Source organism: Pogona vitticeps, chromosome 3 (genome assembly GCF_051106095.1).
Source record: "Pogona vitticeps strain Pit_001003342236 chromosome 3, PviZW2.1, whole genome shotgun sequence".
Classification (NCBI taxonomy): Eukaryota; Metazoa; Chordata; class Lepidosauria; order Squamata; family Agamidae; genus Pogona; species Pogona vitticeps.
Genome location: NC_135785.1, coordinates 235866059 through 236010237, shown reverse-complemented (window position 1 = coordinate 236010237; position 144179 = coordinate 235866059). Strand labels below are relative to the sequence as shown.

General features: G+C 40.9%; 1 protein-coding gene and 1 long non-coding RNA gene across 2 annotated transcripts; one reads left to right on the top strand and one right to left on the bottom strand.

Moving 5' to 3' along the window:
* The first annotated feature begins 24121 nt into the window (after positions 1-24121).
* On the top strand, positions 24122-137404 carry ARHGAP31 (Rho GTPase activating protein 31). Its single transcript, XM_020783832.3, has 12 exons — positions 24122-27630; positions 92776-92878; positions 94070-94214; positions 103830-103912; positions 104290-104397; positions 111047-111192; positions 116421-116622; positions 120443-120570; positions 121634-121693; positions 123394-124014; positions 128172-128458; positions 130733-137404. Exons 1-12 carry the CDS (start codon positions 27531-27533, stop codon positions 133154-133156), a joined length of 4407 nt encoding a protein of 1468 aa, XP_020639491.3. The 5' UTR covers positions 24122-27530; the 3' UTR covers positions 133157-137404.
* On the bottom strand, positions 105312-106599 carry LOC144588035 (uncharacterized). The gene is made up of 2 exons (XR_013543342.1): positions 106562-106599; positions 105312-106034 (listed from the first exon to the last, which is right to left on the bottom strand). It is a non-coding gene; the product is annotated as an uncharacterized LOC144588035 (long non-coding RNA).
* Positions 137405-144179: the final 6775 nt, after the last annotated feature.

The following is a 144179-nucleotide window of genomic DNA, read 5'->3' as shown; positions in this document are numbered from 1 at the left end:
TCCATTCCAACTTATTTGCACACAACGCACATCCATCCATCCATCCATCCATCCATCCATCCATCCATCCATCCATCCATCCATCCATCCATCCATCCATCCATCCATCCATCCATCCATCCATCCATCCATCATGTGTTGACAAGATGCTTCTGACTTTTGGTGACTTTATCAGGGTTTTCTCAATAGAGTACTCAGAAGTTGTTTACCATTCCTTTCTTCTGGGGGTGCCCTGGGACTGTAGCTTTCCCAACGTCATACAGGCTAGCTCTTCTGGGACACACAGTACGGAACTGAACTCCCAGATACCAGATACCTAAGTTACTAACCTATACAACAAACTACACATAGATTGCATGTTGCAAATCTTGTGCAGATTGGTGTGCACCATTTTAAAAAATGATGCATATATGACCACCATACTTGATTATGACTGAATTTTGAAATAAAGGTTAGGATATATAAAGCCCATTTAAGTGTGCAAAATGTTTACTATAAAGACGTATACACTACACTTCTAATAATTAAAGGCATAGCAGTCAAATACAGCAGCAATATAAAGAATACAAAGACATGAATAAGTTAAAATGTATCCTTCAATAAAGTTGCTTGAACCTGTCAAATTGAAAGCATACCAGTATTTAAGCACACACACACACACACACACACACACACACACACACACACACACACACACACACACACACACACACACACAACCCCTAGCAACTCCCTGCACTACGTTGGTCAGAACCACAGTAAATATCTGTTCAAAAATCACTTCCCCTAGAAATATCAGCAGATTTATCATTGATTTCCATATATTCCAGAATTCTGCCTTTCTGTAACCAGTCATGCTAAGTCCTTCCCTTTATCCCTCTGTGGACGTTCTGACCAACCCAAACCCTTGCGGGGAGTATATGTTACAGAGGAAATCAGTCTAACCGGTGACAAGCCCTAGTGTGCGTTGTGTATTTTTCTTTTTAAATGGTGTTCAGAGACTCAACAACTGGTTTGATCCGTGTTTCTGACCTGCGTCAGATTCCTAGTAGGGAGGCACCACTTGTGGCAACTCAGGTGACTGGACAGGTTTTGTTCCTGAGCGTTTCCTCAGCTGTCTTCCCTGCTGAACACACAGAACAAGCCCAGCCTTCCTGGAATATAGCTAATCCTTCCGTGCTCAAGCGGTGTAATCCCTGCAGCGCCTATTACCACTAGATGTCAACCTCTGCCCCAGTTTCCCATTGTGCCTCAAGGAACATGCCAGCAAGAGGTCTCCTGCCTCTTTTTGCCATCCTTTCACTTAAAGCACTGATTTCATGGGTTGGGTTTTCTTCTTTCCTCGGCAAAAAACATTTGACATGGTTAAATGGCTTTAGTTACAGCTGCCAACCCTGTTTCTGTGAGGGCTAACACAGACTTTATCATGTCTCTGCACGCTCAAACCAGCTGTTCCCCAGTTACTGTCAGGTTTTATGAGGCCTTTAGTAAACCTGTCATTCTTTCTGACAGCAAACTGACCTGGCATGAAAGTCTCGGGCTCTTGTTCTCTGTTGTGGCCTCATACTCTGTTGTAGGTGCTGAAAAGATAATGGAGGAGAGTACACTTTGTACCACAGTTCAGTGGCATGCGGAATTCAGGGGGTTTTGGAGGGAAAAAACCTCATGTGATTTTAGTTACTTTAAAGAAATATAAAAAGAACTAGTTGCTTCTAAATTGTCAAGTAGAAGGTAACTAAGGACCAAACTATACATTATCGTTTTTTTCGTTTAGTCGTTTAGTCGTGTCCGACTCTTCGTGACCCCATGGACCAGAGCACGCCAGGCCCTCCTATCTTCCACTGCCTCCCAGAGTTGTGTCAAATTCATGTTGGAAACTATACATTATAGATAGTCTTTATCACTGGAAGCTGGAAAGTTTTCAGAGGCTTAATTCAACAGACCTTTGTGACTCAGCGATTGTATTTGCCAATGATGCTTGAGGAAGAAGGAAAGCAAGCTGAAGTGGAGATTGTCAGAGGGTCAAAATAGGGACAATAAGACACTGGAATGATAACTGTAATGAACTGCTTTTTTGGGTGTGCTCCCATCTGTGTAGGAAAGCATTTTTCTTTCCGTGTGGGGAACCATTGCCATGCCAATACTCCTGCAGCATGAGGCAAAATGCAGTCTCTTTTTCCAGGTAGAATCAGGCAAGGAGCAATTCCTTTGTATCTCCCTCTCTGTATCAGAGGAGGTCAAAGCATAGCCACCGGCATGTTGAAGGACTACAATTCCCATCAGCCCTAATCAACATAGCCTTAGATGATGGATGTTTGGGGTTGCTGACCAACAACATCTGGGGCTATTTGTTCTTGCCTTGAGCAGGGTTGCTGAAAGGGAGACTTTCTTCAGTGTTGAACAGGGAATGTTCTGCTTTTCGCTTTATTCAGTGATTGGAGATAAGTATGTTAGTTCCATCCTAGTCATTAAATAAAGGGGCCTTTTATCTAGCCCTGACTATTTGGTGGGGCTGGATATGGTTGCAGATCCTGGACTTTAAAAAAAAAGTGTCCAAATTGTGTTTCTATATGTTTCTGCTTGCCTATATTATCTTGTAGACACCTGTAGATACCTGAACTGTTTTAAATGATAGCTGATGTTCCTTCTACTCTGGTTTTAGCTGTTCTTCTCATATATAATTTGAGAAGATATAATTATGAAAAAATCTCATTTTTTAAAATTACTCTGTTTTCAGGTTCTTGAAGGATTTATTGTTTAGCTGCAACTTTTTATTTTGTTTTAAGCGAAGCTTGGAAGCTGCCCTGAGGTATTTGTAAGTTGAAACATTTAATACATTAAAATAAACAAATGCAATAGTAGAGGTTGGGGATGCATGCCAACTGAGCCTCGTGGCGCAGAGGTTAAAACGCTGTACTGCAGCTAAAACTGTGCTCACGACCTGGGGTTCAAATCCCAGGTAGCCGGCTCAAGGTTGACTCAGCCTTCTATCCTTCCGAGGTCAGTAAAATGAGTACCCAGCTTGCTGGGGGGGGGCAATGTGTAGCCTGTATAATTAAATTGTAAATTGCCCAGAGAGTGCTTGTAGCACTATGGGGCGGTATATAAGTCCAAAAAAAAAATTGCTAACATTTTTGTGCATATTTTCAAACACGGTCCATTTTTACCTGCCATCTATGGATACCTGATCATTCAAAGTCTGGTGTTGCAAACATTAGTTGCAGAAAACGAGTTTTAAAATACCAAGTGGATTTATAGGTCCCAGCTAATAGAGTTATACACAAGGGTCCATTCATCTGAAAAACAACCAGTTAAATCTAATGGGAGGCCAATTTAGGCAGGAAATAACCAATGTTCAGCATTCTCATACACAAACAGAGAAAACTGCCTTGTGAGAAATTTCAAAAAGGAAGCACAAAGAAGGTTGCACACAGGCTTCATCCAAATATTCGAAAGCAGCAGCCAATACTGCTGAATCAACATATCAATTGTAATTATCACTGGACTTTTAGGAATAAGAAAGAGAGATAGAGAAAGAAAATGTGGAATAATGTCTTCAATTTTGCACACTGTTAAACTTGCCCATTCTCACAGAGATTCATGTGACTTATGCTTGTGACGCACAACATTATGGCTATTAGAGTGATACTGTGTGGCACAAAAGATTTATTGGCAGGAAGCTGCAGTTCAATCATTTAGTTTGGAGCAGCTTCTAAGAAAGGAATTCCAGGAGAACTGCTCCAGTATAAATTGCTCGTGAACTGCAGAGATAATATATACCTAGTGAGCTGCAATTTACCCTAAGGACTGAAAAAGTTCCATTCCAAAAGATAATGCAATCCAGAGTAATATGTTTTAAATAACAAAAACAACAGCAAGAGCAACAGAAACAACTGGCCATGAGACTTACTATGCCAGCAAAAAACATGCTTCACAAAGTAGTGCAATATGATAGGGGGAAATGTTGCAATGAGTGTAACAACAGCGTTAGGTAAAGGTTCCCCTTGACATTTAGTCCAGTGGTGTCCAACTCTAGGGGGCAGTGCTCATCCCCATTTCCAAGCCATAGTGCCAGCGTTTTTGACAATGACGACGGCAACGACGACGATGACTACTACTACTACTACTACTGCTACTACAATTACAAGCTATGGTTCTATGGTTTTTCCAGTAGTGATGTATGGAAGTGAGAGCTGGACCATAAAGAAAACTGACACCGAAGAATTGATACTTTTGAATCGTGATGCTGGAGGAGGCTCTTGAGACACCCTTGGACTGCAAAGAGAACAAACCTATCTGTTTTAAAGGAAATCAACCCTGAGAGCTCACTGGAAGGACAGATCCTGAAGCTGACGCTCCAGTACTTTGGCCATCTCCTGAGAAGAGAAGACTCCGTGGAAAAGACCCTGATGTTGGGAAAGTGTGAAGGCAAGAGAAGAAGGGGACGACAGAGGACGAAACGGTTGGACAGTGTCATCAAAGCTACCAACGTGAATTTGACCCAACTCCGGGAGGCAGTGGAAGACAGGAGGGCCTGGCGTGCTCTGGTCCATGGGGTCATGACTTAACAACTAAACTACTACTACTGCTATTACTGCTACTACTGCTGCTGCTACTGCTGCTGCTGCTGCTACTGCTACTGTTACTGCTGCTGCTGCTACTACTACTACTACTACTACTACTACTACTACTACTACTACTACTACTAATAATAATAATAATAATAATAATAATAATAATAATAATAATAATAATAATAATAATAATAATAATAATAATAATAATAATAATAATAATAATAAAATAAAATGTGCCAGCATGTCGGCTCTGACATGCTGACCCTTTTAAAGGGTTTTCCAGGTGGAAAATACTCAAAAGGGCTTTACTATTCCCTGTTCTGGTTGTGCCCTGGAACTGTGCAACTTGCCCAAAGCCACACAGGAGTCACAGTGGGGAACTGAACTCCCAGCCTCACTTCGAAATTACTCAGGCAGAGGATGCCAATGCTATAGACTGTGTCTTTTTTTAATGTTCTGATTTCTTGTGTATGAATGCCTTGTTCAAAGGTTTGTTTTCCTCCTAGATCTTATGTTTTGTTTTGTAAACACATGCTATTGTGTTCTATACAATAGCTCTAGAAACCCAAGGACAGTTTGAAAAGTTCAAGTGTTGGAAGCACTGTACAAGGAAGGGTTGAAGAGACAGTCTGGAAAGGACAAATGGATTCTGTTGTGGAATTCCTGCACAATGTTCAGCTGGGGTATTGAAAAAGAAGCTATTGACAACACTAAACTTGAAAAGGACTCCTTATGCCCATGAAAGGTGAGGTAGAAAAGGGCTGGGGCAGGCAAATATTCTGACTCCTATGCTTTCAAACGTGCTTAGCTTGAACAAATTAAAATAGGAAGGGCCAGGGAACTTCCAACTTTTTTGGGGACCCACCCACTGGCTGCCTCTTTCTGCATCAGATTATACTGAAAGCTGTTATAATAGCAAATGGTATATATTTGAATAGTCTCTGGCTCCTTCCTGTGGCCAGTACTTGTAATTTCATTGTTAAAAATACATATTTTGGGGATTTCTCTTTTAATATTTTTAATATTTTTAGACAATGGATAAGTGGTCTGTAGGCCGAAAGGCTCAGGAGTAGAGAGGAAAAGAGGATACAAAGGGAGAAGAGAGAATATAGCTGGCCATCTCTCTCATCAATTAGGAGAAGGGTTGTTATTGTTTAGTTTGATTTACATTTCACCTTTTCCAGCAAACTCAAGGTGATATACATGCTTTCCTCCTCTACTCGCTCCCATATTTCAACCTCACAAAGACTTTCTGAGGTACATCACAGACCCTCATGTTGGGAGACAATGATTGACCCAATATCATGGTGTGTCATGGGTTGATTGAAGCTTAACCGTGGATTTTCTACAGCCAGAATTCTTTATGCCAAAAACTGGAAAAGTCCGATGGTACCGAAACAAGAAGATTTTATAGAGAAGATACGAGAAACAGCGGAAATGGACATTTTATCAGAAGTGATGAAAGACTGTCCTTTACAAAAGGCATCTGAAAGATGGGACTTATTCTATAAATGGATTGAGTCAACAGACAGTGTATAAAGAGCATACATTGAAATGAGAACTTAAATCTGGAAGGCAGAAAATAGTAAAAAGAGCAATTTGGAATTCTGACATGGCAATATGTATAGAATAGATGTTAGTAGGTCATTGTTTCTCCTTTCCCCCCTTAACTTCAATCCTTTTTTCCTTTCTGTCACCCTTTGTTAAAAATAATTTAAAAAAAAACAAAACGTGGATTTTCCAAGTCCCAGTCTAAATAGCCTAACTACTATACACACAGCCTCTGGTTTGAACAACTTTCTAGGAGAGTGCCAAGCTGTGTTTCACCACTTTGGTAATAGAGAAGGAATGACTATACAGATGTTTACATTTTGTCGTTATAGCCGTAACATATTTTCCTTGCTCCCCTAAATGGCAAAAGAGAAAAAACTTGGAGCAATATGCAGATCTTGGAACCAGAGCTATGCTGAACATCTTCAGTGATAAATTCTCATTTTTTAACTTGCGATCTTGTAAAGGATAAGTTCAAGTGCCATAACTTGAAGCAAGATTTGCATTTCAATCTTATTTCACACTACCTTGTGTGCTCAAAAAGAAAAAGAAAAAAAAAAGGCTGTCAGAGGTCTGGAAGCTGACAATTTTGTCATCAAGAAAACTGGACACTTTCCAAGCAATTCTTTTCAAGTCTCATTGTTTTGTAGGAAACAAACAAGGGGAACAGCACTGGGTGGGCACATATAAGGACCTAAAAATAGAAAGGTAGCTTCAGGGAGCCAAGCGTCTTGACTGTAGCTTCCTCCACTGATAAAATCCCACTGCCTTTTCTAAAGGAAGCTCAGAAGGATACTCAAATAAATACTTGACTTTGGTTGCTTTGCATCCCATGGCTGCAACTTTGGGCTCGCTAGCTTCAGAGGATACTAAATCATATATTTATGTATGTAGGCTCTACACGTGAGCAAGAACCCTGGAAACTTGTAAAAGAGTTAATGTTTTTCCATGAGATCCCCAGGCTGCTCATAATCATTGTCCTAGACTACTCTCACGGGACTAAGATACGGCCAAAGTCACACACTGGACTTCATGGTTGAACCTGTGTCACCCCAAAAGTAGTCTGACACCCAAAACATTGCACTGCCCTGGCCTCCTCTGCTCTTTCATAGCTTGCATTAAACAGAAGGATAGCATTCAGAGTAAGTAGGGGCTAGATTCCCCAAACCATTTCAAGGCTAAGATATATATAATAATTTCAAGATTATATATATCTATAATTCCCCAAACCATTTCAAGACTAAGACAACAATAGCAGCAGCAGCAGTAATAATATTGAGACATTCCTAGCATGTGCTAGACAGTGCTTATCTCTTTGTTGTTGTTATGTGCTATCAAGTCAGAGTTGGCTTATAGTGACCCTAATAGGGCTTTCAAGGTAAGTGAGGTATTTAAGGAATGGTTCCACTCCTACCCCCCAAGTTTAAATGGCTGAGCAAGGATATTGAGCCCAGATGTCCTGAGTCCTAGTCCATCCATTAGACCACACTGGGTACCTGCTTATCTCCTACTACGTGGCAAAATGGTTGCCCCCATGCTCTGATTAGTTGGATGTACACTGGCAGAATACAGTGGCCTGTGGCTATGATTCGCGAATACTGATCAAGGACAAGTACTCTGGAGGCCGGCAGTCAGGCAGAAGAAAAAGCGTTGTTTGTTGTGTACAGTGGTGCCCTGCATAGCGACGTTAATCCGTTCTGGATTAATTGTCGCTATGCAAAAACATCGCTAAACGGAACGTAAAAAGCCATAGGACCACATTAAACTTCATTTAATGCGTTCCTATGGCTCCAAAACTCACCGTTCAGCGATGTTCCTCCATAGCGCCGCCATTTTTGCACCCTCGGTAAGTGAGGGCAGGGCATGAAAACACTTGCGGCGGCCATTTTGGGCACCTGGCGGCCATTTTGGAACCACCATTCAGCTGTTTAAAAAAAACATTGCTATGCGAAGATCGGTAAGCGAAACATTGCGGTGTTTTGCCTATACAGAACATCACAATGCGATTGCATTAGCGATCTAAAAAATTAGATCGCTATGCGAATTCGTCGTTAAACGGTATGCTCGTTATGCGAGGCACCTGTATAAGAAAATCTGTGTGTGGATAGAAAAGGAAATAAAATATCTCTCTCTCTCTCTCTCTCTCTCTCTCTGTTTGTCTGTCTACACTATTAGAGATAGTGAGTGATCAGAACGGGAGGTTATATACAGTATCTATAATCCCCACCTTCAGATAACTATTGCATCTTTTTAAAATTCCAACAATTTATGTTATGCCCTTAATTGAACATCTGGCATGCACTTCTGGCATCCACATAAAATATTAGGTGGTGCCATTTTGCCATAGTGGTATGTTCAAAACAGAATCTAGCACATGATAACAGATACATTTTTTGTGGCTCCTGCCTAGAATTCCTCGTATAGAATCCTGAAATAAGCACAGAAACAGGTGTTATTCATAGCCCATGATTAGAAGAGGAGAAATCATTAACTAATGAAAGCATCTGAGTATCACAGGAGTTTCATCTTTGGGAGTGTATAAATTAGATTTCTTTCTTTGGCAATTGTTCTTTAGGACTTAAATATTCTTTTAAAGTCTGATTTCACAAGTGTGAAGGATTGCTTATGCCACTTCTCATCAACATTAACATGGGTTTCAGCTCTAATTCCTTTTGCTGTGCAATGGAAGTACAGAGATCCGCAGAGGAGAATAGCTACAAATTCCCCAGAGTCCACCCATTTCTCATTAATGGCACTCAATAACTCTTTCTAAAACATTTGTAGTAGAAAGATTTAAAAGTATAGTTACTTGGAATTAGAGATTTATGCAACCGACTGAACCGATCAACAGCAAAGAAACAACGTGTTGCCTTCAACAGAGTAGACATTGTCTAGTGGGGTGGGGTAAAAATCAAATAAATAAATAAATAAATAAATAAATAAATAAATAAATAAACAAACAAACAAACAAACAAACAAACAAACAAACAAATAAATAAAGACTAAAGAGAGGGAAAAGGAGCACTCAGCAGAGATGTGGGGCTCTCTTAGAATTCAGGGGTGGGAGGGAATGATTGATTACTGTTGGACAGATTGACAGTTAACCCAGGCCAGAAAAGTCCTGCCCAATCATTGAAACCATAGGCAGCATGTAAGGTTGTAAATAAAACTCCAGCATATTTTTATGGCCTGAATGATTAGGATCAGTTACACTGATATTAATGTAAGTACACATAGGTAGGAGAGGAGACCTGTGCATGAGAGTAGGCTGAGATTTTTTGTTTACTGGGATGAAGGCATTCCACATAAGTTCAGAGGCATATTTATCATTCTTCTCTATAGAATCTTCCCTGTTCCTGAACACATATTTAGGGTTCAAGGCAAGGAACAAATTAAGCCATGCTTGTTCTCTTATTCTGTTTTCTAGCAAAGTCATAAACCACAGATCATTCCCCGAAACTGGAAGGCATTTGGGTAAAGAGAAAAATATTTTCATCTGGAGAAAGCAGGAATTGATCGTAGAGAGTCAGACATTGCCTTCTGTGACAGAGATGTGTACTTTGTTAATAAAAAAGGCAGGACACAAGCATAATTTTCCAGTCCCAGAACTAGCTTGTAACATGACCACTATCCCACACAATTACCACAAATTCACCTCATAGATAGTAGGTGTTTCCAGACAAGGCTTCTGTCGTGTAATCACTGTGCTTCACATTTGTGGAATGTTATCCTGGTCCCAGATGTCAGTTGACTTCTCTTTCACATGCTTTGCTATCATTTTCCTGCCGCCCCCCCGCCCCAAATTAAAAAATCCATTAAGATGAAGAAGGAAAAGATGCAAGAAAAGCAAAATGTCTTTTACTAGTGATAGAAGCAGTTGATTTGGAAACACCCACAATCTGATGAGTCATAAATGAAACATTTTATAATTCTGAAATGACTCTTTCCACATTCTGAGTTTAGATCATGGCCACATTAGGATTCCCCACCACCATCCTTCTAACCAGGCTCGAAATATAGTGATGCTTTGTGGTGTGCGTGTGTGTGTGTGTGTCTGTGTGCTTTCTTGCATGCACTAGCCATTTGCCAAGAAATATTTTCAATCTGTAAATTGTGCTGACACTCTACTGTGGAGCTAACCACATCTGGAAATTATAGGGGATTGTGGCAGATTAAGAGGTAGAAATACACCAACTCCTGATACATATGCTTGCCAAATGCAGGAATATATTTCTTGTTGCATCTCGACGCCTGGACTTTATTTCACAAAAAATTATATTCCACTACAAATGCATCAGTTGTTTTCATGTTGATTTTGTTGGACAAAGACTAACAGACCTATCCCTCTATGACCCAGTTATTATAGAGCTTCCACCTTTCTATCATCTGGATCCTTCCTTCGGTCTATGTATAAGGGGAAACCGTCAGAAATTGTGGGCCAGCATGACTAATGGACATCCTGGTTGGGAGATTCTGGAGACTGTAGTCCAAAAAGATAACATTCATAACCTTATTATACGGAAGCACAAGTTTCTCTTACTCTCAAACTTGTTTACTTGCACAATTTTTGGGGGAGCTTAGTATATCTTTGCAACTTTTTGTTTACTTTGACACCTATTTTTCTGTAATAGTGCTCCTAATTAAGACCAGCAAGTCTTACTCAAGCTAAATGATAGGTATACAGGTATAATTTTTCATAAATCTCCTCAAGCACTATCTTGGGTTCATATTGCCCCTCCCCGCCTGCCCCTTCCCGGTAACTGGGATACAGCCTGGGGCAGGGCTTCATTGGAGCTGCAGTAATCTTGCCTCAGAGTCCGAGCCCTGCTACAAGCCATAAAGAAAACTTTCTGTGTAAAAGACATGGGGGGAGGGAGGCAAGTGCCATCTGTGAGGTAATTTGGTTTCAGAGCTCATAAAATGCAATGGAGAATGATATCTCTTGTAATATAACAAAAACATTTCCCCCGAACCTCCCATTGTCACTTTTTGGCAAACATGAAAGGCTGTGCATTTCCTAATTTTGTGAGTAGCATGGAATACCAGTGGCAGAAGCAGGAGACACAAGCTGGCTTATTGGGATTGCCACATTTTAGAAAGAGCTCTGCTCCAACGCTCGTAAGGCTGCTTGGCATATAGAAATAAAGCCCAGGCCAGGACTATTATTCAAGGCTAAGGAACATGTATTAAGTTTCTCTGCTTGTAGAAGACATATAGGCAGATGGGGAGAATTATTCCAAGACATATGCTTATATTGCTGTCATTTTTTGTTTGAGTAAATCTCAGTCAAGATAGACGTTAGGAAAAGGTGTTCCTAGCCTCCCTCTGCATCTTTATAAAGACATAGTAGCTGAAATCCTATTGACTCCTGTTGTAAGTTACACTAGAGTCAGCCCAGTGGCAATTTGGTATGTCAACTCTTCCCTAACATCTATTGATTCAAATTGGCCTACTCTAGTTGTGATTTACTACACTAAGTAGCAGAACTTCCTCTAGTAGGTAATATTTTAATAAACAACAAGAGGGCTAATTTATTTATTTATTTGACTTATATACTACCCATCTAGGGGACACAGTATTCTGGGCCGTTTACAAATTGAAAGCTCAGAACCCCACACATGACCCTAATGATACATCAATATGGTGGTACAACTATCTTGATCTAAAATTAAAACAAAAGAAAAAAGAACAAGAAAAGAAAAGAAATTAAAATGTAGCTGATGAATGAATATATAAATTTCTATACAGCTTAATTACAACTTCTGTAAGGAACTTTCAGCTGACTAGTGGGATACATGTCACATGCCCTGACCAGGTGGCCTTTGCGTTATTAGACTGCAACTCCTCGAATCCCCCATTATCCATGCTTGCTGGCTAACCATAGCTCAACACATCTGAAAAACTAGATATGATGATTTCAGTTCTCTCCTGTTTGTGTGTGTGATTAATATATAGGTAATTTGGCTGGTTTCATGATACAAGGAATAGAATGATTGACAGGTGAGTGCTCAGTGAGTAACATGTGAGATATTTATGGTGGTCGAGAGAGGAAAAGAATAGTCCTTCATTAAACTCTGTTGTGATTGGCTGCTTTTTCCAGTCCAAGTGGGAGGCGGGAGAGTCCATGATGAGAGTGAATGAGCGCATGTTTAGATTTCAGATAACTAGGACTGTGAATGTTAGACATGATTGGAAACTTCAGCCAAAATAAATATGGGATTTGGAAGTTCTTTAGGATAAAATTTAAATTAGGACTAGATATATAAAAAAATAAAAAGGGACGTGGTGGCGCTGTGGGCTAAACCGCAGAAGCCTGTGCTGCAGGGTCAGAAGACCAAGCAGTCGTAAGATCGAATCCACGCGACGGAGTGAGCGCCCGTTGCTTGTCCCAGCTCCCGCCAACGTAGCGGTTCGAAAGCATGCAAATGCAAGTAGATAAATAGGTACCATCTCGGTGGGAAGGTAAACAGCGTTCCGTGTCTAAATCACACTGGCCATGTGACCACGGAAAGATTGTCTTCGGACAAACGCTGGCTCTATGGCTTGAAGAGCAGGATGAGCGCCGCCCCCTAGAGTCGGACACGACTGGACAAAAATTGTCAAGGGGAACCTTTACCTTTACCTTTATATAAAAAGATAGAATTTGTCTAAGATCAAAAAGGTTGTAAAGAATATAACCTAATTTATTATTGCAATTACAATCATTAGAGCTGGAGTCTTAACAAAAAGATAAACCGGAGAGTCAAGGAACACACTCGATGACTGGTTCCACCCTAACAAGGGAATATCCATAGACAGGAACACTTATAGACTACTTCAAGGTAGCAACCAAGCAGCTGTTACATGGGTGAGTCTGGCAGTTGTAATCCAAGACATCTGGAAGGTGCCAGGTTGGCAGAGGCTGCCTCAAACAAATACTTCCCATGCCCATCTGACATCTAGGCTTCCCATTTGAACAGCTGCTGTAATTCAGCATCAGTGCTATGGAACTTACTCTTCATAGATTTTAACAAACTGCTCTAGACGGAGCAATGAAACATTTAGTATCTGCTTGATTTTAACAAACTGCTCTAGACAAAGCAATGAAACATTTAGTATCTGCCTTCAGCTACACAGTCCAATTGACTAGCTGTGTATTGGTCAATATGTATCATGTTGAGGTCTGGTTCTAATGAATTTCTATATTGTAGTTGTATGACCCACTCAGTCTAAAATGCATAAATGAACTATTGGAAAAGATTGTTTTTTTTTAAAATTGAACTGTATTCCAAAATCGGACATTTCAAAGCATTGTTGCTGGGTGAGTGACACAAGATGAAAAGTAAGAACAACTTTTTCAAATCTGAGGAAATGTAAACCTAATCGAAACCAGTGTGGTGTGTATTTTATCTTTCATAGGTCTAATGATATCTGGAGAATTGCTTTCACTCTTTTTAACACCATGCATACTGATATTACCTATGTGAACAGTAACATGGCACTATGTAAAGTGAGATGTGGATACAGCTGCATGACATCATGTAGAAACCCCCACAACAGTTGAAAGAATAGCAGCTTTTTAATAAATACAGGCCTTCTCCCAACTGTCTGTAAGTGGCCAAAATGAAGGGGATTGTTTGTTTACTAGAACAGTATTTGACTGGCTTGGTTCATTTGCAGGGCAAGGAGAGAACCCCAGCCCATTCTTAGTCACAACATGAGTATGATAGGGTGGGTTGGAAAACATAATCTCTGAAAACAGAGATGATACTGATAGTCAACGCAGATATCAGTATCATTTCTGTTTTTTCAGACAGCACTGAAGCAGAGCAACACTGACTCCCATAGCAATTATTCAAACTTACTTGCACAATCAGTTGAACAGATCTGCTTTATCCATGTGGCTGAATGTGGTGGTAAAATGTTTATTTATTTACAGTATTTATTTGCTGCCTTTTCCCCAAATGATTCAAGGTGGTTCATAGTATGAAAAGAAACAAAGTTAAAAGCTAAATAATAAATGATCACAATGTTTAAAAAAATCATTGGCTTAGTTCACTCCTGATTCTAATTTTCCAGGTTTCTGAATGTGGAGGAACCATTCAAAATAATTCCCCCCTTCTTGAGTTTGAAGAAATATACAGTGGTGCCCCGTATAGCGAGGTTAATCCATTCCGGATTAACCTTCGCTATATGAAAACATCGCTGTACGGGCAAGGAAAGCCTATTGGAACGCATTAAACTTAGTTTAATGCGTTCCAATAAGCGTCCAAACTTACCCCTCCAGCGATGTTTTCGCGTCTGGTGGCCATTTTGGAGCCGCTGATCAGCTGATCGGCGGCTCCAAAATGGCCGCCGGATGATCCGAAATGGCCCCCTATCAGTGTTTTCGCGCCCTCCCCTTGCTTACGGAGGTCGCGAAAACGCTGCGGGGGGGGCATTTCGGGTCATCCGTGGCCATTTTGGAGCCGCCGATCAGCTGTTCGGCGGCTCCAAAATGGCCGCCGGATGCCCCAATCGTCGCAAAGCGAGTGCGGCGATTGGGGCAGATCCGTATAGCGACCCCCAAAAAGGGATCGCTATACGGATTCTTCGTTAAACGGTGCGCTCGTTAAGCGAGGCACCACTGTATAGTTAATTCTCTCATTTCTGATTTCAACCACCTCATTCTGCTGATTATCTTTCCTCAGCAGTTTTGTCTCCTTCCCTTAAGAGTATGGGGTGGAAAACATTGCTAGAAGATGGGCCTAGTGAACATCTTAATGTTTCTTTGATGTTGTAAGGTGATTATGTAACTTTCCACATCTTGATAGTGATGGAGACTTGTATTGGGAGCTACAGAAATAGGTGAAGCTCTCTTGTTAAAACTGTTCACTTTGATTTCTCCCTGCATGATTTTTGAATTCCGCCTTCCCCTGTCCTTTGCTATTCTGTACAGTTTTCTGGGATGAGTTCAGAGAAGACTTTCTGATTTGTAAAGCAAATTTTCAGCCTTGTGTTCTTCCCTCTGATTCCTCTCTGCTTTGATTCGCAAATTCCAAGGGTGAAATTCAAATATATGTAAAAAGACCCTTCCCCACCCCCAATTAGGTGTCACTGCAAAATAGACTATCATAATCTGGGCTGGAATACATGATCAAACAAACAAATAGAAATATGTATATCTATCTTTTGATTTAGCATATAACTAATGTTTAAACTAAGACTTTAAAAAATAAACTGGTATTTCCTGAATACATTTAAAAACTGCTACCTTTTCATATCATTTTCTGTTAACCTAACACAAGGAAAGGGTTGAATACTAAAACATAGGATAGCCATATGAAGAAGAGTATAAGGCTCCTGTACCTTTAATTGCATAGTTTCTGTGACAACAAACTACACTTGCTGAAATTTCCACATGACTACTAAAGATATAGGTGGCATGGTCTCTTTTTTGCATAACCGTCCTTCTAAAATACTGCAGGAATATTAATTAGGAAAGCCACATCTTGAACAATTTTAATAAGACATGGGATTTTTGGATTTTTTGGATTATAGATGCCATTATTCTCCATTCTGGGAATTACACCAGACAGGCTCACCTGGAGAAAAGGCCTAGCTGTGAAAGCCTCATGGCTTAACGTAGGTCTAATTTTATCCTTGCTCCCTGTTCAGAAAGGAAGGTGCTGGATTACAAGCTGGGGGCTTCCTTTCTGAAAAGGAAGCTAGAGCAGAGCTAGGCCTATGCTAACTACAAAAAAAATTCTCAGCTAGGCCTTGTCTTCTGGGAAGTTTCAATGGTACATGCCTTCATAGGATGTGGGACAGAGGAACAGACATGACTGACACATCTAAAACACATTGGGATGCCGGGGGAAAAACATTTTCCAAGTGAGGCAAAATCATCTAGAAGCTGAAGGAAAAGGTAGGGATTGATTTGATTTTGCAGTAGTGTCATGTGGATCCAAATCAATGTGCAACCGAATCCCTGTAGCAGTACATGGAATAGGTTCAATGTTGAATTAGTAACTTTTTATTATAGTCTAACTTAGCAGAATTGTTGGAAATCTGAAAACAAATCTGAAGCCAGAAATAGGTAGCATGTTGCCAGTTCAGGAAGACTGAAGCAGAAATGGGTATAGTGCAGCCCTCCAGATGTTGTTGTGTATCATTAGCACTAGCAAGAATTGCCAGGAGCTGCAGTCTCACATCATCTGGAGGACCATACGTCACCCATTCATGCCCCATAGTACAAGCTTCATAGTTGAAAAGGTGAATACTGTTCTGTTCTTACAGAAGAAGATTCCTGATCCCAGTTGGAATCAGTGATGGTGCTATGCTAATATTGTATCATGTGAAAATTCATTTTTTTAAATGCTTGAGAATAGTGTGCAAAAGAATTGCCTTTCAATTCAACACATTTCTTTATTTTGTAGAAAATAAAGTTGCCAAGATTGAGGACTTATTTGCGGATCCAAAGACAAAGAAGTCTTCCATTTAGTCACAGGGTTTACAGTAGGGTGAGCTCTGGACGAATGTGATTCAGGGGTAGTCAGGAAGCAGTTGTAACAGTACAGCTATATCTGGTGTGTGTGTGTGTATGTGTGTGTGTGTCTTTTTTTGTTCTTGTTTTCCTGTGCCTCAGCCTTCCCCTTTGTAGCAAAAAGTGTCTTGACTGGTGGAAATTTAACAAGTCATTGATATATATCAGTTTCGTGTTGCAAAGGAAATGCTGCCGTGGGTGGGGAAGGATGCTCTCCTAAAATAGGTTTGGAAAAACGCCTTCCCTCGGGGAAAAAGCATATGCCAGGTCTGTTTAATTTAGAGCAGATATTCAGACTCACTGTTCAACACAGCTTTGAAAAGTTACTTTTTAGATCACAGTGCCTAAGACAATGCGATGTTGGCTAAAGCATTTTCAATTCTGCAGTCCAAAAAAAGTAGTTTTTCCATGTTGCTCTATTGAAATATTGTTCTCCTTGAAAACAGGACTGTAGAAACCTAGTTTATTGAGCAAGACTGTTCCATATAGAATAAGTGTCCCCAAATATATGACACTTTCTTTCTTTCTCTAGATATACTTTTTAACTTGCAAATTTGCAAATGTTTTATAATTTTTACCAGGAACAAATGTAATTGAACAATATTTTTGGCCATCAGCACTGACAATATTCAGTAGGTGCAGCCATTCTCAGAATGGAAACGGTCAAGTTACATTCATTTGTCATGCAGGCTATTACTACCGGTAAGAAAAAGCCTGTCAGAAAACAAGAGGTGACAACTCTAAAGCAGCATAATGAACATGTCTGGACTGAAAACCAGACTTTTATGAGCTAAGAAAGAGGGATGGACCCATCTATTAGTTTCAGCTTTACCTGCATTCTTGTGTTTTTAATCTAAAGTAAAGGTTCCCCTTGGCATTTTCAGTCCAGTCCTGTCCGACTTTAGGGGGCAGTGCTCATTCCGTTTTCAAGCCAGCGCTTGTCTGAAGACAATTTCCATTGTCACGTGACTAGGGAATACTGTTTTACCTTCCCACTGAGGTGGTACCTATTTATCTACTCGCATTTGCATGCTTTCGAACTACTAGGTTGGCGAGGACAAAGCGACGGGCGCTCACTCCGTCACGTGGACTCGATCTTACAACTGCTGGTCTTCTGACCCTGCAGCACACAAAGGCTTCTGCGGTTTAGCCCAGGGCGCCAACACGTACTTTCTGGCAAATTCAGGAAGAAATGCATGATTTTTGCATTCCTCCTTCCCCCTCCCCCCCGAAAAATGCATTAAATGAAATTCTTGACCATCTGTTCTGGGCAAATTCAATAGCTACAGCCATGAGCAGATTATTCTTACTGGCCTTAATTTCCAATGGCACATCCTTACAGATAAGGGGCTTTTCTTATTCCTTCATATAGCCTTCCAAATCTCAGTCTTCTTCTGATTACTTGGCTGCAGTCTCCATTTGGGTTGATGATTCAACTAAAATAGACAAAACCTTTAACCATTTTCATTTCTTCCTTTGTCAGCACTGAAGTTACATGAGTTTTCTGTAATCATTGTTTCTCTCTTCCTAATGTTTGCCTGTATTTCTGCTTTTGCACTTTTTTCTTTCATCCTTCCTTTGCAGTTGCTTTCATGTCATTGCTGCTTTCTTCCATAATATGGTATTAGCTGCACATATTAAATTGCTGCTGTTTTTTCGTCCAGTTTTCACTCCTTACCCCTTGAATCTAAACCAGCTTTCTGTATGATTGGTATGTTTTGCATATAAATTGAGTGGATCAGGAGATAAAATACACCCCTGTCTGACACCTATACCATTTGGAAACCTTTCTATTTCTCCGTATTCCATTCTAAGAGTAGCTTTTTTTCCAGAGTATAGGTTATGCCTCAGGGCAATTAGATGTTAGTGCACATCATATCTTTTGAAATAAGTTTCTCATGATACACCCAGTCAAAGGCTTTAGCTTTCAAAGTACAAACAAATTTTCTTCTGAAATTCCTTAGCATGCTCCAGAAGCCAACATATATTTAACATGTGATCTCTAGTCTCTTTTCTTTTTTTGGAACACTGCATGAACATCTGTCATTTCTTGCTCCATCTATGGTAAAAACTTTGCTGTAAAATCTTAAGTACTACTATGCTTGCATGGGAAATTAATACAGAGGTCCAACAGTTACTGAAGTCTTTAGTGTCTCCTTTCTTTGGGATTGGAATGTATATTCAGCGTTTGTAGTCTGTGGGTCATTGTTTTCTTTTCCATATTTGTTGGCATATTCTTGTCAAGATTTTGATGGATTCAGTCTCTGTAGCTTAAAATTGCTCTGTTGGTATTCCATCTACTCATGGTGATTTATTTCTTCCAATTGCTTTGAGAACAGCATGCCATTCACTTTATGAAACTGCAGTATCTTCATCAAAGAATTCTTAGGCAAAGGAATCTGTCATTCCTATATCTCTTCCCTATAGTTCTTTCTTATTGGAGGCAACTTGGCGACAAATAACAACAAATATTGTAACCATCTTGTTTTTATTTTATCGTGATCAGATAAAATATGTCTTTCTTGATCTTTCAGCATTGCTAATTTAGATTTATATTTTCCTTCAATGTCTTGGATCCTATGGAAAATATTTGGTTTTTCTTTTTTGTTCTTTTTTATTTCCTTGGAAAATGATTATAGTTCTTTTTGTCCCTATGTGCATATTACTCAATCCAGTAATTCTGGTTCAAAGTCCATTGTATTTAGTAATGCAGATCCTTATATATTAAACATTATATATTCAGTTTTATATATTCAATTCTATTATATATTCAATTCTATTATATATTCAATAATGTTATTTAAATTCTATTTTTAAAGTATGTTTTAATGTTCTTCAGTTTTATTCTAATTTTGATACTAACAGTTCATGGTCTGTATCACAATCTGCTCCTTGCTTTCGTAGGGACAATATAGCTTCTGCATCTTCTGCTTCCAGTTATAAACTCTCTATGATTGCTGTGTTGGCTATCCAATGATATCTAAGTGTGCAGCCATCTGTTATAATAACATAATTGTGTGCCATCAAGTAGATTTTTATTTATGCAATCCTTTCCAGGGTTTTTGAGATACAGAATAGTCAGAAGTGGTTTACCATTTCCTTCTTGTAGGAATGCCCTGGGACTGTGCAGCTTACCCATGGCTACACAGGCTGGCTCTTTTTCATAGTGAGAAATTGAACTCCCAATTTCTGGCTCCGCAACCAGATACCTAAACCATTGAGCTATTCAGTCAGCTACAATAATCTGGTTGGTTGGGTTGACTGAAATGTGTGCATTTGCAATAAATGAATTGTTGGCTTCACAGAGTTTGTGCCTTGCCCAATTGCTTTATTTCTTACTCTTACAATGAATTATCCAATACTGTTTCGTTCTTCTTGATTTCCTACTTTTTCATTCCAGTCATTCATGAATCTCATTATATCCCATTTTGGTATGTGATCAGATTACTCCTGGACATTTATATTCAAACTTTCAATTTCTTCTTCTTCAGCATTGCCTGAAGAAACTTAAGCTTGAATAATGGTTAATATTGCTAGATTTCTGAAGCATTATTGATATTATTCATTCACAAGTATTGCTAGATTTCTGAAGCATTATTGATACTATTCATTCACAAGTATTGCTATGTTCAATCTTTCCAATTTTAATTTGCAGTTGTGAGCTTATGGCAATTTGTATTTCTCAAATTCCGTATTCCAATTATGTGTTGTACACCATTGGACTTTCATTTGGTACTTGTGCACATTAGCAGTTGTTTGCCCTTTCAGCTAAAATCCACTTGCTTCATTAGTAACAGCAGTATCCATACTTATTTATTGTTATTTTCCAGTAGTCATTTGATTGCCTCCTGACCTGGCAGTCTCATCTTCTAGTACTAATATTTTTAGTGTAGATTGCCTCATCATAGGGTTTTCAAGGTATGAACTAATCAGAAGTAGTTGACCATTGTCATATTTTGCGTAGTAGTGGCAAGAGATAGGTTCAGTGTCACTAGTCTTGCCTATGAAAGATCTTCTGCTAGTGTCACCTTCCACTACTGCTGCTGACTAATGGCTGCCCTGCAAGAATATGTCTGTGCCTATCTCCACTGGAATTATCAAATCTCTGTTACATGTGTCACCATAATTCCCAAAGAGAAAGAATGTAAAGCTGTCATATCAACTTTGACCATTCTTCTTTTGCTGATCCTCGTAGAAGTCTAGATTTTAGCAGAGTCTAGCCTCCTGGTGGCATTGATCTCAGCATCCCTGATGCATTCACATTCAGTTCCCACCCCCATGTTAAGGTATCCATGTAACAGGAGAACTTTGAACTAAGCAAATGGAAGTAATAACATGGTCCTCAGACGGTAGGGGCAGAAAACAGAAAAGTTACTTCTAAAAACACCCCCCCCCCCGCAAGTCCTCTAAGCTATCCTGGCTAGGGCATTCTGGGAAATTTTGTTCAAAAAGTAACATTTTTATATGTTAGTTTTGGATGGGGGGGGAAGGTAAAAAAAATGTAAAGCTAACATAACCCTTTAAAAATTGAGGAAATTCCAGGTTCTTCTTAGCCTAAATCAGTGTAGTGTTTTGTGCTTTTTTAAGAAAAAAATCTTCTGGGAATATTGCCATTACTATTATTCTATTGTGGTGCTGTTGTTCTTTTTAGCAAAATGCATACTGATGTTCCTTATAGGAACAGTAATATTTGCAGTAGCTAAAATAGGGTTGAGAGCAGTTTTTTTTTTACTTCTTTCAGAAAAACCTCTTAGTATTTGATATTTGTGAAATAATTATACCTTTTGGTAAACACAGGCTTTCTGTCAGCTATCCATGAGCTGCCCATGTGAAAGGAATTCACAGTATGTTTATGACAAGAATATTTGGTAGGCTTCGTTTATTTTGGGAGTAGGGAAGGGGAACCATTTCTAAGCCACATGTTTGGTCTGGCAGGCTTATTTGGAAAACATAATTCCTAAAAGCAGAGATGATACTGGTGGTCATTAGCCTAATTCAGAGCCAATCCACATTATTGGCCTGTTTGCTACTAAATGAAGCCGACAGGCTAGAACTTGGGATGGACCGAAAACACAGAAGAGGTACTCCTTCATGGAATGTGTGTTCTCTGTCAATTACAGAAAAAGAGCCTCGCAGACACAAAGGATTCACATTTATGAGAGGAACACAAAAGTTTCATGTTTTGTTGTGGTTCCTCTTCCTTTTAACTTTCACCGTTTCTCTGCCAAATTGCCTCAGAAATTTTTCATCCAATAGTGTCATGAAAGCTGCTCTTAGCAGCCAATCAGAATGTTCAGGAGAGGGGAGAGAGAATTTTGAATGTGTAAAATGGCCTGGAAGCCAATGATGAATTCTCTTTTTTTGCTTCTGCTGTTCCATGTGGGAGGGATTAATGTGTTCTGAACTCCTGGTACACAGCACCATCAACTGATTTTGCTCCCTGACTGCCTTGCCTCAATCTTAGATCCTTTCCTTTGTCCTTTTTGTAATTTTTTTTGCACTGGGAAACCCCTCCATTTTTTGAGATTATTTTTGCTGCTGCCAGGGAGCCTATTGTCACAATGTGCCTCCTTGGGATTATTATTATTCAGAGAGAGAGAGAGAGAGAGAGAGAGAGAGAGAGAGAGCAAGTGTCAGAGGGGATGGACTTTGTGACTGTCCCAGTGCTCCACTGAACTGTACAGGTAATTGTTGTGATCAGTTGAGCAAATTCCTCTTGCTGTTCTTGGTGCTTTGTTGTTGTTGGCTGCTCCAGTGAGTTACTGTAGGTGTCTCTGTGGGGCTGCTTAGCTGCTACTTTGCCTTTTTTGTGTGTGTTGTGCTGCCTAAGCCTGAAGAGTCTTGTTGTGCTAAGTGGGTGATACTGTATTTACACTGTTGTCTTGCATGTGTCTGCTTAGTTCTGATTATGATTTCACTTTGTCATATACTGTTGCCTGCTTATGGAACAGATTGACTCTCTGCTGCTTTGCCTCTCCTGTATTAGAATTGTTTTCAGGGCTTTTGGAGTGCTGGGAAATATTAAATGAATGACCTGAAAGAGGTATTTCATTTTTATGTAAAGTGAAAGAATTGGAACAGAAAAAATATAAAAACAAAAGAAAATGAAAGAAGATGAAACCTAAAATTAATGAACTATGAAACACTTCAACATACACATCTCTACTGAGTACTTCTGATCCACATAGCAAGCCACATATAGCATTTCAATGGCCACGGGAGGCACCACAGTATGGCAGGTGTCATGTGCATCTGCAGCCTTCCTGGACTTGACCATATGTGCTGGTTGCTAGGTTTCTCTGATTAAGTGTTCTGGGCAGGGATTATGCTAAGCAATCAGATGAATTCTTCCCAATCAAGACTCAGAAATGACTAGAAAGCAAAGCAGTTTATTCTAAGTGAAAACTGAAGGAGATTTGTCAGTGTACACCAAGGTGTGTACAAACTGATTTTTCATGGTGCTAATTCATATAGTTTCAGTGTGTTTGTGTGCAGATGTGTGTGCATGCCGACATTCATGCAGTATGCATGCATATATGAACACAGCTACAATGCAGTAGAGGTTGGTTCTTGCAAGTCTTCCAATAGCTTCTTAAGCAGAAGTGGTTCGATTTTGGCCACTTATTGTAAGTGGATGGGAGGGGTAGTGTTGTCATGCAAGGGACGTGGTGGCGCTGTGGGCTAAACCGTAGAAGCCTGTGCTGCACGGTCAGAAGACCAGCAGTTGTAAGATTGAATCCACGCGACGGAGTGAGCTCCCGTTGCTTTGTCCCAGCTCCTCACCAGCCTAGCAGATCGAAAGCATGCAAATGCGAGTAGATAAATAGGTACGCCTCGGTGGGAAGGTAAAATGACGTTTCCTAGTCACGCTGGCTATGTGGCAATGGAAACTGTCTTCGGACAAGCGGTGACTCTACGGCTTGAAGACGGGATGAGCAGCACCCCCCTAGAGTCGGACACGACTGGACTAAAAATGTCAAGGGGAACCTTTACCTTTACCTTAGTGTTGTCATAAAGATATTTAGCTCGATACTACAAAGGTGATTGCTTTTAATGCACCTATACAATTACAGGTAAACATCTATAGGTTGATGGGAATAAATGGTTATGCTTAAGTTGACCCAGCAAATGTGTCCAAATGCAGAGAGCCCCTGGAACTCTGCTTGGTGCTGAATTTTACTTTCCCTTTCCCATTTTTCTCTTCAAGTGAATCGAAGGGGTGGTATAAGACCCTGGGATACAGGGAGAGGGGTTGCGAACAGGTGACTCATACTTCTTGCATCTCCCAGGCATGTAGCTATGACATGTAGTTCTACAAAATAATTGTAAGAAGAGACAGGAGTTATTATGGCAGTTAACTGAGTACCCATTGCTACTGCATGTGGCACCTGTAGGTTGTTGGGAAGCTGAAGTGACAAGGAAGAAATTGTGCTTAATTTTCCAGTTGCGGGTGGTATATGAGTCATTGCTCAATTGGACTAAGATGGGAAAGGCTTGGAAACAGTTTCTGGAAGACGAGAAAATAAGAGATATTTATCTCTCTGATTAATCTTTTTTGTATCTGCTAGTGACTTGAGGTGGCTTAAGTAGTGTACCCATCTTTTATACTAGCAGTATGGTAGTTTAGATGGAGAAATAGTCATGTCCTCAAATATCTCCACAGCTGAGATGAGGGTCAAGTTGTTGTTTGTGCATAACCTGCCACTATCTCTTTGGCTGAGTACAAGCTATGCATGAGAAATGTCTCTGTCTCTGATTTTTTCTAACTAAGAGGATCCTGGGTGATGAGCAATGCCCTTGCCTTGTGAGCCTAGAGTGCCAATGCCAGAGTAGACAGTCCTGGGCTAGTGTGGTGTAGCGAATACAGTAGTGAAACAGGACTCAATAGACCTGGGTTCAAATTACTGCTTGGCTATGAACATTTATGAGGGATAAAACCCACTGCTTAAACCATTCCTTGAGTATCTCACTTACCTTAAAAGCTCAACTGGGGTTGATATAAATTAATTCAGACTTGATGGCATATAACACAGATGGACAGATGTTATGACAAGAGTGTTCACTGTGCTTTACATACCAGAAAATGGAGTGGAACTAGTCCAGTATGCACTTCAAGTTGAAAGCTATAGGTGAGTGGTAGAACACATGCTTTGCATATAGGAACTCCCAGGTTCAATCCCTAGCATCTCCAAGACAGACCTGGGAAGGACCTTTGCCTGAAACACTGAAGAGTCACCATTGGTCAGCCTAGACAATGCTGAGTAGATAGTTATTATAAGGCATTTTGTGTGCTCTAGCCTGCCTTTTGCTTTGACGTGCTTGTTTTCTTGTACATAGAGCTTGCAACATGGGAGGAGTTTAGAAATGTGTAGTTGAAAGTGATTCGATGCAATTAAGGATTCTACCACCTAATAACCTTGTGTAGACTAGGCTGTAGTATCTCAATGCATGCACAAAGCAACTTTTAGCTAAAGCCAATCAAAGTAGGCTTTCCATAAGGGCATTATTTTGAATTATGTCAAGAAACAGCAGTTCTCTCTCCCTCCCTCTCCTTTCCCTCTTTCTTTCTTGGATAAGAAATGGAGAAGATTGATTTACTGCTCCTACAAAAGCAGGTCACTGTCTCCTCTCTAGTCATTTTTTAAGCCCACAGAAAGATCTGTTTCTTAGGGCTCCTTTGTTTGAATCAGATGCCTGACCCTTTTGAAGTTCATTCCTCATTGGTTACAGTACACAAGCTTTGCCACTCTCACTGTTTCATACACAGCACTGTCCTTGTCTGTCACAAGATCTGAAGGAGATCTGATCTGTAAGGAAGTTAGCTCAAAATAAAGGCTTGGAGGGCCCATCCTGTTCTGGAGTGGGTTTAACTCTATAGTTTCCTAAGGAAGATAGTGGCATTGGTTGTTGAAAAGTCACAATTCAATGTTATTTTTGAACATTACTCATAAGACCACAATATTCTTAGTTTGCAAAGTGCCATGTTATCCCTAACTTTTAAGGACTGATAGATATGGGAAAGAAATTTAACTGGGAAGCAGGGTGAGTTTGATTTAAATTACAATTAATTTTTTTTTTAAAAAATAAGATTTTTCTGATTGAAATCAATTTGATTTAATAAAATCAGTTATTTTTATCTCCCTTGCTGGGGAGTCATATTATGACCGCAGTTGAGTCAAAGTATTATGATGCTTATACATTTGTGTGTGTGTGTGTTTAAATTAAATTATTATAGTATTTTGAGCATTCTAATGATGCTTTTAATTCTATTCGATATCTTCAGTTTAGTTTTTACAGAAAGGTACAGGAGTAGATCATTTTATAAACAACAAATACAGGTTGTTAGAGAGACCCCTTCTCTTCTCTGAAATGCCTGCAAATGAGGGTGCTCCTGACTGTCCCCCCACCCATGCAAACATCTCTTGACATCCTCCAGTAAAGAGAGGGCTGTTTGACAGCCTTCAGTGAAGAAAGTTGTGCAGTTATGGCCATATGTTTCAGAGGCTGACATATTTCTTCTCGCTCATCAGGGTTATTTTGCAGCTAGGTTAAAGAGGAGGCTGTGAACAGCTTCCAGAGTTCAAACTGAGGACTCACCATAGTCTGTGGCCTGAAGCAGTGGGGTGTGTGTTTGTGTGTTTCCATAGGGGCTGGACTGGAGCATAGTCTTGCTTTTATAAAAACAACAATAACTTTTTTCAGCTACTTCGTAACTTTTCTTTCTTACTTGCTTCCTCGGTTTATGGAAAGGAAGAAAATACTTGGTCCAGCATAAAAAGACAGATATGTTTGGGGTGAGAGGCGTTGGGGCAAAAGGAATTAATAAACAAGAGTTGGGCATTTATTTGAAACAACGTTCTGCTCTTTCCTCCCCTCAGCCCCTCCCTGGGCCTTTTTCAAAGCTGACCATTTGTGGATCAGGAAACGTCAGCGCTCTGAGCCACTGCTCCGGCCCCTGCTCTGTGAAATTATTTCCTCTAAGGCTGTCCCGTTATCTTTTCGCTAGCAGGACGTCTCCCTTTCTTCCCTCCTCTTTGCTCTGAAAGCCCCCTCTTTGCTTTCCCCCACCCTTTTTTTCTTAACACACACACACACACACACACACACACACACACACACACACACACTTACTTCACTGCCAAAAAAGTCCATCCTCCGCCCCCCTCCCCAGCTAACTTCCTTCCAGCATTTCCTGAGCTGGATAATCCCAGGATTTGTGAAAACAGGGGAAAGGGGAGAGCAGGAGAGAGTGCCTTAATGTAGAAAACCCATTCCTTATTTTTCCTAACATTGTCTGGTTGATGAAAAATAAAATAAAATAAAAGAATGGGCTAAAAAGTAATGATCACGGTTTTATTTTTCTCTCCCTTTCCTCTCTTTTTGCAAGTTCATAGAAGAAAGGATTTTGAAGTAGCTGATCTCTTCTCTCTGGCTGACCCAGCAAGATCCAGCTTGATTTAATTTCCTTACCAGCTTGAGTTGGCTTTGGAGGTTCCTGGGACCCAGTGGCAAGGAAGTGAGCACCTCAGCTATCATCAGCCCTCTGTTGCTGGGTTTTTTTCGCCCCATTGAAGCGATTGGTTCCCCGCTATCCACCTCCGGCTTAGGAGAACCGAATGTGGGCTATGATCTCTCTGCTGCTGCCTACTGGAGATCTCTGTATTGTCTGGACCTCTCCCTTCCACAACTGCTGCAGCTGCGATAACTTCACATCTGGTGAGGATTAATGTTGATACATCTAGTTGGACGTTCTTCTGGACTTTCAATGTCACTGACCAGAAACGGGACACTAGCAACCAGGATCTGAGAAGAAGGGGGAGCTTTGCACTTGTCTGGTGCAGACTGAGGGGGGTGGGGGGGAAGGAAGGAGGGTGCAAGCCTCTTTTTGGAACTAACTCATGAAGAACAAGGGAGGAAAGCCGAAACTCAAGAGGAAAGGAGCGGCAAATGTCTTTGGCTGTGATCTGACAGAATACCTGGAGAGCTCTGGACAAGATGGTAATAAAAAAATGGCTGCTTTATTTCTTTGCTGATCTAAAGATACTTTTATTGTCGTCTCCTTTGGGAAGAGGGGGGAAATTAATGGTTTGCAGCTGTAAAACATGGAATCGCCGTGTTCTAGTGCAAAAGAGTGCTTGTTCCTTGTTCCAACAGCAAGCAACCAGCAAAGTTTCAGCAAAATGTTTTGCCATGTGGCAGGGGAAGATTAGCTCTTTGCCTCCAGACTCACATTTGATTCATGTAGAAAAGGGCTATATTTCTCACCCCAAGGCTGTGGGGTCTGGAGATTGTTACTTTGCATTTCACCCTTCCGGGTCTTGTGTTTCTTCCCCACCCCCACCCCCAGATGCCTCGAAAATCAAACATCCACTAAAATGAGTGGCATATCAGAAGTCAGCAATTTTCAGAGTATGGATTGTAGGTAGGACAGCTCTTCTGTAGAGCTTGGGAAAGTTACTTTTTGACTGCAACTCCTAGAATTGCCCACCTAGCATGAGCTGTAGCCCTGCTGGCTGAGCAAATCTGAGAGTTCTCCTTCAAAAAAAAAAAAGGTAACTTTTTCAAACTCTGACTGAGTTCTTAAAATCCAAGCGGTGTTTCTTATCTGAAAGCCAGGGATGTAGGGAAAGGCTGAGCTAAAATAGGAGCAGCAGGCGGTATTTCCTGGATTTCTCACTAGAAGAAGCTCATGCCTCTTGCCTACAGTTGGTTTTTCTCAGAGGAGCATATGTTGTGTCAGACTCTGGGAGGCAGCAGGGCCAATTTGCTTTTGAAGGGGATGATCTGAGAGAAGCAGAATAATGTTTTAAAAAGTGAACTGGATGACAAGACATATTGCTGAGCTTTTGAAGGGGGAAAGGACATTCTCCTCCTTCTCTTCCTCTTCTTGGAAACCGTATGCTTGATGAGGAACATTCAAGGATTTCTTCCCTCCCATTTGCCATCTGCGTCGACATGACGTTCATTTTCTTCCTTGGTTTTTTTTTTTCCTCTTAGAACTCAGACTTTCCAGGGCAAGGACTCCTTTAGTGACTTTATTTGATTGTTTATTCAGTAATGGTGGGGGACGGTCCTTTGCAGCCTCCGTGGAACAAATGCCTCAGAAAGGAAATGTACTCATATAAGTGAAAGGAACTTTGCTGTTTCACAATGGCACACGCTGCCCAAGTGCACCATTGGGTTCTGTTGCTACACATTCACATATTTCTGGTCATTACATGAAGCCCAATTTCATAGATCAGTCTGTAATACAATGCTTAATGTCTTTGACAGATGTGCTGCGGCCAATTGTGGCTGTGTGTATATTGCAAGCACTGCCTAAATGCAGTAATCTCTGGGTTGGAGCTCCTCTCATTTGCTTTTCTGTAGCAATGCTATTGGTCCAACGTATTAAGGAAGAGGGCATTATAAGTGGAGAGAGATCCCAGGCATGCCATGGCTTCACAGTTTATAACCCGCCAAGACAAATGCAGTCCACCAACCATGTTAAAAATTGAATTACATGCAGCTGTGTTCTCATTATGTTCTTCATCTGAGGCTTTGCTGTCATTGAGAGATGGTTGGGATGTAAGGCAGTTGGAATGTTCTTTCTCAAGAAACGTAATTGGCCTCCACTTCATGACTTCTTCTTCATTTATTTATTTACGTTTCTATAATGCCCCATTAGAGCTACCACTCTTGGGGGCGGTCATGATGTATGATGAAATCAAAGCCTAAAACACAGTACAGTATAATAAAGATACAATAAAATACAATCAACTCTGTCATTAGCTAAAAACTACCTTTAAATAAAAATGCACAAATTAAAACCTATTTGAACATCTGAGGACAATATTTACAATTGCAAAAGTCACCTTTATATAACTTGGTCTTAAGTAACTTCCTAAATAAAGAGAGGGAACGGCCAGGAGAACCTCTAGCTTGTTCCAGAGGAAATGGGCTGCAACCAGAAAGCTTGACTCCTCATGCTGAACTTTTTTTTTTTTTGCCTCCTTCAGTGTTACAGTTGTTAATAAGGATTGTGAGAAGTGTGTGGGATGGGCAGTTATTTTTTGGGAAAGACATTCCATTAATGTTGAGATTCTAACTGTTAAGGGCTTCATAGGTTATGACCAGCATAGAAACTAAGAGGCAGCCATTGAAGACATGCCAATCTGTTCACATCTGCTGGTACAGTATTGGCAATCAGTCTGGCCACATTTTGGACCTGCATACTGACTTCAAGGACAGCCTTACAAAGAGAGTTGTTACTATTTTGGAGATTACCAACACATGGACCACTCTTATTATCCAGATAGGAGTGTATTTGGGCAATCAGTCAAAGTTGATAAAAGTTACTCTTGGACACAGCAGATACTTCCACCTTCATGGAGAGAGCTGGGTTCAGGAGTACCTCCAGTACCTGCAAATATGATCCTACTGGGGGAGTGTAATCCCATCAAGGTCAGTAAATATCCTTCTAGGTGACCTGACTGTCCATCAAAAGCAGAATCTCTGTCTTATCTGGATTCAGTCTCAGTAAGATGGCCCTCCTTCTCCCCCTCCCCCTTTTGTGGAATTGTGGAAACATTTTTATTTTTCAAGCCTTCTGTTTGATTCAGGTCCTTGTTTTCCTGCTGATATGAGGAAAAGCCATTGCCTGGAAGCAAAACACTTATTTGGCCATCTTCAGTTCCCATCATCTCTTGTTAGGTCTACGAAACATTCTCGTTTGAAGCAATGATGAGTGACTACCAATCACTGTGTAGACCAGCAATGGGCAAAAAGAGACCATCACAGGCGTCTGTATCTCTCACTCAGCTCCCCATCATTCCCCAAATATTTGCATCCAGAATGAAGAATCAAGCCTCCATTGCTTCATTCATTCCCCATTTTAAGGTAATCCAGTTTTTCAGCTGCATCCTGAGGCCAAGAACAGCCTTTCTTCAAAGCTACTGTAGATGAGGGCGTCCAATCACTTTGGCTTTTGGAAAGCAAAAGTGTGTATCCTGTGGGTATTTGAAGGTAGTGGGAACTTACTGGGAGCCTTACTGGGATCATATGCAATTGCCTGCCCCTAGCATAGACAATATTAAATGAACAAATATTGCAACTCAGTGGAAATCAGCTTGCAATGTAAGCATTTTCTAGCTAACTCTCATTTTTAATTCTCTTCCTTTGTTATTTTTTTATTATGTTTTACTTGTTTAAGAAATGTTTGCAAACTTCCCTTGGTTCTGAAAGCTTGGATATCCATTCCCACACACGTACAAATGAATAAATAACATTGAATTTTGTGGGAGAGTGGTTTCCCATCTCATTTTTTGTAGCTCTAGGCAGGCAGCAAACACAGAAAGTTCAGGAAGCTTCTTGTGGGTCACATAGATTGGTAAGACATGTTTAACTCAGTGCACTGCCCGTTTTCTAGTCAGCCAGGAAGCAGAAAGCAAAACAACAACAACTAAAATCACTTTTTCTTCTTCTTTTGAAGAAAAGGTATGATAGGATGCTAGGTGTTTCCTAGGAAGGAGAGCTTTGTCCAAAATTTTGTTTTTGTGAGATGCCTCATTTTACCAGTGTGCCCTGTAGTGAAGAACAGAATAGGTAGAAGTCAGTTGCTTTTCATGTCTGTTGAATGGTGTGTCCTTTTGCCCAGTATTGTGTGATCCAAGAATGAAAGTCACTATTGTTGCAGGAGCTACAAGAAAGGATGGATCATAGGGTGTAGGTTAAATCTTAAATATAACAGGCAGCGGTGGGAGTTTGTATTCCTTTGTTCTGTGGCAATGCAAGGAAGTAGAATAATATGAAAGCTGCATATGTCTCTAGGTAGCTGAGAGAGGGTAGAGAAGGGTCAGATGTCAGCGTCATGTATCTTTCAAGCTTTCAAGACTCCCTAATTGGAACTCTTGAGTTAGAATTGGGACATCAGCCACCAGGAGGATGTTTATTCAACATTTCCTACCCATTGAGACCAAGCAGTAACCTTGTATGAAGGGATTTTTAAAATCCGGGATATTTACTCATTTCTTTTTCTGCAGAGGAGATGAACCCAGTGATAGACCTGAGAGCTAGTCATGGGTAAGAATATACTTCTTTGAGATCTTGACCAAAATCATGTTGGATTTTTATACTGGTGAAATGTAACTGGTGTAAATCTTGTTGCCACAGATTAAGAAATTAACACAGTTGCTGTAGCATGCTGATAATTGTCTGTACTGACTTTGTAACTTGTGGCCATTTGCCATCGATACGTATGCCAATTACATTATGCCAGCAGGAGTAGGATTTTGGCCCTTGTTTCCCTGATGAGCTTCTAGAATACTTGAGAAAGTTACATAGCAATGGCTACGACAGCCGGGGGTTCAGGGAGTTGTACTCCAAAATAGTAACTTTCTGGAAACCGTTTCCTTCTAACCCACAGTTAAAATTTTCGGAAGTAGTGCTACATGAGAATTGATTATTTTTCTCCTCCCCAGGATGATCCATATGTACTGTATGTATAGAAGTGTGGGGAGGTAAGTTGTCAAGTCACATAATGTTTTGTTTGGCTTTCCTGCAGCTGGCAGTGGTGTTACCTTGTGCAGCGATCCTGAGTTCCAGCTCTCATTAGGAGTTCGGAAAGGCAGCTGGCTAACTAGTTTAACAGTTGGAAGGGAGTTCTGCACTAAAAGGAATATCTAGATGTAGTCACAGGAAGTGGTTTGGCAGCCTTGTGTGGTTTTCTTCCTTCTGGGTCATCACTTAGCAATCACCCTTGGCTTATGTAAAGAGGGAAGGAGGGGAGGAGACCATCCTCCCAGAACTGCTGATTTTGAACTGAAATGTCAGCCTAGCCTCTTCCACAGTTGCCACTAATAAGCAGAAAAGCTGCTTCGGCCCCCACTAGGGTGGTTGCCAGATTTATCTGTGATGAGTCTTTCGAAGACGCAGTGGAACTGCATTGGTGGTGGAACTAAACTAAAAGACAGGATATCTTGTCCTAGCCAGATGAAGTAAGACAAGAAGTTCACGCTTTCATGGACACCTTCAGAACAGAGGAATGGCACATACGAATATGGACTGGCTTTCATTCTGTGCATTCTATCTGCATCGTCTATCATACCTTACCCATCTGGCCTCCAGTCCTCTTAGTGTTGTTATTCTCTGTAGCCAGTATCCACTTCATTATCACATTTCAGTTTCCTTTGTTTCCCCATCTGGTTTTGCTTTTTCATTATATAAGTGAGATACACAGATCTTTTTCATGTGCAAATTTTAGGTACTCACAATGTATCTAGTGGCATATTCCAGCAGAATAATGGGCAGCCACGTAATTACGATATTAATACCAACGATACAGTCATTTTGATGTTAATGTGTTGTTGTTAAAATGGTGGGTGTGAAAGATGGCCTGAGAGATGAAATTTGGAACAGCTAGAGGTTGGGAATCATAGAGCTCATGAGGAATACTCAATGATAAACTTTTCTCCACCTCTCCGCTTTGCCTCTTAGGACACTGGTAGTGAGTGCTTGCTAATATGCTTCTGTTTAAAGAGTTGCTTTGAGTTTATGCTATGAGAGTTGCTAGGCCTGAACTTAATTAGTACTCAAGATTCATTTCTTTGAGCCAATAAGAAAATAATAAATGTGCCTCTGAACAAATGCAGAATGTCTTTCCTTTTCCACCTAGTAAGTGGAAACTTGCACCTCTCACATTCAAGGAGAGGCATTGCTCCCATAAGCCTTTGTCTCCTTCATTGCTAATTTTGAAAAATAAAACATTACCCTCAGATTCCTGCCATGCCTCAGTGGAGCACAGGAAGCATCAAATCAGGGTGGAAAAGACTTGGGGCATTTTAATCTCTTCCAAAGAAATCCACCCCTGATTTTTACTCCTTTCCCTGCAGCAGTTCTCCATCACAACCTTTACTGTTGTAGGTAAAGCTCCAGACAAAAGAACAAAGGGCACAGTTACACTAATGAAATAAACTGGGTGATGGATCCGGGGTTTTGGATTCAGTTTAGTCACATGATAGTCATGTGACTGCAAGAGTGTGTCCTCTTGAGAAAACTTTTAATCCGTTTTAAAGCTGTGTTTTATGTTGCAACTACATGGGCTTTTAGATTCATTGTAATTGAGGCTTTATCCTGCGCCCACCTGCCCTCAGGCTGGCTGCCACTAGGTACTGCTGTAATATTATTGTTACTAATTTTTAATTCTAATTTTAAATTTATTTATTTATTTTTGCTACCTGGCATAGCGCTAGAACAAAATGACTGAAAAAAACAAAATTAAAAGGCAGCTTTAGCTGCAGCCCAACACAGGCTCACAGAGACAGACAGGAGCCAGGGCTGAAACTGAACACAGACATTGAACACAGAGGAGACAGGGAGTGGAGCTGAAACTGACCAGAGACATGATTAGGGTTGCTCATAAGTGTACAGTACCTACATATAGAGTGAGTAAAGGAAAGGGCGTTTGGAAGGCACACCAGAGAGTGGCAAACCCCACAGGAATAATTTACATGGACTGACTTCCACATATGTCAAGTTGTTTCAAATTAAATCAAAAAGACATCAGAGTTAAAATAAACAACTCTCTAGCAGAAGAGTAAAATACTTTGCTTCCATTCCAAATAGCACAAACTTCACTTCCATATGTGCCATGTAATCACATTTTTAAAAATTGATTTAAAACATACTAAACCTGATTCAAATACAGGTTTTTTTACCCGCCGGTGTAATCATGTCCAAAGAGTAATCCCCCTCTGCCCTTATGTCAGGGCAAAGGAGAATTGAGTAAGAGAAGCTAGTCACCTCTGAGGTTGAGAAAGGGAGACAGTTTAAGGGAAGTAAAAGGAAAATTTGAAATTCAAATTATCAGTTTGTTAATTACAGTTGGCAGGTCAGAAACAGATTTTATAGTGCCCCCTACTTTCTTCTGTCTAGTCAATCACTCAGCTTACAAAGTATATCTTGCCTGATTTCAAAACATTTACCTACAATTGGAATGAAGTGGCACAGAAGGTTGTTGCTTTGGAAGCATTTAAGAAGGAATATGTTCTCATGATAAGGGGTGGAGTTGGGATTTCAGCTATTCTTTATTTGCTACTGCAGTTCCAGGAGAAGTATAGTAGAAGCATGTGAAACATTTGCACCACTAAGATTTTGTTTTGGGGTATATTCAACTGATCTGCACCTCCTAGATTATTGATTCATTTCATGAAAAACAAAGTGCATCCAGGAATCTGCACACATTTGGGAAAAGTGGAAAATCCAGGGCACACAATGCATGTAGACATGCATGGTGTATCCATGGATGGATCCATTAACATATCGTTGTGAAAAATGAGTACAGAAATGTGCATAGGTTTATTTCCTTTTTAAAGAATTCACATAATTTGTCTGGCAGCCTAATTTAAATGCTATAAGGCAATATCCCTTTCTGAGCATTCTTCCTTCTCTAGGTCAAATGCTGTCTCATCCCTGGCCCCCTGGCAAGTAGTGTTGAATTTAGTCTGCTTTTCACTCTTTCTCCTGCAGTACGTCAAGGAGGCTCAACACACATCTGGTGTCCATGCATCTGCCCAAGGAGAAATTTTCAACTTCCTCTCTTTGCACATAGCAGCAGAAACATCAAAAAGAGCTGCACAGTTTTGTATGTGTCTCTTCTCTTCTTTTCCATTTAACATTTGAAACGACCTGAATTCCCAAGAGTGTTTTCCTTGCATTTTTTTTAGAGATTTCTCACAGCGACTAAACTTTGGCAGCTCAGGACAGAAATCCTGCAGGAGCATTTTGAATGTTGAAAAAGGATGTTTCTCAACCTTGCTGCAACTCTTGTGGTGGAAGCTGCATTTTCAAGCCTTGTTTTGCAACCGAAAGAGATGGAAGCTACTTCTGTGTAGTTCTGTTTTGTTTTGTTTTTAATTTGTTAATCTTTGACATCTACAAGCTAGAATTCCCTGTTATGTAGCTTACACTGGAAATCTTGCTAGCTGAAAACCAACCCCACAATTTCTTATTTAAGCAAAATGCCTACTCAGTTACCTTTTTTCTTTTTTTTTGGCATATGTACTAAGTCAGGCTTTCAGAATTTTGTGGTTGGATGAGAACTGGACAAACAAGTATGCAGCCCCATCTTCATTATATTTACTAAGAAGCATTTATATTTACAGTACTCAGCTTAAGGATACAGTGCTATGTGCTTTTGGTTGGAAGTAAGATATGTACCTTTACTTTGAAGTGAACACAGCAGCAGTGGGGTGGCAGTGGGGTTGGTGGTGGCAGCGGGGTGTGTGTGTGTTCTTTTTAATAACACCCCCCCCCCGAATTGACGAATAACTTCATTATTCATCTCTTCATGGGGGCAACTTCGTGCTTCATGAGTCGTCAACTTTTGATGACTCACGAAGCGGGACGACTTGCCAAAACGGTGAGCCGTCCCCATCTTTAATCTAAAACTGAGTGCTTGTGCCTGAATGAGTGGATTGTAATCCCCAAAAGCTTGTACCACAATAAACCTTCTGATGTTAAAGCTGCTATGGTCCTTTCATTTTTAATTAGAGCTCAGAATTATGTTTTCAAAAAATTAACATGTTAGCTATTAAACTTTAGGTTTTTTGTAACACATTACTAATGCATTACTCTTAAAGATCTTCCTTAAACTGCTACACTCCAAAAATAATATTTTGAAAGTAACAACTGAATTTTACTCACTACATCTAAATGAACAACATTGCCAGTTATTATGTTATTTCAGAAAAGGACCATATTAAACCCTTGCTGCCATGTAAATTAACACATAGCAGGTAGCAGGATTGCTTGTAACATCACTACCAAGCTCTCTAGAACCAAATGGTATCATTTTGGCAGCAGGAGTGCTGTATTCTTCGATATGAAAACTGATGTTCTAACCATGGAAATTGACATGCAGCTGCATGATGGAGGAAATATCATAAGGAAACATCTGCATGTAGGGCAGTTACGGAGGAAAGAGTTATCCAGACCTACAGTCTTATTCCATCTGAAATATTACAAGACCCTTTGTCTTTAACAAAATGGCCATGGTTCAATGGTTAGGGTATCCACTTTACATACAGGACGTCCCAGGTTCAGTTCCAGCATCTCCAGGCAGAACTGGTAGAAACTGCTGTCTAAAACCCTGCCACAGCCAGTCAGTGTAGACAAGTCTTTCCCACCAGGGGAGTGTAGCAGGCAAATCACAAATTAAGAACGGTGTTATTTTGAATTGGACCAGTTTGTAAGAGGTCTGGAATGAAACAGAATGGCCAGAGATTACACAAACCTAGTATGCAATGCCCTAAATCTTGATATCTTAATTTGGCAGTTTCCTTCCTTCTTTAATGTCTGTTATGTCTCCAAATGTCATGCATATCCATGCAGTGTAAGTCTTTGTTAATTTATGAATTGAACCAGACAACCAATTGGGATATACTGTATTCTGAAGCCCCAAATTGGCCTATGAACTCAATTGAGTGACCTGTGCAAAGTTCTGCTCACCGTCCTAGAGCTTTCCGGATAGCTGAACTGCAGCCCATATCATCCACAGTGAGCACGGCATTAGAGATGGGCACAAACCAAATTACAAAAAAGAAAAGCCCCCAGAAACTGGGCTGGTTTGTGGTTCGGTTTGTGGTTTGATTTGTGCAACCCATTTTGCCAAAACAAAACTAAGTACCAAACGTGCATTCGCTAAGGCTTTCACGGCCGGGATCTAATGGTTGTTGTGGATTTTTCAGGCTCTTTGGCCGTGTTCTGAAGGTTGTTCTTCCTAACATTTCACCAGTGCTGTCCTCTGAAGATGCCGGCCACAGAGACTGGCAAAACATAAGGAAGAACAACCTTCAGAACATGCCCAAAGAGCCCGAAAAACCCACAACAACCATAAGCACCAAACATTTTTTCTGCCTGGTGCTTCATTTTGCTTTGGCAAAATGGACGCCCCCACCCCCTTCCTGCTGCCTCCATCCCCTACCTAGCTAGTTCTGCCATCTTGTCCCTTCCACCATCATCATTGCTGTCCTGATGGTGGCGGCATGGCAGCATGGCTTTCAAGGCGTCTCTGCCCTGCCTTCTGCATATGAGCCTGACCCCCAGCTGATTGCCCTGATAAGCTGGGATGCGGGTACAGTACATTCGCAGAAGGCACTGCCTGAGCTCCTTGAAGACTGGGGATGCTGCACTGCCTCCACCAGCAGCAGGTAAGCTCCTCCCCCAGCATGAACCGAAAACTGAACCAGTTTGCAGTTCGGTTTTCTGTTTGGTTTGTGGTGGTTGTGGTTCCTGGCCAACCATGAACCACGAACTATCACAAACCACAATTTTTCAGGTTTGGCCATCTGTGCGTGGCACCAAATTGGAGAAACCTGTTACAGACAATATTGAGGCAGAGGCTTGGTAGTCTGATTTGGTATAAGAAATCCTCCTATGTTTCATAGCTCCCAGTGTTGACAATTGGATGAAAATGTTCAAACTACCTTTTAAAAGATGCTTGATGATGGTACTACGCATGCCATTGAAAATGCCGGATTCTGTCCAGTCCTCCGACTTATTTGCCCTTTGGCCTTATCTAGGAGAAATGTAGGCACTGGATGGGGACATGGGGGAAAATAAGTAGGCCATCATGCCGCTTGCTGTATGGTTTGTACTCTTGTTCTTTGTTTGTGTGTGTGTGTGTTTTAATAATCATACTTTCAGTGAAGTTGCGGTTTGATTTGAACAAGGAACCCTCTTGGAGCCAGACTCCAAACCTGCTGTTCAGATGTGAATTTGACATGTTGGGATTACATCTGCATGTGTTTGTGTACATTTTAGTCTGTGCATGCTTATGCCTATATTTGCATATGCTTTTATGACAGAATGGTTTGCTCTTCTTTGGGTGAATGTGTGCTAGTGAAAGAAATGTATTTTTATGTTTTTCTCTGCAACACGTGTCATGTTTGTATTGGCTTGTTGCAGGGATGAGTCCAAAAGCGTATAAGTATAAATTTAGTGGTGAGCATACAAGTCGGGAATAGTTGATGCAGCTGCAATAGACTGAAACCTTTCTGCCAAAGATCATCCTCAGGGTATAAGAGTTGCCTCCCCTCCCTCATTTCAGGAGGCTCCAGATTTCCAGAGGACTGATTGGTTGGCTCTTGTGTCTTTTATGGACTGTGCATAGCACTGATTGGCTGGCCAAGGTTTCAGTCAGGAATCCAACTCCTTCTCCAGTTTTAAAATGGGCAGGAAGGGAAAAGACAGCAGGGAGGGCTTAACAACATTTTAATCAGATAGATTCCTGACTGAAACCTTGGCCAGCCAATCAGTGCCTTGCACAACCCTGCGCTGAGAAAGGCAGGGTATATTTCAGGAGAAAAGAAACTTAAAATAAAATACAGCATGCCTGTCAGTTCTTCCATGCTTTAAAAAGTTTTCACTCTGGAGCCAGGTACCTGGGTAGACCTGGGAAAAGGCCGAGCTGTAAATACTGCATCTTCTCTGCATTTACAAACAGAAATCCCTTAATTACTAACACAGGCTTTTCTCACTTCTGCTTTTTTGCAAGATAGTTTGCATTGTTTTGTGATTGGTTTTCAGGAGGCAAACATGGACTTAATTTTCAATTCTGATTTTGTAAGCATGACAGTCTGAGAAATCTCTTCACTGGAGAATTAATAAGCAATCAGTTCCTTATTGCAAACTAACTATTTCCTATCCTGTATCCTCTATCACTGGCTTTTGTGTGACCTGGACTTGTGCACGGTGATGACCTTGATGATCTGTAAGAACTTACAAAACAGATCAGCTGAAGCTTCCAGCCTGTTTCTCTCTCCCCCTACCCCCAGGTACATGTATGTAGGGGCGCAATATGCAATAACTGATGTGTGCAGTGTGGCCAATTAAATCCTGGGAAATATGTAAAATCTACTCTGTCTTCTTTGTAATGGATTTACTTGATTTCTTATGTCCTAGAACGAACATGTAAACCATTTCATGGTTGCAAAGTCGTACATTTTCCAGCTTTCTATGTGTTGTATGATTTCTTTTAAAAATCCAATTGATAATATGTGCATTTTGGGATAAATTATTCAAACATTGTGTGCATTGATAAAATGCACATGAACATGCTTTAGTATCTCTCTCTCTTTATGTGTGTGTGTCCATAAATATACCTCTTTGAAAAATTCACACAAAATGTTTTGACTTAAAAAGAACTGACACGGAACAAATTTCAAAGTGAGAAAATGAAGAAGTCCCGAGAAATAGACTGGACAGATCTGGGTAGTGTGTAGGACAGGCTTTGAAAATCTTCCATCCAACACAATATTTGAGGGACTTCTTCAAAGTCAGCTGCTTAATGAGGCCTGAATTTGAGTGGTAAAGGATGGAAATAAGGTATTTTTGGCACAGCTTGAAAAAGAACCACCTCCCTAGCCAACAGACATTGGAACTCTCTCCCACAGAAAGCCAGGCTGGCACCATCTTTCCTAAAGGTGGAGCAGAAATATTTTAAATAAATAAATGGCCAATGACCTATATAGGCAGTTCTAATAGCTACATACAAACAAAACAAAAACAAAAAAAGCCGCTCATGGCTAATTTTTCCAGGCTCTCATTTTATATTTTTAATTGCTTTGCTAATTTGCTCAAGGGCTGGGTTCAGGGGATATTGGGATACTAGCACAGTGTATATCATGATCTCTTTCCTCCATTGCAGCATACATATACCGTACCGTATAAGATGCCCCCATGTATAAAATGCCCCCCACTTTTCTATATCAAAATTTCTTTCTTTGCAAGAAAGTGAAGGGGGAAAGCTCCTGCTTTCCCCCTACATTTTCGTTGCAGAAAGCAGCTTTCCCCCTCCATGTTTTGCAAAGAAAATGCAGGGGGAAATTATTTCTGCTTTCCCCCTACATTTTCATTGCAAATGTTTTGCAATTAAAATGTAGGGGGAAAGTAGGAATCACTTTCCCCCTTCATTTTCCTTGCAAAACCTGGGAAAAGCTTTGCCATGAAAATGTAGAGGAAAAGCAGAAATCACTTTCCCCCTGCATTTTCTTTGCAAAACATGGAGGGGGGAACAGGCATCAAAGCACTCCTTACCTCCGAGTATAAAATGACCATAAATTTTTCCTTTAATTATTTTAGGAAAAAGTGTCATTTTATACAGTGAAAAATATGATATATACAGATGCACCTAGGAACACAACCAGCACCTTGTTAGTCACAATTTGCCTTTAAGATGTGTGTGATTCCCCTTGTGCAACTGTGAATCAACAATAGTATTCTGGCCATAGAGTGTGGTGGTGTTTGTAGTTGTTTTATTGTAATGTGAGATATGTAAAATACACCTCCTGTATTTCTGCATGGCCCCTTTTCCTTCTTGCTGAGCAACAATATGCCACCCCATTACTGTTCAAGGAAGTGATACATGATGTACACCATGGGCCATAAATAAGTGACTCCTTATTTATGGAACAGAACAGAATGCAAATAGTTGATTGCACTTTAAGTGCGATCTGTAGGCGTATACTGCTGCAGTCGATACTGGCATACGTTCAAAATATTTCTGGAAGTACATTTTTTTTCCTCTTGGTGAGCTGAAAATTAGCTTAACTACCCGAGTTTTTAGTAGACTAAAATCTTCCAGCTGAATGTATATTAGAAGACTCAGTGCCTTTTTATCCTCCAAACAGTGCTTAATTTGAGCCCTCGTAGATAACTTAGGAAGAATGTATATAATGACATCCTGAAGCCACGATGCTTTGGGATCTAAAGGGCATTGTCCTATGAATGGCTTCAAGAAATAATTGTATTCATTCTTACAAAAAGTAACATTTCTAGCTGTTTCCCAGCTGCCTCTCCTTATTTGTTCATATTGTGTTCCCTTGAGGTGTCCAGCTTTTCTCCATCAAAAATGCCTTTTTATGGAAACATGATGGTCGTGGTGGGTCATGGGTTGTTTGGCTGTTTAAAAAAGGGGGTATGTGATTTGAAGAAGGTTGGGAACCACCATTCTCTGTGGATAAAGACAACTGTTACAAAGAACCCAAACTGTTACTGGAATGATGATGAAGATTTGTTAGGTGAGCCCTTACTCACAGTTTGCATATTGTTGTGGGTGAAATGTATGTTGTCTGCTGGAAAAAAGAGTTCACTTTTGCAGTCTCATAAATTTAGTAACCAGATTTATTTGAAACAATTGGATTCCATTTACCAGTGGAATAAGTGTCACCATCTGAATATGCTCTTAACTGTTTAGGTTATTGTTAGCCTAGCTCTAGGAATGGTAATTGGACGAAAGCCCTTTGTGGGCTATGCCTTGTGTGCTTCGGCAGCATGGAGCTTCATTGCCTCCCTCCTGGGATATTGTGAGACATGGCAGTGTTGCAGATGTGACCTCGGATGAGAAAGAAGTGCCTTTTTAAATGCGCTCCCTTCTTCTTTCGGCCTCTTTTTGAGACTTGCAACCCAACTGCCCACCCTATGCACTAGTGTGAGTTTTCTGGTCAGCTTTTGGGGCCGGATAGGAATTTTTGACCTGCATCCTGATTAGCAGTTGGCTGTGGGTTGTTGGGATTTTTTTTTACCTATCCCACACTGGTCAAAGTGTGCAGGCTGTTTAATGGGTGGAAAATAAATGGTCACACAGGCGGGTAGTGAGGATGGAACACTTGCAATCACAGGTAACATATAGCTATCCAGCCTCCCAGATCATGAGAGAGAGAGAGAGAGAGAGAGAGCATGCTCTGGGGCCACACCCGGACTGACGGTCACCAAGGGGAAGGTGGCTTGAGGTCCGGGGGTGGTAAAATTTGGGTCGGCCGGGTTCTCGCTATCTTCAGGACTGCAAGACCTCAGATCATAGGACTCGCCCGTTTGTTCAGTAAGGGGTCCGGTGAGACCCCAAATGCAAAACCTGACTCCGTACTATAGCAGACCCCCGTTTATGGTTGGATATAATGGTTAAATAAAGTGTGGCTCATATTTTCCCCATTAAGATTATCTCGCCTCATTATTCCGGGATAAGGCAGCAATGAAAAATAAATTGTTTGAAAGCTGAAGTTCATAAAAGTAATTTATGTAGAGTATGGAAGTTTTACTTTTTGAACTAATAATAATAATGAGCCATTAAGATGATTCTGATATATGGTGACCTTTCCCAGGGTTTTCTAGGTATACAGTGCTCAGGAGTTTTTCATTCCCCTTTTCAAGGGTTGCTTGGGACTCTGCAGTTTGCCCAAGGCTGCACAGGCTGGCTTTTCTTCTGCAGGGCACAGTGGATAGCTCAACACCCAACCTCTGACTCCGCAGCCAGGTGCCCCATCTCACTGAGTTCTCCAGCCAGCTTTTTGAACTGTTGTCATTGGTATATGCCATCAAGTTGCCTCCTACAGCTCCCCAAACCTTGCAGTTAGTATAGCTATGGGTTATGGTGGACTGTTCTCTCTCTCTTTTTTTTTTAAGGAACTTTGCTAAGCTCTGAATCTATCTGTACAACTGAATCTTTGACTATCACTAGGCAGTTTTCATATTAAGTCTGTTACTTTTTATGCACTCGGAGCTGTAAATAGCTACATGTCTGCCTCTTGATGGCACGAACCTCTAGTTGACCAAGAAGTGAAGATTTGGAGCACTGAAGGATAACAGATGTTAGATGTGCCAGAAACAACTAAGGGTGTGGACAGACATATATAATTTTAGCCGTTGAGCCTACTGTGGAAACACATTCAAAATGTAGCCTGCAGAAGGAATTTATTCTTCTGGATTCCAGCAGAAGCGGGACTTGGATTGCACGGCTGATTGGATGACCCAAGTGTGAATCACTAGGTCCCCTCCCACATTTGGGGGAGCCTAACTACACATCATGCTAAATATATAACCTTCTGCTCTTACTATTTTATATACAGTATATATACATAGTAAGAGCAGGAGAAGGTTTTGCATGCAGACTGTAATTCTCAGGGAAGGAATGCTAACTTGCAAGTATGCTTGAACTTATTCCTTATGCCACTGTTGGCGACAGGAATGAACACCAAAGGGATTTTTTTTTTCTGTCAAGATGGCATGTTTTTCTTTCCTGTCACCAGTTGCATCCCTAGCGTTATGGATTTTTTTCAGGATTTCAAAGGGGAGGAAAGAGTTAAACCCCTCTTCTCTTTAGCACAGCTTCTCAGGGAGATTTGGCAGAGGTTTACCTCAGAAAGAGAAATCTGACAAGCCCTGTCAATCAGAGCTGTGTATTAACACTGATATCGCTGGAAGCGCACACCATCTGTTTGCTGTTGTTCCTTTGCTCTCCTTTCTTGTTTGAGATTATGTTTTCATTATTTCCTCAATCTGCTCCTTGTTTCCTGGGAGTTGCGGTTTCACTCTTCCTGCTGTAGAACATTTATGTTGCTATTGCAGCACTCTGCTTTGTATCGGCGTTTCTTTTCGCAAACTTCTTATGTTTCACTGTGCTGCATATCCTGTTTTGCATTTCCCTCAGCAGTCTCTGCGTGAGGCACACATATTGTTGGAATGCATCAGTCTCCTTCATCTTTTCTTGAGATGCTAAACAAAGCACATGTTTTCAGCTGGATAGCTCAGTGAGTTAGGTTTCTGGCTGCGGAACCAGAGTTTGGGAGTTTGATTCCCTACTGTACCTCCAAGGGGAAGAGATGGCCTGTATGGCCTCGGGCAAGCTGTACAGTCCCAAAATACCCCCAGAAGAAGGGAATGGTGACCTGATTCTGAGTACTCTCTACCTAGAAAACCTTGAAAAGGGTCACTACAAGTCAGAATTAACTTGATGGCACATGACATTACTATACCTCAGGCTAGATTTTACAAGGATACTTTCCGCAGGAGGTACATTTATTTATTTATTTATTTATTTATTTATTTATTTATTTTTATATATATATATGCCGCCCACTGTACCCAGAGGTCTCTGGGCGGCTTACATGCTGAGTTGGCGTTTCCAGGAGGATATTGTTTTAAAAAAACACCCAGACATTCTGGATGAGTGAAAGCAAATATATAAAGATAAAAATAATGCAATACTCCATGACAATTTTTCATTTTGCTGTCTATAAAGAGATTTTAAGTTTTATCCAGAAGATCCTGCAAATGCAACTTTTTTTGTTTTTGTATTCCAATTTCAGTTCAGTTCAACTCTGTATATTAAATTGTCCAGGTGCCAACAAATGCTGTGCCAGGCTTCCTCCACGTTGTGATTTTATATGTTTGCATCTTTTCATTTTTTAAGGGTCAGTTCCCATGGCCATCCTTAGGTTTTGTACTTATTTCATGTACGTGTTTTCTCTCATATTGACAAAAATGACGCAGGGGGGGGGGAGAAGACAAAATGTTGTGACACTTTCAAGATTAACAGATTTATTTCTGTGTGAGTTTTCTTTGGAAATGCTTTCTCTTAGGAACCTGAGATGGCTGGCATGGTTTGCCATTGCAAGTGCCAACAATAATCCTGTATTCTAGGTTAGGCCAGGAGTGGGCATTGTTTTCTGTTAAAACCCTAAGATCACCAATTGGAGCCACGCAGACATACACAGGGAGTTCAGTCCTCTACCTGCTTTGTTGTTATTATTGCTGTCAAGTCAGAACTGACTTATAGTGACCCTAATAAGGCTTTCAAAGGAAGTGAGATATTTAAGAAGTAGTTTTACCAGTTCTACTCCTCCAGTGAGTGTCCATGGCTCAGCAGGAATTTGAACTCAGGCCTCCTGAGTCCTAGTCTGTCACTCTGTCCACTACACCAGTGGTCCCCAACCTTTTCTAAATCATGGACCAGTTTGGGGGGGATGGGGGACCCCCCACACTCACAGGTGGGTGGGTTGTGCTCATGCGCATGCACGGATGGGTGGTGCGTGCTTGCAGGTGGGTGGGGCACATTTACATGCATATGTGGAAGGGGGCATGCTTGCAGGTGGGTGGGGCGCGCTAGCATGCATGCGTGGATGAGCAAGGGGCACTCGTAGGTGGGCAGGGTGTGCTTGCGCACATGCACAGATGGGCGGAGCACCCATGCGTGTGAGTGGGCATGCATGGGGAAGTGCGTGTGGGGGTGGGAAGATCTGGTTCTGCAGTCCAGTCCTGCCAAGGCTATGGACTGGTACCAGGCCGCAGACCGGGGTTGGGGACCCTGTACTACACCATACTGGGTATTCAGATGTAGTTCACATTACTCCCAGATAAAGTCTCTGTAAGATTCAATTCTAGAAGCAAAAAACTCTGTGCCCAAGAATTTGGTCTGAGCGACAGAAATGAAATCCGTTTAGACTTTACACATAATATCTCATGCCTCGTTATCTCAAATCTTTTCTAATTGCAGCAATTTAATTGGGGATAGTTGGAGGGCAAGTTATTTTAGAAGGGACAAATCTATGTTCCCATATCGGTTCTCCTAAAATCCCAATTATCTCCCATTAAAGTTATGAAGAAATGTAGGGATTTGTTAACTATCCCAAAAACAAAACAAACTACTGAACTGGCCAAATTCAAAAGGCATAATTGTTCCCAGTATCATGTTGTATTTGCTTGTTCTGTTAAGGATTAGGAAACTTATCAATAAAAATTAATGGCAATCTTAAATCCTAATCCACTTCAAATATAGCAAATCAAAACTAGACATTTATAAACTATGCATGCAATGCTCTTGGCTTGGATGAGCGAATCTGTCAGTTTTATTCTCTAGCACATTGAAATGTTTTAATTTCATGTTCTTAAAAAAAAGTTGAAGATATTTGTAAATTTGGGAAAGCTATTATAAGAGGCATACCAAACAAAATTCATTTTGTTGCTGCTGTGGTTACACAATTGGGACTAAGTCCCCTCTCTGTAGAGCAGTGTCTTCAGAAGCCTTTTACAGTGGTGCCTCGCTTGACGAGGGTAATCAGTTCTAGCAAAATCACTGTAGAACGAAATCCTCATCAAGCGAAAATAAAAAACCAAGTGAAATGCATTGAAAACCGGTTCAATGCGTTCCAATGGGCTAAATACCTAATCGTCCAGTGAAGATCCTCCATAGGGCGATCATTTTCTGGTGCCTGTAAAGCAAAAAAAGCCTCCTAAAAACAGCACGGAGCCATTTTGCATAGCAGGTGGCCATTTTGAAACCCGACTATCAGCTGTTTTCAGATCGTCATAATGCGAAGAATCGGTTGCCGAAGCAGGGAACCAATTGTTTTGTAAAGCGATTTTTGGCCATTGAAACATTGTTTTGCGATCACAAAAGCGATCACAAAAACCTCACCATCAAGCAGATTTGTCATTTAACGAGGTAATCGTTCAGCGAGGCACCACTGTAAATGGTAGTGGGGAGATAGCCAGGCCCAGCTTGATCGGGAGCTGATTCCAAACTGTTGGTGCCGCCACCACAAAGAAGGCTCGGCTTCTCGTGGTTAATTTCTAGTCTCCTTTGGAATGGCCACCAAAAGATGCATTGCCTGGGAGGATCTGGTGAAGCGAGTAGATGATCTTGGGAAAAGGTACTTTACTCAACAGAATACTAACAACTACTGAGAAGGCCTGATTTCTTTTTGCCCTCTCTCGGTGTGGCCACTCTTAACGCTGGTTTAGGCAGAACTTGTGAAATGGGCAGCTGCTTTCTGGACAAGGCATTCTGACAAATATCAATATCTTACAATGTAAGGGCTTTATAGGTCAGCTCCTATAAAGCCATTGCTGAGTGGTTTATACGCAGAAAACCTGGAAGGGTTGCCATAAGTCAGTGCGGCTTTGACAAAATAATAATAAACCAGCAGCTAATGCAGATTCCATTGATTCAAAATATATGCTTTATTTGGGACTGGTGATTGAATTTAGCCTTTGGGAGTCAGAAATTCTTTCCAATTTATTGCAAATTATCCAGACGTCTGCTGGTAGATCCTTGGGCTAAAAACTTCAAGAATAACATAGCCATGCTACTTAGGGGATTCTGGCAGTTCTAATCCATCTGTGGTTTAGTCTGAGGTATGATGACTGGTCCAAGGTTATCTAGAAAGTTTTTTTATAGCTAAATGGGGATTTGAACTTCAATCCTCTGAATCCTAGCCTGCCATTCTAACCACGGCAATACCATTTAGACAAATACACTCAACTGAAAAGCATTTGACTTGATAGAACATTGTGTCTGTGGCAGCTTATTCATCTGTGCAATTATTCCATGAATCTGTAGCTAGTGGATGAACATGTATGTATGAATCTGCCTGGGAAATAGAATAGCTGTGAAAGAGATGGCATGCCCATGCTGTTTGCCAAGAACTTTAATTAGTAACCTTATCAATGATCTAAATATTTCAGTTAATTAAAAACCTGTAAACAACAAAATCCATCCAGAGTTCACTGATACTCTCAGCATTGGTTCTTCTGGCATAATAATGTTGTGTTATCTAAAACAACAAAGAGTGTTTCTTCTCATGATATGGATCTGAAACATGTTGTTTGGTTGTTCTTTCTTCCTCTTCCACCTCTCTTCCAGTTCCGCACACCTTGCATTTCCCTTGGCAGCTCTTTCTGTGTTTTCAGTTCAAAAGGATGGAAATGGTTAATATAAAGGAATTTTTTAAAATTGCATTTCATTGCCTTTAATATTAATATTTAACTAGAATATAATTCTATTTAATGAACTCATAATAAAATGCAACAGGCTTTTCTGACTTTTAAGCCTGTCTTTGGGGAATTCCTTTGGAGTAGTTTTTCTCCCTGGACAATTAGCATCCTAAATGCTGTTGAATCGAAAGATTCCAGTAAGCAAGTTTGGTTTAACAGTGAGAGCAATCTAAGGCTAAAACAGATTTAATGCAGGAGATCTGTAGTTATAGCTTCCATTTTTCTTTCTAATTTTCATGCTATTTCACGTGGCTATGATCTTTAAACTGGTACAGCCATTCTGGAGAACAAGGTGTTCAATCTACATCCAATCATGCTATATTCTCCATCTGAACATAATTTCTCATCTACTGTTAGCCCTAATGGGCAAACATACTGGCCACTACAGTTATTTTTTTTCTGATGCCAGGGGAGTTCATTTTTTTCTTTATTAAAGCTCCAATTCAGCAAGAGGCAGGTGACTTGAGGAGAAAATAGCACTGGGAAGAGAGAAAATTCAAATCTAATATGAGATAAATTGATTCAGTAAACGATGATTCTTGGTTTGCAAGATCTGAACAGAGTACAGTGGTGCCTTGATTTACAAACTTAATCCATTCCGGAATGGTGTTCATAAGTCAAAACATTCGTAAGTCAAATCAGCATTTCCCATAGGAATGCACTGAAACCCAATTAATTTGTTCCAGCTGTTTTTTTGTTCTTATGTCAAGGCACAGTTTGTAAGTCAAAGCATTAGTTCCCATAGGAACTAATGCAAAACCGGTTAATCCGTTCTCTACCACTAGGGGGAGAATTTTTTTAACCTAATATGACTTAGGTTATAACAAGGGCAGGAAAGGAGGGAGACAGAGAGAGAGAAGACAATGGGGGAGGGAGAGAGTTTGGAGTCTAAAACACATGTGAAACACATTTTACACCAACACATTTTAAACCAAGCCAGCACAGACCGTTGCAAAAACTTTTCTGATTTGCAAGGGAAGCATGCAGGAACCATTGCAATAGCACAGAAAACAAATGGAGCAAATCAGAAATGCAAAGAAAGCAAGGGAAGCATGCAAGACACATCGAAAATGGGGAGAACCCAAAAACCAACAAACAAACCCCCCAAGACCCATCAGAAATGGGAAAAAAACTCCAAAAAGCAACCAACCAACCCCCCATCAAAATGAGGGAGAACCAAAAAACAAGCAACCCCCCAAGACCCATCACAGCACAGAATGATAAGCCCCCCCAACCGAAAACCACACTGCAAAAATACCCAGAACAGTTTTTTTAAAAGTATAAAGCAGTACCTTACATTAGCAGGCAGCCTCCTCGAATCGCACACTCTCTAACTGCCGGGGCGAAAGAGCTACAAAGAAGCAGCTTTGTCGCCACCTACAGTTAGCTATTTGAATTTCCCACCCTTTCCCCCTGCTTTTTTATGTTCGTAAGTCAAAGCTCTCTTCACAAGTCAAAGCAAAATTATGTGAACAGAGCTGTTTGTAACTCAAAATGTTCGTAGGTCAAGGTGTTCGTAAGTCAAGGCACCACTTGTAGATACTGATAGAAGTAGCCCAATCTGGAAATAACTTAATATCACATAACACATACAGGAGAAACGTTGGCTATTTCTAATCCCCCAGCCTCCCCTGCTCTTCTGTTCCAGTCAAAGCTGGATGCATATGAATGCATGCACATATGCGTGTGTACACACACACACACACGTTTCTCCTCCATTTACTTCTTCATCAGCTTTTATGGCTGATATTCTGATGAAAGAACACATTGGATTAAGCTTTGTCAAATGGCTCACAGTAAAAGCAAAGTAAATATTTAGTGGTGGACAATCAGCTAAATCAATAGACCCTGATGTTTGGAAAGTGTGAAGGCAAGAAGAGAAGGGGACAGCAGAGGACGAGATGGTTGGACAGTGTCATTGAAGTGACCAACATGAATTTGACCAAACTCCGGGAGGCAGTGGAAGACAGGAGGGCCTGGTGTGTTCTGGTCCTTGGGGTCATGAAGAGTCAGACACGACTTAACGACTAAAGAACAACAACAAAACCAGCTAAAACAGAATATTTGATTGCCAGCTTAAAAGAGACATGTTCCAGTTTAACTGGAAAATAGATTTAGCTATAAAATAATCCTACTTCGGCACAGGACTGTGATTAGTGTTGTAATGTTTTGCTGTGGCCTTCGAAGGTAAAGCATGAGCCAATGGATTCAAATGACAAGGAAACAAAAAAATACTTTTGACTTAAACACTAGGAATAATTGCTTGACAGTAAGTGCTATTGAACAATAAAATGGAGAATTTGAAAAGCTGCTGGACTCTTCTTTATTGAAGGCTTCTAGACAGAGTTTGGATGCCTATTGATCAGAGATGCTTTAGCTATAGATTTCCTTCTTTAGTAGGAGATTGAATTTGATGACCCTTTGGGTTAGTTCTTGCTCTATGATTCAATTATTCTGGTAGCCATGGAATGATAAATTATTGTAAGGCCAAGTAACTGTTTCCATGAATGGTCTACTTACAGGACCTGTTTCTGTGCAGAATATCTCTGCTAATAACTACCAGAAGGACTGAATGTTTGTAATATATTCTAATATAAAAGGTTCTCAGCCCTGTAGACTAGGTGTTTGCTGACCTGTTAATCTGTGTACAGATAGTGATATTTAAATTATTGAAACAATCCTAATCCCAATCCCGTTCCCAATCAAACGACCTTTGAACTGTAGAGCTGGAAGGGACCCTATGAACCATCGAGTCCAGTCCCTGTCAAGGAGGCACAGTGAGGAATCAAACTTCCAACCTCTGTCTCTTCAAGCCAGAGACGGAAGCTTCTGAGCTATTAAATAATAAGAAAAGTTTAGCTTTGCACTAGCGGCTACAATACATGATGATGGACTTCCCTGCGTAGCTGAAAGTATGAAATAGGAAGAAAAGGAGAGTCATGAAGTGGGGGAATTCCAATGCTCTGCTCAACGATGAGCAGAATTGTTTCATTTTGAGACTCTCCAACTTTCTTTCTGTCTAGGAGGTATTTCAGAGAGGGCTAGCTTCAAAGACTTGTTTGGTTAATTTGCCACACTTTGTGAACTCATGTGGGGCTTCAACCAAAGCAAACACACGTGCAAGCAGGAACTTGCGCCAAGTCTAAGGAAAGAATATGTGGTGCCTGCAGCACCTTCCCACTTCCAATTAATTCCAGATTTTGTTTTTTCTCAGCTGTAACTTGATCCTCTGCATGCCTGCATCTAATACAAGCTGCTTCTAAAAGCTCCTTTGGAGATGCTTTGTTGTCTACACCCCTCTTTTACACTAGCAACAGTGAAGGGGAGAAGTGGAATGTATGCATGGGTGTTGCATTCCCAGCTGCCTGGTGAGGCTCCTGGAATCCTGCCTTTGCGGCTGAGCTGAGTTTACTTCCATTCATCTTCAGCTGCTCCCCCACACAACACTGTCTCCTGTTCCCTTTTTTCTCTGCCAGTTCTCCATGTTCAAAGCTGACTGACTATCACAGTCTTTGGAGACGCCATTAACCAACACGCTGTCTCAAGCCAGCAGCATCTGTAAGATATAGTGAAATCAGGATATTTTGTCTGTTTTCTTCAAATAATTCATTTGGGTTTAGTTCTTGGGCTGGTTTCCCTTCTCTAATTATTACTCCGTTGATCGGAGACATCAAACTCTGTTCATGATTATGTAGCGTTATTCCTTTGTGATATCAAAGACACAAGCTGCAGGCTGTCAGGTGAGGCAGGACTGGGGAAATTTCAGACACAAATTCCTTCAGTACAACTGCTGGTCATTTGTTTGGTGTGGAGATCTGGCATGACTGCTCCTAAAGCGGTCTGAATGAAATGTTAAGTTTCTTGCTTTAGAAATATATCGAAGGAAGGAAGGAAGGAAGGAAGGAAGGAAGGAAGGAAGGAAGGAAGGAAGGAAGGAAGGAAGGAAGGAAGGAAGGAAGGAAGGAAGGATAGTAAATATCTATTTAGGAGTATGGGGCTGCATTTTCCAAATATTTAAGGAGTTGTATCATTGCACCCCTCCTCCTATGAGTTTGCATAGGAGTCAAGACTCCTAGTCTAACACTCTATCCATTATCCCTTGCTGGTTCTCAGTATCTTTATTTCGACCAACTAAAATTCCCCAAAAATGTTTAAGCTTTCAAACTGGTCCTAATGAATGTGCTGCCTTCCTGTGGAGGTTTTGATTTTTTTTTTTTTTGTAGACTAACATGGATATCTTTGTTTATATATGATACTAATAAAGAAATCCTCTGTGCAGTGGGCAACTGTTGTTTTAAATAAAATTGTATCTCCTTAGCCATAAACAAATAAACTGTAGAACTGGGAGGGAGGTAAAGGGAGAAAGACAAGGAGACTGCTCAGGATAATGAAAATAATGCACAAAGTAGGCTGGCGTTCAACAACAAAGGGTGGATTAGGATGTGTTCATGTGAGTGTATCCGGTGGGAAGACTCTTGAAATAAATCAGGAAAGATGTGATGTTGGAAGATTTATCCAGATAATCTAGAAGTAAGTACTAAGAGGGTACTAGAGGTACCACTGAAGAGTGTGGAATAATACGCTGAATTTGGGGAGTGACATACAAGGACTTCTAAGGGAAGTAAGGAGAAGAAGAGGCAACCTCACAGCTATGTTAGTGCACTCTGCGCACCTCAGGATGGACCATGGAAGATTGGATGTTAGCTGCCAAAATGCTCTTGATGTTGCCCATTAAAGGACAAATTTTATCTGATATATTTATTAATTCTACAGTGGTGCTTCTGACACGAGCAAAGAAAGGAGGGAGGGAAAACCAGGGCAGACAAGAATTCTCTAAGAATACTGAAGTTTTTCAGGGAGCTCATCAACTGGAAAACAACAGTATGGTGTTAAAATGACAATATATCTCTCACCTAAAACTAAATGAACTGCAGGCTGGAACGTAAGGAAAGATAAATAAATACTTGGACCAGAAGGGGGCTACTTCATCAATGATATTTCAGCCATTTGTTAGATCTTTTGTACACATGGAGGAGCATAAATTGCGTGCACATAAGTGCAACATTGAATTTTTCCGCAATCACAGAAAATTTGCCCTGTATCCATGTATCCCAATTTTACTTGATTATTCTTTGATCTTCCCACTTCATTTTGTAGTCTGTTAAGTGACTTCCAGATGGTCCAGCCAGAATCTTGTCCTGGTGGAATTCACTCTTCAGTGTTCATCCATTTGGCAAGGTGTGTTGTTTTTGTTCTCTATAGGTTTAGGCTAGCCCCTTCTGTTTTAATATTTAGAACCTCAGATGTGTGCAGAAAACTTTTCCTTTGTTTTAGCTGCTGTCTAGGGGTTTGTGTCCATGACGTGGATGGGTTTGGTGCTGTATTACCTTATTTTGTTCATTATCTGTTAGTACCTCTCGACATGCTTCTAGAGTGGCAATGCCAGCCAGATAATAAATAGACTTACTCAATAGCAGTAGGTTTCAGGCAGCAAGTAATACACCTGCATGATGCATTTGGCATGTGCTGATTTATTTTTTGCATATTCTGCTGTAGAGCAGCACAGAGAGAAAGCTGTTGTTCTCATTGTTTGTGGGCATGCACTCCAGTCTGACCAAGTCAGTTTCCTATGTTATTTCTCATGGCAATTTTCTGTTTGGTGTTTATTCAATGTTTTTGTAGGTCAGAGTGATGCCTGAATACATTGGGGCAAAACCTTGCCTTCCCAGCTAACTCGGAGCTTCCTCTCTCTGTTCTTTAAGTTGAAGGGACAGATTTGTGTTTTAAAAAGCTTTGGTTTCAGCTGCTTCTTTTTATAATACTGTATAAGGAAAAATCTTCTAATGCAGAGGCAGTAGCCTATGACAGCTTCAGATGCTAACTATCTATCTAGACAATATCACTGTATTATTAGAGGTATAGTCATATGAAAAAGAAAATACATACACCCTCTTTGTATGCATTTACCTATTTTTCAGACCTGCTAAGGACCAGATGATTTTTATTGTTGTTGTTGTTTAGTCATTAGGTCATGTCTGACTCTTCATAACCCCATGGATGAAAGCATGCCAGGCCTTCCTGTCTTCCACAGCCTCCCAGAGTTTGGTCAAATTCATCTTCAGCTTCAGGATCTGTCCTTCCAGTGAGCACGCAGAGTTTAATCAGGAGGAAAACATGAGCTTCAGAAACAAGCCTAGATAGAAAGAATTGTAAAAACCAGGATAGCAGTAAAATAAAATACAAATTCCCTTTGATGTGTGGATTGGCTCCAAGTATATATTCTACCTCCAGATGTGGAGATAGATGGGAAAGATACATGTGAAGTGGAATTTGGATGCAGAGAGAGAGAATTGCCCTCACTCCCTTTTTAAATTTTTTGCAAGGTAAAGAATGCAGCCTTCCTTGCTGCAGTCACTAGATGCCTATGTCTAGCCTTAGTTGTGGCTTTACATTCCAACCTGTTAAAACATGATTTTGCACCATGTGGTGTCTTAAAAAGTGTGTTATGTCACCTGAGAAATTGTATCTTCAAATGGGAATCAGTTCTGTCCTTGACACTATCAATTAGGGTGCTTCAAAGGAAGATAAGGAACCATCTAATTTGCAGACATGAAGGTAGAAAATTCTAATTAGGTCTTAGTTTTGTCCAATTTAAATAGCAGCCTGTCATTCACTACACTGTCACAATAATAAGTGTAAAGGAGATTAATTATACCTTCACCTCACCCCCCTCCCAAGAGGGCAGTCTCTTAGGTTTGAGACTGAGGAGCTAACACTGCTTATAGAATAAAGCAAGCCATGCCTGATTGATTCCTGGGTGGGCATTCTCTAGGAAAAAGCAAAAAGTGATTCATGCAAAGAAGCCATGGCCTTAGTGTGCAAGATCTTAGCTCAGCTGTTAATGACAGGATGTATTGAAGATCAATTCATAGAGTTGCTGTAAGATGGAAATGACTTGACTGCACATAACAACACATCTTGCAGGTTTGTTTAAAGATTGTTGAGCTGCTATATGTAACACAGTTTCAGCATTCTGAATGCACTGTGTATGTGCTCTTCGACATTAATTTATGTAACACTCTGAGATGGGTTTATTTAAATCAAAATTATCATGATTTAAATAGCTATGATTTGATTCAAAATAATCATGATTTAAACAGTATTCAGAAAGATTTGATGCAATCAAGTTGTTTTTCCCATGAAAAAGCGCACTCTTCCTTGCTATAACCTTAATACACTTTTTTTTAATAATGTGTGTTCTTCAGAGTCTCCTTGCTTAGATTGACACCACCTCCATCTTCCCTTTATTGAAATTTCCAGTGTTTGAAAATGTGTACTTTCAGAGAGCTCCGTAAGAGTAAAGGGCTTGCCTTTGTCTGCACAAAGTTGCAGAACAAAACTTAGGATAGTCACTCTGAGTCTAAAGACTTAAGAAAGCTATGGAAAATGAAATGGATATTTTTACAGGACTTTTAGGAATTTCCAATATTATACGCCATCAAGGGGAGGAAAGGGATATGGTGGCGCTGTGGGCTAAACCGCAGAAGCATGTGCTGCAGGGTCAGAAGACCAGCAGTCATAAGATCGAATCCACGCGACGGAGTGAGCTCCCATTGTTTTGTCCCAGCTCCTCGCCAACCTAGCAGTTCAAAAGCATGTAAATGTGAGTAGGTAAATAGGTACCATCTTGGTGGGATGGTAAAATGGCGTTCCCTAGTCACGCTGGCCACGTGACAATGGAAACTGTCTTCGGACAAGCGCTGGCTCTATGGCTTGAAAAACGGGATGAGCGCCACTCCCTAGAGTTGGACACGACTAGACTAAAAATGTCAAGGGGAACCTTTACCTTTACAAGGGGAGGAAATATCCAGGTATACCTAGAGTCAGAATTGGAAAATAGGACTGATATGTCTTACTATTTCTCACCTCCGTATATTCCTGCTAACAAGTACTGTAAATATATCTGGAAACAAAAACCTAGTTTTAGTTTTTTTTAATACGTACTATCTTTTTGAGTAAATGCTATACTCTGTATCTGGAAAGATAAAAATATTGCCTTGAGTAATCTGCCCTACCCAAGAATTGTTGGAACCTGTTTACAATTGTGCCTTGTCCTCTAATAAAGAATTATAATTTATAATTCTTATTCTGTAATGAGATGTGAGCTGTAACAAATATTAAATTAAAATGATCATCACCTAAGGCTTTAGGGTAAGAACTCATTTTAAGAATAAAATTTAAATTGATTTTTTAAAAAATTATTCTCCCTCCCCTTCCCATATCCGCCATGCCTTCTATTTTTTGTTCCTTGAAATTTATAAATAGGAGCTGATCACACCATTCTGCTACTTCTTACCCTATTTTTGTGAGAAAATTGTCTCAGTGAAATCAGAGAGTAGCTGACTTAAAGCCTAATTTCAAAAGTCCTCAGCAGCAAACAGTTTAGACTTCTGGCACATATGTTCAGTATTAGTGATAGAAGTTCTTTGGAGGCAGAAGGAACAAAAAAAAGGGTTACATGGGGGGGCATTATGTGGGTTTGGGATTGGGTGAAAGAGAGGGAGGGAGGGAAGAAGGAAGAGAGGGAGGATAAGAAATATGACAAAGAAGATAGCATAAATAATTGCCAGTGAATTAACACAATTAGTTCTTCTGAATTTTAAGTAAGCCCTTGAAACTTAGTTTATAAACCCTGAGAAGATGCCATAGGTTAGCCAGACTATTTCTCATTTTAAACCAGTATTTTCCATTCTGGCTGGAAACAGTTCCTGAAGGTCTTCCTTCTCAGATTATGAAGCTAGTTTTCCATTAGCAACTGGAGATTTTCTGCATTCAGAATGCAGAATGCTTCCTCTGCTAGTTAGTGCGTTAAAACTTGCCTCTCATTTTTATCCATGCACCAAATCTTTTGTATTAGAGTCAAGTGAGCAAGGTTATCCGGAAGGTAGGAATCTGAATTTCACCTTTCCAGATCCTACACTTCAGCTGCTGTAGTTGCTAGGACAACTACAGTGGATATTCACAAACACAGTTGTCAAGTCACTAGTGAAAATGTAGCATTACATTTTGGAGAGCATCTCCGTGTCCCCTCCCTGCTGTGGGTCATTGTAGCATCCATCACAGGGAACTCTGAGAGGGAGAGCGGTTTCTTGCTTTGTGCTTGGAATCCTGCACAGAGATTGGATAAGTTACTTTTTGTACTACACCTAGCTGTGACTTTTACACTACAACTCTCTATGGATTCTGTGCGTGGTAGTTACTATTATTGTCAAAAAATATTGACACAACCAAAATTATGATGATGATGATGATGATGATGATGATGATGATGATGATGATGATGATGATGATGATGGTGGTGGTGGTGGTGGTGATGATGGTGATGATGATGATGATGATTAAAAAACACCAGGCACAGTCAAAATTATAAAAAACATTGACTGGTATTATATAACAGATACCAGTTTCAACCAAAAACCGAAGTATCTGTTAATATCGGCTCAGTATGTATACTGTTCCTAATATAGCCGGGGTTTTTTGTAGCTCTGATGGTGTGATTTCTGAGACCTGCAACTGCTTACTGTACTGGGTGAAATTTATTGATATTTTCCCCAAACCCCAATGACTACAGTGACCACTGAAGTGTGTTTCTTTGAGAGGCAAGATGTTTCAATTGCCAGGGCTCTGTACTTTGTTAGTTTTTCCAGTTCTTTATTTTCAGTTCTGGCATCCCCTTGAATTGCAGTGTCAATGATCCAGGCATTCTTCATTCTATTACTACTATGTCTTGTGTGTTATGTTCAAGGTTAAAGATGGGGGTATTTGTATTCAAACTTGAATTTCTCCCCATAGGTATAGATAATGAGGGTCTGGCCCCCTGAGGCCAGACTGCCCACTCATGATTTTGCTGCTGCTGCGAGCTCCACTGAGCCTTCCTATCGCTCTGTTGCTTGCAATAGATTAGCCAGTCCTGGCAGAAGGCGGGAGGATGAGCCTCTCTGCCAGGTCTTAGAGTGGCTAATCCATCGCGAGCCACAGAGAGATAGGAAGGCTCCATGGAGCTCGCAGCAGTGGCAAAGTTGTGAGTGGTTGGACTGGCCTCAGGGAGCTGGACCCTTGTTATCTGCACCTGTGGGTGGTATTCATATTCATATACGAATACGAAATTCTACAAGATCTTGACTTCCTCATTTTCTGACACCTTCTCTACCTGACGTTCCCGTGGGTTTTTAGAGGCTGGCAAGTTATATTTTTTGCACAATGACCAGTGCACTAATTTTGCAACTCTGTCATGTCTAACTTTGTAATATGTTTGCGCAATCTTTGGACATTTGCAGATGAGGTGTGACACAGTTTCATCTTTTTCTTGGCAGAGTCAACATTTCTGGTTAGCACAAATTCCTTGGATCTTAGATTTCATCATGTTGATTTGGAGTGCTTGTTCTTGTGCAGCAAAAATCAACCCTTTGGTTTCTTTCTTAAGGGTCCCCAGTTTCAGCCATGCCCATGTTGAATTAGGATCATGCTTTCCATCAATATTTCTTGGGTGTAGTCAATGTAGTGGCTTGTTTTTCCAACAGTTTAATTTATTTTCAAATTGTTACTTCTTACATAGAGTTTTTGTTTATATTATTTTCAAAATACTCTTCATTTTCGCCATCACACGTAATTTTTATCTGCTTGTACTGATATAATCATTTAGGCTTCTTTTTTCCTCCTCTACTATCTGCTGTATTTGCAGTAATTCACAGCCTCCAATTTTTTGTAGTAAATATAATCTGTCCACATCACTTTTTTGATGTAGTGCATGATCTATCTTCATTAGTTTCCATGTTTTTCAATTCATATCTTCTAATTTTTTATTATTATTATTATTATTATTATTATTATTATTATTATTATTATTATTATTATTATTATTATTATTATTATTATTATTGTTGTTGTTGTTGTTGTTGTTGTTGTTGTTGTTAGTAGTAGTAGTAGTAGTAGTAGTAGTAGTAGTAACAGTAGCAGCAGCAGTATTCAAAAATACCAGGCAATCAAAATTATAAAAACATTGACTGATATTATATAACAGATACAAGTTTCAACAACGTCATCGTCTGTTGTTGTTGTTGTTGTTGTTGTTGTTGTTACAAATATCAAAAAGAAGAAAGAAAACTGCAGAAAGTAACTTTTCCAAGCTATGTTCTTGCCATTGTGAAAGGATGTGATACGGGCCACATATAGCTGCCTCAGCTTTGGGATATGACCTTTTCTTTCCATGGCAAATGTGGGGGAAAGGCAGAAACCTTTGAGAAATGGTCTCTTTGTAGCAGCACGAGAGAGACAGTAAAACACCAAAACAAAATAGCATTGAGATTATTTTGACTTTCTCCAGAGCTTACACTAAATGGGAGAGAAACAGTTTCTTTCACTATGCACTTTCTATTTGAGACAGTTGCAAATATAAATAATGCCTAGTAAACTCTACGGAAAAATCTGTGTAAATTTGGTGTGAATTTTGAATCCTAGCCTTTTCAGTTGGCAAACCCAGGGCCTCTGAAGCAGCGAAATAGGGAAATGCTCCACAGGGGCATTCCTTCTCTAGTACCAACAGAGGCTCGGGTTACAGGAGAGAAGACCTTCCTTGACCTGCTCCTTCCTTTAGCCGCTTGCATGTTAATAAGTTCGTTTATATGGCAGCAGCCTGCAGACCTACAGAGCGTCAATTCAGTAACTGAACAATGTCCAATTATCCCAGCTAAGGGAGCGAGAAGCATGCGGCTGGCACGTGGACACTGCAGCCCCAGCCAAATGGCTCCCTGAACTCCCTTGGCTTGGGCCAGGAGTGCCGCACAGGGAGAATTTGAGACGTGTCAGCAATTTTGGCTGAAGCTTTCCAGCAGCAAAATGGGCAGATCAAGCAGTTCTGCTCTTGGTAGGTCCTGCTTTTGCTGGGAGCAATTTTGCTTTCACCAAAAGCACCACTGCCCCTGTGGACTGAACAGTCACTAAGAAACCATTTTAAGCAGCAAAGTCACAGCAGGTCCAAGCTGCATGGCCACTCTCCCTCCAGAAATTTGTGGGGTTTTTTGCCCATAATTTTATAAAATATACACATATTTAGTGCATTTCCCCCCCTTCTGACTGAGAAACAGTTTTTGTTGTGCCCATTTTTCAAATGTCCACACATTTTTAAGGGTCTGTTCTTCCCCAAAAATATTTATTTTATTTATTTGTTGTGTGTTAAACCCAGCTTTCATCCTGTGAACCTGATGTTCCTCCTCACCACTTTCTCCTCACAACAAATCTGTGAGGTAGGTTCAGGCTGAGAGGGTGAGACTGACCCAAGTTGTGAACTGAAACCCTGTTCTTCTGAAACCTGAGTCCAGCAATCAACACCTTACAAACCACTGGTGTCACAAGTCTTGAGAAATTAATATCTGAGATAAAATGTACTCTTCACTTTTCCAGTTTTGGGAGCTGCAGAACTGTTCTTTCATTGTTATGTGCTGTCAAGGTACTTCCAATTTATGGTGACCCTATGAATGCTATACTGACCTCTGAAAGGTGTATTCATTAACACTGCTGCTCAAGTCTTACAAACTCAAGACTATGAACTCCTCTATTGACTTAGTCCATATCATGTCAGGTTTTCCCTTCCAACTGCCTTCCAGTTTTCTTACTATTATTGTTTCTACTAGTGAGTCTTTTTTAATGACATATTCAAAGTATATGAATGCTTCAGTTTAGTCATGTTTTTATAGGGAACTGCAAAAGGAATAAATGTAGTTTCCACCAATATTCATGAGTGTCCAGTGCATCCAAGAGATACCCCATGATGTTTTAATGACTGAGATAGAAAATCCAGTGGGGTCCAGAGCTTGGAAAGGTTTCCTTTTTAACCACTGCGCCTTGTGGCGCAGTGGTTAAACTGTTGTACTGCAGCTAAAAACCGTGCTCGCAAACCGGGGTTCAATCCAGGTAGCCGGCCCAAGGTTGACTCAGCCTTCTATCCTTCCAAGGTTGGTAAAATGAGTACCCAGCTCGCTGGGGGGTGGGGAATATGTAGCTTGCATAATTAACTTGTAAACCGCCCAGGGAGTGTTTGAAGTGCTATGGGGTGGTATATAAGCAGCATGCTTTGCTTTGCTTTGAATTATACATCCCAGAATTTGCCAGCCATTACAGAGCGCTAGGTTCTGATGGAACCTCTTTTAGCTGAAGACATTTGTTGTTGTTTAGTTGTGTCCGTGACCCCACGAAGAGATAGGGACGTATAAATATCTGATTCATGATGGTATACTTCATCTTACTCTTTGAATGGGAGGCAGTCCTGGCACAGCCCTAGACAGAGTAGTTAACTGTTAATCTTGCTCGACAGAAACCAAAAATCATGCACAGAAATGCCCCTTTTCATGGGAGAGTTGATAAGTTGATGGGAATGAAAATGCCTACAATGAAGTTAATTCTGATAAAAAATAATTTCTTCTTCCCAAGTGAAGGATCTGAAAGAAAGAATGATGTGGAAAAATGACAGTTTTGCACATTCATGTATATCTGTTAAATAGAGCTTAGTATATAAAATCTCAGTAGGAGCTTACCTTAGTCAGTAAGAACATTTTTGTTTGTGTTTAGTGTGTGGTTTTGGTGCACATTTCATAACACCACTACCTCACACTGTTTATTTCTAAGGTGATTCCATTCACTATTGTTCTAGTTTACCACCGTTCCTATTTAACATGAAGACTTAACATGAAGACTGGCATATGAACAGTTTATAACCAATTCCCTTTCATTTTCACCTTCCCTGGGCATTCTTACCAATTTGCAGAAGTCATAATTAATGAAGCAAAGCATTTATGATCACACAAAGGCAAAAATTAAAGATGTTCAGAAAAAACAAATGAGTGTACTAAGATTCAATTTTATGCTGTGTTTCATCATCATGCACAAGCATACGTTAATGCTGATAAGGACAAATTAAAACTAATATGAATGGAGTTATATCCAGCAGTCTACAGATTCCAGAAATCAAAATAGAAGAATTTGAAGAAGTAGATTCCTATGACGGTCGAAGTGAAAAATCAGTTAAATATCAATGATTTCAAGATGGGCTAATGACACCACATTATTGGCAAAAATAGTAACGATTTGGAATCATTAGTAATGAAGGTTATATATGAAAATGAAACAGCAAGATTACAGTTCAATATTCAGCTAAAAACATGGAATTGGGAAAAAATGGAAAATTCCATTAGTTTAGTGTAAATGATGAACTCAGTGTATGGATATGAAAGTTGGACAGTAACGCATACTGAGAGGAAAAAAAATGCTACTCATTCAAAATATGGCATTGGACGAGAGTTTTGTGGTGATATGTTGGTGATTGCCAATCCATGCATTTTGCACCAATTGCAGTCTCTTGAGCAGTTTCTTAGGACAGCGATGTTATGGTCATCATTAGACAACATAATGGCACCAAGCCTGCATTTCCCTATATATGTTCATCATTAATGAACAGGGGAGAGTTGTGGGGAAGCACAATCTGGTAGTATCAAATAATGTTTCTCTCTTTGTAAAGGGAGAAACTGCAGATATGGGATTTTCACTCTCACACACACACCCATCCTTTGTCCATCTAAAGAGCCCATTTAGACCAGGGAGAAGTGAAACCAATGTGGAGGATATATCAGGAATCTCCTACCAACTCTCCTCAGACCGAAGAAGCTTCTTGGATGAGCAGCAAAACATTTCAGCCTAATAAGAAAGAAGTCCAATTGCCATGACTCAACATCCAGACTCCTTTGGTAACGTACAAGAAGAGTGAACTTAATATATGATTCCTGTTAGGAGGAGAAACTAGACTTACGACTGCTATATTCACCAACCCCTCTGTGATCTGTGTAATATCAAGATTCCCCCTTAAATGTCAACTTCACATTTAAGGTTTGTCAGATGAGATTAACCAGTCTTGGGATAAAAGGAGCACCCTTCTTTACATTTCTCATCACCTTTAAATATTATAGCGAGAGCACAGGGACCCCCACTGTGATAGACTGAATAAAAAACAGGCTAATGGTATCCTTTGAAACCTTTTTTTTTTAAGTCAGTGATACTCTAAAGCATGACAAAAACACAGTATGTTTTAATTAATAGGACTTGCTGACCCTTCACAGCAACATCGTTTAAACTGTGTTTGCTTTGGGGGCACCATTTCTGCACTATCTTAAACAAAGTAGAATAAAGGTGACCTGAAATTGGATTAAGATCTTAGCCCATTTGCCCTGACACTTGCAAATAGCAAAGACTTTCAGTGGGCAGAATCTTTATTTTTATGCCTTCTAGAATATTAAGGACTCTAGCAGAATGTTAAGAGAAGAATCATAATTCAGTGACTCATTTAGGAGGGCCTTAGCTACTGAGTCACCTACGGCGGTTCCTGGATGTTTCTTGGGAATTTTCCTTCCAGTCACTGAACTCAGTTAATTCATTAGTAGTGGAAGATAACGAAATCCCCAGCAGACAGCTATTAAGAAAGAAAGGAGGTTGGAACAGAACACTGAGAAGACGTTTTTAAGGAGGAGTGGTTTTTAACCAGTTCTACCACCTAATGAGCTGGCCCAGCTGAGCAGGGATTTGAATCCAGCCCTCCTGAGTCCTAGCTTCTCACTTCATCCACCATATTTCAGTTTCATAGGATACCAAAATACCATTGTCTATTCTTTAATTGTGTTCTTGTACCAGTTGCTAGTCCCCTTGGACTCCTGTGAATAACATATATAATAATATTGATGATGATGACAATTATCAGTGTGACTACAGCTATGGGAGCACCTCTGAAAAGCACTCATCTGCATAAGCCATCTGTATGTTTAGGAGCCTAGGTAATATATGAGCAACATCTGCATGCCAGTGTATCTGCCACAAGTTGTTGATGTACAAACCAGTATACGTAGTAATGATACTGGCTATAGGGACAGCCTAGGTAAGTGCCCTCCCCATGGCTGCTGCCTTAAAGTGGCTCTAGTGTTATTGTGCTGATTCTTCTAATATAGAGATTTTGCTCAGATCCACTGAAACCCTTTCTCTGAAATAAAAAAAAATCTCACATCACAGGAGATTTTTAAATATTCAGAAGTTTTTCTGGGGAAACCTTTTCTATGTCCACTCAACTAGATGTCAATAGGGTTCATAGAACAGGCATATATCAAAGAGTGTGCTATCAGGGGTTATCATAAAATGTTTATGTGTCATCAGGTCATCTGGGGTATATTGACTAAGCTCTTTCTGCCCTAGGAGTTTGCTCTTAGCTTTTTCTAAATGTTCATATAGGTTAAAAAAGAAGCTTGGTGGGATTGAGAGAAAGGGCAGTGAACCAGGAAGTCCTCATTCAAATCTTATTCACTATCCTCCTTAAGCAAGTTACTATCTAATTATCACCCACACTCAAGTCTGTAACATACTAACCTGTCTTTCTAGGTTGTTGTAAGTCTATTGTGAACAGAAGAAATACATGAAAAAGAACCTCAAAGGAGCTTTGAACTTAATGTGTCATCATCTGCTTATTATTTATTAGTTTATTTAATTTATATGCCGCCCACGCTACCTGAAGGTCTCTGGGTGGCTTACAACATTGATGCATTTTGAATTGAAAGACTTGGGATGGAACATGGTCAGAGGAAGTATAACATGTTATCGTTAATTTAGTGACCCTGTAGGATAAGGGATACTAATATGAAAATCACAAAAATGTCTATGAAATGTAACCTGCTCCTACACTGTCAATGTATCTTTTGGATTCTGTCTCTTCAGTTAGTTTTTCTGTCTTCTCCGTTTCTCTCTCCTCATTAATACATTGAACATTCAAAAACATTATTTACATGTTACATTTATATAACATTTTTCTTCCATGACAAAATATAATTCTATATTAGACATTTCAGGGAGGCTGCAGTATGATGTGCCTTCAGAACACACCCTGATGGTGACGATTACATAGTTTGGAAACTTTTTTAAAACAACACCCAGAATCCCACAGCCAGGCTCTTCCCACCCCACACAGCTACAGCATGTCCACTTTTCCATTGTATATGATGACTATGAATCCATCTCTTGCATTCTGTATAATGTAGACTTCTAGGATATAGCCCTAGGAACTTACAACCTATCTGACAGAGGCTGTCTATATCCTCATACATACCCAATACAGTCCAAATTATTCATGTGAAAATTTATTGTTCCTTAAAAGGGTCACCATCCAACAAAGGTTAGCTGTGACTGAGTCCTGTCTTGAGTCTGTAGGATGCAAAGTAACCACATCTTAGGTGTCAGTGCTGTACAGATTTCAAATGGAACAGGAATAAATTTCAGGGTTCAGTAGAAAAGGCACCAGGACCCAGTCCAGAGCAAGACCACAGGAACAAGTTGGAAACCAGCCTCCAGCTCAAGTAGAGACCAACCAGCTAAGGTTTTGAGTCCAAACAGCAGCCAAATAGAAGGATAACACAAATCATGGTCAGACAATCCAGGAGTCAAAGGCACCAGGATCCAGGAACAACAGCACAACCACTGACCTTCATTGCTAAGGCAATGTCTGTAGAAAAAGCCTGTTCTCATATGGCCCAGTCCTCAGATTCCACAGGTGGCTATCCTGAGGAGCTGGGCAACAGCTGCAGGGAAAGGGTCAAGTCCTGCAATCTCTAGAGCAGTTCTCCACAGAAGGATGGGGCCAATCCTGCATGCACTAAGGTTGCCTGGTTTCAGCATGGCCCCAAGAGACAGTAAATGCCTCTTTCTGTGGAGCAGGGTGTAGTGAAAGCAGTCATTTCATTTTATATGGCTTTGAGTCTCTCATGCAAAATTTTACTCTTTCTTTGTTGCTTTGTACCCGCAACTTATAGCTGAGATAGGTGCCTTGGTGTGCTAATGTGCATGCAAAGGGCCTGTTTAAAAGAAATGTCAATGAGAACCCTGGTTTTGTTAGACTGTGGCAAGAAATCCTTTGTCATGGTCTGCACCTTGCATAAATTGAACCCTATGGGACTTGCATCTGAATAAATCTATTTAGGATTATATTGCAAGTTTTATTTCATTGCTTTTACTTAGTCACCATGACTAACGTTTACTGGGTGGTACCCTAACTGAGTAAGCATGTTGGGTCACTATGATCTACTGTCTGGGGACTGATTTCTCTCTGCCCCTGATGGCACCATTGGCCTTGTGCTAAATACTCTCTGCAACATTTCAGGCAATTTTTATCACATGCTAGCCTCCTTCTGCTTCATCTTTATATAGCTGCCTTTAAAGAAAAACATTAGTCTCCTGTTAAAATTTCATTACTATATTTTAATTTAATTGTTGTAAGTATTCATACATGATCTGCCTTGCAGTGCATAGGTCACGTTTAAGGATTTAAACTTCTGTTTGTCTCATTCTTGAATATGACAAAGAACTGCAAAATCTCACCATATGACATTTATTTATTTATTTTACTCTCTTGACTAGACATCAAGAATTGTTGTGGGGATGTGTGTGCAAATGTAGCACTGTTGGTCAAACAAGGCTTCAACACAAATAATGCACTAAAGGAAGTGTCTTCTGCTTTGCTGCATGGAATTTGAAGAATTAAATACGATGGATGGGGTGGTTTGTGTTTTTGTTTAAAGAAACCATTGTTTTGTGCTTGCAGTTCTGTGGATGAACAATGTGCGCACAGTATAGATATTTTTATGGGGGAAAAGTGTTCCTTGTCTTACTCTTGTGCTAAATGCAAGGGATTTTGAATCCTGATTCTTGAAGAGTTTCTGATTCCTCGTGGAGATGTGTTGAGCTGAGACAGTCTAAACTGATTAAAAAACGAAGAAGATAATGAACATTTGTTACATCTTTAGTTAAAACCTATATCTGCAAGGAAGTGTGAGGTCAGTGTGGAAGGGTAAAAGGAGAGAGAGAATAATATTTCACTCCAGGAATATTACTTCAGAAGACAGAGACTGCTGACGATTGCACAGAGAGAGAGAGAGAGAGAGAGAGAGAGTATCTGATAGCAGATTTAATGAGGAACTATTTTCTTGAATAATAAACAGCAGATGGCTCAAAATTTCATCCATAAGCAAAAACAGAATGTTATGTGCATATTATTTTGACTTTCTAATGACATAATTTATAACAACAAATTTGTAGATCAAGCCTTCATGCATCTTAAACGTATTTTGTATTCTGAAACCCTTGGCTAAAGGTCAGGCAAAAACTGTCAAAGTTCTCGATCCACATTCTTCCAGCTGAGATAGGAGGAAAATCAGTTTGGGGACGATACCTTGAAATGTATATTGACAAACAACATCAGGAAATCTTGATGGAAGATTTTTTGATGTTTTGCTTGCTAAAGGTAAAAAAGAAGGAGTTTGAATGCTAGCAGAAGAGGCAGGTAAGAGGGTGGTGATAACAGAAGTGAAGAGGTACTGGGCAACATGAGGACACTTGAAACACCATCCTGATATAATTAATCATTTCAGTGCAAAGAATGGCAACAATTTATATCCCAGTGAGCAATACAGAGAAGGTTGTACCAACCTAGGACAGACTTTTGTGGTGGACATGCCCTTACTTGTATCAGTCATCATCATCCTGTGCCATAAGGTCAATTCTAACTTGCTGCAATCCTTTTCAGGGTCTTCCAGAAAGAGAATATGCAGAGGTGGTTTACCATTCCCTTCTTCTGGAGCTGCTGTGCAACTGTGCAGCTTGCTCAAGGCCACACAGGCTGGCTCGACTTTCAGGAAGCACAGTGGGGAACTGAACTCCCAGCCAAACCACTGAACTATCCAGCCACTTTAGTTGTATAAAGAGGTCATTAAATCAACAGGAAGAAGCTCAGTCATGCTGCTGACCCTGTCCTTAAGGTGCATATCTAATGCCAATTTATGTTAGACATGGATATCTAAGAGAGAAACACATATATTTCTGTGCAGAGAGCCTTTCCTTTCCTGACAACCAACACCCCTGGCTACACCTAGGGAAGGCTACTGTGTTTAGAGATCTGTGCTTGTAGGCTATCACTGGCTAAATGTCTGCACTGACATGTGGAAATTTGGAGAAAAATCTCAGGGATGTGGGATGGGATGAAAAAGCAGCATTGAATGTGTGAGAGAGTTGATGAGTGGTAAAGGTTTGCTATTATCAAAGAAAAGTTATCTATTTGGGTGAAGGCTATATGGGGTGGACAGCAGTCTCTCTGTGTGTGTCCTGGAACCATCCTGCCCCATTTCCTGTTCTCCAGATTCTCACGGGCTTCTGCTGCCCACCAGAAACGAGTGGAAGGTCACTTTGGAAAATTTTTAATGGCCATTTTGGGCTACAGTATTTTGAAATGTAGGGGGCCAAAATAGCAAATAAATGGAGAAGCCCACTAACACACACCTCTGGCCTCTGGAAGCACTGTTCTCTGCATGTTGGGCTGCATTTTTGAGATGCATTTTTTTTTTTCAGAATGAGGCAGCTCTGGAGAAGCATGCACAAAAAGCCCGTGTGGGTGACATGCGCCTGTGGCCTAAGACAATTTTAGTTCCAGGTGTTGATATTACGGAGGATGTGTGGCTACTATTAGATACAGCAGCAAGACTGGGTCTCTTTCAGTGTGTTACCATTGTGTATTGTCTGTCTGTCTGTCTGTCTGTCTGTCTGTCTGTCTGTCTATCTATCTATCTATCTATCTATCTATCTATCTATCTATCTATCTATCTATCTATCTATCTGTCTGTCTGTCTGTCTGTCTGTCTGTCTGTCTGTCTGTCTGTCTGTCTGTTTATTTTATTTATTTATTTGTTTGTTTGTTTAAATTTTGAAATATTTTTACCCCACATTTCTCCCTAAAATGGGCCCAAGGCAGTTCACATCAGTAGAACACAATGTTTAAAAGCTAAAAAAGAAAGTATATAGATATTACAAAAGAATCAAAGAAGTACCACACTAAGACAGTAAACAAAATCAACGCCAAAAATGCATACAAAGCAACAAGGCTCAACAAACCCATTTAAAAAAACCATCTCAACCAGCCAGTCACTAAGGAGAAGAGGCCTACCAGGATGATCTTAACTCTCAGGCAGGCTCATAAAGGGATATGTGGTCTATGAGAGCATTTGGACCCAAGCCATTTAGGACTTTATAGGTCAAAACTATATAAAAACAATGGTGTCTGGGAATGGATTGGCAGCTAGTGGAGATGCTGTAACAGGGGTGTTGTGTGATCCCTGGACCAGCCCTAGTTAATACTCTGGCTGCAGCATTTTGGACCTGCTAGTTTCTGAACACTTTCCAGAAGCAACCTCACATAGAGGGCATTACAGTAATCCAGTTGGGATGTAACAAGGGCTTGTGGCACTTGGCCAGATCAGACCTCTCCAAGAAATGGATGAGATGGTATTATCATTTTAATAGTTTCTCCATCTTATCTTCACAGAGTGGGTTGCTGCTTCTAGGCATTAGGAAGCTTCTATCATGATGATGTGTTTCATGCATCACATTTTGTGGCCTTTTACTAAATTAGGTATTAGGAAGAAAATCTATAGTACATCTCCTTTCAGTGGTACCCGTGTGTCTTGTTCCAATATCTTTTCATACTTCTTCAGAACATTTCTTGTTTGATCTCGGCTTTTATGGAAAGGAAAGCAGTGCTCGTTTCTCATTTTTAGATGGATTACAGTGTTAAGAGGAGAGCTTTTTTTCTGTTTGAAAAATGTCTAAATTACTGAAGAAATTCTTTCACTGAATGTTCCTGTAAAACTATAGCAGTTCTTAATTGAGTCATTCCTACATTCCAACAATTTTAGGAAAAGGAAATGCCTGATCGTCATTTCTCTTAAAGTTGAAGGCACATAACAAATCCCTTACTTGAGTGTTACATTCATGCATATCTTCCATATGCATGAAGTTAGATGTACGGAATGTATAAAACTTTACAGGCTTTAAATGTCACCGATTAAACTTATAATGGATGTTCTCTGGAATTTTATTAGCTGTTGTATTCTCTCAGCCAACATGGCTTCTTTAAGGTGATTTATGTGCACTCTTCAGGTTACCAGCAGTAATGCCAAATTCATTAATTTCTGGTATTTCCTCAGCTATCATGTTATATTTTGCAGTCTCTGAAGTTGTTTCTTGGTCTCTTTCTGTGCTTATTTGTTTCATTTATTATGCACTGGGGAAACAGATGTAGTGACAACAGCTGACAGTTTAGTAATATAAATAATAGCCAAATCCTTTTGTGTTTCCTAGTTCTCGATCCAGTACTGAAGCAAGTATTAGTTCTTGCTTCAAGCTTTCCAGCAGAGCCATTCCCACTTGGACACAAAGTTGAAACTGTTCACCAAGTAACGAGGAATAGGGGGCTGGAAGTAGGACTGTCCCTTTAGCTGCATTCAGAAGGCTGATTAATGTAACATCTGAATAGGGCTATAGTCATTGATGGCTTCTTGCAAACAGCAGTGATGGCACAAATGTTTTGTAATTGCATTTGTTTGATATACACATAGATCTGCCCAGGTTGTAATGCTCACATGTGTTACAAATCAAACACCATTTCTCCCAGAACTTCTTCTTTGGCTTGGAATATTAAATGAGATTCGTGTGTATCACCATTCAGCAACAAGTCAAAAGAGAGCACAGAGTGCTGTCCTCTGAAGATGCTGGCCACAGAGACTGGCGAAACGTTAGGAAGAACAACCTTCAGAACACAGCCAAAGAGCCCGAAAAACCCACAACAACCAGATAATAAACATCTTTGTCTCCCAGAGAAGCCATATAGGGCAAAACAAAGGCAGCCCAAAGCGTATGAGTCTGTGTTTCGCAGGGTGGGGGGAAGGTGGGGATGGACTTCTGTAGCAAACAGGTTAAACTGTTAGCTGGCATCCCTGGAAGGAGCCCTGGAAGTTACCCCAGAACAACCATCATGCTGTCAAGTAGGACTCACATTATGGCATGGGAAGCATGTAAAGTCTTTATGAGAGGAAGACTCCTTGCTTGTGCTTTCCCTGAAACGAAGCCCAGAATAATGAAAGACATAACTTGCCTGTACCATTGATCAAATCTTAATATTCATGGCTTTGTTTATATTTCTTGTGAGCTTAAAATTACTTGTAATAAAGATGATCTTTATCATTCATTTCAGAACCTAAGTCTTCCATTCCAGAATTAATAAAAGTAATTAATTTGTTTGGTGATGTGTCCACTTATTCAGTTAACTAGATAAAAATATGAGCTGTTGACAATGGGACACAATCCCTCACAGAATGTTTTTTCTCACTTGGAATTCTGGTGATGCCCAGATGTCATTCCTGGTTTTGGAATATGGATTCCCAGGGTTATTTCACAAATAACTGCATGAAATTTGACTAAATTGACTTTGGGGATATCCACAGATTTATATTGATTTAAATTTGTCCCGTTGGGACAAGAGAAATACGCTCAAAATTACTATTATACCTTAAATTATATTTACTCTTTTCTCAAAGTATATGTGGGGTTCCCTCATTCTTGGATTTCTATGAAGAGAATGCAGCTTGCATTCACTGAAGGGGAATTTGGCTTTCCTGGTCTTAGTTTATATCATCAGGCATATTTGCTAAGCCTTACAAATTATTGGGACTATGTCCCACAGTCAAATTACCCACCTTGCACTTTTTTGGGGGGAGACTTTCTGCTTGAAACCTCTCTCCATGTGGATGGTTTTATAGTCTAACTAACCATGCCAAAACCATTCTCTCAATATTCTCTGCAGAATAAGAAATATGGCACCTATTGTCATGACAGTTCCTATTTTCCCATGCCAAACTAACTTTATGGTGAAACCTGGATTTAATAACTGGAAATATGCTCTTGTTGGAAGGTGTGGGCAAATGGAAGAATTCTTATCTTAGACCAATTAGTTTGACAGGATGATGATTTTTTTGCCATTTGCCTGCTTGAAAAGCACGTAGGTATCATCTGCCAGCCTCAACTGAATTATATCTAAATATAGTCCAGTAGCATTGAATATTTCAGAGTCTCTTCTACTTTTGGATATGCTTATCACATCATTTCTGGAAAAGAAACCTGAATTATTTCTTTATAACTATTTACTGTCAGCTAGTAAATATGATGCACAAGGTCTCAGAGATGAGTAGAACAGGGAAATGGTTTGTGTTATTTTATTTACCTAATGAATGGAAGATAGCATTTGCCAGTGTATCTGATATATCTATAGATCTTAAGCTATGTGTCATCCAACAAAAGATCATATTCAGAATATACTGAACTCATGTCAATGCTAGCGTTGTAATTCTCTTGATGCATCTCTTAGTCATTTGCTCTGGTCATGCACAGTTATAAGCACATTTTGGAGAGGAGCTATCATTGCCATTAATTTTATACTGGATCAATCTTTGGCTATGGTTATATATTTTAAAACTTTATACCTGCTACTACTGGCCAGCATAGATGGGCTCTCAGTGTCTTTACAATTGCAAAATGATGAATTTTGCAGCACTGGAAAGATAGATGCCCACCACCAGTAATCCAGTGGGTAGAAGACCTTACAACACTATCAACAGATGAATGTACGGCATAAAGACAAATATATCTGAATATTCATGGATATATTATTTTGATATTTGGAAAACTTTTGTGGAAGCCTGTGTATAGACACTCTTGTGTTTTGTTTTGTTTTGTTCTTTTTCTTTTTCTCTGCTTCTCTCACTTCCTTCTGTTTCGTTTTTTCTTGGCTTTTGCAAAGCATTTTTTTGTGTCTAGACCTATTGTATTATTATTTTAACTATTATGTGTTATGTATTATTTTTATGTAATTAATAAAAAATGTTTACAATTTTTTTAAAAGAAAAATGTGCTGTCAAGAAGTGAGTAGGTGATTTGTGAATGCCAGAAGGAGGTCAAACCTTGACCCTGAGGTATTCCCTCTGTGGGAAGAAACTGACATGGTTGAGTCAGAGCCTCTGTAAAAGTGGCATTAAACTTTATAAGTTGTTTATATTTACTGCTCTTGTCTATGAACTGCAGCCACAGCCACGTAGTTACTTTCAGTTGAGTCGTTTGTGTGTAAATAACATCCCCAGAGACATTTCCCTAATATTTATCTACAAAGACATTAATCTTCCCTCTTCTCTTTCCTGCTCTTTTTACTCTTATTGTCATTTCAACCTCCCCTTCCACCTATTTTTACATTTACATTTATTTGTCTCTCCTTTAAGTTTTAGAGCTTTATCCTTTTTGTATAAACAGTGTGATATCCTGTTTTGCCTTTCCCCCTGTGACTACAAGTAGGCAGAACACTGGGTTAAAGGATTCAAGGATTTTTCCATTAATAATCCCCACACCCTTTTCCTGGCTAGTACATGTTGTTTAAGAAAGATTGAGGTAATTCATTGAAGAATAGGGAACTATACTAAGAAGTAAATGGGAAAATTGCAAATGCCCAGGAAAAGGAAAATGTGACTTTCTCTGTGGTGAGTGCTGGCCTATTTTGACATTGATTTTTTTCCCCTTTTAGGATATACTGTTTGCAGCTTTTAAAACAAGTACTGAGAAGTGCAGTGCTTATTCCCCTTGATAAAGTTTTTTTGTGCAGGTTCCTTGCCTGAAGGAACAGATTCCTTGTCTAAAGTTAACATAAAAGTCAATAAAGCAATGTGCTCCATGGGATAGTCAAAATGAAATGTTTTGACCCTGTTCACATACAGGGCCAGCCTGAGATCTTTTGCTGTCTTACAAGAAGGGCAAGAGGTCACCTCAGCCCCATTCTGTGTATCAAAGCTGACTGGCTTGCAAAACTGACTCTTATTTCAGTGTCGGCAACAGGATCACATGCCCCTACCCACCTGAAGGCAGCAGGCCAGTTTATGGGATCAGAAATACCGATACATGAGTGTCCTCCAGCTGAAGGGAATGGCCAGGAAGCACAGAAATAAGAGTCAGTCAACAAATGATCCCGTCCTCCAACACCTGTTTGTTACCTGTTTTCCCCCCACTCTGCCTAATACAGTAGTAGAGCTGACCCATTCACACATTGCACCATGCCAGATCTTGGAAAAGTTGCTTTTTTTGTGCTAGAACTGGCTTTCAGTTTACACACTTAGCTTAATGTGTATTGATATGAATAAGTGGAATGCCCATGCACCTTCACGGCCACTTCTGTTTTCCCCTTACTTGTGGCAAGACAAATAAGAGTTTAGCAGTTAAATATTGTCTTCCATCTCATGCAAATCAGGAAGAAGGGTTTCCAAAGAACCCAGGACTCATTAACAAACTTGTAACCCTAGTTGAAAGCTGTATTCCAGTCCTGCACTGTTTGGAATCAATTCATTATTATTCAAAGTTCCTATATCACAGGAAGCTATGATTAAGTGCTGAATATAGGGTTCTTTTTCTGCTTGCATGAATTGAGGAAGGAAGTGGAAGCAAATGGCTCTGGGCAACCACACACTGCTTGTGCAAATCATGGGTTTCCAGTTATGAGCTAATGTAAGCTCTTTCCCAAGCTCTCTATGAAACATATACGTTGTTGTTGAGCTGTTAGTTGGTTGGACTCTCTACCAGACCTGCCCCACTTCAACAGATCTTGTCAGTCATTTTAATAATAATGTCAACCCATCTCTTCATTCTAATGAAGTCTAGGTGTCAACAAATTGCTTCCAGCTCTAAAGATTAGTGACCTGCAGTATATCCTAGTCATTAGCACCCTTGCTTAATATTTGGAGATTAAAGGCCTTGTCCACCTTTATTGGGTCATTTCATATTATGTTCAGTCTTCTTTCTGCCTTGGTCTCTTCCCAGCATTATTGTCTTTTCCAGTAAGCCTTATCTAGTGAGATGTCCAAAGTAGAACAGGCTTAGTTTAGTCATTTTAGTCTGTTGAAGCTAGCTTTCTCATCAGGAGCTAACAGCTGCAGTGGGAAAAAAAGAAAAAGAAATGATAGAGGATAGTGGAGAAATTCCAGAAGTACAGTTACTGGGTGATGGAAGTAGTGACAGTAGAGGAAAATTTCTAGTAGGCGACAAGGATATTTAACCTAAATCTTGTTAGTACTGTTCTGAATATTCTGCATCACAAAATCCTTAGATACCCACCTAATCGATGTAAAATAGAATTAAAAGGGAACAGTGGAAGCCTTTTGCCTATTTAAAATGACCTTCTTCCCTTTTCCCATTATAGGAGAGGAGAAAGCAGGTATGTGTGGAAGTGAAAAAAACACTGCATTTACCCACAGCGACACAGTAACATATCCTACAGTAGAAACTTGTGGAGCCCTTTAAACCCTCTTGAGTCTGAAATGCCCTCTGAAGGACTTTCAGTTTGTGTTAGTATTCCCCTTCTTTGCTTTGTAAGCATAAATAGACATAGGTTAGCTGCCAATTATATGTGTATGTGTGTTGAGGTGGGATGAGAGATTTTAAAATGTCAGAGGCTAATAATATCAAATCCAAAATGCCTTACTTCTGCGCTAAGAAGTTGTTTGAAAAATGATACAGTTTTCAATCCATATAGTGATTTACCTGGAGGATAATTTCTTCTGTCAATTAAAAGATGCCCAGGTGTATGTTCGGGAGTCAATTTTACCTTTTCAGCAAATATTGGGAATAATACAGTAACTCGATGAAGCTATTAAGGGAGCAAAGGCATTGCACTGCATTTTGACACAGGGCAGAAGATGATGAAGGTACTGGATATGGGTTTTATCAGGTCCTTCTGCATTTTCAGGCTTAGAATCCTTCAGAACTACTTCTAATTCAGCTAGTAGGAACAGTGATGTATCGCTTGCATTCACACTTGGCATCTCAATTGCCTCTCTCAATTTGGCTTGAACCCTGTGATTGATTTCCTTGTCTGCTATTGTTCACGAAATGAGCATTAGACCTATCACCAGTAATTGCATGCTGTGACTTTCCCAAGGCTGGGATAGGCCATTAGTCATTGGCACTTTCTACCAGCCCTGCCTGCTTGAACAGGTCATGCTAGATGTTTTAATAATAATTTCAAACTATCTCTTTATTCTGATGAAGGCTAGGTGTTGGACTTGTGCATCCATAATGATGTTTGAATTATTCAGTTGTGCTGCTCAAGCGAGAAGCTGCATGTAGGCAGTTGTGTTCCACATACTTAGTAGAGTGTGGCCCTATCCTCTGAATAAGTGTGCATGTACAATCACTGAATCGATACCTTCAGATCAGTTAGATTCCCTGAAAATCAGCCAGTTGGCAACACTGTTAATCCTAAAACTGGGAAAATAGTAACTACCATAATAAGTCTTAGTTGCCCTCTGTGTCGCATGATATTGTAGATATTGACACTGCAGACACAAAACTGATCTGTAATAGATTGAACCCCTATTCAATTGTCACTAAATTGGGTGTACTTGATTTACTTTCCCTTGATTCAAGTGGACCTACTGTAACTGCAACTTACTATGTGAAAGTAAGGATGTGATCAGATGGGCATTTAGCCCACTGTTTAGTCCACTGCGGGGATGGGTTGGTTCACTCCTTTTCTTCCAGCAACGACATGATGTAACTGCTGGAGTGAACCAGCTCATCCCCTTAGCATCCCTACCCACACCTTTCTGAGAAGCTTCTGATTTTTTTTGGTGCAGGTAGGGCTGCTTTGTTTTCAATTGGTTCCAGTGTGTGCGATAGGCCCCCTTCCAACTGAACTATTCTGTGATTCTATGAAACCAAAGAAAGCTTGAGGTTGTCAAGGCTCCTTTCACTGTGAGTTTACCGTATCATGAAGAGATTGAAGAAGACATCCACTTAAGGATATTGTCAAATGAATCACTTCCTGTACTACATGGAGGCGTAGAAGAGCTTATTTTTTTATTTAGACAGTATTAGGGCAGTGGTTATAAAAAAATTAACAGGAATTGAAAACTTCTTCTTGGAAGCAGGAGGAGACAGGAGGGGGCAATGAGACCCCCCTTTCTTTGACTTGTTTTAAGGATTCGGCTGAGAACTTGCTTGCAGTGCCAATGATGGATTGGGTTGTCGGTGAATCTCCTCCTCCATAGAGCAAAGGATGTGTTTAATTTGTTAATATCCTGAAGTGGCTGCCTTCTTCAGCCACCTCATGATGTGGGAAATTGTCAGCAGAAGGAGCAGGACCAAATAGGGTTGCTTGATATGCACATGCCATTTGGATGTGAGGATCACACCAAATGGTATACCAGACCTGTCCACAACTTCTAGTAATCCTATTTAATCTGCTCCAACCAGCTCCAATGAGCCTGTGTTGACAAACCCTTTATCACAGTTAGAGTAGGTCCATTTGAATCAATGGAACCTACAGAGAAGTTGATTCACCAAATCCCCATTGATTGGTACTTTGCTTCCAGTGGCCATCCACAAAACAAAAGCAAGCTAGTTTGGCCCTTGTAGAGCTGAAGAACAATTGCCTTTAGATAAATAAATGCATTTAAGGGAGCTCTTCTAATGATACGGCAACTCTATCTATGTTTCTGCTCCCATTTCTCTGTGAAATTACTGTACAGGCAAAACAAAGGAAACTGTGCTTTGCCTTGCTAGCTCTATCCTCTTTTCTTCTTCTTCTGTTATTTCTTGATCTCCTCTGGAAGCAACTGGCTCTCATGGAAAAGGTTGCATATGCTAACAGGAAGGTCCATTGCTTTAAGAGGAAGTGGGTCCTGACATCAACAGGAAGCCCTGTGCAGCCCAGCTACTGCTTTCAAGAGAAAGAGAGGCCGCTGAAACAATTCTGCTGGTAATTCAGACTTTGCTGGCAGGAAATGAATGTGTGTTTGTATGTGTGGAAGACAGGAAATGATAAGCGCTACCTGGTCTGACATGGAGCAGAGATAGTGGACAGAGCAAAGACCTTGTTTTCCCTCATGATAGGTTTGAGCCTGTGATTTCCCAAATGGAAAACAAAACAAGCAACAAATCACAGAGCACAATGGTGTTCATGGGAAACCAGGGATTCTGAGATTGACTGCTCTAAATATTGAACACTGCCGTTTTTGCAAACCAGGGCAAAAAGAAAGGCCTCCAGCACATTATCCCGGAGCATTAGTGCAGAGATGCTTGAAATTATATATTTTAATATATGAGTATAACATGTAACTGAAGGAAAAATGAATGCTTTCTTCATGTTTTTGAAACTGTAACATCCACAGCTGCTTGTTTGCTTTAGCATTTTCATGTTTGCTGCTTTCTATTTTTATCAGAGTGAGAAAACTGGAAAATTAACATTTTAAACACCATTTCAAATTTTGTTCTAGCAAAGCTTCCAAAGCTTAGATTTCATCTTTTTAAGGTCTGACGTACTAGAAGACTATGTCCTTTTGTTCTACACTCAGGAATAGGTGGAACAATAGAGAAGTATGTGGGGGAGTGTAGAAGGCAGGAGTGACAAAACAACAGTTTCGTGTGTGCTTGTGATGTGGTGTGATGCCAGGGAGGGAGAATTTTCCAAAGGTTTTCAGCACATAGCACCAGCAGAGTACTGAGTACAGTATGCTAAGATTACTGAAGGTAATAAAGTTCAGTGGTTTAGGGATCTGGCTCTGGAGCCGGAGGTTTGATCCCCTGCAATGCCAAAAGAGGAAGCCTGTGTGGCCTTAGGCAAGCTGCACAGTCCCAGGATGCCCCCCCCCCAAAAAAAGAAGGGAATGGTAAACCTTCTAAAACTTCTGAGTATTCCCTACTTGGAAGACCCTGAAAAGGGTTCCCATAAGTCAGAACTTCTTCTTCTTCTTCTTCTTCTTCTTCTTCTTCTTCTTCTTCTTCTTCTTCTTCTTCTTCTTCTTCTTCTTCTTCTTCTTCTTCTTCTTCTTCTTATCATCATCATCATCATCAAGAACACTTCAGTTTCTTTAAGGTCCACTTCTGACTTCAATACATTTCAAATATGAACCAGATGCCGTGCAGTGTGTAGATGTGATATGTGCATTGATCCAATGCACATATGCTCAGAGTCTCACTGAACTTGGTGGGGCTTAAATGTAAGTGTTGGTGTGTGCTTTCCTATGTTTCATTTTCTCACATTTTATCTTCCTAACGGTAAAGCTAAGGATGCAAATCCTTGCTTGCCTTGCCCTTGCAGGGAAGGATGAGAGAGAAAAAAATTAGGCATGATACAGTATTTTGTGGTGCTTTCAACAAGAGTGGGGTTTTTTTGTACGAATTAAACAGAATCGCACAATTAACACTTTAGTGCACAGTCCACGAAGTGTGCAAAATGGCAATAGTAATTCCATGGATTTTTAAAGATTGCAAGCACTTTGTGTCTTTTTTAAATAATTAAACAATTAGCCAGTCATAGAATCTTTTCCAGAAAGTTCTGCTTGGCAGCGGCTTCCTTTATTGAGACAATCTTTCTCATTTTAGGTCTTCCCCTCTTCCTCCTGCCTTCTCCCCCCCCCCAGCAAATTTCCCCTGCAGTGTTGTCTTTTCTGATCAGTTCTATATTTGCATGGTATGACTTGTTTTCTTCAGGCTTAATTCAAAATCTTGGCAGCCCTTACTAAAACTTTATAAGCTGTTGGGGGTCTTCAGCAGAATAGGCAACAACATCTGCATCATCGGCAAAGAGGAAGTCCTGCATGCATTTCAGCTGGACTTTGGTCCACTCTCAATCTAAAGAGATTAAAGAGCTTTTCATCCGATCTAGTCCGGAGATAGACACCTTCTGTTGCAGTTCCAAAAGCATGCTTCAGCATGACAGCAAAAAAGATCCCAAACAGAGTCAGCACGAGGACACAGTCCTGCTTCACTTTGCTTCAAAGGGAGCTGATGTTGAGCCATCAAAAACTACAGTGCCCTTCATTTCCTCATGAAAGGACCTGATGATGTTAAGGAGTCTCCTAGATGGGCTGCCTTCCAAGGCTAAGAAACCCCACCTACCCAGCTGCATAGATTACCATGCTTTTCAGACATGGAAAGGAGTATAAAAGGGGTGGAAAAGGAGGTGGGGCAGAAAGGAGTTTAGAAGGGGTGGAGAAGGGAAGGGGGAAGGAAAGTATTTTGGAAGGGGTGGAAAAGGAAAGGCGGAGAAATGGAGTTTGGAAGGGGTGGAGAAAGAAAGGGGGAGGAAAGGAGTCTAGATTAAGTTTCAATTTATTCACTTTCATCTAGTCCATTACTGACACCAGGCAGTGATTTAGAACTGAAACACCTTCCTTGTATTTAGATGGAAAGGATAGACTTGAGTGTCATCAGCGTACTGATGACACTAAACCCCAAAACTCCAGACAACCTCTCCCAGTGGTTTCATGTAGATATTAAATAGCATAGGGGACAAAAGAGAACCCTGAGGGACACCACAGTCCAATGGCCAGGGTGTTGAACAGGAGTCCCTCAGCATCACCCTTTGGGTTCTTCTCTCTAGTATGGACCAAAGCCAATGTAAAACAATGCCTCCAAGTCTCATCTCAGGGACTGGGAGGCCCAGAAGGATACATCATTGATGCGATCAGAAGCCATTGACAGGTCCAAGAGAACCAACAGGGACACACTTCCCGTTTCCAGTTCCTGGCATAGGTTGTCCACCAAAGTGACCAATGTGGTCCCCATTCCATAACCATGCCTGATATTCCATCTCATCCAGGAACCCCTGGAGCTGAGAAACCACAGTCTGCTTGAGGACCTTGCCCAAGAATGGGATATTAGAAACTGGCTGATAATTATCCAGTATTGTGAGGTCCAAGGAGGATTTTTTCAATAACGGTTTTATTATTGCCTCCTTTAAGCATGCTGGGATGCTACCCTGATGCATGGAGACATTCACTACACCATAGACCCACTTGGCCAGTCCCTCCCTGGCAACGTTTTAAAGCCAAAATGGGCAAGGGTCTAGCAGACAAGTTGTAGCTTTCACCTCTTCAAGGATCCTGTCCACATCGTCGGGCTCTATATCATGGAAGTGGACACTTAGGAGTGATTGTGTCAACAGTTCTGGCCATTTCCACATTCCAAAGGTCAACCAGGGCTTCAGTAGATTTGCCTGCCAAGATGATAGGAAATTCCCCAAGAACCTTGGGGAAACCATTTGAATCCATCAGCCTCCTGGGGCAGACCATCTTAATCGCCCACCCCCACCCCTAGAGCTCCAGTGAGTCTAAACCCCAGCAGATGATGATCTGTCCATGACAACAGAACTACAGAGAGTTCCTCCACACTCAGATCACCAGCATCTACTCAGTACAGAAAACCAGGTCTAAAGTGTGCCCTGCATCATGGAGAGTTCAGGGTTGACTTGATAGAGCACCCATTTTTCTGCTTTTCTGGCTGTTTTTCCATGTCTGTACAGCTCTCCTCCAACAGCATATTTCAAATTAACTGATTGTTGCCCATCTTTCTTTGCTGCATTCCTTTCACATAATATGGATGATTTTGACCTTGGTTTCCCATGGCAATCTTTACTAACTCACAACTCTCCCTCCCCTTTTTAAAATTCCCTGATGCAATTGCACCCCTAGTGAATGAACGTGAATTCACATTTCCCTCACATGTTGTACCCTTAGATGGCTCCAAAATAAATATACAAATTAAAAAGATGAGTAAAATCCCATAGAAGAGGCACAAGGAATATAACTATCTGATCCACTAAACGTACTTCTGAGTGCTCAAAATCTCTGTCAAATCCATTAGATTAACAATATCAAGGGGCAGATTTTGAACAAAGCTGAACTTGGTAGCTGCCATGTCATAAGCACAAAAGTACGTAAGAATCTGGCGTGCTGAGTAAGACCAAAGGCTTATCTAGTCTAGTTTCTGTTCCAGCGTTGGCAAGTGGATGCCCTTGAGAAGCAAGACATGAATGCAACAGCACTCCTCCTCATGACCCCTAGGAACCAGTGGAGGTGGAGTTAGCAACAGCACGAATGTTCGCAGTGGAGACCAAGGGGCTTTGGCCTGTATTAGGAAGATCCCTCATAATTGGATAAGCTTTGGTCTGACTGAGCAGGATTTTTCTTAGGATCTCATATCTTCAACACTTATGATATTGTAGCAGCAATGAAAAATAAGCAAGACTGCTAGTTGTTATTAGAATGTCCACTACTTAGGCAAGATCATAGCAGCGCCAGCTTGTCTGTGTGACTTTCAAAGCAGCACATGGGGCAGCCAAAGTGGAAAGGATCATGAAAGCTCAAAAGAGGGGGATTCATTTCTAGACTCGTTTGATGTTGGCAAACTGTCTCTTTGTTCAAACACAGGTGTCTGGGACTTCCGGTAGCTCAACCCTCATAGCCAAAGTAAACACTGGCACAGGAGGCCTGACCCATGTTATTTTTTTAACTTTTTTGCAAATTAAATGTAATGCTGGTGAAAGTTGTTGGACTGACAGCAGAGGAGAATGAAGGTATTTGTCTATGTATGCAGCCCTGTACACCAGACATCCGCTCACACTGCTCTGTTGATATGTCTTGTCCTCTGATCATGGAAGATCTGTCTGTAGGGGGGAGAGTGACATGTCCCGTCTTTAAGTAGCATCAACCTGTCTATTAGGACCTTTTCTGTGTTTTGTAGTCATGTTTATATGTGGATCTGAAGTGGATAAATATGCCTAGAAAGGCTGTGCACCCCAAATAGCTGAATATGCAATCTTTTATTAGGTCAGCCCCAAAGGCCTTTTCAAATGAGTGCATAGTGCAAAACTGGCTCAGTTGTTCTACTTATACATTATGCAGTGTTCATTGTCAGGTTATGCTTCTGTTGCAGCAATACTGCATTTCTGACATGTGCTGCTGCTATTTGTTACAAGTGCAGGAAAAACGTATTCTATAGCACATGTTTGTGCATCTGGGCAGAGCATTCTTGGCAACTTTTTATGATGTCACCATTCAGTGTCTTCCGCGTTTTGGTGCAGAGCCACTCCTAGCATTATGCAGAATGAGATAACTCCCTTAGGCAGCTGATGCTGGGGAATAGCAGCAGTCATGCAGCTATTCTTCCTAAGTCCCACATCCATCCCCATATGTCCTAATGCCCTAAACTAGTCTGCTTCTTTCAGGTAAGGGATGCTGTGGTATGGTGGGAATTTATATGTAGGATTTGGGGAAAGCACCATCACTCTTCTGTTCTTTCTTTTGCACTGGGCAGGAAAATATCTTGGACTAGCCCTCCATACAAACCAGGGCAGAGTATGTATATTATATTATATTATATTATATTATATTATATTATATTATATTATATTATATTATATTATATTATATTATCAAACTACAGGAAATCAGATTTAGACAGAATATCAGGAAAAACTTCATAACTGTTAGAGCAGTATGACAATGGAACCAATTACCTTGGGAGGTGGTGAGCCCTCCAACGCTAGAGGCATTCAAAAGAAAATTGGGTAGCCATCTGTCAGACCTGCTTTGACTTGGATTCATGCACTGAGCATTGGGTTAGAATCGGTGACCTTTTAAGCCCCTTCCAACTCAGTTATTCTATGAGTCTATGATTCTGTGATTTTGACTGCACAGCACAGAACATTTCTTCATAGGTTTTATTTTTATTATTTATTTAAAATATTTTTACCCTGCCTTTCTCTTTAAGAAGGGCCCAAAGCAGATTACATCTTTAAATGACAATATTTACATCTAAAAATAGTAAGTACTGTATACAAATACTAAAAAGGGTCAAACAAATACCACACTAAAAGAGCATAAACAAAAGCAACACCAAAAACACATTTAAAGCAGTAAAGTACAACCATCTCTTTCAAACAACAAACAAACAAACAAAACACCCACTCAGACAACTGGTCACTAAGGAAAGGCCTGTCTGAAGAGAAAGATCGTCTCCTGCTTGCGGAAAGATGGCAAAGATGGAGCCAGCCTGGTCTTCTGTGGGAGGGAGTTCCAAAGTCAGGGAGCAGCTAAAGAGAAGGTCTTGTCCTGTGTCCCCACCTGTGTCCTGATGATTTTATCACCGGAGTAGGCTCATAAAGGGAGATGCTTGAAATAGCTTGGACTCAAGCAGTTTAGGGCTTTATAGGTGGGAACCAACACTTTGAATTCTGGTTGGCAGCCACTGGAGCGGCTGTAACAGGGCAGTTATATGGTCCCTGTAACGAGCCCCATTTAGCAATCCGACTGCTATGTTTTGAACCCACTGAAGTTTCCAAACACAGTCCAGAGTAATGCAGCTGAGATGTAACAAAGGCATGTGTTACCAAGGTCAAATCAGACCTCTCCAGGACCAGGCACAACTGGCACCTTAGTTTTAATTGTGCAAAGGCAGTCTTGCCTGCTGCTGAAACCTGGGCATCCAGACTCCGAGACAAATTCAGGAGCACCCCCAAGTTGTGCACCTGTGTTTTTAGAAGGAGTGCAACCCCATCCCCCACAGGCTGCATCTCTAATCATTGATCTGCCTTTCAACTGATCAGGAGCACCTCTATCTTCTCTGGTTTAAGTTTCAGTTTATTCACCCTCATCCAGTTCATTATTACATGAGACACTGATCAAGAGCCAAAACAGCTTCCTTGGATTTAGATGGCAAGGAGAGATAAGTTGGGTGTAATCCGCATTCTGATGACACCGAACTTGAGGCAGATGTCAAATAGCACAGGAGACATGAGGTACCCCACAGGCCAACAGCCATGGTGTCAAACAGGAATTCCCCCCCCCCCCGCATCACTTTGTAAGTTCTCTCTTCTGGGAAGGACTGGATTCACCATCACACATTGCTTCTAAGCTTCATTCCAGAAATACAGGCCGGAAGGATGCCATGGTTGATGGTATCAAAAGCTGATGCAAGGTCCAGCAGAACCAACAGGGACATGCTCCCTCTGCCCAATTCCTAGTGTACGTTATCCACCAAGGTTACCAAAGCAGTCTCTTCCATAACCAAGCTTGAAGCCAGGCTGAATCTTGATCACTGGTTTGGGTCCCCAGATATTCTTGAACCAGAACTCCCAGAAGCCTTCACCACTAGTGGTGATGACCAGGATTTCTTAGAGTTGTAGTCCAAGAACATTTGGTGACCCAAGGTTGGGAACCATTGATCTAGATAATCTGCCTCATGCAGGAACCCCTGATGCTGAGAAGCCAAAATCCGCTCCAGCACTTTGCCCAGGAATGACATACTAGAGACTGGTCAGTGGTTATTCAGCATTGTTGGATACAAGGAGGGCTTTTTTCAACAGTGGTCTTACTATTGCCTTCTTTAAGCATACTGTAAACCTACCTGGTTTCAAAAAGACATTCACCACTCCTCCTACCCACTCGGTGGCACCATTTTGTCTTTTGTATCAGCCAGCAAAATGTCCATGGCTAGTCCTGTTTCAATGTTTGTCATATTATTTTTTATTTTACAGTTTTGAAGTAAGCTCTGTGCTTTGCTGTTGGAATATGTTTTTGCAGAAAGAGAATGTTCATGCATTATTTCAAGAACAACAAGAATGTGTCTATATGTAGAGGCGCGTCTATGGGGGGGGAGGGCAGAGCACACTACCTGAAAAAATACTCTCAAGCCACATTAGCATATTTGTGTGAAATAACAAGGCAGGGCTGAAGACAAAAGTCAATGTGTAAGATATTTAATTTTCATAATTATGTTTGTTTATATTAAAGGGTTTCTTTGCTTATTTAAAAGTACTGTATAAAAATATGGTGTGCATTCTTAGCATGGAACATGGACTAAAAATAACTCTTCCACTGTATTTGATTCTATAAAATCCATGGTTTTTCTGATGCCAATAGTGGTAGGGTATGTATGGGAACAAAGGGCCCCGGCTCCTTCACAGGAACAGAACAGGGAGCTGATTTTGTAGAAATAGATTTTATGTGCTTTCTTCTTAAAGTGGCTGTGTAGAGAGTGAATAACGTGACATACGCTGTGTCTGATACAGCCATAAAATGTCCGGGGAAAAAGTCATTTTTGGAGAGGTTCATGCCGTAGCTCAGTAGCTGAATATCTCCTTTGGACACCTGAAATTCTCTAAGCCTTGGCATCTTCAGGTACATACTGTAAACTGAGGCAAGGTGGTGGTGGAATCATGTCAGGTCTTGAAGAGCAGTTGCTAGTTAGAGCTAGAAGAATGACCAACTTAATGGTGAGAACCATTAAGGAGTGGAACGGCTTGCCTCCTGATGTTGTGGGTGCCCCATTGCTGGAGGTTTTCAAGAAAATATTGGACAGCCATCTGTCTGGGATCGTATCGAGGTCTGCTGCCTTGGGCAGGGGGTTGGACTAGAAGACCTCTAAGATCCCTTCCAACCCTACGATGATTCTATGATTCTGTTGCCAGAGTACTGTGAACACAAACTATTTCTAGATAGCAAAAAAGGGCAGAACTGGTATTAAACCTCAAATATCCTGAACAGGATATTTTATTCTCCCAGAGTTATGATTTTTTGCAGGATCCAGACAGAACTGGATGATGCTCCTGTTACATTAATAGATGATAACAGTGTCCAAAGTTCCTTTCGATATGTGGGGTTTCTTTTCCAACCTAGATCGTTAAAAAAGAATCTCAAAATATCTTTTGCCTTTTCTTTTTGATACTTGCCTTTGTCCCAGCCACTGTGGTGGAATGGGCTAAAATTGTTCCATGCTAATTTTTTACTTTAAATGTAAACACAGTGCTATCTGTATTTCTAATCTCAAAACATTGGAATTCAAATGAGATATCCAGAAAACACTTCAGGGGGGCCCCACCACCAGCAACAATCCTGGTATATGTGGTTAAATTACCTTGCTTAAAATGCTATTGTCAAGAACCAAAATCTCACTGGCAGTTAGCAGGGATTAATCCCTATTGATGTTGAAGAGATTTAAATCTGGCTAAGTATGTGCTAGATTAGGGTTGATGCCATGTAATTAAACCTTGAATGAAAAGGTAGCAACACTAAACATAAATTATTGTGACAAACCTTGGTTAAACAATGAAAGGGCACCCAAATTAGGAAGCCAGCATATGAAGTTTCCAGTTCTAATTGTAGCTGAAGCAGAATGTATGGCCTGTTACAGCTTCCTGTTTCGTGTTGTTTTGCTTAATGTTCTTGTTACCGCAAAAGGAGTACTATAATTCTACATGAGCTGTAAAAATGATGTATAGTACCTGGCTGCAGTAAAGTGCATGAGAGAATGTGGGAATAACAATTTGTTTGTACTACTGCTTCCCAGTTTTTAATATAAGGTTCTTATCACAAGATTATCATCAGTGGGTAATAAAAATGTAATTCTACTGTAGGGAGGATAAACAAAGAGAGTATGTTATGTGTGTAAGTATAGGATTTTGGCTGAACAAACTGAAAGGACAGAGGCACAATTTCTTCTAGTTGTTATAGGATGGTGAATGAGGAAATATATTTCTGCACAGGATTAAATTATCGTTTGCAATATATGGTGGCTAATAGTATTGCAGGTGGTGACAGTGAGGGCTAGACCCTTATTTTTTAAAACTGCAAATGGGTATGTCTATGATTATAGCAAAAAATAAAGGAGAAAAAAAAACAGGTGTAACCTTATCATCTGGCAGAATCTTCCACTATGTACATAAGTCAATTAACATTAAACATAAGAAACAGGGACTCCCCTCATTCATAGGCTTAATATTTTGCTTATTTCAAGTATGTCTGCTCAACATTTCTATCTTGAGCCAAATTTAGTGCACAAAGGACATCAGCAGGAGCAGCTTGTGCATTGAACAGCAGAGGTACTTCCTCTACAAATTTGGGTGCCATTCCTTTAAACTGCTTAGGAATGCCAGAAACTGCCAATTATAAACAAATTTTGAACTTTGTAGATGAATATTTCATTTTCTAGACGCAGAAAGAAAATAAAAGTTAACTTTTGTCCAGTATGGTTTTCAAGAGAGCTGTGCAGTAGGAAGTGTTCCAGACATGTGAAGATTAGTTTGTCTCAAAAGGATGCATTTGATAGACAACGAAACAAAGCAGAGGATCTTAGGATCAGAAGACATGAGATTGCGACACCTTTTGAACCTCTTGCACAGTATCTTAGTTCACCTCCCCTCTTTCCCCATCTTCCCTATTCTCAGATACATTGAACTGTGGTTTGTAGCATACCTTGTCAGTTTTTGTCTCCCTGGCTAGGAATAATGGGAATTACAGTCCAAGAAAATTTTTGTAGAATGTTAGGTTGCCCTACATATCTACATTAAGACAGTGTTTCCTTGATAAAAACTTTAATTTTATTTTTGATCAGGAAAAAAGAAAGTAAGGAAAAATCTACAATCTTTGTGTGTGTGTGTTTTTACAACTCATTTCTCCCCCTCCCTATGGATGGACGCCTGGGGTCCGACACTCTCTCTCTTTCTTCTGCATCTGGTTTCTATTGTAGTTGCAAAATGAGGACATTTTGCCTGCTTGGCAGAGCTCACAGAAACTGTGTGACACCAGCTGGCTCTTCCAACTTCCAAGCCTCTGGTATGGTTTCAATTATAGACATGAGAAGACTGGGACATCCAGGCCTGTCCTTCTTTCTCCTTCCTCTCTCTTTCTCCCTTTGTCTCTGTTTCTTTCTCTCTTTTCTTTCCTGTTTGTCTCCCTCAACAAACTTCCAAAGAAAGGCAAATTGAGAATTCATGAGTTTTCAGGTTAGGTATCTTGAACTGTTACAAAGGAAAGAACTTCCTACAGAATTTCAGTATGTATTTAAGTGTCACTTCCTTTCATGAGGAATAATAGCTGGTACCCATTTTCCATGACAGGCTGCTACAGACAGCTCAGAAGGAAATTATCTCAGTACCTATGATGCAGTCATTACCATTTTAACCCCGCCTTCTGCCAACACTACCTAATGAGTCAGCCGCTGTGCAACATCTTAATTTCAATTTATCTGAAAGAGAGCATTTTTGTGTGTCTGCTTTGCGGTTCATACAATCAATGCATTGAGGAGCTTGGCTCTGCAGGAAATTGATGCATTGCCTTTTAATCTCTTGGGACTCTGAGCTCAAGAAGATTGTAATTTTTGGTCACAAGCAAGATGAGTCTCTGGTGGGGTTTGTTTTGTTTTTGTTTTGTTTTTGTTTTAATCACAAACCCCACCCCCACCCCACCCCGTTTAGGCTGACAAAATAAGCTGTTTTCTGTTTAGTTGAGTTCAAGAACTGGGAAAGCAGGAAATTGTGTAAAAAAATATCATGGGGGAGGTGGCTACAGCAGGGTGGAAAGTGTAGGGATGGAATGCCAAATCCACACCGCAGGCTATGGGGTGAGAGGAACAGTAAGCAAAGTGGGTAAGAAAAGGTGGAAGCCCATCTTGAACATTTTCCCTTCAGAGGGTTAGCAGTGTTACTTCACTTTGTCATAAACAATGACAAGTCTTCCAGCACTTTAAAGATTAATAAATGTATTATGGCATAAGCTTTTATCAACTACAGTGCACTTCATCAGATGCCCGAAATAGGCAGTAGTTCACTAAAGCTTATGGCATAATAAATTTGTTAGTCTTTAAGGTTCCACTAGATTTTCTGCTTTTCGTGAGTCAAATGCTTTGAGAGGTAGCATAAAGAAAAGAAGTCTCTACTTAAGATGGAGGAGAATAGCTTTTGAAGACAATCTAAAATTATGACAGAGATAAACAACATAGCATTTGTGTAAACATTAAAGCAGCCCTAGCCCAACATAAAAAATGTGGTGGGACACAGAATTTGGAACAGATTCAAAAGTGGCATCTGTTACTGCAGTGAGAGGCCTAGCAGGAGTTGGGGATAAGGCTCTCTCCAGGATTGGCCCAACTGTTAGGCAGGGTAAGCATATTTTGGGTGTCTTGAAAGTATTGCTTACTGGAAAAATCATTATAACATTTGTTATTATTGTATTTTTCTCCTGAAAATGTGGAGAGGTGTTTGGGGGATTTTCGTATTTCATGTACTGTATCAGAAACATTGAGCTGCTTGTGGGAACTATGGCCCTTGATTTTGGGTTAGTGTCGGGATAACTTTTGCAACACCATCTCAAGCTGCAAGTATCTAGGGTCAGCTTTACTCTCGGCTGTGCAAGGCTTACAACACACTTCCTATGACCCCTGGTCCTTTATCAGATTGTGCATGAATCCTACAAGATATTAGGGATCTTGAATATACACAATCACTGAAATTCTGTGTAGGCTGGAAAGACACTTGAACCTTTGTAGAAACTTAACAGATTTTACAAACATAGGTCTATCTAGCCCAGCTTTCTCAACTCTGACTGGCAACAGCTTTTCAGGATTTTGTGAAGGATCCTTTCCTGGGCCTGCCTGGAAAAACTGGAAATTAACTCCAGGTGTACCAATGAGCTGCAGCCTGTCCCAAGTACATTACCTGTTATCCACTGGTTGCCTTCTGTTGATGTACTTGACCAGACTAGCATTGCTTGGCTTCCAAAGCAAAACAGAAACTCATTGCAAAAGAGAACCATTCATATCCTACCTGGCCTTATCCTGTTCGCTCCGTTGAATACAAAAATAGGCATGTACAGAAGCATTCCTTCTCCCCTGACAAGATCAAACCTACTCCTTGTCCAGATTTGTGACGTCATTTGTGGGTTTCCAGATCCTGTTGTTGTTGTTGTTGTTGTTGTTGTTGTTGTTGTTGTTGTTGTTGTTGTTGTTGTTGTTGTTGTTGTTGTTGTTGTTGTACCACCAGACAAGGTCAGTCAAAATTATAAAAACATTGACTGATATTATATAACAGATACAAGTTTTAACCAAGAAAACAAAGTATCCCTTAAATATTTGTGAAGCATGTATGCTGTTTCTAATATTGCCGTTTTTTGTTGCTCTGATGGTGTTGTTTCTGAGAGCTGCCACTGCTTATAATACTCTGTGAAATTTCTTGATATTGTTCCCAAAGCCCCAATGACTACGGGGGCCACTGAAGTGTGTTTCATTCACAAGTGAGATGTTTCGATTGCTAGGTCTCTGTATTTTGTAAGTTTTTCCAATTCTTTATTTTCAACTGTGGCATCCCCTGGAATTGCAATTTCAATGATCTAGACACTTCTTTGTTCTATTACTATTATGTCTGGTGTGTTATATTCAAGGTATCTATCAGTTTGGATCTGGAAATCCCACAAGATCTTCATCATTTTCTGACACCTTCAGTACCTGATGTTCCCATGGGTTTTTGAAGGCTAGCAAGTTATATATTTTGCATAATGACCAGTGGACTAATTTTGCCACTCTACCATGTCTCATTTTGTAATCTGTTTGTGCAATTTAGTTGTAGTCTTAAAAATGCCTTTTCCTAGCCCTGAACCACAACCTGTTTCCACCATTGAGGTGGGAAATTAATAGCTTGCATGAGGAAAGCAGCAACACAACTTTCTCACGTCATACTGCATGCCGTACTTGCATTGTTATGGAAAAAAATATGACTGGAATGAGCGAAGGTACTGATGATAACTTTTACCAATAGTCCCCATGATGTTCTTCTCTTAATGCGAGAGAGAATCAAATGTTGCTGCAGTTCTCCACATCTCAGCTTTTATTTCCCAGAATACTCTTTCTAGTGTGATCAAAATACAGTAGTGAAAACCATCTGGAAAATAAATGCCAGTATCTTCGTTAACTTGGTCATTTATCTACATTGCTCTAGTAGTTGTCTGGAACAACTTAGCTGACAACATCTCGTTCGACTGCACTAACTGCTGTAATTTCAATTTAATTGAGAGGGTTGGTATCAAATAGGTCATGCATATTTATCTGATGATTTGTGCACATGTGCTAGTAGCAGAGCTGTTTTTCCTCCATGTGAGAAATGTGTGCATTTAGCACTGTATCAGGAAGGCCCATCTAGATGCTTTTTCCAGTAGACTAATCTGAATTTAGAGACTGGGGCATTCAAACAGTAGAAATAAACTGAAAATGAATGTGACGTAATGGAGATTCCAAATTGGATAGTACCAGTGATGTCACTTAATGAGAAGTGGTACTCCCATTTCTCCCCCTTCCAACACATATTGCCACAAACTGACATTCTAGGTATTCTTTTAAGGAAGCATGTTTCTTCTTGAGTACGAGACAGTATTCACACAAATATAATAAACAAAAACTGTACTTTTCTATCTATGTGCAGAAATCTAAAATGGAGGCTATTTATTTTAAAATGGAAATATTCTTTTTTAGTATTTGTGTGCTTATTGTTTTAGCATTAATATTGTCTTTGAATGATATAAACTGCCTCTTTATACTCATAGTTCTTAGCTTTGAATAGTGTCTTTTAATGATGTAAACCACTGTCGTATACTCATTTTTTTCCAGCTTCAAATATTGTCTCTCAAGAATGTAAGCCGCCTTGGATCCTTTTTAAGGAGAAAGGCAGGGCAAAAATATTTTAATCAATCAATCAGTCAATCAATCAATCAATCAATCAATCAATCAATCAATCAATCAAACAAACAAACAAACAAACAAACAAACAAACAAACAAATCAACATTTGCTCCCAACAAAATCTCTATAATTAATGCATTTCCATTTCCACATGGAAGTTTTCTACAATAAACAAGCACCTTTTACCACCCGACGGAACATTTCTTTTAAAATGTGCTGGTTTGACTTTAAGATCCCCTGGGTAAATGCTGTCTCTTTTGCTTACTGATCTTGTTTCTGCTGTTAGTTCCCCCAGTCCTGAAGAGCTGTGCAGAATTCATAGAGACTCACGGAATTGTGGATGGAATTTATCGGCTGTCTGGAGTGACATCCAACATTCAAAAGCTGAGGTGAGACAGATTAGGGGAAAAAAGCAAGGGGCATTGATGATGGTGATGATAGCGGGCTGTACAATCTGTGAGCCACAGAGTTAAAAGGCAGTAGTGGGGCTGTGCAGAGTAAACTGGGAAACAACTAATTTGTCTCCTTATATGAGTATTCATAGCAAGGGTTAAATGATTAGACCATTATGGATCATTTTTAATATGTGTTAGTTGTGATTATTCTGTTGGAACTAAGTTATTATTACCATTATCCTAGAACTTTTGGAAAGTTACCCTGTGCTGATTTTAATCCTAATTCAGAATACGTGTTTTAATAAAGTAATGGTCTCTCTAATCCTCTACTTCTATAGCTTTTTCCTTTATTTTGAGTGTATACAAACATTTCCCCACTCCTGGTATATACATTATCTTAGAAAAGTTACTTTTTTAGATTATAGTTCCCAGAATCCACCAGCATTCTGGGAGTTGTAATTTTTTTTTTAAAGTAACTTTCTCAAGGGCTGCTATATGTGTACTGAGTAAGTTGTGCCATATTCTTGCCCCATACAGAATGGTTAGTTAAACCACATTCTATCTGCATTTATGAGATAATTTATTGTCAGCATATTTACAAAAAGATCCTATTTCCAATACAGGCCAAAATCCTGTGGTTTTGTGGTTAGGTTAAAGGCCCAAAGTCATGCAGACTACTTCATAACCAAGCATCGATTTGAACTTGTGTCTCTTCCTAGTCCTAATCAAACACTCTAGTCATTGGAGAATACTGGCTTTCTGTTTATTCCTTTCTAAACATTTTTCATGATGGCGATATGAAGAGAACTGTTTGAAAGGCTCCTGTAAACCAGCATATGTACATTGGAGCTTTGTGTGATTCTGAAAGTAGCAAAACTGTGTCCACTTGTTCCTAACAAGCAACCTAGCTTGTAATAAACGATCCTGATGCAAATAGCTCTGAAAACATATAAATTAAAATATGCAGAATCCATACAGCCCTTAAGGTTAGGACAGGTTTCCATGGTGATCCTCAGTACTGAACAGGTTCCCAATTACAGTGGTAATACGTTCTCAGATCTTGCTTACCTAATCAGTCAACTTTTTTAAAAAATGGCTTTTGTCAGTGACATAAATCAAGGTAGGGATTGTTCCAATCTCCTTCTCTTCATTAATTCCACTGTGTCTTTATCTCTGTTGTTCTAGGCAAGAGTTTGGCTCAGACCAATGCCCAGACCTGACAAGGGAAGTTTACCTTCAAGACATCCATTGTGTGGGGTCACTCTGCAAATTATACTTCAGGGAGCTGCCGAATCCCCTCCTCACTTATGAACTTTACAAGAAATTCACGGTGAGACATTTCCTGCCTTGGATAGAACTATTACAGTTTTGGGCTCACTCCGTGCGTGTGTGTGTGTGAGTGAGTGAGTGAGTGAGTGAGAGAGAGAATGTAAGAACAAGACAGAAGGAAACAATAGAATAGGTGTGTGTGTATGTGTGTGTGTGTATGTGTCTGTGTGTGTAAAGAATCATTCATCATTTTTGTCATTTTCTCCTTAACTTAGTTTACTCAAATATTTGGGGGTTTGTGTGTGTGTATGTGTGTGTGTTTCATTCTTTGCTTATTCCTTATGCCTAGGCCTTCAACTGAATCACAGTTATGTCTTGAAACTCATTTTCAAGTTGTTGTTTTTTAGCCCTGGAATGTGTGAAATTGTAATAATAAAGGAGGAAATGCCTCTGTGCATGTGCAAAAAATCCCCCACCCCCATTATTGAGTAGTTTCCACCAGTGAACACTAGAAAGACCTTGGAAGCAATATGTTACAAATGATGGTATTACCTATAAGTAAAGAAGAACAAAGAATCTAGTGGCATTTTGAAGACAAGGTTTATTTGGTGTAATTTTTCATCTTCTGATCAGTGGAAATAAGAAGTTTAATGTTACTGTACATAAAATGTTCTTAAACAGTTACACCTTAGTATTACATTACTAATGCAGCATTTTTAAAGTAACATATAACAAAGTATTCTGTCAAAGGATTGCCAGCTAACATAGTACTTTTAAAAAAATTATATTTCAAGCTCTGTTTTTCAACAGACAGCACCATTTCCCAAAGAAATAAGCACCTCTTGTTTTACAAGTCAAAGTGTGATTATTTCCATCCTTTATCTCAAACTTTTGAACTTTCAGAGTGGCTGTAGACAGAGCATATACTTTGTATGCATGCCAGTCCTTGGCTCCAGTCCCTACCATGATATAACTATGAATGCTCATATATGTGCCAGGACCCACAACTCAATGTACTTGAAAAACACAAGTAAATGCCTTAGCCTCTGAATGTATCGGCTTGTCAAATCCAAATCCATGTTCCTTCCTCCAAATGAATCTAATCACACAACTAAACAGCAGGTAGCAGATGGATGAATGAATGAAATTTATTTTCTCGATCCTTGTGTTGAGTTTGGTGCTTTTCAGACAGAATACATCCCAAGATCTATGCAAGAGCAGTGATGATACTCCTGGGCAGGGGAAAAACTCTGACTATTAATTCTGCTAGTGCTGCTCAGATTATCCATTGAAAATCCATTATCCTGCTGGGGTATTTTGGAAGGGATGAAGCTTTTGGACTTCAAACCTTCAGTCTTGAAGGCTTATGATTTGGCTAGACTGGGGGGTGGAGAAGCCCCAAGAGAGCCACACAGTAATCTTTAATTAATTTGAGGAAGCCATTTGGAGTTTGCTTGGAGACTTAGCCAAACTTCCTTCCCCCTCCTGAGTCTCTTGTTCACAGACTTCTGCTTTGCCCCATTCTACTTCTGGTCTAATCCATTTATTTTCAACTCATAAGTCAAGGACCAAGGCCTGACCTAAGAAGTACTGCCATCATACACAAGTGACATTAATAATAATGACAACAGTAATGATGATGATGATATGGAAGTAGGCCTTCATTGTATTTTACAGTGGTCCTAGTACATAGAGGTTGAAGAGTGTTAGAAATTGTAGCTAATGGGCAATGTTTATTATAAAGCCCATACGGGGATGATACTTTATTAGCCAACCAAAATGGCATAAAAATAGTGCAAGCTTTTGAGAACATTTATTTCCTAAAAAGTAAGCAGTGAAGAGGATGAACACCAACACTGTTGCATCACGTGATGAGTCCCATTTGACTGTTTCCAGGGCCTCGGTCTTCCGTTACACCTCAAAATACCATCCAGACTCCAAGGACTGAAGATCAAGCTTTCCTCCCTACCTTCCCCCCCTTCTCCTTTGCGTGATGATCAGAGACCTTGAAAATTTGCACATTCTTGGCCCAGTATTTATCCCCAGTATGGATTTTGGAATTTGTTTTATGGCTTATACAAATAGTATTGATTTCTTATAATAAAGGACTGTTTGCATTTTATTTTTGTGAATGCCCAAGTTATCAGATTAAGCAAGCAAACAAACAAACCCAGAATTGTTTGCTGCCAGAGGATTAGATCCAAATTTAAGTATGTGCGATTAGACTATGGATAACTGACTTCCTTGGTCCTCTTCCTTGTGGCAATCCTTCCAGGTTTCTCAAAACATAATAACAAAACCCTTTTTGTAGAGTTTTTTTGGGGGTACCCTACTGAATGGGCCGAACTGTGTTGTGAAAAGCAAATCCTAGAATATCAATGGCTGAAATCCAGTAGTAAGTTGCCTCTAGAGAAGGCCCATTAAAACAGCGGGCTACTCTAGAAGTTACAAAGGGGTTACAAAATCCCCACTGAATAAATGGGCCTACTCTAGTAGCAACTGACTGCTGGATTTCAGCCAGTGCCACTTTCCATGAGCTTCAATCTACGAAGGCAGATCTTGCTTCTAACCAATGTCATCTTTAATGGCATTCAAGATGCAGTATCTCCATTCTTAACGATATTATAAGCACAGCACCTGTAATTTTTCTCTTTTTAACTTTCATAATTTTCATAACAATGGATTCTTATTACAATTTTATCAGCAGGAGTTTTTGCTGTCACTTAATCAACTGCTAAGAGGGTGAAAGCAGCATATTTCTGATGTCACAGCTACTTTTCCCTCCCAGTTTATGATGAATTTAATGAGTCAAGGTGCATAGCAGTGGAAAATCAAATTCCAAATTATCATGCCATGAAAGCAGAGAATGGGTGTAGGTGGAAACTGTCCAAGCAGAAATCTCCAAATGAGTTGAATGTAATGACTTCATTCTGGAATTGGAGGAAATTAGTATGGATGGCTTTAGCTCTCAAGCTTTGCGCAGATTGGAGGAGTCCCAGAGATTGTCAGATGTTCCGTTGCAGGAATTGAAGCTTAACAGATGTAATAATTCATCCAGAAGTATGCTAGAAGCAAGATGTCAGTCTGAACTCAACAGCAGAGAAGACTATAGTTTGCTTGGACATAGCGCTAAAATCTTAATCTGATTTTCAAATGTGTTCTTAATTAGGACTACACTGAATAGAATCCAGATAGGATTCTCTCTTGGTGCAGTTTGGGTGACCACGTCCTGAAAGGTTCAAAGTGGTCTCAGAACTAATGGTACACTTTGACCCCTGGTAATTTCTTCCATGTCTAACTGGAGACCGTTGTATCATAGTAATCAAAATTCAGTAGTGGCGTAAATATAGAGCAAAGCATGTTCCTCCCATAGGCTACATATTCACAGGGTATCATGATGTATACTCCTCATGGTCTCCCTCCCTGTTCTTGGGACATCCATGTATCACTTCTAATTTGTAGTGAAGACTGAGTGAGCAATATTCTGCATATGCTATGTTAGGTTCCATCCTGTCCCATTGCTTGTTGATCAGTTGACACATAAGATGTTTGGACATCTATAATGCATATGGATTTTTCTTCCAGTGTTAGAATACAATCCTTAATGGCCAAGGACCAGCTGAGCCAATGCCAATGCTACGCCAGTGAAGTTATGCTGAATCCAAATAATATTTTATTTATTTATTTATTTATTTATTTATTTATTTATTTATTTATTTATTTATTTGATTTATATCCCGCCCATCTCGTAAATCAGTACCACTCTGAGCGGCTAAGAATATTGCAGACTATTTACAGGCATCCTTGCCCTGTCCTAACATGGTGTGAACTGTGGCTATGTCCCTGGGCTTGAGGGAACTGGGATCTGGTATATTTTGGCTCTTTTCTTAAAAATACATGGTACTTGGTGTAAGACACCATGGATTTTGATTTTTGTTCTGCCAAGGCTGCTGCTTTTCCTTTCCCAGTCTTTTCCTTCTTCTACTAGAGTAAAAAAAAATTCCTTAAGCATTTGACATGTTTTTTCAACAGGGCTGTTGACATGTCAACACACCCATTTATAATCAAGGATGAGAAAATTTACAAATGTTTGTTCAGTCCCTGATCTGACCCCAGTACAGAAGGCACATCCTTGAGTTGTAGTCCAAATGGAGATGGCACTTACCCCACTTCAGTGCTTTACTGCAGATCAGACCCACAGGTGTTGTGCAAGCACCCCAGATTCTGCACCCCACATCATCCCATGAGCAACCCATCAGAAGTAGCACCGTGGGCTTCCCTGCTGCGCCTTCCTCTCTGAGTGGATGCTCATGGGAAGAGGCGGGGCACAGAATCTGGGATGCGCGCATAGCGCCTGTGGGCCCAATCTGTTGAACTGTGCCGAACCATAATAAGTGTCCATTTCTGGTCCCAAACAGTATTTTTCTCAGTTTCTAAATACTACAGTATGTAGCAAACAGCTCAAAAGATACTAGATGTTATATAGATGTGGAAAAAAAAAAACCCCAAGGAACTATAGTTTCCCACAAGGTGTCCAGTACTACATCCATATCCCACCAAATCTGTGGATTTTTTTTTTCTATTTTACCTGTCTGACTTCCTTTCTGGTGTAATCTAGCCCTTCCCCCTCTGTATCACTGCAGTTGTTTACCACGTGCCATTTCTCATTCCACTTATAAAATGGAATTAATCATAAGGGCCTCACTTGTGGTGTTCTTGTGAGAAGAACATGAATAGGTAGGTATTAGGAATTATGAATTGTACAGCCTGTATGTGGGAAGCAGAATGTACAACCTCTGTCAAGCTTTCTAATTACATTCCTAAGGTGCTCATTACTGTAAGTATTTACAATCTTACATGATACAAATTGCCCTACCTGTATGCAGCAACCTGATTATGGTAGTTAATATTTAATATAGCATAGATTTCTGTTCCCCTCAGCACACTTTATAAGAAAGCTCAAAGAAATACAATACCTCCCGCTTCTTCTTTTGGTAGTGCTCATAAAACGATGCCTTTCTTTATGTTTGTTTTGTGACCCTCCCCCGACTCAGCTAATTTTAGTAAGCTTATTAAGTGTTGAAAATGAAAGTAATAGAGAAAGGAGCTGGAGGTTAATGTTGTAAGCAAAAGTTTATTTTTGCAAGTCACAGCTTGTTTCTGGGCAGTTCGTTCACTATTATAAAAGGCTCAGGGTGAGCTTCAATTAACCGATTGCCATTTTCTATCCATTTTTATTAGTGTTAGAGTGGGTGAATCATTGGTCTGACTTGTTATATGCAGAGTTCCACATTACAGCCTAGGAAAGGAAGTTCTAGGGATGAATTAATTGGGAACCTTACAATATCCACCCACAACAGAATGGAGGCAGATTGTTCCCAAGCAGCTGTGAATCATGTAGGTCAGACCTCTAATCATATTCTCAGGAGTCCCACTGCCTCTTGGGTATCTGCATGAGTCATCAATTTGGTCCAGATTCAGGCAAATGCCGCAGGGTTGATAGAAACAGGCTACCCACATCAGTTTCTCAAGCCCTCAGTGTGGGAAGATCTGTTTTGCTGTCCATTACATTCCATTTTAAAAAAATATTTCAGTTTCAGATATGCAATTTGCAAATGTTAATCAATTTTTTTGCGAAGGAAAAATAAATGAAACTAAAATACAATATTAACCCACATGCATTGGGCAACAGGTACAGCTATATCCAGAGGTTTACTTTGTACCTGCCTGTTATATATATATATAAAAAGAGGAGGTGCAACACCAGTAAGTTTGTTTTAGAATTAAGCATCGGAAGGCCTGGTTGTGGATCGTCAAGTGTTGTCAGTTGTAGTTTCTTCCATGTCCAGTTTGATTTTACTCTCATGTTTTTCCCATTCTGAATGTGAAGAAAATAATGAATTTTGGAAAATGCTTTCAAAAAGTAATGAACTCATTACTCATGAACATGTCCAAACCTACTTATAAATTCAAACATAGGCTGCAGAAAAAATATGACATGTCATAGAATTTCTCCCTAATTATAATTGCATGCCGTTAAGTCAAATCTAATTTACGGCAACATTTTCCAGGGTTTTTTAGATAGAGAGTACTCAGAAGTGGTTTACCATCCTCTTCTTCTGGGGATGCGCCCCGGGGCTGTGCAGCTTACCCAAGGCTACACAGACTGGCTATATTCCCTGGAAGCACAATGGGTAATTTAACTCTCTAGCTATCCAGCTATCTGCCCTGGTTACACCATATTGATTGTGGTTTTAATCACACCATTCCAAACAGATCCTCCAAATTTGGTGAAAATGCACGAAGCCATTTAAGAAAATATCATTGGGTTGACCTGTAGCACCTCCTAAATGATTTCCTGGTGCAGCATACATATAGCCTGTTTGTTCAGTCAGAGCATTCCAAACATAACCTCTACATTTAGTGAAAATCTTTTCAGACTGATTTTTGGGGACTTCATGTAGCTTTTATTTCGAATTAGACCACCTGAAAGAGAACCTTCCAATTTGGTGAAAATCTACCTACCTGTATATGAAAAACAGTGCTCCCTCAGTGGTTTTTCTGGACTCTACATAGTCTGGTTTTAAAGACAGACTATCCCAAACCTATTCTCCAAATGTAGTGAACATTTGTATAGCTGTTTTGATTGTAACAAGTGGAGAAGCAAATAGATACATACAATTATGCATACTTCATCTCATTTCGGTTTCTCTTACCAGTGCAAATTATTATTCAATAATATAATTTTATATATAGGGTAGTTGAAAACTTAACTCCATTGTTTTGATAGTGAATAGGCTGCTTATACAATAATTCATATGTTGCTGCCTACATGTTTCTTTTCCTGGTGATCACCGAGAGTTACTTGTGAGGAAATCTAGTTAGAAAGGGTTTGCTGATTTCTCTTTTATTCTTGGAGCAAGTTTGGTGAATTGCGATAGGAAACAAGTCTTATTATTTGGTTTTAAAGAGGTTAACATTATGGTATGCAATGTACAACTTTTACCAAGAAAAAATAACTTTTGTTAATGGCTTGCACTTGACAATACAAAACATCATTAGCTGAAATTATAATTGCAATTACTGTCTTGGTTTACACCCTCAGTGTGATGCATTTCCAGCCCGGAAATTAAAGAGGTGAGACACAGGTTGTTGGGTTAAAACTTGGGCCACAACTTTATTAACCATTTAAACTAGTCCCCCAACTACAAGGGGGCCTGACCATAGTGCGAGATACTTCTCGATCCGGAGTAGCCTATACATCCAGACCATTCATAGAGCAGGGGGAGCTCCTATTTCTGAATTGTGCTGTCAATTGTACAGCACGCATTCAGGTGCTTTGTGCTAAGGGTACCCCCGCCTTCTCAGCCCACCAAATCTTGTGACCCTTAGTAGGCTGCTGGCTGGGAGGTCCCCTATGGAAATCCACCTCTCATCCGATGCCCCACTGGCTCCACCTGACAGAGGGTTGGCATAATTCTCGCACCACGTGTTCATCGAGAACTCACCCCAACTCTTGTCTTCACACTACCCACAGCTGTGACCAGACTGACTTTAACTATAACAATTAAAATTTTATTACCTCACCCGTCAGGTAAGAATGGAATGGGTGAAAACCTGGAATGCAGGCAAAAAATTCCCATCTGGCTCCAACAGCAATCATAATTTCAGTTTTGATCCCAATGAGTGTTGTGTTTCAGCTATCAGAAGTTTGGGAAATCCTTCTGGTAGAAAGTATCCTGTTATATTCTAGTTGAAAGAAACGTGTGTCTTAGTTTTTATGAACCTTAAAAACAGAATTCTGTTTGGTTTTTGCTGTTACTGAAGGAAGCACAGGGCTGTATACTTCAACAAAGGCTGAGATGGGAATGTGGTACATTTGAACTGGAAAAGTTACTTTTTGCGTGATATCTTCCATAATGCCCCAGCTAGTGTAGCAAAGCTGTCAGGAGACATTTGTAATCCAAAACCAGTGAGAGAGATCTTTTCCAAGCTCTGCTCTGATTATACATGTAGAAAGACCCATGTAACCTCTCTGTGTCTGTTACATATCAGTTTATTCTTCTTCCATAAGAACATAGGAGAAGCCTTGCCAGAATAGAACAGTAGTCTGTCTGGTCTTATCTTGGCATCTTTTTTCTCTCTCACACAGTGGATATGAGGAGGGGGGAAAAGGCAAATGCTTACGGGAAAGCAATTACCAGTGCAGAAGAACAGTATGCCTTTTTCACTGTCAGAAAAACATTGCATGTCCTTTCATGTTTCATCCCTCTTTGGATATTTATTCCATGACTGAAAAGCTAGATTGCATCAGGTTTTACCATGGAGATATATCCTTCAGCTGTCAGAGGGATGCTTTCAGTTGCAAAATGCATCTCTGTATCCTCAACTCGGCAGCTCTCCTCATCCATCTTGTCTGCTTCCTTTTGAGGTTCTCTTGGCAGAGTGTGGAAGTTTGATCGCTTCAAATTTCTGTAGGTGTGCAGCAGAAAAAAAAGTCAGACACCTCCAGAGCAGAATTAGCTTCATGTCTGCCCACAGTAAACCACTCCTTATTGCTTAGTGTGCCTCAACTGGCACTTGCAGTCTCAGTAATTCAATGGGAGATATTGATAAGAGAAAGAATAAAAAAGGTTTCCATTTACTCACAGTTCTTAGTATAACAAAACAAACAGCATTCTGTAGAAAATAATGATGGGTTACATGATTAACTGATTAACTAGCTTCATGACTGACTCACTATATGGCTAACAAAATTCAGACTGTTGACCACATGACTGCATACAGACTGATTATAACTGTCTTGACTAAAAAGAACAGGAAAATAATTCATGAGTTGCTGCTGCATTGATTGACAGTCACCCCGGTCAGGAAGAGGTCCCTCCCAGCCAAAATGTCTTAAGGCATCATATGAAGGTTGTCAATAATTCCAACAAATTCTGAGTAGAATATCTTAATCACCCGTAGGCTTGCCATCCGTATGAAGTACAAATGTTGGGTCCAAGACATTATGTTGCTTAAGGTAGACAAAATGGTGCCCATTCCCTAGCTGAGGTTTTTCTTCAGTGCTGGTAATGAATCCTGTGTTCCACTACAATTGAGACAATAGGCAAATTTCAAGGGGTGAGGATCGGTGGTGTGGGTAATGTCAGGGGCTAAAGACATGTTCTTTTGAAGAACAGCGTTGTCTTCCAACAAGGAACTAGCTAAGGACTCAAGGAAGAACTGGCAGGAAGCTACCTCCATTGCTCACTAACATCTGCTTCTGAAAACAATCATGTCATTCTGCCTAGTAGATGGAAGAAAATAGCTGCCTCTGATCTTCTTCCAACAACTGGTATTCAGTAAAATAAAACCTCTAAATTGGAAGTTCCATTTAGCTCTCATGCTTAATGGGAATTTATAGAAGTATCCCTCATGAATTTCTTTAATCCTATTTTAAAATTGTCACCGCTAATAAGCATCACTACCCCGCTCTGTGGCAGTAAATTCCCTACATTAATTATGTTATCCCAGTTTTTCTGTTGTCTTTGGGTTCTACTCATTTTGTTTATTCAAAAGTCAGTTTGCCTATTTCATGTGTAAATTTTGCAGGATTATTTTGAACACTGTGATTCAGGGGTTTAAGTGTGGGTGGGCAAGCCTCCTTGATTCTCTTCTGTCTGTTTCCTTGCAGGAGGCAGTTTCATGCTTCCCGGAGGAAGACCAATTGGCCCAAATTCAGAATGCCATCCAGGAGCTTCCACCATCTCATTACAGGTAAAAGGAGAACCCAAATCTCTAAGACAGAAGGACAAGTTCACTGGTACAGATAACACTACTGGAATTAGAAGTGTCACTTGTGGGTTGAGAGCAGAATGTGATAAAGTTCATTCTGAACTACAACTCCCAGAATTCCCAGCAAACAGGGTAGACACCATGATGGCTGGGGTATGCTGGTAGCAATATGCAAAGCATGGCATTGCATTGTATTGGCAGCACAAGTGGTAGAGCCCAGGTCTTTCAAGATTTTGTGTGATTCTTGGGCATAGTTTTCCTTGTGACTTGGCTAAGACATGACTATATGGACAAGGCTTAATGAGACGATGTCACTTTTTTGTTTTTGCATTTGTTTGGTCGTCATGAAACTGTTCCAGGACTTTGGAATACCTGATCAAGCACCTGGCTCTTCTGGCTTCCTTCAGCAGCATGACCAACATGCACACCAGGAACCTGGCTTTAGTATGGGCACCTAATCTCCTCAGGTACTGTGGATATTCTTTCTCTTTCACACTGTAGTGGAAGCAACACTGTGAAGGTCAAGGAAAATTGGTGGGGGGGGATATTTGTTTATTTGCCTTTCTCCCCAAACATGGACTCACCACAAGAGTTAAAACAGGTACAGATACAAAGGGGGGGGGGAGAGTATAACTTGAAGATTATTGAACAGATGAAAATGTTGGTCCTACTTGCCCTGTATGCTTATTACCAACTGGCAACAGATCACAAGTATTTCAGGCAGAATTTCTTCTCAGTCTGACTTGCAGATGCTGGGCATTGAAACTGGGACTTTATATATGCAAAGAAGATATTCTGCCACTGAGCTCTTGTCCGTAAAGGGAATTATGATACTAGAATGCCATTGAATATAGAAAAGAAATGACCAGCTTACACAAAAACACATATTTAAAAACAAAGAAAGGGCCAGCCTATTAAAAGCACTTTTCTGTACATTAGTCATTGGCCAAAAGCCTGCCTGGATAAAAAGGTATTTGCTTGCCAGGGGAAGAATAACCAGAGTAAGTCACACTACTCTCTTTTTAGAAGAGAGTTCCACAGCCTGGAAGAAGGATTCTAGTAGATGTAGACATTGACAGTCATGAGCCAGGTATTGGCTATGTATATGCAACTAATCAAAGGAAGGTCAGCATTTAGAAGGTTGTAGCCAATTTAGCTGTCATTCGCCAAGTGAATATTCATCGATACATTCACTGCAGTTGTGGAGCTCGACAAATAACAAATGATCAGTATGTTCTACATTCTAGCACAGAAGTGGGGAAAATGTGGCTGTGGCAATTGGCCACATCTCTCATGCTATTCATATTCATGAGTTGATTTGCATGAACCTATGAAAGCACTGGAGGGGCGGAGTCAATGAATATATAGATAGAGATAAGGCTGGTTAGTCAGAGAGAGAGGGAAGATATACTGAGAGAGACAGAGCTGATTAGGAAAATAGGTAGAGAAGGTGGTAATGATATAGCAAGAGAAAAGAAGTGCATACTGAGAGAAGTGTTGATTTGCTTATGTATAAAGTGTATCTGAGAAACTTCTGTTATTATTCAATCTGCTTCACGATAAGTAAGTTCTGTTTCTGTTCACAAGACAAGTGTTCTGACATACATCATTTAAATTGTGGATTGAAGTAATCCACTGGTGGCAGTGAGAAGAAAACGTGATGTGAGCCTTTGTGAGGGAAAAACTAGCAGGGGCCACGAGGGCAAACGCCACAGTGACGCTTTTGGTGGACTTCCATTAGCCCTAGACAGAATAGCGAGGGATGAGGAACGATGAGAGCCGCAGTGGAGAGTCACACATTCTCCATCCCTCTTCTGGAACTTGTCACATCATGAAAATACAGTCACTCTGGTTAATAGGTTGGAAGCAATGAAAGCCTTTTCCTCAACTTTAGGAGGCACACTTTATGACACATCTTACCTGGTTTGCTGCCTGGTTTTAGTTGTGCGAGTTCAGTTTCCACATCAGTACTTACAGGATCTCAGAGTTCCAGGAAAAAGTGCTGGAATTGGTGCCATGGAGGGCAAGAGGGTGTTGTTGTTGTTTTCTTGCCTTAAACTGAGACATTATAAATGCCAGGAACATTTGCCTGTGTGATATTAAACTGGAAAATATAAATGGGAACCTTGCTTTAATGGACTAGAAATAACTTTTTTGTGAAATTGCAGTTGATGACCCCAATGAGGCATTAGCAATAATAGCAAGGAAAACAGAGGGAAGAAAAGATAGGATGGCCTAAGAAACAAAGCCAAAACAGCATAAATGAAGGGGTTTTCATGGCCTTGTGGGAGTTCAGAGCTTAGAAAACTTTTTTAACCACATCCGCTGAAGAATTTGTTGAGTGTATGTCTGCTGTACTTTAAACATGTGTAGATAAACATGTACTAGCAGAAACATTTAAAGCTGATTCAAGAAAGAATATGGCTCCCTGGAGAGAAGTGGTGGAAACTTAACAGAAGTCAGTGCTCTTCCTTTAACTTTGGATGCAAAACTTAAGACAGGCCAAACTTAATTTAGACAAATACTCTGTATTTACATATGTAACTTAAACAGCTTATCTTCAGCATAGCAGCTTATCCATATACAGTATAACATGAACAGCATATCCATATACAGTAACTGGTTACTCACAAGCCAGTATAACACAACAACCTGACTGCTCCTAAACCAGAGCAGCAAAGCAATGCTCTCACAGAGCTACCTTTATACAGAGGAGAAGCCTCTGTAATCGGCAACTCAAGCCTCAAACTCTGCCTGTTAACCAGCAACAGGTGTATGCTTGCACTTTACATACAGCCTTTCTTACCTATTTTACTTACATGAGTACATTTCATATGTTCAAGGCTTTATTGAACATATAAATATCTTGACATTATAAATATCTTGACATAATTCCCTTCCACCCCCAAAGAAGGTTCCACTTTCTGAGATATGAGCACATGAACAGTGACCTGCTTCGCAGTACGCCAGATTCACACTACTGTATTCTTCATACTGCTCAAAATGTATCAGCTGATCCTGAGCTTAAAATTACAGCACTTAGGCTGTTTTCAAATGGGTCACTCCTACTGCTACAGGACACAACCCACCTAGTCACCACTCTCTGCAATTTTGTGCTCGTGCGTAACTATTTCACCTTGGACAATAAAACCTATCTCCAGATTGATGGGACTGCCATAGATAATAGCATGGCACGGCCATAGGAACATTTATCTTGTGAGTCATCAACCCCATTGCCAAAATATGTTAATACATTCATGAGAAAGCTGGAATGCTTTCTTAACCATTGTACCCCAAAATCACTCCTCTGTGTGCGATACATTGATGACATTTTCCCCCAATCTGGACCCATGGAGAAGGAGCACTGGAAAAAAAATCCATCAGGGTTTCAGTAAATCTCATCCTAACATCTACTTCAACCTGGGTGTGTCTTTAGAATAGGAGCACTTTCTGAATGCCACTGCGAATCTACAACCTGGACATCTTAATACCAAGCTGTTTCAAAAACCCACCGAATGATAGACATACTTGCAGGCTTCCAGCTTCTATCCTGAGCACATGACAAAAGCTATTGTTTACAACCAAGTAGCTGCTTGGACCCACAAGGCAGGGACTCCAGAGTCAAAGAGCTGTGTAAAGCATTTCTCAGACTTCACTACCTATCCAATATGGCTGAAGAACAAATTAACCAGGAAAGAATACCCAGAAGCCACCACACTGTACGTGGTGGCGCTGTGGGCTAAACCGCAGAAGCCTGTGCTGCAGGGTCAGAAGACCAAGCAGTCGTAAGATCAAATCCACGCTACGGAGTGAGCGCCCGTCACTTGTCCCAGCTCCCACCAACCTAGCAGTTCGAAAGTATGCAAATGCAAGTAGATTAATAGGAACCTCCTCGGTGGGAAGGTAACAGCGTTCCGTGTCTAAGTCGCACTGGCCATGTGACCACGGAAGATTGTCTTCGGACAAAACGCTGGCTCTATGGCTTGGAAACGGGGATGAGCACCGCCCCCTAGAGTCGAACACGACTGGACAAAAATTGTCGAGGGGAACCTTTACCTTTACCTTACCACACTGCAAGATAGACGCAGAAGAGAAAATGACTGAAAGGCACTAGTTGTCACCTTCAGCCCACAACTGAGCCTATTATTATGCATCATAAATGATATTCAATGCATCCTTGATGAGAATACTTTGCTTTCCCAAGCCCTTGAGAGAACCTCCACTCAATCTCGAGCAGCCCATTGATAACAGAGTACACAACACTGATTCAGAGGTGGGCACTAAACCATGAGGCCAGCTGGCCTCACATCTACTCTGGCAACATGATTACAAGCCTCAACAATGTCACACACACCATCATTTACTTCTTCCTCTGCTAATGCGATCTATGCCATCTTTTGGCAACAGTGTCCCTCTACACTATACATAGGACAAGCAGGACAATCTCTGTGCAAAGAATTAATAGACATAAATCAAACAGCAGGAATGATAATACACAGAAACGTGTTTCAAAACATTTCATTCTTTAAATAACTTTGAAGTTCTGAAACAAAAACACGACAAAACAAAGCTTTCAAGAGCTGAGATAAAATATATGTGGATGCTGGAAACCCACTTAAAAAGCTAAATATCAATCAAGGGTTCTTAAGTTAAGAGCCTCATGTGCGGTGGTTAAATGCAGCACTGCAGTTAAGACTCTGCTCATGACTTAGGTTCAGTCCCAGGTAGGTGGCTTGAGATTCACTCAGCTGTCCATTTTGGGGGGTGGGGGCAAGGTGTAGCCTGAATAGTGAAACTGTAAACCTCCCCAAAAATGCTTTAAGCACTATGGGACGGTGTGTTAGCACCACGCTTTAAGTCATTACCAAGTGCAAAATGCCACATAGATTGACATGTTTGCAGCTTGTGTCAACTATGCTATTCACAGACTGATAGCCTATTTCTTTGCTAATTGACCATTGTCACTTTGTGTATTATCTATATCCCCACCTGGTCATGGGACCATGTATGAATATGACTCCAGCTCTTATGTCTGAGGAAGTGGACTTGATCCGTGAAAACTCACATTATCGCAGTTAGTCTTTAAAGTGCTGCAACCTTTTTTGTTTCTTGGCTTTATTTCGTGTTTAGTTTTTGTTTCTTGCCTAATAACACCAGCAATTTGTAAGCTATTGCTAAAGAGCACTTTTCTGAGAAGCCGATCCTTTGAGCAAGACACTTAGAAGAAAGATTTGCAAGCATCAGCTCCTATCTGAATAGCGCTCAACATGCTTTCTCAGTCTTCACTATTGCAAAGGCAGCTATTCCCAAGAGTTCGATAGATGTTAAATGTACTAAACGCTGCTCAAAAGCTTTCATTTTGTCTCCTGTCATGCGTGTTGTGTAAGTCTGATTCCCTTTGTAAATCTGGATAGCAAGGAAAACATGAAAGCACCAGGAGTCTGCAGCTGTGGTTTCCTTACATGGCTATCCTAGTGGCAAAGTCCCCTTCAGCGTTTTATCTAACTCTCCCAGCCATTAACTTTACAAAGGATTTGTTGCCCAGAGATTATTTCTTCAAGTAACACTTTGGTACGTCAAGATAAGAAAGCAGTTTATCTGCTGCTCCTTTTTGGAAGGGCGGGTGGGGGGGCTACACAGAAGGAGAGATTGATTTGGCAGTACTAAGTCAGGCGAGGGACAACAAGAAGCAGGCATTAGAGAAGAAAAAAGGACAAGCCCGCAAACTTAATCAAGACGAGTTGTGAATGTTCTCATGTGATTCTTTCCCTTCCCATCTGATGTTGTTTTGATGTGATGGTTCTACTCAGAGATAAGCTAAATCCTGTGGATCAGCCCAAGCTGGAAGCTCCAGCTATAGCTGGGACTGCCACAGCTCAAGCCCAATACTTTAGCCTGAATGGGTCTGCCTGCTAGGGGAGTACACTAGTTTTCAATGTATTCACGAAGGCTTTCACGGCCGGGATCTAATGGTTGTTGTGGGTTTTTCGGGCTCTTTGGCCGTGTTCTGAAGGTTGTTCTTCCTGACGTTTCGCCAGTCTCTGTGGCCGGCATCTTCAGAGGACAGCACTCTGTGCTCTGGTGCTGTCCTCTGAAGATGCCGGCCACAGAGACTGGCAAAACGTCAGGAAGAACAACCTTCAAAACACAGCCAAAGAGCCCGAAAAACTAAAAACAGTCATGCTGAGCACCCTTCTGCAAGTCCTTTGTGCTCTTTCCTGGTGTTATGTAGGAGTCCAGATGGGTGAGGATTTTCGTTTGGTTCATTTTTTTGATAAGGATTTGCCTATGTTTGCAAAGTTTGTATTTTAGTTGGAAATCTTTTTTCAAAAGTCTGAATGTGGGAGAAACGAGCTGTGACAGATTTATCCACCCAGAACTTAACGCTTAAAAATCTGGGTTTGAATCATTGTGCATTCAGCCATGTTTGTAGTGTTGAATGATGGCTGTTACCTCTTTTTGTTTCTGAGAAGCATTAATAGCTATAGCAAGTAATGGCTGTTCATGGTCTAAGTAGGTAACAGGGCTCCTTAGCCGCCTTCTTCCCAATCTTGGAAAGTTTTTTTTAATTAAATGATTAGTTACGACAGTAATTCTGAGACCTTCCTCAAAGTCCTTTGCTACCAATACAGTTGTATTTTTAAAGTAACTTGTATCTTCCCTGTTTTTCAAGAGCACCTGAAATAGTTGCTTTAATGTTCTTTTTTTTAAAAAAATCATATACTCATCTGATCTGTGGTACAAAACAACAACCATGCCATCATTACTTCAAGACTGACAATCAGGCATTGCATAAGCAGCATAAAATCAAATGTATTCCTTTTTTATAAGGTGACACCACCATAACTATCAAAGTAACTGAATATTATAGGAGTGAATTTATTAATTATTATGTTACAAGTGGAAGGTAATCTACATAGTTATTGAAAGAACAAATCAATTATAAGTAACTAGCAAATTATTTCTAACTAGTTGCTTCCAGGTGGCAATGCTTCTATAAAGGAGCTGCAGGCATGGTGTATGGGGGCATGCAGCTCGCTTTCCTGCCTCACAAGCATTGCCTTGGTTATGTTCTACTTCATTGCTCCTCCAAATGTTTTCCTTCCTGTGGTACAGGTCAAAGGACATTGAAGCTGTAGGATGCAATGGAGATGCTGCTTTCCTGGAGGTGCGAGTCCAGCAGTTGGTGATTGAGTTTATATTGAACCATGTGGATGAACTCTTTAGTGATAACACTGATGCCAGGCCAAAGGATACTGAGGGTGAGTCTTTCTGAAGTATTTCTTTCAGGTTAAGGGTGATGAACCTTTCCAAACCCACCAGAAGGCATGTGGCCACTAGGCTAGTTCTTCTCAAAGGGAATTTCTGCATGGCTTTTAAGTAGTTCACTGCTCAAGAGTGCTCATTCAGCTTGCCTGAATTCCTATTTTCTGTGAGAAAAATGTGGAAGAAGACAATAGGCATAGACTATGTTAGTGGCCAGAATCCCATTATTTCTCCCATATAGTTTGTGTAAATTACCACAATTATTTGTGACTGCTTGATGATAGCCTTCTTTGTTGTATGCTTGCTCACATGCCAGATGCATCCCAGCACCTCATTAATTAGCCTCAATCAACCACAGGATGTTCCATAAACTTTACAAAGCCACCAATAGGATTCTGGCTAGTATGTTTAAAAATGAAGTTCCCATAAGGATACTTTTTTAATACAATGAATAGTAAGGATAAAGTGAAATTCATATAGTTCACATTTTAATATAAATATCATAGATTACAAGCTGAATATGAGCCAACAGTGTGATGTGGCTACCAAAAAAGGCAAATGCTATTTTAGACTGCATTAACAGAAGTATAGTTTCCAAATAGTGCAAGGTGCTAGTCCTCCTGTATTCAGCACTGATTAGGCCTCACCTTGAGTATTTTGTCCAGTTTGGGACACCACACTTCAAGAAGGATGCTGACAAATTGGAATAAGTTCAAAAGAGGGTGACAAGGATGATCAGGGGGCTGGAAACCCGGCCCTGTGAGGAAAGAACAAAAAAATTGGGCATGCTTAGCCTTGAGAAAAGACAGAGGGGTGATATGATAACACTTTTCAAATACTTGAAAGGATATCATACAGAGAAGGGGCAGGATCTGTTCTCTGTCATTCCAGAGTTCAGGACATGCAACAATGGGCTGAAATTAAAGGAAATCAGATTTTGATTGAATATCAGGGAAAACATCCTAACTGTTAAAGCAGCATGACCGTGGAACTAATTACCTCAAGAGGTGGTAAATGATCCAACACAAGGCATTCAAGATAAACGTCAACAACTACCTGGCAGATATCCTTTGATTTGAATTCTTGCATGGATAAGGGGGTTGGACTTAAGGGCCTTATAGGCCCCTTCCAGCTTCACTATTCTACAATTTTAATTTTCACTTTTTGGAATCATAGACCAAAACAATGTCAAAACAGAGAACAAGTAGCATTCTGTTTTTGCTCTTTTCCAGGTTTTGCAATGTAATTCTTTAATGAAGAAAGTGCAGATGCACATGCATAGGATAGGGAAAACTGCTTTAAAAGGGGATGTGTTAGAAGAAAACTGCATGAAAATATATCATGGAGCATATGCTTGCAAAATATATTTATTGGAGAGAACTAATTAACAAAACTGCTTCTAATATTTTTGGCAAACTTTAGAAAAATGTGCAAATTGATGTGGCAATGGGATGGAATGAAGTGCCCGAAAAAGATGTAAAAGTTGGACAAGTAAAGCAGACTTATCCACTCCTAGTAGTATTATGTATAGCATAGCTGTAGGTCCTCTATCTAATGGGCTCGGTTTAAGTTTTCTTTCACACGCCAAATTCAGGATATGTGCAGGAGTCCTTCTAGACCTTAGAAGGCCTGGACCATTGGAGCTCTTCAATCACCAGCAGTAAACAATTTAAACTCTATTTCTGCCATAGTCCTTGTTGGCAACGAGGGCTCTGTACATGCTCAAAAGCCTTCACTGCAGAGACAAATTATGGCATTTTAAAACATGCCATCTTTCCCTCTGTTGCTGGATTCTGCTTGCCTTTAGAACTTGATAGGTTGGGGAATAAAGAGGATTGGGAAGGAGGGAAACTAAGGAGGGAAAACTGGCCATGGAGGAAGGTTTGTTTGGCTTAGTGCATAATGCCTTGCAGATGTCAGAACATTGCCCTTATCACAAGCCTGATCGATACTGAGATAGCAATTCTGGACCATGAATCTTTGGTATGCAAGTTGAGCCAAGAAGAGTTGCTGAGTCAAGAGTAGGAATATAAATCCTCATCATAAATTTTCTTCCCCCTCAGCTGGGAAAGGACAAGAGTCTTTCTCTTGGACTCAACTTCTAAGGTGTTTTTGCATTTGGGTGAATAATATTAGCACAAATTGCACAAAATGAGAGTAACTGCTACCATTTTGTACAGACCACAGAAGAAAAATGAGAAGCACTGGATATATTGTTTGTGGTTTTTGTTGTGATGATGATGATGATGATGATGATGATGATGATGATGATGATGCTCTATTCCAATAGTGAAAAACAATTAAAATACAACCATAACATAACATAATTGCAATGATAAAAACATACAGTGAGCAATTATCATTCAATAAGACAACAATCAAAATGACTATAATAACAATATAATGATTGAAATACAGTAATTCTATCCCAATAATTGCCTGTTTCCATGATAAGCCCCTATGGTTCCAGGCTGAACAAGTAAGTTTTTAGGTCTCATTTGAATTTGTCCAACTCTGGTTCCATGCAAAGGTATTGCGGAAGGGAATTGCATAATTTGGGGGCGAGATGAGAAAATGTTCTAAGTCTGGAGTTAGCCACTTTGGTCCAAGGGACTAGAATCCACAGATCGAGTCCTCCTACAAGGAGTATGCCACCCCACCAGTTCTGCTAAATAGCTAGGCAAGAAAAATGTAATGCTTTAAATGTCAGAACAAGAAACCTATATGTTCTTGATCTGATGGGCAGCCAGCATAATGCCCTGCGGTGCTGGGAAATGTGAGAGTAGTGTGGCAGATTTAGAACTACTCGTACCGTGCTATTCTGCACCAAGGTGAGAGGACGAAGTGCAGAAGATGAGAGACCAGCTAACAAGCTATTGTTGTTGTTGTTTAGTCATTTAGTCGTGTCCGACTCTTCGTGACCCCATGGACCAGAGCATGCCAGGCCATCCTGTCTTCCACTGCCTCCCGGAGCTGGGCCAAATTCATGTTGGTCGCTTCAATGACACCAACATGAATTTGGCCCACCTCCGGGAGGCAGTGGAAGACAGGAGGGCCTGGCGTGCTCTGGTCCATGGGGTCACGAAGAGTCGGACACGACTAAACAACAACAATAGCTTGTTAGCTGGTCTCTCATCTTCTGCACTTCGTCGGAAGATGCAGAACAAGCTATTACAATAGTCCAAACGTGAAACCACCAGGGCACGAACAAGAAATTTTGTAATCTCAAGAGTCAGGAGGCGATGAATTCGGTTAATATTAGCCAAATGGAAATTATATGTCTTGGCTGTCACATTCACAAATGAATGAAGCGACAGCTGATCATCCACTAAAACACCAAGATCCATAAAGTCTGAAACAGGGGTCACTGAGCAACTCTGGAGAGAAATAGAGGAAGCAGCCAAAGGGCGAGTAGGACGATCTGGGTAAAAGACAAGAACTTCAGTCTTGTCCATATTCAATTTCAGATGGTGAGAGGACATCCACAACAAAATATTTCACCAACAACCTCTCAGAGAAGTCCAGACCTTATTAACTAGTCCCATGCTTATTGTGTTTAGTTCAGAGAGGACAAGACTAATTTTACACAGAGAAATGTGCAATGTAGTTTTACAGAGAAATGTGTGCAAATTTCAGAAAAATTCACCCATGCCTCCAAAAGCACTAATTTCATTATTGTGCTATACATGAGAAATCTTACACAGCTTAAAAAATCCTCCGCAAGGTGTCATGTTAACACAGCCAAAGTTTTATAAGAACAACAGCAACAACAAAAAATAGCAAGTCTTCTTTACATTTTTGCTCAAGGGTTTGACAGATGCCAGAAGCATTGTCTTCAAGATCAACCTGACAGTGGCTCTGTCCGATCGTCCCCGTGCTTTACCATTGTAGTATGTAAGCAGTGTTGCTTTGTGCATTATATCTGCTTTAGGCTGATTCAGGAGCAGTTGCTATAACAGAAATCAGTGTTACTCTCAAATGCTGCAAAGGAAAAGTTGTAGGGAATTTAGGGGGAAAATTGCTTCACCATCACTGTTATTTGTCAATGGCTACTATTGTTTCTGAGAAGCAAATACTGAAGAGCCAGCACTGAAACTAGAAGAGTCCTGTTTAACCATGATAACTTTTTTCCCCCTGCATTTTAGAGCTGGCACTGGGACATTTCCTGCTAACAATAGTAGCCATTGATAAATAAAAGGGACTGCAGTTTTCAGAACCCATTCCTTGAAATAGATGGCAGGGGAGGAGAATGTTGATTCATCTCAAATCGGAGCTGAGCCTTCCCCAGAGTTCAGTACAGCAGGAATTCTCAGGCCTCCGCATTAGAAGATGCATGCCGTAGCAGCTTGGAGTCTGGCTGTGAACCAGGAACTTTCTGGGGGTGGTGGTGGTGGGGAGGCAGGCACAGAGGATCAAATGGCTGGGGAAGAAAAGAATTCAACCAACAAGCACATTTCCAAACTCTGGTTTCAGTGAAAGTGTTTAGTCATAAAAGGAATGCTTAAGAAACCTATGGAGAGTTTTTTTTTTCCTTTCTCACTACCCCATTCCCACACCTTACCCCTGCAAACAAGGCCCGATGCTTTAATTTCCCTTGAAAAATGTGGAAGTGGAGGTGGCATTTGTACTTTTGGGACTCCACCTTTCAGAATTCTCCAGAAATTTCTTAGGCAGACTTCTGGCCCACAAACACATACCAGTAGATACTCTGATTTCACTCACCTGGACAAGGCAAAAGTCTTCTAGGCCTCCTCCTAAGCTTCATTTCTTGCTGCAATACTTCCTAAAATGAAGCTGCCACAATGTTTCCTGCAGGTGGTAGTCTCCTTACCCCTTATGCTCTATAAAGGGTGCCTCCTGGAGAACCACCACTCTCAGGAAGTATTGCTGTAGCAACCTCCCAGGATGTTTTGAAGCAGGAAGTGAAGACTTGTCTTAGAATTAGGCCTCAGCTTTGTCCAGGTGAGTGAAATGAAGGTGTATGCAGGTCCGTGTTTGTGGGTCAGAACGTCTAGAATTTTGCCTGGTGAATTGTTGACGAAATCTGGGAGTAGGTGTCAAAAAGGAGTGGGGGAGAGAATGGCACAGCCCTCTTGAAAAGTTTACTTTTATAGACTGCATCTCCTAGAATTCTCTCTCCAGAATATTGGCTGGGGATTCTGGGAGTTGTGATCCAAATGTTAATATTTTCAAGCTCTGATATGGATTCCTTTCTCCTTTCCAGAGAACAAACCCATAATGAAGAGCCTGACACTGCCACCATCTGTCTCTCTGCCAATGAAGCTGGTGAGCCTGGAAGAAGCTCAGGCACGTAGCCTCTCAGCTTGCCACCCTGCCCGCAAGGAACGGCGGGAAAATAGTTTGCCAGAAATTGTCCCAGCCACTGGTTCCTTCTATCATACCGTCCTTGACCTCCCTGACAGCAAGTAAGTTCCCTCACCTCTCAATATATAATAAGAATAAAACACAACCCTGAGGTGGGCATAGGGTCAGCTAGTCCATTATTTCTCTAGGACTCTTCTTGTGTTGCTTCAGTGCAGGGGCAGTGTGGCTCATTGCAATGCTGTCCTAGCCAACAACATCTGTGAGAAGAATACCACCGCTGCCCATTCTCTGCACCTTCTGAAGTAATTTTGGTACCTGAGACAGAGCAGCAAATGGCATCCGATTCTATCAAATCTACCCTGATGGAGAAAATCTCACAAGCACCTCTTTTGCTTTATGGCAGCAAGGAAGTGATCATAATGGATTAAATTAATAACAGTTTGCTGCCCTTTTTTGATACCCCAGATCTGCTGCCTGAGGTGACTGCCTCAGATTGCTTAGAACCCCCCCCCCCCGCATGCTTCTTCTGTTGGTAAAAGTCTGACATGGTGTCTTAAAGAAGAGAGGCCAAAGTGCCTCTTACAAGGAAGAAGGCAGCACCAATACTCCCTCCCAAGAAAGTCAATCACTTTCTCATCCCCTACCTACACCATCATAAAATACATGAAGAACCTGGAAAAGCTAATTTCCTATTTATCATGCTGCCATTTCATCATACCCAGAAGGATTAGGACCACACTCAACAGAAGGACCACTGTTAACGACCATTAACGACCATGACAATGAATGGAGAAAGACTGCAGAAGTAGGATTATCTCTCATCCCCAGTCCTTTGTCCTTCTAAGGAACCTATTCAACTTGGAGGCTATATTAGGGATCTCCTACCAACTCTCCTCAGACTGAAGAAGCTACTTGGATGAGTAGCAAAACGTTTCAACCTAATATGAAAGAAGTCCAGTTGCCATGACTCAACTTCCAGATAACCTCACCTGGATGACTGAGAATCTTCACAGATATATGGCTAATTTCTCAAGTAGCCTCTAGCCCCAAGGACTGTATTCATGATGGATTTAAGGTTCTGGAAGTTACAAACCAAAAACGCAACTTTCTACAGCTCTCAACACATGTACTCTTCAACACTGGTGACAGAAATTCCACAAATGTTCAACATTTTCAGTGTCTGAATAATTTCTTCCATGTCTGTGAGCATGAGGGTGATATTATGGGTAGAGCGGTGGACGGAATCTGAAGACCTGGGTTCAAATCCCTGCTTAAGTATAGCTTCTCACTGTCAGGGTGAAACTGGTAAACTATTCCTTAAATATCTCACTTACCTTGAAATACCTATTTGGGTTGTTATAAATTGGTTTTGGCTTGGTGGCAAACAACACACCAAGTATGTGAGAGGTGGGCATCGTGAAACCTCTAGCCAAATATTGCTTCTTGTGTCTGGAAGCAATACATCAAGGATTTTCTCTATCCCAGTTGCTCCAAATAGGTGGAAGCAACCTGGATTGAATTTTGGACCTTTCACATACAAGGCATATGTACTACTACTGAACTTTGGCCCCTCCGCCATGTCAGGTCTTTTACTTTTCAGGCAAACAGGTGGAGGTAAGTCTTGTTCCAGCTTTTGCTCTTGTGCTTCGTTTAAGATGTTTTTGGGTCAATGTGAGCTGAATGCTAAACCTTCACTATGATGTTTTTGAGAATCTGTTGTAAGAGAGCCACCTGCTGGTGAACTGCCCCCAACTGCACCTTCGAGGGCCATCTCTCTGACTTCATGCCTCACAGTCATTCTTGACGTATACTGAAGAATGGTTGAGAGGCCTGATTTTCATTCTGGGTGCACAAGACAGAGCCTGCAACAAGAGGACAGAAGTGATAATGGCAGCTTTATGTCATCCAGGCTCAAGGGCATTATCAATCCTGCTTTCTAGATATTTAAATTGCCGTCTGTCTGTGGTACTCAGTCAGATGCGAGTAACTTCATGAGTTATTAGCCTCTGCATTGCAACATCTTCATAAAACTGTAGAATTAAATCCACAAATCCAGAGAACTATTATTGTTGAACAGAGAACTGAGATGTCTGAGCCCAAATCTGAACTTGTAATGGCCAGAATCCAACTGATGTTAGCATGTTTGTGGAACCTGCCACAGGTAATTTCATGTTAATTGACAAGGTGCAGGAGTTTATGTGGTTTGCACAATTGGGTGTGTGATCAGGCATTTGTTTAAGGTACACAATTAGCCACTCTTAATCACAGCATGTTGTGATAACTGTGCAACAGTGCCAATGGGATTCTGACCAAATTAGTTGCTTACCCTCAGTGTTACAATTTTCTAAAAGTAACTCTTTCCAATTTCTCAGAAGTACCCCCCCAAAATTACTTTTTCGGCTCTCACCTTTTTAGCTGCAGCTAAAGGGAAAAACTGCTGGTCTGATGTAGAAAAACGCATTATCCTCCAGTCTATTAAATTGTATTGTCAGTCACAGCATGTGCGAGCCCTTGATCCATGTGGTCTTCCTCTACCAATTTGTGAGACTGCATCCCCATAACTGTAAAAATAATTGAACCACAAAAGGATTGAGGTTATCTAATGTTAATTGACACTCATAATGCACTATAGTTATGACTCTGAGACTGGGAAAAACAATACAAGTAGCCAATTATTTATGTTGTTTTATCTATGAACTTACTGGGCAGCTTTCAGCACTTCCTAAATTATGTATATATTAGAGAGGCATTATTGGAGGAGAAAAATAAGCCTTCTACCAAGTCAGATTGCTTATCTATCTAGCCACTGACATTATCTACCCAGCCTCTCTCCCAGATGTAGATACCTACAGCTGGACTGATGAGTCTTTCCAGCCTCCTTAAAATGCTACACAGAGGGTGGGGAAAACTTTGAACAGGATGGGGTGTAGTGCAGCAAATCATCTTTAGTAAGTGGCGCCAACTCAGTGTTTTAAAAAAGCTGAAATCTGAAACCAAGACAATGTGTGCGTGGCGACTGCAGTTAGACGGCTGAGAAAAATACATATTTGACCACACTGAAAAGATCTCATGTAACCCTTCTGTCCGTTGGGAGTTGCTCCCGCCCAGCCTCCACAAGTAGTACTGGAACAAAAAGGTCCAGCTTGGGTATGGATTGGGATTGGACTGGTGTATAGTTCCTGTAGGTTGTATGATTGCCAGAAAATAGCTCGTCCAAAATGTGAGCTTTATGCCTGTGTGATCACACCCTGTATTTGTTATTGTATGCCGAATCATGCGCTTATGTGTATGGACTATGATAGTATGACACTTCTGTAACAAAAAAGGCCAGATGATTCAATTTGAAATAATGGGGTCATTGGGAGTCCTGACCAGCACTGTCAGGTCTCAGAGTGCTGGCTGACATTTCTCCAGGTCTCCAGGAAGATTTATAAATCTCAAAGCAAGCAATCCTAGAGGAGAAAAAAAAATACTGTGGGCTTTTTTTTTCTTGTGTGGTGTCCCGGATCTGTGTCTCAACACAAAGGTGGTTGCTTGTATGTCGGGTGTTGGGTGTGCTTCCCTCCCAACTGTTGTCTGCCTTGCCCCTGTGACTTCTCAAGTGCCCTTCCTTTTGACAACAGAAGAATCCATGCCCTGATCTCAGATTCTGTCTTTGAAATTGCAAGGAATGAGATGTCATTGGCCCAGCAAACCTAGTTGTGGCCTCCTTTGCACCGCTTAAAGGCATTGGCACTATCCTTTTGGAAGATGTCTCTCTGTTTCTGCCTCTGCCACTTGCAAATGGTAGGACTTATATTATTAATCTATTATCTGAAATTAGGAGCAGATAAGAAAAAATGAGTTTGTATAAACTCCCCCATTCCTTTCAGTTAAGTGCTGCTTGCTATTATCAACTTCGTAACCGTTTTCTCTTTCCAGGAGAAAGTTATCCACAAAATCCAAGAAATGGAAGTCCATCTTCAACCTGGGCCGTTCTGGCTCAGAAGCAAAGACTAAACTAAGCCGCAATGGGAGTGTATTTGTACGAGGAGGGCAGAAGCTGTCTGGTAAGGGACATCTGAGAGCAGTTTTCATGGATGAGGTCTATTTTTTTGCCTTGTCACTTCTTCCTTGGGTAGTCCAGAAATGTCCCAGCATGTTGCAAAAGACCATTCATGTTCATGAAGTTACACGATTCAGAAAGCCCATTAAAAAAAAACAACTTTTGACTATGACCAACGCAAGGGGAGATCACATAGTTAACCTCTTGCATCATGTGGTGCATCACCAGGAGGACAATGAAAAGCAGTCAGAGCCAGAAGCATAACAAGCTGCCTGCTGTGAATACTTTCCATTATATTCCTGGGGAGAATATGGATCTCTTGGGTTAGCTAGATGCAAGCACGTACAGAGGTCAAACATGCTGCCAGAGCTCTGTGACTAAGAATATGTCTAGCAGTCCCTTTATCAAGGAAAGGTCCCCGGGCGTCCTGGGAATGGGCGCAGTTTCCATCTTGTCAGGATTTATGTTCCTGATTAGAGTGCTAATGAGAAAATCAGCATCACATAAAACTAGTGCTAGTTCGCCTACAATTCCCTTTGCGATAAAAAGAAAAGAGACACAGCGAAGAGTGTTTGAAACAGTTAATGCTGTTTGATACCCTCTGACTGTTACAGCTTCGTTATAAGGGCTCCTTTGTTCTAAGGGGTCTTTTCTAAGAGGTTCTTAAGGTTTTTCTTGTGTCCCCTTCAGAACTACAGCATAGAATTTGACTTAGCTCACCAAACTGAAAATGTCAATTTAACACTCGTTTATGTATTAATGGATCAGAAGACTCCAATAAAAATGATATCTCATGGGTGGAGGACTATGTGGACTGAATATCTGAGAGCCGTTTTGAATAAGGTGGGAAAATGTATCTGCACAAATGATTGAGACAGGTTTGCCCCTGCCTAGGCTGGGCATTCTTAGCTTCAAAGCACAGGTGAGACTGTGGAAAATAACAGTAATCCTGCTTCATTTGAATAGCTGTTTCTCATATGAACGCATGCCCTGTGTTTTGCAGTTACATTTTAATACTCAGACTGCAGAACGTTAAACTGAGTGCATTACAACCTTTCTCTCAACAGAAAAAGCAACCATCAGGCCAGCTAAAAGCATGGACTCACTGTGTTCGCTTCCAGTAGAAGGTGAGATTTTGGCCAGTGTGTGCCATTCGTATGATATGTTAGCAAGGACGGTGCGGGCATTTGCCTGCGTAAGTTTTTTAGTTATACATTTATGTCTTACTTGTTTTAGTACAGTTATTTCTTTGTCCCCAAAGTTTTGCATGCTCTTTTGTGTGTCTGAAAATATATTTTTGTTGATAGAATCAGACGGTTGGAAGGCCAGCCGATGGTATCCAGTGGTTATTTCTCATTGCCTTTCTCATTTCAGTGCACTTTTCCAGGCAAGCCCAGTAATGGCTTTGGTGATGATTTCAGCCTTGGAGAGCACATAGAGATGAAAGAGGGAGTGTAAAGAAGCACTTTGTCTCTTACATTTATGTATTTTCCAAAGCAGAGATTGGTCCCACCCTGTTTCAGGAGCTGAGGGGGGAAAGCTGGTGGGAAAAGCAAAGAAGCTCTAGGACTGCCATAAAATATCTCTGTGAGTTTTATTGAGGTTGTGAGCACCACACTGTGAGCCCCAGCAATAAATGCAGGTGATGATCTGCTGAAAATTTAGTATCAACGAACAAATATATTTATGTACACAGAGGTCTCCACTTATACGTGTATGTGTCTATACAGTCTGCCTATCTATCTATCTATCTATCTATCTATCTATCTATCTATCTATCTATCTATCTATCTATCTATCTATCTATCTATCTATCTATCTATCTATCTATCTATCTATCTATCTATCTATATCTCTCTCTCTCTCTCTCTCTCTCTCTCTCTCTCTCTCTCTCTCTCTCTCTCTCTCTCTCTCTATCTATCTGCCTGCCTGCCTGCCTGCCTGCCTGCCTGCCTGCCTGCACGCACGCACGCACGCACGCACGCACGCACGCACGCACACACACACACACGCACACACATATATACACAGTATATACACACACATGTATACTCTACATAGACATACATGTAATATAAATAATATTGCTTTTGACATTTTATTTTATTTCATGGCGTCTCAGAATAGGTACGACAGCTGGAATTTCAAATCATGTAGAACAGCTTAAAACATATTCTAGACACCTAAAATATATGTGCCAAACATAAAAAATGATGTAAAGCAAAGCAATTTACACTGGGAAACAACATTGTAATCCCAGGAATAAGAGTAATTGATTGGGTTCTTTATTCAAGAATTTATTACTAAAGAATTAAACTCAGAATGGAAACACATGTTATAGATAGCTCATGGTTAGTGCTGAAAGTGTTGGAGAGGTGTGACTAAGGCAGATTCTGCATTTGAAAAATCACAAGTCAGAGAATTATCCCATGGTTGTAGGTTTTTCAGGCTGTATGGCCGTGTTCTGAAGGTTGTTCTTCCTAATGTTTTGCCAGTTTCTGTGGCTGGCATCTTCAGAGGACAGGAGTCAAAACTCTGTCTGTGCTCTGGTGCAGTTTTATGGGATAGTTGAGTATTTATAGAGTATTAAAAACACTCTCTTCCGATGGCAGGTTACATGTAATGTCTGTTTTGGCCCAGATTTCCAAATACAGAGTCAGTATGAAGTTGGGAGAATCTTCAGAAAGGAAGGTTTGATTTCCGACTCTTAGCTCTTGAAAAAACACTGCAAGGACTCATATCCCCTTATCTCTGGACTTATTTGGAATTGTTGGGCACCACTGTACTGTTGGCAATATGCTTAAGCACTGCTGCTTCTTTTCTTTAGGAGATGATGACAAAAGCCACTTCAAGCGGACAGTCATGACCGGCGGCTTCTTTGTTCCAGTGATGAAACCAAGGATGGGGAATCCAAGCAGCTCCTCTGATCTCAGCAAGCACGAAACAGAGTGCTATCCAAAGGGTGCTGTGAAGGGGGCAGAGGGAGGGCCAGAGGAAAGGGGTGAGAATCATAATTCTCACCCAACTCAAATCAGGCCCCTTCCAGAACAACTGAAGGTGTTCCGGGCTGTTGAAGACCCCGAGAATGAGCAAACCTCCCCCAAGATGTGCCGTATGTTCTATACTTCCAATGATGGGATGGCCAAATCAGGATTCCATGGGGCCCTCTTCCCCTTGGAAGCTTCTCCTCGGCACCAGCGGAAAGCCTTGAACATATCGGAGCCTTTTGCTGTCTCGGTGCCCCTTCGAGTGTCTGCGGTCATCAGTATCAACAGCACCCCTTGCCGTGTGCCTGCTAAAGATAAGCCCGCGTTCTCCAGCCTACAAGAATCTTCTTTCCTGGGTCAGGAGGGTGCCGTTTCCCCTGACTCTGAAGGAGAGAGCCACGCTAGGCTGGAGCAGGCCACAGTCAAGGAGGAACAGAAGCCCGAGTCCAAATCATTAGGAGGTAAGCTGAGACGAGAACTGTGGAGACCTGTCCAGGACATGGCATAAAGTACTGGGCCCTGTACATTTTTTCTTTGCTCATGACTCCTCTACTCAAGGAGACAGAAACTCCTAAGGATACATTGGGGGTAACTGCTAAATGAGTTATTAATATACAACTGGAAGAAAATTGGGGTGTGGTGCAGGAGCAAAGTAAAAAGGGGGCAATTTGGGCTGATAATCATGTGGCTAAGAATGGCTGGAACAAGCTTTTACTCTATCCTCATTGTTGTACTGGTCATACTGGTCCCTCCTTCTGTGTCAGAAGCAGTGCAGTACAATTAATAAATATAAGTGGGTTTTTCCCCTTTTGCCCAATCATGGCAAAATTAAGAGTGCTTGGGGCAGCTAACATCAGTGGTGCCTCGCTTAACGGTGATAATCCGTTCCAGGAAAATCGCAGTTAAGCGAAAACATCATAAAGCGAAAATAAAAACCCCATTGAAATGCATTGAAATCCGTTCAATGCATTCCAATGGGGTAAAAACTCATTGTCCAGCAAAGATCCTCCATACGGCAGCCATTTTCGCTGCCTGTATAGCGAGGAATCCATCCCTAAACACAGTGGGGAGCCATTTTAATTACCCGGTGGCCATTTTTAAACCACTGATCAGCTGTTTAAAAATCATCGTTTTGTGAAGAATCAGTTCCCGAATCAGGGAACCGATCATCGCAAAGCGAAATTCCCCCATTTAGACCATCGCAAAAAGATTGCTGTAAAGCGGATTCGTCGCAATACGGTGCAATTGTAAAGCGAGGCACCACTGTACATGTTGAGGAGCAGAGAGTACACTGACAGAGGTGTGAAGTTGCCTTTTCTCACAAAGGATTCAGCTACCATCCTGCCCCTCCCAGATTAAAATGATAAAAGAGTCTCCCCGCCCCCCAGTCCCAGGACATCTGTGAATCTTGAAGGAAAAGCAGAAATGCCAAGACTATAAAGTAGAAAGAAAGACCTATCCACAACTTGAAATAGATGGAACTCCAAGAGTGTCTCTTGCCCTCCAGTTACACAAAGAACTGGGTTTTCGGAAGTCAGCTTATAAGCTGCAGACTGGAGTCGGCACAATTCTGGCTCTTCCTGAAGCTGTCTTTTACTTATTTTAAAGCCCATTGAGGTGTATTTTACACGTTCCTGCCCTGTACTCAAGACTTAAGGTTGGCCAATGTGATGGGTGAGCAAGAAAGAAGGAAGACAAGTTAGGAGCTAGATTGTACCTGCAAAGTGAGAAATCCTTTGTAGCCTGCATGTGGCTCCTTGCCACATGGTCCCCATGCTGTGATGGGGGTGCTGGACACAGCTCCCCTACCTTTGCTATGCATGGGAAAGGCCACAAGTTCACTCACCAGGATTTTCTGATAGGGATATGAAAAAAAAAACTAGTCTGACTCCTAGAAAGCCACTGCCAGGTAAGACAGACAGTGTTGGGCTAAATGTACTCACAGTGTGGCCTGTCATAAAGTACAGTGGTGCCCCGCATAGCGACGTTAATCCGTTCCGGATTAATCGTCGCTATGTGGAAACATCGCTAAACGGAACGGAAAACCCCATAGAAACGCATTAAACTGAGTTTAATACGTTCCAATGGGGCCCTAAACTCACCGTTCTGCGATGTTCCTCCATAGCGCCGCCATTTTCGCTGCCCTCGGTAAGCGAGGGCAGCAGAAATGGTTGCGGCGGCCATTTTGGAACCGCCGATCAGCTGTGTGAAAATGGGCCCTTTGGGAGACCAAAGCCCCCATTTTTACACAGCCGGAGTGCTCGCGGCGAAAATGCCGCAAACACACACACACACACACACAAACACACACACACACACACACACACACACACACAAACCACAAACATAACCCCCCACCCTCCAAAACCCACACAGAAAATTTTAAAAAAAGGACTTACCGTCCGAAGCCTCCCGGCGCTCTGCTGGCTCCGTGCGGCGGGGGGCGAGCGACCAGGGCCCCGGCCTGCTCTATCCCCGGCCCTCCGCTGGTTCTGTGTGACCGGGGGCGAGCGGCCAGGGCCTCGGCCTGCTCTAGCCACCCGGCCCTCCGCTGCCTTTGGAGCTTTCAAAGGGCTTCCTCCAATGTCGGGGAAAGCCCTTTGAAACCTCTGAAGGCACCGATCGTGGCGGCGAGGACCCCCAGGGAGGTCTCCCATGGTGGCATGCAAGCCCTGGGAGACCTCCCTGGGGGTCCCCACCGCCACAATGGGTGGCTTCGGAGCTATCTGAAGCCAAAAAGGCAGTGAGAAAATGCGGGAAGTTCGAACTTTCCGCGTTTTCTCCCTACCTTTTTGGCTTCAGAAGCAAGCCGGGGAATCCTTGCAAACAACGCTGGGTCCCCCTCGCGCTGGGATGAGCTCATCCCAGCCCGAAGAGGACCCATGGTTGCTTGCAAGGATTCCCCCCTTGCTTCTGAAGCCAAAAAGGCACGGAGAAAGTGCATTTCTCCCTACCTTTTTGGCTTCAGAAGCAAGCTGGGGAATCCTTGCAAAAAAACGCTGGGTCCCCCTCGCGCTGGGATGAGCTCATCCCAGCGCGAAGAGGACTCAACTTTGCTTGCAAGGAGGGAGACGATTCCTCTCTGGCCGCGGGCTTGCTTCTCCTTTGGAAAAGCAAGCCAGCCAGGCAGGGAGGAATCGTCTCCCTCCTTGCAAGCAAGGAGCAAATGTCGGCCGGCCGGCCGGCCGGCGCTTCAGAGCGGCCGTGGGAGAGACCTCGCCCGCGGCCGCTCCGACGCGCCCGCCCTGAAAATGCCGGCCGGCCGGCGCTTCAGAGCGGCCGCGGGAGAGACCTCGCCTGCGGCCGCTCCGATGCACTCACTGGGGGCCTATGGGGAAAAATTGCAAAGCGATTTTTCCCCATAGGAAACATCGGTATGCGATCGCATTTGCGATTGCCAAATCCGCATCGGTATGCGGATTCTTCGTTAAACGGGGCGTTCGTTGTGCGAGGCACCACTGTATTTATTTTATCTGTTGTTTCGTTTGTTTTATTTATATCCCACCTTTCTCTGCTGCAACACCCAAAGTGCCTACAACCAACATTACCTCTAATTTTCCATCAGCACTGGGTGGGGTGGGGGTTCTGGCTGTGACTGGAACCAAATGGGGAGCAACACTGGTTGCAGTTGCACAGCATCGATGCGGCACTCCGTGGGCGCACGGCTTAGAGGGAATGTTGCTTACAACATATTTTTTAAGTTTCTGTTAAAGCACAGTGAATGTCAAATTTTAAAACAACATGAAATAAATCATCAGATAACAACAAATGCATAATTAATATATTTTAAAACCAGTTCACAATGTTTATAAGCAACATCAGCAGCAACACAACAACTTGCTTTAACAAATCTTGAGCACTGGCCAGTTAAATAGAACTGTTTTGGTTTGATGGCAGAAGGATGGCAAGGGTTATGGTGGATGTCGCAGGGCATAATGAGGCTATAACAAAAAGTAACATAGCATGGAAATGATGTTACCTGTGTGTGTATAAAGACTAATGTTCTCTAGCTGCTTTTTAAGGGACTTCAGAGGTATTTTGAGTACCTTGAGTAGAATTTTTTTTCCAGATTTGCGTATTTTTCTAAACAACCCCCCTCCACACATAGGAAAGCACTGTAACAAGCTGTAATTCTTTTTATTAATGGTACTAAGTATTTTATTAAATACTTTGTGTTTGTGTATAAAAAGTTACAAATTTTAAAAAAGTAACTTCCCAAGATCTGGGCTTGTGGTCACACATTTTGGTTCTAGTGCTACATAATTTCTCATTGTAGTGTAACCATCTATTCCCGTGTAAAGCTTCTCCATCAGCTCGCTGAAAGATTTTATCTGTGGCTACTTCCTAAAATCTCATGTCTCTGGAGGATATTTTGAATGATTTAGAGCAAGTGTAGGCTCCTTGTGGCCTTCCAGAGGTTCTTAGAATACAGCTTCCATCACCCTTCTCCATTGGCTTTGATGGCTAGAATTTATGGGCGCTGTAAATCCAAGAACATTTTGAAACTTCAGTCCTGTCCCCCCCCCCCAATTAGAATTATATGACCATTTTACCTCCTCTGGTTCTGTCCCATTCCTAGTAATGTTTCTATAGCTCCTCCCTTTTTCTTCTGATACAGATCCTACTTCTGAGGAACTAGCAGTGGCCAAGAAGCTGAAGTGTGGTGATGCTCAACAAGCAGTAAGCACCCAGAGGGCAAAGGCTGTTATTGACCATTGCAGCCAAACTCTAGGGGGGAAACAGAACTTGGAGCCAGAAGCACCAATCAAGATTCCAGCAAACCAGCAGCAGACAGAGCAAGCGAGTCAGGTCCAGCTTGGAATTCAAGACAGGCTATCACCAGGTGGTCAGCAGCAGGAAGCACAGAGGGATAAAGCAGAAGACATCTCACACCTCAGGGACCTGGTGAGAAGAATTCATTAATCATTAACCCTACCTATTAGGGGCTGGCAGTGGAAGACAGGAGGGCCTGGCGTGCGCTGGTCCATGGGGTCACGAAGAGTCGGACACGACTTAACAACTAAACAACAACAATTAGGGGCTACAGGAGTGACTGTGGTAGGACACAGATCTTGAAGGTCCCAAGTTCAATCTGTGACATCTCCAGGTTGGGCTAGGAAAAATCCTGCCTGAAACCTTGGAGGACTGCTGTGAGTCTATGTCAGTAAAAACAGGCTAGATTAAACCAGACTCACTACATAACTGACTCAGTAGAAGACAGTCCTTTATGTTCCTATATTCCAGTTTTCCATTGAATGTGGTAGAACTAATTCTCATCGTTGTGTTGTATAAGCTCCAAACTTTGTTTGCTAATAGCTTTTTTTTTAAATAGTACACCTTCCATCAGACTCTTATACTATGTAATTCATTATTTGTATGCCTTATTGGGCACGCTTGAGCACACACAAACACACACAATCTTTGTATACTCATTTAAACAGTCTTTGACTATTCCTCTACAGCTGAAATCCTGTTGCTTAGTATATTAAGTCATAACTACAGTTAGGCCCATTGAATCAATGGAAATTACAGGGGAGTGGACTCACCAAATTCTCACTGTTTCTGTGGGCCTACTTTAGTTGTGATTTACTGTGCTATCAGGATTTCAGCCTTGAAGTCCCCCTTGCCCTGGCATGCTGCTCTAACTTTGCCTATCTGATGCTTCCAGTGCTTCTCTGCTGCTGCTCTTCAGATCACCAAGTTGACCCCAGAGTATGGTTTAAAGTTATATGATACAGCAAGCTTCCTCAGATTTAATGAGGTGTGAATCTATCTGGTGTTTCGAGGGGGAATTCTCAAAGAACTCCATGGCCATGGCCTTGATATTCCAAGGGTAAAAGCTATTTTATATGCCAAATGCTCTTGAACTAAGTGTCATTGTAAAATTCATGAATTCACCTTTTCATTGTGAAATAAATCATTCCACATAATTCTGTACAAACTCCTGCTTGCAAGAAGATTTTGAATTCACAGTAAGGTGTATTCTTCCCCCTCTGCTTATCTAGTAAAGAGTCTTTAAGAACTGAAGATGACTAATAAGGTTGAAATGCATTCATGTATCATATTTTACCATCCTACACTATCCTTGTTGCTCATTGTGATTTCAAGATGCATTTGTCACTATGGATCTATCTGCATAGTTTTGGTTTGTTTATTAAATGCATTTATAGTAACTTTGCTCTGTATTTCGCACCCGCTGCTTCACTGTTATAGCCTGTAATTACTAGCATGTGATAGGTTATCCCATTATGTTGACATAGAACCCCATAATATCTTCAGTGCTCTGATTTGCCATGCCATTATCTTAGCACTGGCTACCAACAGCGATAGGAAGGTGCCACTGTTGTCTAATAATGCTTTTTTTTCCTAGATGGGAAATGCTAATCCATGTAAATCTGAATACGATGAGAATTTTGCAAGCAACTCCACTGGGGTTTTCGTGAATTACTCTCATCACTCCACAATGCCAAAACGTTTCCTGAATTTTAATCATTTAGTTCCAGATAGAACAGCATCTGGCACTAAGTAGTTAAGATTTCTACCTTCAGTGGAAGTAAATTTCCATTTATCAGTGTTTCCTAATTAACTTTTATTTTACATATTTTCAACAAACGCATGCTTAGTGTTGCTTTCTAAATTAATGAGCCTCATGGCGCAGTGGTTAAAACGCTGTACTGCAGCTAAAACTGTGCTCACGACCTGGGGTTCAAATCCCAGGTAGACGGCTCAAGGTTGACTCAGCCTTCCATCCTTCCGAGGTTGGTAAAATGAGTACCCAACTTGCTGGGGGGGCAATGTGTAGCCTGTATAATTAAAATTGTAAACCGCCCAGAGAGTGCTTGTAGCGCTATGGGGCGGTATATAAGTCCAATAAATAAATAAATAAATAAATAAATAAATAAATAAATAAATAAATAAATAAATAAATAAATAAATAAATAAATAAATAAATAAATCCTGCTTAGAATCATACAAGCTAAGGAACATCTACATTTGAAAAGGTTTCACAGTATCTGTTTCACAGTATAAACATATGCATACACAGTATTTGTATGCATATGTTTATAACTTAATCCTCGCTCGGGAAGCATAATGTAGAAAATGTATCTCGGTAGAAAGAAAAGGAGTAGAAGCTAATGAAAAAGAAGCTGTCTTGATAATGTGGGTTCTCTTTTTCAGGCACATGCTGATCATTCCAGTGTTGCAATGGAAACTCTGTGGCCAGAGATTCAACAAGAGCTGAAAATTGTTGAGTCTGAAGAGGAGCTCCCATTTGCCGTGGTTTCACCCGAGAAAGGCCAACAGCAACAGGAGTTTAAGGCTAGTGCTACATCGGTATCATCTTCAGAAGCAAACAATGTAGCATGCAGCTCTGTGCTGCCTTTGCCATCTCTGGAGGATGAAAATCTGGTCGGAAACACAGTGGCTCTACCTTACATTCCATTGTGTGGTGGTTCTTCCAAAGAATCAACGCACACCCCTGTTTGTGACTCCAAAGTGTTCAAAAAGCAGGATGATGTTTCTCTCACCTTACCAAAACTGGAAAATATCCCATATGAGATACCTTGTTCAACGGTGTGTCTGGAGAATGAGGACACAAGACGTGGCTCTCTATCCATGCGTCAAGAGCAGAAGCTGCCATCAAAACCACTGGAAAGCACAGCTGTTTCAAGAGATGAATCCTTATTACATCCCAAAGAAAAGTATTTGGGCCAATCAAGGTGGGAAGGTAACAACTGGCTTCTTCAAAGTAAGAAGGATGCAATCAGTGTCAGTCAAGCACAGGAAGGTCATGACATGTTTTCAGGCACTGAAGACCTGGCCAGCTCAAGAACCTTAATTGCAGCTGGAGCTGAACAAGTCAAGGAGAACAGCACGAATGATCAAACCCAAGACTCTCTTGATCAGCAAGAGGAAGATACATGGGTAGATCATGGCCAGAGTTTAGAGTTGGTAGAACCATGGGAAGATCACCAGTGGGTCACCAGCCCCCTTCATTCCCCTACTTTCAAGGACATCCAAGGAAAAGCACTTCAGGAGTTTCAGCCACCAAGCCAAGGAGTGGCTCAGAGCCATTTCAAGAAGCCATGTTTCAGCCGTAGCTTTTCTTTGGACAGTAAAGACTTTGTGAAGAGGCACTGGGCTGTTCAGGTGCCTTTTATAAGTGCAAATGATGAGCATCTTTATGGTGACACCCAGTCAAGTGTCAGAGAATCCTCAACGTCACAATGGAAAGACACTGATAGAGTAGAAGCCTGGCTGAATCTCTCAGAAGAACCTTCTAAGCCTGTTGAGACCAGCAAGAATCATCTGAGCTCTGAAGCCGCCTTTGCAGCTAAAGAATTTCCATCTGCGCACTCTCCTGAGAAAGAGTCACAGGAGAAGGAAGCATACATGGCCAAAAAAGACCAGGAAGTCTTGAAGCTGGAGTATCAAAGCAATATTGGGGACAGTGTTTTAAGTTCAAATAGCCCAAAAGAAGTGTCAGTTAGTGTTCAAGAAGCAGATAGCCCTGGAGCAGCTGTCACAAAAAACAATGCTATAGAGTCTCAGGTCAATAAAAGTGAAGATGTCCCCCGGAAAGAGAGGCCAAGGCCATCTTCCCTCAATCTGGATTCTGTGCTTCCATCTACCAACATTTTTAGCTTTGAGAGTCTTTCTGTGCCTACTCCTCCGCGGCATTTCCTGTGTGGGCAAAAAGAAGTTAAGACCAGTGACTCTGTGCCATCACTTCCTGTTGCCTGCCCAAGCAAGAACAGAACTGACCTATGGGGTTCTCGCTTTGATCCCCAAGACTTAGACCTCGACTACATAATGATGGCTCATGCTGCCACTGGTCGCCGTAACTCGGCTCCAGTGAGCGTCTCAGCAGTCAGAACCTCTTTCATGATTAAGATGTGCCAGGCTAGAGCTGTGCCAGTCATTCCACCCAAGATTCAGTATACACAGGTCCCCCAGCCCCTACAGACACAAAACCCCAACTGCAGGACCAAGGTGGCACCAGAGAATAAAGAAGTGGAAGCCAATTTAGGCCAGTGTAAGTCAGTTCAAAATGCTCAGGGTCAGCTACAGGCCCCAAAGAGTCCATCGTTAGAGAAGAAGGGGAAAGAAAACAGTAACACAGCCCTTGTTGATTTGACAATAAGTAAAAAGATAGAACCATCTTTCTCCAATCACGGTTCCACCCAAGATGCACCAGTTCTTCGTCGAAAGCGTACTTCAGAAGGAGAGGCTACTGGAGACACTCCCCAGTCCTCAAAAATGGAGAGGCCATCAGGTGTTTCCAAGCCTTCTTACAGATCTAGACCAGGAAGACCTCAGAGTCTAATCCTCTTTAGTCCTCCCTTCCCCATCATGGACCATCCCTCTTCCTCTGCAGACGCTAGGGTGTTGCTCTCACCCATAAAAAGTCCCTCTCACACACCCTCGCCGAGCCCCATTGCCAGTGATATGTCTGGGACAGCTTCAGAAGGGGTCACTCTTCGGAACAAGATGACCATTCCAAAGAATGGACAAAGACTTGAGACTTCCACAAGCTGTTTTTATCAACCCCAAAGAAGGTCTGTGATTCTGGATGGGAGAAGTGGGAGGCAGATTGAATAATCCTTGTTAATTCTCTTCCCTTCTCTTCCCTGGTGGATGAGATTGAGGAGGTAACACTGAGAACTATAATGACGTTATTGTTCTACATGTATTACTCAAAAAGTACTTATTCATCAATTCCTCCTGTTCCTTACTTTATTGCTTGTCATGTGTAACTGATCTGGTTATGAGCCCACCTTGACAAAGGGTGAGCCAAATGAAGGCAAAATAATGGTGGGTGTATAGACAGAGATTGATCCTTGTTCCCCAAACCAAAGTTATCCTCTTCCATACTCTCCCTCATTCCTCAGCTTCCCAGAATCATCTCAAGAACTTATGCTTGGCTCCAGATCTAGCTCTGATCCTCTCTATGGTCATAAACGTTGCTTCTAGGTTGGTTTTGATTTGTCCTAGACTGGGGATTCCAACCCATGACTATAACAAAAAGCCTGTAGGCCTTTTAACATCCCTCTCCCTTTATGTACATACTTACAAGGAACATTGTAATGAATGTGGTATGCAAAATGAGCACTCAGATAAGTAGTTTAAGGTGAATGTTCGTGTGTGTCAGCTAAAATTTATCTTGATAGGCTATGCTTGCCAGGAAGCAGGTGTTTCTTGCAATAGTCCTATTCCCATAACAATGTTTTTGCCATCCTTTTGGATAATTTAGAGCTAACTGCAGGGTTTTTATATTAAGTGATTATAGGGAATTTTACAAATAGCCATATAAGCTATATGTTCTCAGAGGTTGGCAGCCTTAGTAATGCAGCAGCAAGGGGGGAAGCCACTGCCAACCCTATTGATTTTCTCTCCAAAGTGTTGTTTGTTTCACTAATCCTTTTGAAGGATCATGCCCAGGTTCAGTAGCTGCTGAAGAGAGTGATGGGCAGAGCTGTCACAGTAAGCTGCCAGCAACCATATTAGTTCTGTTTTTCTTTTGTGCCACTCTTTATTTGAAGAAATTGTAGCAGAATTTCTCTCTCTCTCTCTCTCTCTCTCTCTCTCTCATTGTTCCAAATGAGCTTGTTCTTTAAGCTGCCATTTAATGTGTAGCACTGGAACAGTAGGTGTCAAGAAGGGAATGTACTGTGTATTCTGATGTGCAAAGGAATTCTTGTGCTAATTTGCAGTTGTGAATCATTATGTTGGAACTAAAGGGTGGAAAACCCCATGTATTGGTGAATCAAAAATCTTACCTGTGATTTGTAGAGCATAGATGCTTTGTGGGTTGTATTGAGTATAGATATCCTCTGGATTACAAGTCCAGTGCCATGTTTTCCTGGGGCAAGCAAGTAAAAAAGAACAGATCTAGGGCCAGAATCCTTTTGTTTTTTTTTAACCATGCTCAGAAGAGAAATTGTGGAAGTCGCCATGGCCAATTGATGAAGCACTAGTTGCATGTTAAATGCACGACTGATCATACACCTGTTCATACAGCCCATACTTTAATCTGTTAGCCATTGTGGCTGCTGCAAGTTCTTTTCCAAATGCAGTTAAAAACCGGTCAGATTCTGGCCTAGATAAGCAGATCTGCAGAGGCAAGTAAAGGAAAAGGTCTGTTTGCACAAGAGATCTGCCTTTTTGCTGCTTGTGCTAATATGTTGAAGTGATATGAAACTGCACAAATACATATTCGAGGAATGGAGAATCTTTTGAAGGCTGGGGACTCCACCCATCAGGCCCTAGACCTTGGAGGACCACTCCTATGACTGGTGACCCCCCTAAAATGTCTTATAGAAATACGTGGATTCTTTTTATGAGGGAAGGTTATTATTGAAAAAGTTCCCTTGGCCTGTTTGCCCTAAAGAACCTACTTCTTTTAAAGCAAGAGGGCTGGCACACTTCAAAATGTGGCTAAATTGCCCCTCATGCTTCTTAGGCAGTCACAAGAGGACTGTTTGAGCAACATTCTGTTTTCAGTTTAAGAATTATTAATATTTAGATGTAGAGGTGCTAAGATACCCAGTGTGGTGTAGTGGATAGAGTGACAGACTAGGACTCGGGAGATTTGAGTTCAGATCCCTGCTCAGCCAAGGAAACTCACTGAGGGAGTGGAAATGGTAAAAACATTCCTTAAATATGTCACATACCTTGAAAACATACACAAGGGTGCTGAGGGCCACATAAAATCCTGGGGGGGAGGGTTTGCATGTGACCCATGGGCAGTATGTTGGCCTGCACAGTATTCTTTAATATACATAGAATTCCTTCGCCTGGTTAGAAAAGATGCTTCTTAAAACAAAATGAATGGCTTTGAGGCATCTCGCTAGCTGTCTGCTAGGAATTGCTGTTTCTTTACCTTGCACCAAAGTACCTCTTGGAGGATTTTAAATATTATCCTAACCAGTTTTGAGGATGGCCACTCCATGTTTGTAAAGGAAGACAAGGACAGTGCTGTGTTCATGTTAACAGGAATATGCAAATTATCTTACTGAAATATCCAGCTGAAAATATGTGAGAAACTGTTGCTTTTTAGATTTTGTTGGCAGGATCATTTGTCCACTTTTTTGTGCACTCACATCAGATGAGATTTGCTAGTTTTTCTTCTCCCAGATTTAGACCTGGACATAGATAGTTGGTTTTAAGATCCTAACAAGAGGACAAAAAGGGGGGGTCCCCCCCATTTTCTTTCCTGTTTTGCACAATGGGGTGGGGCATCATGTATAATTCCTTTCTTGCAAATGTTTCTAAGCCCTGAGTAAGGATGAGAGGAATGGAACAGGCTGTCTGAAGGGGAAAAGGGATAGGCTAGACTCTGAATAAGAGGAAGACTTGATTTGTTCAAAGCAGACTGAAATTACACCTGTCTAAATGAAGAGATGTGCAGGAAGAGCCGTTTGGGCAGAAGACATGGTCCCTTTGTTGAAGCAAAATCTAGTTTTTTCTTTGAACCTAGGTTGTTATGCAGTTTGTTGAGAGCAGGTCCATTTTCTGAAGAGCTTTCCAGTATGTTAAGGCTTTGGATTCCTTGAGATCATAACTAGTGGCGCCCGAGTGAGTTTCGGTGACAGGTATGTTTGAAAAGAAGTTGCAGTGCAAAATGTATAGCTAGCTTTTTCCTCTCTTCAAAGTTTCAAAAAGCTGTACTGTTTAATATTGTGTTAAATTTATATATAAATGGAACATATATAAATATATTAAAAGTATAATTGAAAAACCCAAAGAAATTGTCTCCAAGCAGCATTACATCTCCAAGTCTTGAATACAGTGAGAGAGCGTTCTTTTGCTGACGTTTCAAAAGCTTTCACTCCCATCAATCATGAAATCTGTTCTTCTCTCCCAACGTGATCTCCTGCATGGTCTCTGTATCAGTTGTCAGTCAGAGAGCCTATTGAGTAACAGGGCCCATTCCTTTTCATTCCTGAGGCCATTTGAAAGACATGTTCTAATTTGTATTGGCAGTTGTGGGGTCCTGAAGATAAAACTTGAAAGCATAGCCTGGGCAGATACAAGCAGACATCAGTTTTTCCTCTCCATTAGGTGAGAACAAGTTTTGGAGGTTTAATGCAAGATGGTAGGAAGATTCATGCCACCCAGTCCTATAATTGTAGCACTGATTTCGCTCCGATCTGCTATTAAGTTGTAGGATACATCAGCGCTGGAACCTTTCTTTAAATGGCTAGGCATCTTCTTTTCTTACAACTCTACAATGAGCAAACTCCATTTGGACTCAAACTTTTATCTTCACTCAACCAACTAAGCTAATAAAGTTGTTTTATAAAAGTAATTCTCAGCTTTGGATATCCCGATGTTTTTGGACTGAAACTACCAGAAGCCTTCACCACTAGCTGTGCTGCTCAGGATTTTTGGAAGTTGTAGTCTAAGAATATCTGGAGACCCAAGGCTGGGAACCACTGTTTTATAGGACCATAAGAGGCTATGTTATAGCAAACTAGCTATTTATCTGTCCAGGCTTTCACTGTCTACTCTAGTGGGCACTGACTGTCCAGAATGTCTGGTAGACAAGGATGTTTCCTACTCATTCACGTTCGACTTACTCCTTTGTAAAAAGAAAACTTTATATAAAATGGCCACCAGTTATAGTACTTCTAGTGTTCATTAATTTCATTCCGCTTGGGAGAGAGGGAGGGAGGGAGAAAATTCATTATGCTGTATCTGGGCCACACATGATTGTGTTGTGTTTCTTCTGGTAGGTATTGTTTTTGTGAGGTTTTGCTCCTGTAGGCTATCTGCTTTAGCGCTTTCATTGCTTGAGCATTTTGGGAAGCTTCAACCACGAGATTAAACTGGAGTTTTTATAAAAAATGTACATGTGTCTTTGTGTTGTTTGGATATAGACCTATTCACTGTAGTTTTCATGAAAACAAGGGTCTGCTATGTTGCTCATTTCTGTTATTGTATCAATTACTTGCTTTTCTAGTCCACAGCATCATCAAATGTAGAGATTCATAATCATTAACAACAGTGGTCATATAGTAGATATGACTGGATTTAGCTATTTATAAGTTTTTCTTTCAAGGAACCACAAACAAATTACCATTTGTTTACAAAAATGAGGCTAAGGTTGAGTACATCTGCCTAGGTAAAGGTAAAGGTTCCCCTTGACAATTTTTGTCCAGTCGTGTTCGACTCTAGGGAGCGGTGCTCATCCCCGTTTCCAAGCCATAGAGCCAGCGTTTTGTCCGAAGACAATCTTCCTTGGTCACATGGCCAGTGCGACTTAGACACAGAACGCTGTTTCCTTCCCGCTGAGGTGGTCCCTATTTATCTACTCACATTTACATGCTTTCGAACCGCTAGGTTGGCGGGAGCTGGGACAAGCGACGGGCACTCACTCTGTCACGTGGATTCGATCTTACGACTGCTGGTCTTCTGACCCTGCAGCACAGGCTTCTGCAGTTTAGCCCGCAGCGCCACCACATTCCTTCTGCCTAAAACTGGAAGAATGCTACTTCATGTGATATGCTCCCAGTTTATGTCATCACATAGCCAAATCTGGATGGTTGTCTGATGGCCTTCTACAGCCTATTCAGAGTAAGGACAATGAGTGTTGCTCTCACTCTCATTTGGCTTTGTGACATTGTAAAGTGACCAAACCTATTAGCTGTATGCTGATGACATTGCAGTATCTTTACGATACTTAGACGGAATTGACTTATGAAGATTGTCCACTCCTTTATTCTGAACAGAAAGGTACAGTACTAAGTTGGACAAGGCTTGATGGATTTCTCCAAGTGAACACATAGCTGGCTCATTTTTTCACATAGGACTGTGGGAAATTTCCAGCATCTGATGGTTCAGTGGACTTCTGTTTCAAGTATGTAGTCCTTCACAGACGGAGAATCCTTCCTCTACTGAAGCTGTCTTCATAAAGTCCACTGAAGGAAAATAGGTAGAATGTCATTCTGTGGTGTTTCCAAAGCAATTTGCAGTGGGGAAGGAGGCAGGCTGTGGGGGGCAATGAACTAGGAGTCCAGAGATGACCCAAAAATTCATTGGTTTGAGAAAGTTCAGGTTCTCCATTTCGAATGAACCTGAACTGATCTGAATCAATGAACTAGCGATTGTTGATGAATTTCCTGGTTCATTTCTAACTTCATGCCCATCTGTAGTCAGAGTCAACTTGATGGCACAGAATTATGATTCTTATCTATCAACTGCTTCCTGTTACTTTTTGTAAGCCCTTGTTGTTGTACCTATGTCTTTAGTCCAGAAAAGCTATGTCTATTTTGTGTGAGAAAGCACTAGAGTGTAAGTAAGTGCTGTGGTACTCTTACTCTATCTCCTTTTTGAAGGCTTTTCTAGGATTCACATGCGATCAGAAAAACTAAAGCTAAAACTAAAAAATAAAATCAGCTAACTCTGGTCTGCTCTTCTTCCACCTGTACTGCTGCCAGACTTGGGTTCTTACATTTTATATTAGGCCAGGGCTCCTCTGTCTATCAGTGCAACATGAATCAAAATTCTGGCAGGAGCACTTTGTCCTGAAACAAATGCATTGATGAAATAAGTGATAGTAATTCTTTTTTCTATATAAAGAATAAATTATGCCTTCTGTTCAATTTAATTGCATGCCGTCAAGTCAATTCTGACTTACAGCAATTGTTTCCAATCATAGAGATAGAGTTCTCAGAAGTAGTTTACAAGTTCCTCCTTCTTGGAACATTTCAGGACTGTATTGTTTGCCCAAGGCCACAAAGGCTGGCTCTTCTCCTCTGAGGATGAATGGAAACTCTTCCTTCCATACAAGTATCAAAAGCTTCAGAACCTCTTCCTGATTGCACTTGGAAGCCCTAGCATCTGATACGAAAGTCAGCACAGCCAGGAATTTGTAGTGAAAGCACCTTTTCCACTCCTCAAAAGTTCATTCGGTGTTCAATGTAGTTCAGGATGTAAAAGAAGGATCTGACAGGAAGTAGCAATGAGGACATATTATTTATCAGCCCTTTGTAGTGAAGGACATAAACACTGGCAGATTTACAACTGCACATTCATCTGATTAAGAAATTAAATTGCTAACTTTCAGGCCTGGAATTCGTATAGCAAAACAAAAACAGGGATGTTTGGTAAACCACATTTTGCAGGTTCACGGATTTATGCACTGTGGTTGATTTGGAGCACAAATAATTCTGAAATTTGGTCCCTCATGCATAACTGCTTAGAGTTACTGGCCCAAATCCTTTTGCATAATTTATACCAGTGTAGGGGAAATGTAGTCGAAGACAGTGGGAGAGTAACACTAATTAAAGAATTCCCACTTCAACTCCTCATTGCTTTCATGTCATTTCATTGCATACGACTCATGTGTGACCCCACATTGAAGCAAGGAGTCTTTCATTAGCATCAGTCTGCTGATACCACTGATGCCATTCCCCTTACACTGTGTAAGTTACACAAGAGAATGTGGGTCACTGTAATTTTCTCCCAGGGAATCTCAGTGATGCTGGCAGAGGGAAGGAAATGCACCACATTCTCTAAGTTTTGATAAATCTCTGATCCAGAAGTATTTAATTTTGGCAACAGGAAAAGACTTTAGTACTTCAAAGAAAATACAGCTGCTGCTTAAGAATAAACCATGGGATTAAAGGCAGAAGCAGGGGAATAAAATAACATATCTGAGGTTCCCTGAAGAAGGAGCAGTCCCTGAAAAGCAAAGCTTAAGTGAACAAACAAAAAACAGATGTTGCATTCATTCTCTATTACCCAGAGAATCTGAAGTTAGGTAGTTTTAAAAACAATGTTTTAAGCATATACGTGTATAGAAACATATACTACATTCAGTATTCAATGTGTCTTTAGTGTTGCCTCAGGCCTTTGCCGTTCCTAAAAATTTAACCTTAAGAAAAATGATCAGAATTTACTCCCCTTGTGTTCACAAATGTCCTGAAGCACTCTGATAAGTACTTGAGACTGTTATGGACTCCCCGCCTCATCCAGTTTCTCCACTAGCTGTTATATTCCACCTAAAAACCTAGTCTGGTGTCACCCAGCTGGTTCTAGAGTTGTTGGAAAAGATTTTTCAAATAGCAAACAGGAGAATCTGCAGAGGATTCATGCTGTATGAAACATACCACACATTCTGGTGAGTCTTTCCTTCACTATAACAAAAGAGAAGGTCTCTGAGGGCCTGTTCCAAATAATCAGTCATTGGAAGAGGGATTCCTTAACTGCAGAAAGACCTATGATTGTCACAGCAGGAGCTTATCTCCTTTCTTGCAAATTAGATTGCTTTATTTTGTACTTGGGTCTTCAAGGGCTAAACATGGCTTTGTTTGCTTTCTCAGACATGAAAGTCAACCTGAGTTGCATATTTCAAACACAGGCTCTAATGACTGTTCACCCAGAAAGTATACCGTATTTTTCCATGTATAAGACACCCCCCACTTTTCTAACCCAAAAGTAAGAAATCTAACTTGGACTTAGCAAGTGTAGGGTGAAAGGGATCAAACCCTGCAGGATCTCTTTGACCCCTGCTTTCCCTTCCACTTGTTTTTGTTCTCTCCTCATCTTACTTCCATGTATAAGACGACCCTCAATTTTTATTCTAAAGATTTTAGACAAAAGTATAGTCTTATACATGGAAGGATATGGTAGTTTGGCTCTTGGGTTGGAATTCAATTCCAAACTGATTGAGAAATCTAGGGTCACATTTTATTCTGATGGGTTGGTGGGTGTTGCAATATTCTTTTCAGAAATGTCTTGGATTTGAATAGTAAAGAACTAGATTTGTTATATGTCTAGTTACAGGTAAGTAAACATGAGTCTGATTGTGGAGGAGTATCTCAAGTATTTGAGAAGAAGCGCCCACAAAAGCAAAGATCCCCAAGCAGATGCTTGTGGACATGACCAAGGTGAGTACAGTCCACTTTGCAGACTGAATCACAAAGCAGTTCAGATATTACCGTATTTGCCGGCACACAAGGTGACCAGCCGTATAAAACGACCCCCCCCCAACAGGAGGAGGAAGAGGGGAAACGGGCGGGTGGCAGGCGAGCAAGCGTGCGGCTGGCTCAGCGGCGCAGGGTGGTGGGGAGCCCAGCGGTGGCTCAGGCATGGCAGCAAGAGGCTGAGGAAGAGCAGAAGAGACTGAGTGGGCAGCGGCAGGAGGAGGAGGAAGAGGAAAAGGAAAACAGGCAGGTGGCGGGTGAGTGAGCGCGTGGCTGGTTCAGCGGCGCGGGGCGGCCGGCAGCCCGGCGGCGGGCTCTGGCCGCTCAGGCATGGCAGGCTGTGCTTCCCTCCATCCATCCAGACCGACTGCCTGCCTGCCTGCCTTCCTCCCCAGCCAGTGCAGCCCCACGTCATTCAGTGCACCCGGCGTACAAGATGACCCCCCCACTTGGAGGCATGTTTTTTGGGCCCAAAAAGTTATCTTGTATGCCAGCAAATACGGTATATGGGCAGCACAAAATTCTGTGTCTGAAGAGGGTCCAGAGCTCAATAAGAGGGTTCATGGTTTGCATTTGCAGGTTTCATCTCTAGCATCTCTAGTGACAGGAGTTGGCAGCATGTGTATCTCCAGCTGTTGTTAGACTGCAATAGGTCTGACCAAGATGGCCAAGGATGAGGAATGATGGGAGAAAGCCAACAATATATAGGGCCCGCACCTCCGCTGTACTAAAGTTAATCTTCTTGGGATACAGCTACCATAGTTTTCATGAGCTCCAGATATCAAGAAGACCACAGGTTCCTCATCCTAACTAAAGGAACTAAGCTACTAAGATTTTGACTTTCAGCCAAGATTCTGAGATCTATTGGTAGTCAAAATAAAATAACAGAAGGCATTATTATTGGTCCAGATCCTGTTGTTCGAGTAAATTGTTCTGGCTTAAATCAATGGGGTTTAGTGAATAAAGTTTCAGATAAAGTAGGCCTATTTGAATCAATTAAACCTAAGGCGTAATTGAATCAATAAATTCATATTGATTCAGTTGCCTACTCTAGTGCAATTTTCTACACTAAGCAACAGGATTTAAATCATTGAAGTAAAATAAGACAATATGGACCAAAGATCCTTATATCAGCCAACTTCATATGCAGTAGTTGCTTCTTCCACAGGAATGTTTTGGAAAGTTTTCAACACAGATATATATATATGGAAGTCTTTCATCTGCTGAAACCTGCGTAATCTTCACAGTGAATATCTGTATGCAAAACCTAGTAGAAATCTAATATGTTGGTCACTAAACTTTAGTGGAAAACAAGAATGGACTGGCCAGAAATATTCACCCAGTAGAAGATATGATATTGGAGGCAAAAGCTTAATTTGCCCCTGTGGACAAAGGGATCACTGAACAAGAGCTTGAATATGAACCAACAACCCCTGATATGAACAGTGTTGTACTATTCTCATTCCATGATGTTACTGACTAAAAAATGGTGGACATTCAGCAAGAGCGTAGTGGGGATATACATTAACAAGGGGAAACTTCAGATATCTCTGGCTAAGGACACAGATCTATGAACTCCTATTTTTACTGTATCTTTCAAAGTAAATATTTACCCACCCTACATTGCAATCCTCTGTAAGCATAGCACATGGAGGAGTAGAAGGGGGTCATGTGGCAATAAAAACTGGAATGAGAACCCTAAGAGCAAGAAAACTGGATTGCCCAGTCCAAATTCTTGATAAGCCAGTCTGTCGGCATTCTGCCACCTGCCCATTTTTTTGGCCTTGCGTGTAATAAAAGTACAGGACAGTACTAGTATGAAAAGTAACAAATATTTGTGTACTGTTTTCTGTGGGAAAAGTACAAAACAGTAGGATTCAGCGTGGTGAATGGGTTTTAGGAACGAATCAATTATCACCACTTCAGATGAAAGTAATTAGTAGCCCAGTGATAAAACATGTGTACCCTCCTCTTTACTGGTGATGTGAAAATAAAACCTTCTGTACCAATTCTAGTTCTAAACAGACTACGGTTAGGAAGATATTGTGGACTGCATGTATACTGCAGAATAGATTCTGCAGCCCACTTAGAGGTCAGAGTGGTAACTGAATCAAGCCTTTAATGTGGTGGAGACAAATATGCCTTCTCAAGGAAGTTTACAGAAGATGCCAGACTTATTCAGTACTTGAGGGAGTTCTTCTCCTTATATAGATAACAACAATCATCATCTGCTGTCAGGTTAATTATGTCTTATAGTGACCCTTTTCAGAGTTTTCTAGATGGAGAGTACTCTGAAATCTTTTGATGTTCTCCTGGGGCTGTCCTGAGACTGTGCAGCTTGTCCAAGGCCATACAGGCTGGCTCTTCGCCCTGGAAGCACAGTGGGGAATTGAACTCCCAACTCCACAGCCAGATACCTAACTCACTGAGCTATTCAGCCTTTCCTTATATACACCCATCCAAACATTAAGATCTGAAAAAGCAGCATACAGCAAGCAGTGTCACTGTGGAAGTGGGAGGAGGGATGTTGGGCTGTGACACTCTTGTTGTGGTATGCCCTGGCCTTTGTGGTGCCAACATTGTGATCATTTTGTTTATTAATGAGAATATTCCTCAACCATGCTGTACCTGAAGGAAAGGTGCAAAAAATAAAATCACTTCAAAACAAAACAGAAATTCAATAATTTAAAACA

Bases quoted from the DNA above. Each gene is read 5' to 3' on its own strand.
- ARHGAP31 (XM_020783832.3), top strand. From the start codon at position 27,531: ATGAAGAACAAGGGAGGAAAGCCGAAACTCAAGAGGAAAGGAGCGGCA. The intron at 104,398-111,046 runs GTACTGTGGATA...CCTGTGGTACAG, and splicing joins TGGGCACCTAATCTCCTCAG to GTCAAAGGACATTGAAGCTG. The intron at 111,193-116,420 runs GTGAGTCTTTCT...TCTCCTTTCCAG, and splicing joins CAGGCCAAAGGATACTGAGG to AGAACAAACCCATAATGAAG.